This window comes from Thermobia domestica, chromosome 11, assembly GCF_964235325.1.
Source record: "Thermobia domestica chromosome 11, izTheDome1.hap1.1, whole genome shotgun sequence".
Taxonomy (NCBI): domain Eukaryota; kingdom Metazoa; phylum Arthropoda; class Insecta; order Zygentoma; family Lepismatidae; genus Thermobia; species Thermobia domestica.
In genome coordinates, this window is record NC_137464.1 from 153,597,645 (window position 1) to 153,741,823 (window position 144,179).

The window sequence follows — 144,179 nt, forward strand, 5'->3', positions numbered from 1 at the left end:
GCTATGTAATTGATGTTACATATCTCTCTTCGCCAGTAGTTATAAAGTTGTTCTACATAAAGTATATACAGTTGTCTTTGGAATATTGACTCTACAATCTTATCAACAGCACCTGATACAACGCAGAAGCTTTCGGTATCTTTCCTCAACCATTTTGCACAAGAAAGAAAACCTCTCTCTCAGAGAATCATGCCAATGTTTCATCAAAGTTATATCACAATGCTTTCCACTCTGAAACTACTTTTTCCTCAGATTCGGCTTTCCTCTCTTCAGAAATATCCAACACTTCATTGTCAGTTATCAAAGTTGTCCAGTTTCTAAATATTTTCAACTTCTTCACTAAACCACATTTCACCAATCTTTTGGTTCTTAAGTTCAAAATAACGATAGCAGCAGTCTAATGAAAAATATCATCTGACTTTTTATTTATAGGGTATATTTTAAGTCCTAGTGGTTGGCTGTCCACGGCCAGCTGAACGAAAGACAACACAACTAAATTATAATCCAGGATGCTGCAACCAACCACCACTCTGTGGTCTATAACTATAGGAAGGCATTATTGCTCTCTAGTCGCTTGCACGAACAATTACACCATGTTGCTGGATATGCCTGATAAAATATGAATCTGATCAGGAAAGGCGTATGGCAGTCCTGGATTATTGAATTGTCCTTCTGAGAAGGAAGGTAAGACACAAAGCTGACGAAATCCATATTACAACGTTTCTGCTCTTATAATGAACAATGTATGGATGGAAGAAACATTCTATTAGTAAATTTCCATAGCATGATGTAAAACTTCTTACTAAACAGTTTTTTTCACTTATGGCCATAGACTTTTCGATATATCATTCAGTCGAGATATAATCTCTTCTGTTTGGATATTTGTAACAATGATACGAGGAAATCGTTTCCGGCATTTATATTCATTTTCTGTATCAAGGAAATAATGTTCGAACACAGAATTGACTGTCTTCCTGGCGAAGAAATTAGACTTGCTGCTCAAATACTCAGAATTGGCATCGTAGTGAATTTTAGGTGTTCTCCATTCAGATGTCTGCGATGATTAATCTTCAGATAACAGATGTGACCAGTTTCTAAATAATTTTGTCTTCGTGGCCAAACTACATTTCAGCAAGATTTTGGTTCTCAAGTTGAGAATTATAACAACAGTCCAGTGGCAAATGTCATTAAAAATCCTAGTGAATGAATGTATCTTAATTCTAAGCAGATAATTGAATTTGGACACTCCGTGAAACAAACAGTGCAACGATCCATAATTAATGATTGTGCATCCAACAGTAACATTTAAGGTTCTGCACAATGAAAAGGACATCGTATCGCGCCAGCTAGTGACAAGTATTCCAACACTTTATTCACTTTGATTATAAATGCAACTGATCACAGAACGCATGCGAAAGACCTTGATCTTCAAACTGGTGTGCTGAAAACGAGGCAAAATAAAGTATTCCCACTTCGTGAAGTAATGTTTTAAAAACGCAGCAAAACAGAAAGTATTCCCACTTCGTGCAGTAAGATTTTAAAAACACAGCAAAACACAAAGTATTCCAACTTCGTACCATTAATGTTTTACCACGGATAGTTATAACTTATAAAATACTCAGTGGAGAATAACAGTCTATATACAAAGGAATATCGTAAACGGTATTCTGTAGATGAGTAGAGACGGCACTTTCTACGTATTTTTACGGTGTTAGTGATTCTATGGCAAATACGTGGCGACTGGAAGATACTGTGATTCTATGGCAAATACGTGGCGACTGGAAGATACTAACTTGGTCTTCAATGGTCTTGATTGCAAAAAAATGAACAAATTAGATGTACATGAAGTCGTTTTAGTTATCGTTCAAAAATATTTCACGTTCACGTACTCTGACTCCTTTCACTCATCTATTTCCTGGAAATTATTATTAACATCGTTATCCATAAATTACCATTGCAATAAGCCAGTAAAAATAATTTTATTCTAATTGTTGATCAATAAGTGCTTTTGTAGTAACATGGTTATGTTCTCTTTTTATCGATGCTATTAAGAGATATTTAAAAAGATATATTGAAGAAATTGAGAAACTTGTCGTTCGTGACAGGCAGGTAAAAACATCGATCACAGAATCGATAGTTCTGTAGATATCTTACGTGGATGCATGACTTACTCTACATTGCCAGCACTCCTCTCCTTCATTAATTTTAAAATCTATGGGTCGCGACCCTACTTATGAGTTCTCCGGGTGTTTGGTAGGTCACGAAATACTTGTATCAGACTAGATGTACGAGTTCAGTCTGGAGATTAACAATTTTTTTGAGCAAGTAACTAAGGGACAAACATTTCGAAATTTCATATTAAGAATTAAATAGCTCATGCCGCTCTTTACTATAGAGTGTAATCCCATGAAACCAGATATTCTTTTGGATTTCAATCAGAACCAAGCACACGAGCCAAGGTGGCTCAGTAGTAGAGCTTTCGCTTCTCGTGTGTGAGCTCCTTGATCCGATCCAGCAAGTGTGCTCTATGGTGAACAAACACTGTATGCGTGGGTTTTCTAGGAGTTATTGCGTATTTTCCCACTTAATGTCATTCCACCATTTCATTCATTCTCATCATAACAGTCTCCTTGACGTCGGTTAACCACAATTGCACATGTAACTACAAATTTCATTTCATTTCACAATCAAATACAAGGAAAAGTTTGATGCATACTCAAATTACGATTTCAGTTAATCATCTTTGACCAAAAGCTCCCAGGCTACCGAAAGACTACGACGATAGACAACCACACTCATTCCCAAGGTAAAGGACACGATGGCTGTCGGGTGATAATCGTAAAGCCTAAATCCATCATGATTTGGGTTCCACTCAAGAGCATAGGTGTTTTTAACTGTTCTCGATGATTGGCAATTTAGCATCCAGTTGAGCACAAAAATTATACGAGACGTGAACCTACAGCTTAACGTGGAATCCAAGGAACATAAGCTCCCACTGGGAATCGAGCCCGGGCTTCTGTGCCAAAGGCATGTAGGCTAACCATAAAACCAGAACGAAGTTCTCGATGAATGCCTCTCTCTAGCCAATCAGAAAAGATTAAAACACAGAACTTTTTTAAGTTGCGAACAATACGAAACGTCAACACACACAACAAGGAACATTTTAAATTTAAAAAATAATAATTAGGTATTTTACCAACTGTAGTTCTTTTTATCCAAAATGCATCTTTCCGCATCAATACCGTTGGGCACGTTCAACAAATGCTAGCCTAGTCTTGAAAGTCCTTTTTCGGAATCGCCTCAATGACTCCCGTCCCGGCAGACTGGACATATGTAGCATTGTTATAAAATGTTCCTTTCAAGGCAAATTTTAATTTTGGGAATAGGAAATAGTCACACTGCGGTAACTCAGGCGAATACGGAAGATGTGGAAGTACACAGATTTGTTTTTTTGCCAAAAAGTCTCGAACTGCGAAGGTTCTGTGATATGGTGCATTCCGTTCCTTTAATCCTTTGTCAACATTTCGTGAATCATGTCTTTATTCGTATTTAATTCCTCCGCCATCCATCTCAGTCGAATTCGCACCATGGGCGTTCATTTCATGCACTCGTTCCACCAACTCATGCGGTTTTATTTCTCAGTCTGCCTGGCTTTGAGTAGTTTTCCAAGGACTCACGACCGTCCTGGAATCGCGTATATCACTCGAATACACGTCTAGGAGATAAGAGCTCATCACCATACACTTGTTTCATCATTTCCAATGTTTGTGTAAATGTTTTACCTAGCTTGAAGCAAAATTTACAATATTGGCTCCTTGCTCCAACGTGTTTTCATGATGAGATGACACCAGATACATACACGTTTCTTGGTACAATTTGACACTCCATTAATCGGTTCTCATGATTATGGTCTCATTTTGTTGAGCAGATATCCAGCTTTCCGATGATGTTGCTTCAATAGATGGCGCTAGTGGTTATCTATAAAGAAAAAAGTTCCGTTACTTTTCCGACATACTGTGTAGAACTGAATGAATAAAAGAATAGTACAGCATACTCAACTGCATCTGGTTCCGAATGAAAGCTTTTTTGCAGTAGCTGCACATAAAATTACCTACAAGGTTCAGACGTTATACAGGAACTAACGTTTCAAGGCTGCACTAATAGTGCCATATTATTTTAATGCTAGAACGCTTGTATAATGCAGATTTCTTATTGATAAAAGCAATAAATATTAACACATAGCTACAAGCTATATTTTGACGCCCTGTACAGCTGCACATGTTGCATATACCTAAATACGTTCCTGCCTGTGCATAATAGCACGTTGTGCCTCACTGATAGGTTGCTTATTGATATGTACATAAAACAGAACAAACAGTATACGAAGTTTCATGGTAAATTAGGAAAGACATTAACCTTGAGGCATTTACATATGTCCTTCAACACTTACCTGCCTTCATCACGAACCAATATTTTTAAATCGCATAAAACGTTTCTTTCAATGTGGTGATCGATGACTACTCAATACCTAGGAGACTTCGTTCTTGTTCATTTGAAAACGTCAAGCTCACATCGGCATCAAGAAGATTGCCGAGAGACCATACGTATGTTGTCTGACGAAATCAATAACAACAATTTTACCTAGTACAATTTTATACGTGGACTTAGAACAAATACACAAAACTAACTCCAACCTGATTTCTACGTATATTCATTGAAGAACGAAGAGAAATAAAATTAATGTTCTAATACAAATATACAATTTTCGGATTCGCATTAGAAGCAGAAACGAAACATTGTGTCAAAAATATAATTTATACATGAAAGGAAAAAGCGCGAAATGTAGTTTGGTTTCAGTTCTTCAGTTCCAAAGATAGTTTTTAGGAGTTTCGTTCTACTCAAAAACAAAAGACGTTAACTGCATTATGCGATTCAAGAGATGCATCATTACAGCAATCTGTGATCGAATAATACGCGAGGTCAATTAACCTATATACTACACTATATCACTGAAAGCAGTAATCGCCTAAACCAATTTTATCACCTGACTGGCAAGCTAGAACAGTTTCGTCAAAAAACTCGAAGAACAAGTGTCCATTAACATGACTGACGAACTATAAGAACTTCGTAAAAAGCAAATAGCATCGGTCAAACATAACATAAATCCTGATAAACTAAATTCTAATTGTGAATTATTTAACATCAAAATCTTGATGAACAAAGATTCGGGAAGATTTCATCTATTTTAAGATCGGTGAAGCAAAATTGTCTCAGGAAAACAACTTATGTCGGTGAATTAGAACTGTCTCATATATATATATATTTTCCATTCTTACACACTGCAATAAATCTCTAGAAGCTCACTACATAGTATCTTTTTCACATAACTAACTGTTGTAATATAAAATCTGTACAAATCACTGATACAGGTATATCAAACAAATTTTTGTTTAAAACAGATATTAAGTGTAGTAAAGGCTTGTTTTGACTTAGTTTAAACACTATTGTACATTTTCTTTTTCTGTACATGTAAAGCTGTATGTGAAATTACAAGAGGAACATAATTTGATTTTTTTAACTTTAGAAAAAAATTAACAAGAATCAAATAAAGGCAGTAAACTTTTCAGTTGAAATTGTTTACTTTGTTGTTCCATGTAGTTTGTTTCATAAGCGACGAAGATTGAGCGTAAAGCTTACATTTTTTTATTTTTTATTATTTTGCAATGCACATAATGAAAGTACTTTAATATTTATACAGACGGTCACTCATCTACATACATACACACAAGCACACACACACATACAAAAGCAATCCATGCACTTCGAAACACCTGTCCCAAACCCATTTTATGTAATTTCTAACTCAAAAACTTTTCACATCTAATGATTTTATTCTGTTAAGATCTAAAGTGCAAGGAAAACAATCTTGGAACGACTATATTCTAGATGATATACAGATATACACAACGTATTCGCTACTATCGTAGTCATCGAAATGAGCCAATTCTTTCTCGAAAAATCTCTCTGGTAACAGATAAAGAAATTCACACAACCACACTCACACTTAACACTTTCACACTCATATATGTATTAGGATGGTCCTTAAACTTCGACATTCGTGTTTTTTTTTTGTATATTATATATATATATATATATATATATATATATATATATATATATATATATATATATAGATTCATACCTCAAAATGGTTTCATATCAGACCACAATGAGCCCACGAGAAAAATTAGCTCAATTGAGTAATATTAAATGATGCATTCAATGTTTTCAATGCATTCTGAATGGTTACAATAAATAATACCATATTTTGCTTAGGGTTATTGAGGTGGAACCGCATATGTTCATGTACAGAACCATCATGGGTACGATCTTCAAGTCCATCATCTTGGATCAAGCTCAAACTTTTTAATAGGAAGGGGGTCACATGCATATTGTTTTGGAGTAGCTTTTTATCATAAATTCACATTTGACGTTATTTCCAATTTACCCCTAAATCATTTAATAGCTATTATCTTCATAATATCTGTTCAGTAGCTTACAATTGTTTTTCCAAACTTAAAAGGTACCTTTGCCTTATATTATATACGATAAATGCATTCAAAACTTGAGGTGACCTAGGGTACCATTTAATATTATTCAACTGAGCTAACTTTTCTCATGGATTACTTTGGTCTGACACGGAACTATTTTTACGAAGTGAAACTAAATGAAAGCTCAGAAGTCGAAAAATAAGGACCACCCGAATATAATATGCAAAGGGTACCAGGAAAGTTTTGCAATACGACGCAACCATGTGTCGCAGGAGTCTGCTTCTTGGTACATGCTGAGACATGTTCATACTTGCACAGTAACAGCTGCGCCAAGTCGATAGGCTGAGTTATTCATTAGCAGTGATAGTCTAAATTGCTTGCTATGACATCTTGGTCACGGAATGAAATACGAGCAGTTTTCTGGTGTAACTTCGTGCGTGGTTTAAACGTAGACCAGTCCTTAGAAAAAATGACTCTTGCACTGGGTGATGTCTGTCCAAATCGTACGATTTTATTCAGGTGATACAGAGAATTTAAAAGGGGGAAATTTCACTCTGGATGCTGAGGAGGAGGGAAGGCCACGAACGTGTTACGGAGGAGAACATTACTGCTGTTAGGAAAATGCTTGACGAAGACAGCCGAGTGACCTACCACCAAATTGAAGATCCCTTAGGCCTAAATGCACCAGCAATTCGTTCGATTCTGCATGATCATTTGCACATGAAGAACTTTTGTTGTCTCTGGGTGTCGCAGTCTGACTGAAGAGCAGATAACATGATGTGTAACATGGTGCCGGGAGATGCTGCAAATGTTTGATAAGGGTCAATCTCAATATGTGAACAACATCGTCACTGATGACGAGACTTAGCTGTACTATTATGATGTGCCGACCATGACTCAGAACAAGGTTTGGGTCTTTGATGATGAAGATACATCTGTAGCTGTCAGAAAATCTCAACTAGTAAAGAAGACAATGATAGCAGTATTTATCAAATCGAGTGGAATTGTGGAACGTGTGGTTTTGGACATACAAAAGACAGTCACAGCTAAGTGGTACTCCGAGAATGCCTGCCTAAAATCATCGAATCTATGAAGAATCTATAACCAAATTCAAAAATGGACACCTGGTTCCTCCATGACAATGCTCCAACTCGCCGCGCACCGAATACTTGACTACTACAGGACAAACTTGAGCACCCCCCTTACAGTTCAGACTTTGCCCTGTTCCCGTATATGAAAATGAAGCTGAAAGGATTTTGTACCACCTGACTTTTCCAGTGATGAGGATCTTCTGAGGGCTTGGGACGAGTGTGCCTTAATCCCTAGTGAAACTTGGCAGATCTGGTTTAACGACTGCCTTCGGAGGATGGAGAGGTGTATTGAATGTGGTAGAAATTACTTTGAAAAAAATAAATAAATAAAATAAAACTGCATTGCAAAACTTTCCTGGTATCCTTACACACACGCTCACACTTATGTGAAAACGTATTAACAAGTAAACGTTTTAAAACATGGTCACATTTTTCGAAAGCGTCATGTTTTATGACAAGGGCAAAATAACCCTTACTTTGCTGAGAATAATGCTGTAATTTACGGTGAAAGCATTTGAAGTTTTTTTTTTTTCTTGTTTATGTAAATATTTTTCTTCACTTTTCGCAAGAAAAAAATTCTTCTTAGCACAAGCAAGAATGGCACGTACACACACAAATGTGAATAGAATTTAGAATTTTATGTTGATATACTCTATCTTCTGATCTAAGCGGGGTTTTTTTTCCTCACAATAGCTCAACATACAGAAAAACAGCCGTTTCAAGAATTCGTTTATGTAAGCAAATAAACCTACTACTGCATACTGAAAACTGCATATATATGTATACATAAAAAAAAAAATAGGAATGTGCATGCAAATAAATTACTTTTTGCAGTTTAACAGAACCCTCATCTCGTATAGAGGTGACTATTTCACAAGTTACTTTATCATTCTCTTTCTTTATCTGGAATACATTTGATTTCATTTCACTGTTCTCTTGTTTTGTTTCCATTTAATGCTTTCATTTACAGCGTAAGGTACATTATATAACATGATTCACAGTTTTTATATAAGCTAATTACATTTTTATGAACAAAACATAAAAATAAACAAAAAGACTTTACATGATTATTGTTTTCCTTTTTCACAGTCACTATTTTGGTATCTTGTTTGTTTATTCTTCACATAAGATCTGTGCTCCAGTATAGCTTTTTTCTTCTTTCTTTTTACATAATAAGAGTTCTTTACAAGGAATGTCACAGTCTAATCAGCAGCTACATTCCACAGCACAAAAGTTTGTTATCTTTCGCCCGTAACAAAACTACAGTAACACTTCTTAAAATAGAAGTTGAGAAATATACATTCTTTTCTTTTAGTTTACAATAATAAAGGGGGGAAAACAATGTTTTTTATGTCCTATTTATTATTAGCGACATATCGCCGATTTTTCACTAAAATGAAAGAATACACTACTTTTTGTGTGTTCTTCCCTGCAATAATATTCAGTTCCATTCTCTGCTTTGCAAATCACATGCTTCAAAGAAACAAATGAACTTAATGTAATTACTCAGCTTCAGAAAAAATGATATCACGTCAACATATACTATTCTTTTTAGTCTTCATCGTCACAGAGACCAGCTCATAATAATTTTTTAACATTTGATAAAATATATATATTTATTTATATATATTTTTCTTCTGTATTAATTCATGGAACATTGACAACAATGTTCATGAATTGTGGGCAAGAGTAAACATGCCCTTTAAGAAAGTGATTTTACATTAGCATTTTATGACTACAGAACTTTACTATATCAACAATATTCTTTCAACACTGAAACATGTTTCACTGTTGTAGAATTATCAGTTTCTTATCAACACAGCAACAAAATGAAGGAAAAATATATCAGATATAGCTTTATCTCGTACTCTCAGAACAAATAACATTTTGCTTTATCATGTGGTATACTTTGCTTAATTAATTCTTTAGTGGGTATTGTTTTAGAATTGGGGACACTTTTAAATTGTACTTTGTATTAACAACTACTATGAACACAAGAACTTTCAATTACTCAAGAAACAGAGGCAGAGGGGGGAGTTCCATCATAATTTTCTTGATTTTCATAACAACCGGTGACACTCACAAGTTGTATAAACAACCTACACAAGTTAATATCTATACAGCAGTGAAATATCGTATTTAATGCAATATTCTCCTTATTTTGTCTAATCTATAAAAAAAATGAAGGAAAAAGAGACAAATTATTAACAAAAAGATTGAGGAAAAACGTGCGGAGGTTCAAAATATTGGTCAAAATGCTCCAAAATACTAACATGACACCTGTCTTTTTGAAAAAACACTGAAAAGAGTAATCGGAAGAAACATACAAAACAGACATAGAAGGAACTGAAGATCAGGTGGGCTCAACGGAAAAGGCGGTAGAATAATGCAGGCTCGCATACTTCCTTGTAAGCCTGAATGGTACCAAATGAAAAAACTCAAACACACATTTATTCTATTACATTTGCTCAAGAAAAGCTCCTCAAAGCATATTCAATTTCTCTTGATTTAATTACTGTAATGAGGCAGTAAGTCTTTTTTCTTAACCGTTATTTATATGTAACTCTAAGTGTCTATCCTTCACTTGTCATTTTCCACAGGCTCTTGTTTCTCTATTCGTGTCTTCTTCACGTCTTCTTCCATGTCATCACTATCCCCTCCCCCTCCTGGTTCAGCAACTTCTGAATGATGTCGCTTTACGCCTCCTAACTGTTCATAACCCGGAGCAGCAGGAGTTACAAATGCACCACTGAAATAAAAACAAGAAAAGAAATATATAAAAACGCCATCATCACTGCGCACAGATGGTTGTTTATGTTTACCAAATAATAGAAAACAGCATATCACTAGTTTGTTCGAGTTTAAGCATAACTCGCCAACTGGTATGTTCAGAAAAATGCACAGGCAAATAAGTACAGGAAAGTTTAAAAAAAACACTACAGATATAAAAGATAAACCCATTAAAAACTAAGAGCGAAGACAAGAAGAGCGCGTCCACGATTTTCTAATTTTCTTGCCATACTGCTTGGAATTAGAGAAGTCAGTGACCAAATTCCTGCCTCCTGTATTTCGCAAAAGCATCTGTAAATGGTATTGCGATTATTTTGGGAAGATCAATGCTTGATATTTCTACTTAAGCAGGTATGACTTCTCTCCCGTTTTCTTATTCACGACAATGTCTACTCCGGTTGATAAATCTGTCGATATTGTGAATTTCATCATGTGTATCTGCTCAAAATAACCTACCAAACATCCACCTTACTTCCAGATTTTGTTATCGATGTTAATTTTCTTTATGTTATAGAAAAATATCTATTGGTGTATTAGTTAGGATCCTTATTATATAGGAAGCATATATTCGCCATGTTGGGGAATTTATTAGCAGACTTGTTTAACCTGCTATTTCGCTCCCGCATTTTCAAATAAATACTTTAAAAGAAATACTTCTTACGAAATTATATATATTGTTCAGTTAGTGTAAAATATCTTCAATGAGTATCTTTCCAATGAAAATAGGTTAAATTTCTAGTTGGGAATCAACCACATTTGAATAGTTCTGGGCCGAGTTTTCTTAAGTGCACAGTTTCTTATATTTGCGTTCCTTCTTAACTGATACTTTTCTGTTCACCTCGAAATCCAACTTAATTCAATTTCTGGAACTTACACGCATTTTAAGTGGTAGATACAATCAGCAAACTCATGTATTTCCTTCATATTACTGTTTCGAACCGTGCCCACCCAACATAAGAACCACAAAGTACAAGTAAATTCACCACAACCAAAAAGAAAATACCTAGTTATGCTTTAATTGCGCATCACTTGTCATGTCACTGCCGGAATATGACCAAAAACATCAAATTCCAAATAACTGGAATGAGTTAATTTACGTTGTTTGTTTGTTTGTGATATTGTAGATTGCAAATAATACGCTGTCTTAATGATAAAGTCTACTATTACTTATCTTTTCCGTACAGTAGTTTTAATTGCAAGACTTTCAGTTTTTAAAAGTGCATGTTTTTGGATATTTTGAATTTCGGATAATTCGACATATTTTTGTGTGCATTATATTTCGAATTAAAAAGTTCACTCTGTGTAGATACACGGTGAATCATTTATCTTGGTACGCCATTGTCACTTATCGGCAGAAGGGCATTATTTGACATACCGTACTCTGTGATATCACCAGACTAACAATGCTGCCAACCAAATATGACGTTATATTTAAAAAAAAATGCACTACGTCAGATTATTGCGTATTTCAAATTTACATCTTAAACGAAATTTCAAAATATCAGATTTGTTATTCAGTATTACATCTACGGACGCCAGTATTACAAACATTCAAATTTTGGTGGACTTGACGGACGGACGTGGCAATATACAGATAAATTATTTTACTATCTAATTCTTCGGTATGATACACAGATTTCGAATGAATAGGAACAAAGATACACGAGAATGAAAATCTGACATTTTCAAAAGCCTTTATTTTAAAATTTGCTTTCATATATACTTCATGCAATTGAATAGATGGCTTTCAATGGATATGAAGATTATAATACCGTTTACAGCAATTGGATATCTCAAGCCATTCTGGAGATATGATGAACACGTAAAGTTAGCAACACTTCTTGAAACTATGTAATTCCGAGAACGTATTGTAATTATACCTACTGAAACGTATTCTTGTGATGTTACAGACGCAAATCAAATCATGAGGGTTTTTAAAACGTTCCCACAAATACGCCATTTTAACCAATATATCGAATTTAACCATTTTTTTTCATATTTCCGAAAAGTTTCGGATTTCAAACTGTTGAAAATGGCATTATGATTTTTATGTACGTATATTAAAATCCATCTGTATCATCTATGGATGTAATATTTAGCTAAGCACTTTTTCGAAATAAAGTGCTTTGAAACAAGTCACATTTTCAATTCCTTGTAACTTTGTTTGAATTTGTTCGAAATACGACATATAATGACCGTAGTAGTCAACACTAAGGTACTTTTGATGTGCGTTACTCCGTTCATGTCACTTGCGTAATCATAATCCCTGTTGTAGAACCATCGGAAATTCGGTTTGCAACTTGCATAGCAAGTGTCTAATTATATGTTTTTGTTTTACATATAGAATTAAAGTATGAAATTACTGACGTAGTGCTGTTTAAAAAATACAACTTCATGTTAGGGTTAGCAATACTATTAATCTAGTGGTACTGAAATATATATCAAACAATAGCCCTGTATTGATATTCGCGTAGTACAAAATTTGAGTTTAAAAGCTACAAGGGAGTATCAAGATAAATGGTCCACCTCTCTTTTATATGAGGTTTTGGTGCGGTGGAGAGTATGTCAACTGGAATGGCTGCAATTTCTCCTGATTTCTTTAATGTAACAATTGTTCATGGTTTGTTAGTGTATAATATCTCCTTCAGATAACTCCAAAGGAAGTAGTATGCCGGTAATAGATCAGGTGATCTTGTTGGCCAACTGATCTTACCAAATCATGAAATGAGGCGCCCTGAAAGTGTTTGCGGAGAACTTCCATAAGTTATTGTGCTATGTGACAGATCTATCACCGGGACAGATTACCTTTGGGGTTATCTGAAGGATACAGTATACGCCAACAAACCAGGAAAAATTGATGCACTAAAGCAAGAAATCAGACGAGGAATTGCAGCCATTCCAGTCGACACGCTCCACTACACCATTCTGCAACTTAACGACAGAAGCTAAGAATTTTCTCTTTGTAATGGTAGCTACCTGAAGGACGTAATTTTCAAAACTTGATGTGTGTGAAACTCCTGTATGTTATGCATGTATTCACCACAGTTTTCATTAAAACTTGTTACTGTAATTCCAGATATTTGTATTTAAAATGTGTTCCATCTTTACGGAACACCTGTATCGTATATATATATATATATATATATATATATATATATATATATATATATATATATATATAGTGACGGATCCAGGATATGATCAAGGGAGGGGCTAAACTATAGTTTACCGCTTTATCCAGTGTAAAACAGGATTGAAGTACATTTTATCTTTGTATACCTGAGGGTCAAAAAAAATCTAAAACGTTTGCAAAAGTGTGAAAATCATACCTAGTATGGTGTGGGGCCTCCTTTTGCGCCTAAAACAGCTTGGATTCGACGTGGAATGGACTATACAGCTCGTGAATCGTGGTGTGTGGAATTTTGTACCATTGTTCCTCCTAAATATGCTCCAGTTCCTTAAGGGATGCTGGTGGAGGGAAATGAGACCGAACACGCCTTTATAGCTCAGACCACAATGGCTCAATGATGTTCAGATCTGGTGATTGTGGGATCCTGGGGAAGTGTGATAGCTCCTGGTCATGCTCCTCAAACCATGACCGTTTTTGTAGCGTGACAGGGTGCCAAATCATCTTGATAGATGCCATCACCATCAGGGAACAATATTTGGGTCATGGGTAGAACCTGGTCCCCCAAAATGACCTCATACGCCTTAGCATTCATCATTCCATGCAGGGTTATAATGGGACCTGCAGAAAACCACGATATCACTGCCCATACTGTAACAGAACCACCCCCATGCTTTACAGTTTGGAGCAAACAGTCTTCATTATAGGCCTGCGACAGTGCTCTCCATACGTAAACACGACCGTTTGTTGGAAACAAGGTGAAGGTCTATTCATCGGACCACATTACGTGTTTCCACTACTCGAGTCCACGCCTTGTAGTCCTTGCACCGCTGGATACGCCTCTTCGCATTTACTGTTGTGACCAGGAATTTGGCGATAGCGGCCCTGCCATGAATTTTCATTTTATGAAGTTCCCGTCACAGTGTTTTCGATGAAACCGGGTCCTGTAAGCCGGAATTGAGTTCAGACGTAATTTTCATTGCAGTGGTCTTCTTTTTAGCTGCTACAATCTGTTTTAGTGCCCTCCGGTCCCTATCTGACAGGATTGTCTTTCGACCACTGTTGTGCTTTGCAGACGTCGTTTGCCCATGAATTGTGTATGCCCTCGTGACATTGGACACAGTGTCTTTCGATACCCCACAATGTTCCCACTGTTGCCACTGAAGCTCCAACCAGACGGGCACTAATGATCATGCCTCTTTGGCAGTCTGTGAGGTCGCCCATTTTACCGCACCACTTTCACACCACGATTCACAGGTGAACTGGTTACTGCTGACGGAAGAGGAAGGTCCACATGACACATTGAAAACAAAAAACGATCGGCACGTGTTGTACAGTGAAGGGCCAAAGTTACGTGTCCTGTATGATGTGTTTTTAGATTTTTTTGTCTACCCCCTTTATAATATATATATATATATATATATATATATATATATATATATATATATATATATATATATATATATATATATATATATAATCCAAGTTAGAGGCGTGTCCAAAATAAAGAGGTAGAGGTTTTTATCATGGCCATGAAAAAACATCCTACAGTACTACAAGCATGAATACACTACATCGTAAGTAAAACAGTAGCATATATCATGTTGATATTAAATACTTTTACAGTATTTTTATGTGGAAACACATCTTTAATTGAACTTGCAATATAATACAAGGTACAGTCCGCAGCAAAAAACCTGCAATATGAGCATGTAAGTTTATTGTGAAACGACGAAGTCTTTTGCTCCAAAATAAGTGTGCAGGGGAGGACGCCGAGGTTTCTTCTGGCGTGATTCGTGCCACCTAGACGTTATGTTGATTCTCTGGGCTGTTAGGCGTAGTTTCACAATAAAGTTACATGCTCGTGTTGCAGTTTTTTTTTTCTGCGGACTGCAGTACAATATACTTTATAATGTGTATACGTATCTTCGCAGTTCATTTAACACTTAATACTTGAACAACAGCACACACAGTAATAAACGCACACACCTAAACAACATTCAGAAGAAACTATTTAATTCTGCGGTATATGGCTGTTTTTCATAATTTCAATTTTTCGTGAAGAAGTCAGTTACGAAGGTGTTTCCTCTTCTATAACTTGTTCTTCATCCACACATTTTCAACTAATTTTCACACAAAATATAGATGCAACTAGCACTGGTTCACTGTTCGAAAAGGCGTAAAGTTCTAGTTTATCAAAACATTAACAGCTTTCTAATGCGCAACTTTTCCCCGAGAAACTTCATGGCTTGTTTCTGCTTCATCCTAGTCTTCGTCTTCGTCCGACAATATGAATTATTTTAGCGATGTTGACAACACGTTTCATTACGTCATTTTCGGTAGGGTTTTCATCTTCGTGATGAACAAGATCATCGTCAAAATGTTATCGCGTAGAAGGTTTTCTGGAATAGCAATTCATCTTTCATTTCATCCTCAAAGCTTCTTTAATTTCGTTCCCTTAAGTCGACGGAAAGGCCAGCATGCTTGAAGTTTTTCTGAATTGTTGTTTCCGAAATGTCTTTCCACACTCCATAAATCCAGCGTACTGCATCCAGAACTGTTACACTTTGTGTAAATCACTCACGCTTTCACTGTTTTCCACTATCTTATAAGAGCACGGAGTAATTTTCTTCATGTAACGAAATTTTACGGTGTGAATGATACCTTTGTCCAAAGTTTGACCACTAGTCAGGTTCGGGGGAAAGAATTGTATCTTGACATTTGGCAAGTTAAGATCTACGTGACTTGTCGCATCAATAAATAAGAGAGTTTCAAGACTTGCGCGTCTCATTTGCAAATTGATGTCCTTTAACTACTTGAAAATATCTAAGGTCATCCAGGTTTTGGAATTAGAATGCCAATAAACTGGAAGATCACTTACACTTCTTAAGAGCACAAGGTTTCGCTGCTTTTCCAAAATTTTTCACCATTTGCGCTCAACACAGCTAAACTGTAATTCTTTCTTTCGATTTCTTTCCTCCTTTACAACGGCCTTCTATCTCCACGAGAGATCGTGTACGCAACTGCTGAGTTTTTTACGCGTTGAAAATGTTCTAATTTTCATACCCATCCGTACTAGTAGGCAGCATTTTCTTCAAATCTTCTGCAGCTTGAAAATCTGCAGAGATAGACTGTCCACAAAGATCATTGAAATTTATGTCATGACGTTTATGAAACCTACCTAACCCATCCATTGTTAGCTACGAAGTTAGGAACATTTAAACTAAATGTAATATTTTTTGAGTTTTCTTGAAGTATAATTTCACTTACAGGGATATTTTTGCGCGACAGACGAAAAAATTCATCACCTTACCATTCATTCACTTCTTTTGTGGTTTTACGTACGCGCTTCCTTCGAACTTTACAATTTTGTTCCCATGGTTCTACAATAACGAAATGTTTCTGTTAATGTTCGACACTGTCGATTTTGAAACCCAAAATTCATCTGGTAGTTTCCTACAGTTGTCACCGTTATTCAAGCGATCGATTACATTTTTCTGTTCTTCTAGTATCAGTTCGATCCACTTCCGCTTACTCATTTTTACAACTTCAAACGTTTTTTGACGCCGATCCCACCATAGATAAAACTGTAATGTTTAGTTTGTACAGAATCAGGAAGTATTCCTGGCCACTCTACCTGTCACCCTTCTCCTGTTCTCGGAATTTCATCTTTGTTTTCTTTTGAAAATACTGTAGTCATTTGTTCTTCTTCATCGCCTACCATCGCGACTTATCAGAGCACAACCTTTTGTCAACGGTTCATTCATTCTCCTTTACCTATGTGGTGCATCTTTTAGGATGTCCAACTTACGCTTCTTCTAATGACTATAGCAAGCAGTACACTACTAGAATATGTTGATTCTTACTCTCTTAACAGTACAATTTCATTTGCCTACATGCGTTTTTTCACTGTAATAGTTTATTTTATCATTTTCTTTGTCGCAAAAACAGTCGATAACAATATTCTAAGTTACCTTATATGTAGTCGTGATCCTGAATCTTGTAGTAATGAAAAATAATGCACATTTAAATAAGTTATACATTCAATAGGAACAATTCAAGACAAAAAGCAATTCAACGAATGTTATGAATTATATATTTACACGTGATAGAATTTCTTTTCCTTTTTTAACTAGTCCACATATGTGCCGAAAAAAGTGTGTCGCCCATAATACTACTACTACTACTAATACTACTACTACTTCTAATAATAATAATAATAATAATAATAATAATAATAATAATAATAATAATAATATTAAAAGATTTAAATTTAATATCGATTCTTCCCTTGAATATCCATTAGCTCAGAATTGTGTATCGTGTGCTTATCTGCGCTGACTCGCAAACGTTATTAAATCTCTGCAGAATGTCTTTAGTAAACACTATCTTGGAAGACATTTTTGTGATATGCCATCTGCTATACCACGGCTGTGTTGTTATTTGCTAGGTGCCTAGATACGTGTGTCGATTTTGTATAGCAATTTCGTCTAACAGGTGTGGTCTTCCTGGCAAGTGGAATAGAACATAGCCAAAGAAAGTAAGCTCCACTCAGCAAAACCTATTTTGGGCAACTGACAGACGTTGTCACGCACTGGTCGGCAAGATGAGGAGATCCTGGATTGATTGCATGTCAGACATACTTCATACATTCCTCTTTAATGTATGGTTATAACCATGTATTGTTAAGACTATCGTATCGCTGAGTAATCGGCACATTCTTGTAGAATGTCATGGTTGTCTGAGACAAATTTTTCTCCTCTTCTTTTTCTTCTTCTTCTTCTTCTTATTCAGCCATTTGAGTGAAATTTTAATTTTGTTAATGTGAAAAGCACCTGATAAGGGCGATAAATATTCTAATTAATGAAGTAGAACCAAATTCCGCTTTTTGTTTTGTTTTCTGAATGTTATACCTAACATGGAGCCTGACGAGCTTCTTTTGGGACGTCAGTTTGCAACACTGTTATTGTCACATGACTGAACTTGAAACTGCCAGTTTTGGAGGGAAAGAGCCAATTTGTATTCTATTGCCAGATACTGTTGTTCACAAGAAAAAGGCTTGTGGTAACTCCGAACCTGTCGCTGGATTTGGTGTCCCGTCCGTAAGAAAAGAGGCAAAACATTTCATTTTACATATTATAAAATATTATTCTGAAAACATATAAGCAAAGCAAATAACCTAATATCAATTTGAACTCAAGTTTAGTCAATCTGTTGATCATACTTAATAAATAAAAGGCTTTCGAAATTGTGTCCCGTCCGTAAGATTTGGTATGTACTAGCCCGCACTATTAGAATCGCTATTTGATCCCATTTGTACTTGCCGCATGAGGGTTGGCTTTTAGTGTTTGTGTTTTTACTTCAAACTTCAGAAACCAAGTGTAATAAAATGACTTGAAAGCAGTTGCTTTTACCCACATGAAAAGTTTTGCGTGTGGGTTTTCTTGAAGACAGTCATTGCAGATTTAAAATCACGGCACAAAATTGACCATATAACTATTGTTTCAGATGGATGTGCTAAAGTGTTTAAAAACAAATTCACTCTCGAAACTGTTTGTCGGTTAGAAACCGACTTTGGAGTAACTGGTGATTTTTTTAAACTCACACGAGAAGGAGCCTTGACGGGGTAGGTGGCACATTGAAGAAAATGGTCTGGGAAAGAGTAGGGATGCTTCCACAGCAAGGAATTTTTACAAATGTTGCAGTGAACTTCGTAAACCTCGAGGAATTTAACTCTTCATTGTTGGTGACGAAACTGTGGGTGAATACCGGAAAATACTAGAAAAAAGGTGGATTAATGTTTGTTCTCTTCCGCAAGTTCAGTCTCGACATTACTTTCGCCCTATTGATGAACGTTACATTCAAACCGCGAGAACTGTTCACTCTGAAAAACATCAGTGCACAGTGTGGAAGCATAGTAAGGAAGTATAATCAGATTCAGACTTCATTGACGATCGCCCTCAAACTGAGCGGCTGAGGTTTAGTGATGTTTATTCGGATTCTGAAGAACGAGGTAGAATTGTACATGTTAAGCAGGATGACATTACAAGTGGTCATTAGAAGTTGCAGAGTTACTGCAAGTGCACTGTCACATGTATTATATGACGCAAGTTTTGTAAGACGTTTCGACTGCATATCATGATTCTGTAATTTAATTTTGGAAATATTAAGTGTAGTTTTACTTACTTTTAGGATAACAGTTAAGATAAATGCAGAGTACGTTAAAGGAGACCTTATGCATTCAATTCTTTTGTCCCGTCCGTAAGATTTTCTTTTTAATAGTGAAAGTAGTTTATTTAGTGAAACGTAGGCCAATATGTAGGGAAATATATTCTACAAATCATTAAAAAAAAAAAAAAAAAAAAAAACTAGCCTACTACGATTTTACAATTGGCAGAAAATGATAAAATCAGTGCGTAGCAAAACGTATATATAAAAAAATGTCCCGTCCGTAAGATTAATTACTGATTATTATAAATGTCGTTATTAATAGTACTAAGACTAGCTGCAAAATGTCTTTGGTGATTACTCTAAGTTAACAACTATCAACATTTTTTTAAAATGTCTCGCAGAATTATAGGCCAGAATGTCCCGTCCGTAAGAATAAAATGGCTGTATTATTATTATTATTATTATTATTATTATTATTACTATATAACAGTTCTTTGACAACATTCACCTTATTACGACTTTATACTTATACTACATTTTTTAAGAAAAGGGTATGAAACAAATACTACAATAACATCTACTGCATATCAAAACATACTGGGCATACACATACACACCAAAAGAGAGTAACAGGTAATACGTACCTATAATTTGTATATGTAGTTTGTACAATAACTGGAGCAGGAGAAAAATTTTGTGAGACTGTACCTTCCTCAGGCACAGTGACAAGAGTAGCTGCATTGTTTGGCACCACGTAGTTTTCTACGAAAAAAAAATACATTCATAGATATCATCCAGCATCTTACCAGAAACTCAAATATATGTATTACACGTGTATCTTAACTGAACAATTTTATTGGATCAAAATTAACCCCCAAAAGCTTTACATTCAACAAACCGGAGCTAAATTTTGATACTGGTAAACGGTGACAGCTCCTGAGTTTCGTAAAAGAGAAGTCACATCGGCAGTGGAAGTAAAACCCGCAACACTACCCAGCTTTAGGGTGCTCTAATGATTTTTCACCATGAAGGCATTCTTCCAATTCTGATACGAGGTACAAATATACAGAAAAAAATAACGAATTCATCATTGGATAATCATGTATTCAATATATGTTTTACACAAAGAATTATTGAGCTTATTGCTCAGCGCAAATACTTCAAGAGATAGAAAACAATGTTACCAACACTGCTCAGCCTATTTTTTCAGTTTGAATTCTTAATCAAATGAATTTTAGTTATCGTCCCACTCTAATGTTCTGTAGACTAAAGGAGACGAACGATTAATAAGTGAATGATTGTCAGATTAAAAATTTTTTATGCTCTCCCACTGATAATCGAACCTGGAACCACGTACACCATAGGCGTACGCGCCAATACTAAATTAGTGAGGAAGGCATTGAATTTCTTAATCGATTCTATAAAAGGCATTCGGTTACATACCCACTAACATAATACTTATTAACAGAGTAATTGGAAACGAATAGAAAAAACTAAATAATGGTGAAAAATTAACTAGGTTCATTTCTCGTATATTTATAATACAGGATGAGTCAGTATTCCTGTTTCAAACGGAGAATGGCAGTGGAAAAAAAAAAGAAAGGAAAAACAGCAGCAATGAGAATTCGTGCAAAGCACTTTATTACATATATGTTTTACATTAATTACGGTACTGCATCAACTTTACTGATCAACCAGCCATAGATTGAGTTTGAAGAGTGTAAACTTTTGTTTTTATTTTCTTAAAAAAAAAAAGTAGAAATGCGGGTTCATAGAAGTTTGAATACTGTTATATCAGTGCAATTTTACGTATTCTATCTTAAGTATTCCAGTTTGCAAAAGTGCCCGTACTTTCGCAAATGGTATGCACTGAGGCACATTTAGAGGATCGTCTTTTCACATACAGCCAATCTTATAGTCTAACAGATGTGCCTGGAAATACTTGATGTAATGATTTGATGCAAAGTCCGGCCAAAAGAGAAGCTTCGTCAACATGAGACCACACGAATGGTACAAAGAGCTCCTTTAAGATATTAAGTAGATATCCCCCATTTAAACTCATCATGACGACAAGTTCAGTGATGGTGCCACCTTGATCAATTGTTTGCCATATCATGAATTTCGCTGGAAATTTTTCTTTCCGCTTCATTTTTCAATATGCAGTGGAGTTTGCTCCAGGAATTCCATTCCGTAAGTCTCTGCAGGAAATCTGACTGGAATAGAAGAAAATATATAATTCTTCATCTATGATGACGATTTTTCACTATCCGATTTCACAAGTTTTTAATAGAATTTGTTGCAGCCCGTCTTTACCCTTGAAGTTTGATTAAGGAAAAAGTCGATATTGAGATTTCTTTTCGCTTGATTCATTGCCGTTTACGTTCTAGAAGCACGTCTTTGTGACCTTGACAGCTCGACAGCTGACTTCTTACTGAGCTCGCTGACAGAAGCTCCAATTGTGAGCATCTGTGTATGTCTCCCTACAGGGTCTTCTCTTTCAAGACAGGAATACTGACTCATCCTTTATTCACAATACACTGAGATTCAAGTATATATTTGATTTCGGTCACCTATTCATTCGACTATTCCTTTTCAGAAGTAAGACACAGACCTAGACCTACTGTTTAACGTAGATTGAGTAACACGTGCTCCTATCGGAAATTCAACCTTGATAATCTATGCCGAAAACACGTTTGCTAATCATATGTTCACAAAAAAGCTATATAATCCTGAACTTCCGCAAATCTAGCAGAACTCAATTTACTAAATCTCTGTGAGTGTTCTCCGTCTTGAACTTACCCTAAATGATTTGACAATTGACTCAAAAATCGTGGTTACGTGGCCTATTTCTTTGTAAAATTTGAAAATTTATTTTCAAACATTTTGCTACTCTCTACTTATTTATATTTACAGTTATTTATTTGAATTTGAAATGCAACATTTACATATCCGTCTGTGACTTCGCACGCATTCTTCACAGTAACGTTTCTGAGGGTAAATCAATTTAAAATGTAATTCAAGAATATCCGTTCATTTTAAATGCTTGAAAAAAGAAAAATAACTTATACATCACATATTAGTAAATTTTGAAATTGTAAAGTGTATTAAAAGAGTATTTTTATTTTCTCTTTCGTAATAATTTGTTATACGTATGAACGTCACACTGAACATCTATTGTAGAAATCTAGCACCCTTGAAACAACGAGTAAGCCTTTCTCCCGAGAGCTGAAGAACAAAATGACCACTTTCCGAGTTTCCCATTCCTTCTATTCAGCGCATGATCAACACTTTATAGGCTAGCTTCACCCAATTTCCTCCTTTCCCGGCCCCTGTAAGAACGTAGAAAATAAGCGAGTTCGCCGTTACAAGAAAAAAATGAGATATTACACTGTACGTAAAACTAGTGGAAGATGTAGAAAGAACTAAACCAGAACACGTGAACAGAGGGTTACACCGAGTACTGTGACTTACGCTATGTTGTTATATCTCTCAACGACATAAATTAGGGATGAGACACCATACTAAAAAAATACTAAAATTTGTGTTGGGTTCATTCCTCATTCCATAATTATTAATTTTTTAAAAAATACTCTTCTTCGAATTGGGAAAGCACGTGACTTTGTAACTACATTAAAGCCACCTTAATTGTAAATGAACGGAATTTTTTGCCTTTAGTTTCTGGTTCAACGGACTATTAGTAAATCATTTTAACATTTCATCATAGTTCGCTGAACCAAACTAAAGGTAAGAAATTATATTAATTTATTCATTTTTTTATTGTTATAATTTTATATTTTCTTTTTAAGACAATACATATATGATTTACAATTTTATTCAATATGTATCTTATAGCATCTACACTTTACCAAAATTATGTGCTTATATCTGAAATGCTATTTACTGGCATACATACAAGCAGAGGTATAAGTGGATCTGAAAAGGTGGGGGGACGGTAGGTAGCGGCATGACGCCACGCCGTTCCCCCTGCCTATCTTTGCCAATTGTAATTTTTTAGGAACTGTGGGGACGCAGTACATATTTTTTCGAGGTGAGGGACGGCGTCCACTCGCGTCCCCCTACTTTTACCCTTGCATACAAGATTAAATGTAATGGCTAATCTGTATTATAAAATTAAAGTGACTACGTTTGTTATTCTTAACCTCTTGAACCGCATGACCAATCTCGATGAAATTTTTGACGTACATGCGGTTCTGGCCTGGGAGTGTTTTTAGCTATTCACTTCGACGGTAGAACTTAGGGGAGGGAGAGGACGGCGAGATAGAAAAAATAAATAAAACAATTCTTAAACCAGCAGACCGATCTCGATCAAATTTTCAACATAGATGAGGTTCGGTCCTGGGATGACTTTTATTATTTTACTTTGACGGTGCAACTTAGGGGGAGGGGGAGCAGGGAGGTATATATAAAAAATAAAAATAAAAGTAGCTGTCTTTCTGACTTCATCACTTTTCAACCTCCCGACCGATCTTAACATAGATGATGTTCAGGTACCACTTGGGCCTGGAAATTTTCATCAGACCTAAATGACGTTCAGACCTGAAATGATTTTGTCGTATCACTTTGACGGTGCAACTTAGGGAAGGAAATGAGGCCACGGTGGCTCAGCGGTAGGGCGTTCACCTCTGGTGCATGGGGTCCCGGGTTCAAACCCTGTTCCTACCAAGTGAACTTTGTGGTGGACAAACACGATGTGCGTGGGTTTCCTCGGGGTTCTCCCTTTTCCTCCCACTTTCTTCATTCCATCATTTCACTCATTTCTCATCATCACTGTCTCCTTTAGCCTAGCCGGCATAACCGTGGGACATAAAACTCAAAAACTTCATTTCATTTCTTTTAGAGGAGGGACATTTATAAATGATCGAAAAGGACCGACATTAGTGTCGAATCTAAAGATTTTGTGGTCGCTGAGATGCACAGTGACACTTCTGATGCTGATTAAATCCAAATTCAGCACCGCAACTTGGGAGAGGGGGAGAAAGGATTGTATATACTGATCTAAAATGTTCCGGGGTTGCTGAGATGAACGATGATAGTTCCGATACCGTGGAGGAGGAGGAGGAGGGGATATATATATAAAATAATCGAAAAGGCCGATATTAGTGTCTGATCTATAGTTTTTCGGGTCGCTGAGATGAACAGTGACATTTCCAATCCGTTGTAACAGTAAATTCGGCCCCGTAACTTGAGAGAAGGGGAGATACATAAAAATGATCGAAAACTACCAATATTAGTGTCGAATCCATAATTTTCGGGGTCGCTGAGATAAACAGTGCTCTTTCCGATGCCGTTTAAATCGATGCTACTAAAAACAAAAACAGCATGTTTCAAGGATACTAAACACATGGCATACTGTGCATGGAGTTGTGCATTTAAACTTTCATTTTAACCCAACGAAGCGGGTAATAGATGCTAGTAAAATATATATTGGATGCTTAGATAAAATATTATTTTACAAATAACCTGTAATATGCTATGACAAAGCAAAGGACACAAAATCGCCCATCTGCAGGTAATAAACCCATCTGCAGGTAATATGTATAGGCGATTGTTCTCGTCGAATTACAATTGAGAGCGGCGGAGGTTTTCTAAAGGCACGGGACAAAACAGATTTATAAAAGGTTTAGCACACTGCTTGCATTACAATGTACTACACAATGAGACGACATTTTTCGTTTAATGTTCTATGGTTATGTCCTAGGCTAAGGAAACGGATGATTAATGAAAGTGAATGTGGTATTAAAAGTTTCTGCTCTACCACCGGAAATCGAACCCAGGATTACGTGCACCACAGGCACACACAATATCCACCAGATCGGCTGGGACTACTACAATGTACAATGTAGTTCCTATTCTAGCTGCGGGACGGAAGTTCGTTACTACCTGCCGCAGTGGTTGCGCCACTGATCAGCCCAAGTCCAATTACCAGTGAAATAAAATTAGAATATAGGTAAAACCAGTTAGACTTCAAATAAATGTTCCATTAATTATTGATCGCTAGCTTTACAACAGGTTCTTCATAGGATATAGGAGATCGGCATATTTACGCAGAAATTAAAAAAGGGTACTTCCGGGGGTGCGTGTTTTTTTTTTTTTTAAGTACAGAATAATCCAGAGTGACGCAGTTTGCCTAGCAACGTTAATTTTTTGAAAGGATCTGTGTTGAAGACGGCAATGGCTATTTGCTAAAATGTTCCCGGTGAGATTTACCATCTGCGTGTACGTACGACTTTACTTAGAATCCTGTAATCCCTTTGACGGTGTTCCTGCATCGCATTCCTACCGCCCTCTCTGTTTTGCTATTCAGGTATGACTTATCCTATAGTGCTTCGAGTATTTCCTCTCGCATTTTCCTTTGCTAACTACTAGTTGTCACAAGTCATTTCCCACCATTTGCACCAGCTTGTAACATGGAGAATCGCTCAATTTTATTGTGTGTCACAAAGCCTCTTTTCAGAGTAAACTCTTCTCCCAAACATTGTAACATGTATTCAGCTGCACCTTGCAGATATGTACAAAAAGTTTATACTTTCATTATATAAAGGTAACGAAGAAAGTTCTGTCGCTTTTGCACCATCCCATCACCTTCAAACATCGCATCGACGACCTTCTGGCAACTTTCTGGAAGGTCATGGATTCCATCGCGGTAGAACTTGATGGGCCGTGAAGCGAAGAAGGTATCAAGTACATTTTGCACCTCTACTAGGAATTTGAACTGGCGTCCTCAAAGGTGATTGTCCAAGGAACGGAACAGGTGATAATTGGACGGTGCAATGTCCGACAAGTATGGCAGATGCAAGAGTGTTTCCCATCCAAGGCGTAAAATGGTGCCCCGGATCATCCTAAACACGTGAGGCTTAGCGTTGTTCTGTAACAGGAGAATCCCTTTGCGATTCAGAAATGCTGGCTCCAGAGTTTTGAGTTTTTCTTGAACACGGCTCAACTGCTGGTAGAACACAGTTGCATTGATGCTCTGACCAGCTGGTAACAGTTCCTGATGCAGGGTGCCGCGAACACTCCGCCAAACACACAGGAGGACCTTTTGATGCCGTGCTGGTTTCAGCTGTTTTAGAACCGGTTCATGGGATGCTAGCCAATCACGATGGTGCCGTGGAGCTTCGTACAGGACCCACTTCTCATCACGTGTCAACACCCTGTCCAGAAATTGCTCCTCCCTCAGACGAGACAGCGAAGAAACAAGTGTCTGCTCGCCTTGTCTTCTGCTCGGAGTCAAATCATGTGGGACCCATCGACCCAACTCGTAGTGCTTCCCAAGTTGATGGAGGTGCTGCCGAATGGTTGTGCCACAACCAGGTAATATGTTGGATATACCCACACCAACAACTGACCTTCACCTTATCTCCATTAGCATTCAACTCACGGTGATAGGGCCAATTGAACACAGACCTCCACAAAAAGCGAAAGAACTTTCTTGGTCACCTTTATATATATCATGAAGGTACAAACTTCTTAATGAATAAAGAACTTACCTTCCCGAGTTACTTCCCCACTAACCCCATTAGTGACTACTGTTATCTGCTGAGCAGGAACCATGAGACGAGAAGACTTCCCCACTACCAGCTGCTGATGCTGACTGGTTGCGGTCACCATGCCACTTGTTACGAATGTAGCCACACCTAGAATAATTACAAACATTTTTAAATATCACTGATTATACTGCTTCAGTTTCGCTTAATTTATCCACATTTTACTCACTACTCGAATTAATATCTCCAACTAGTCCAGCAGCTGGCAACACTTTGTATGCAAGTCCGTATATGGAGGAAATTATAAGTGAAATATATTCTTGTGTCATAAGGAAGTAAAAAAAATTGGGTGTTTGCCCCTCACCCCCCCTTTTTTGCAATGGTGGCTTCAAGATGGCGGTCATGGAAAATCACTTTAACAATTTTAACACTTTGTAACTTGTTAATAAATAAAAATTGAAACAGTTTTACGCCTGATGAAGGAAAATGGATACAAAATTATTTTTAACTAAAATTAGTTATGTGTGGCCGCCATATTTAATAATGACACCCTAAATGGCAAAAAAAAAAAAAAAAAAAAAAACTGTTTCGTTAATATATTTCTTGTATTCAGCATCAAATAATGTAATATGCTACCAAGATATTAAATATTTGTGATGTATACAAAAGAGTTTACAGTAAGAGCTTTCGAACGGTATCAGAATCATTGTTCTATCTTTAAAAATAATAAAAATATTCCACTTTGTATGGAGCAAAGCGCAGAGGCTTCTGACCTGTCAATGGCTATAATTGGTGCAGCACTCGAATGGCTTGAAAATTACTTATGCATTTTCTTTTCATACGTGTAAGTAAACGAACTTTGTAAGGCATGTTTATTCCTCTACCACTTTCTGTAATATAATAAAAGTTAATAATAATAATAATAATAATAATAATAATAATAATAATAATAATAACAGTCAACAAGATTTTGGCACAGAAATGAAAATACCTGATTCTAATAAACTTTTCATGTAGAATTTGAATCTGCAATTAGTTTTTCTCCATCACCCTCAGTTTCCCCGTGACAGAGGGATTTTCGGGAAATTTCCCCTCAATAAATATATATATATAGGGTGCGGCACGTAAAACCGGCCCGTAAAGCGAACACATAAAATGAAATGTAATGTATTGAATATGACTACTCACCTTCACAGCAGCCTTCACAGCAGGTGCTGAAAGTGTCCTCCGCCCACTTCAACACACATGTGAGCACGATTGAGGAGATTCATATATACCCTTGTCAGTTCTTGTGTTGTAATGCTATTGGTGACATCCTGGATCCTGGTCTTGAGTTCTTCAATTGTGTGTGGATTTGTTTCGTATACTCTTCCCTTTAACAGTCCCCATAAGTAAAAGTCACACGTGGACAAGTCTGGTGACCGAGGAGGCCACAAGCCTTTGCTGATTGTCCTCTCTGGTGTAAGCATCTCATGCACAAGGGACAATGATGCAGCTGATGTGTGGCATGTTGCACCGTCCTGCTGAAAGTAACATAACTGACGCTCCTCCTCGGTCAAGTGTGTATAAAACTCCTCCAGGATTCCCATATACACGTCACTGTTCACTGTCGTCTCAAAGAATATGGGCCCAATAACGCGTGTGGCGGAAATGGCACACCAAACACCAATCTTCTCATCATACAAGGGTACCTGGTGGATTGCGTGTGGATTTTCTGTCGACCAATACCGGTTGTTTTGGGAATTTACGTACCCAGACAGGTGGAACCACGCCTCGTCACTCATGATGAGCATTAGTGGATCCAAGAAACCACTGGCAACATTGCTCAACAGCCATGAACAGAAATGCACCCTCTTCTGCAGGTCAGGCTCCTTCAGTTCTTGCACAACACTTATCCCGTACGGTTTTAACTTCAGTCCCCTTAAAACACGTCTGCAACTTCTCTCACTCGCATGAACCTGTTGACTCAATCTCCTGGTTGACTTTCGAGGACTTCTTGTCATTATCTCCTCTACCTGCATCTTTAATTCAGGTGTGCAGACAGATGGTCGTCTGTTCCTGGGAGCATTTTGAACCGATCCTGTACGCCACCATTTTTCAATCAATTCCTGACTGGTGCTTTTTGCTGGCACAGAACGTCCTGGAAATTTCTCCCGAAACAAATTCTTTGTTTTCACAAAAGATCCAGTGAGAATGAACCCTTCAACAATGGCAACACGCTCCGGTATCGAATACGGCATTATCACACACTGATACTCACCCGGCTTAACACAACGAAGCCTTTTTCTCAACTGGTTTCGACAAGTTTCACTGGCTGCGGCTGCACGTGACTGCTGCAGGTCACGTAAGTCGACCCGACCTCGACACGCCATCTCTTGGTAGGAAGGTAGATTATTTAAGTGTTGCCAAAAACACAATATACCAGAATATTACGACGGACCGGTTTTACGTGCCGCACCCTATATATATATATATATATATATATATATTTATAATTTTTGTACCTGTAGCTCGGGTACCCTTAGGTATATAAACACATGAATTGTATTGTATGTTAGCTTCATTTATACTTAGTAAGCCCTCTAAGTTTCATAAGAATCGCATTATTCTTTCTAGAGAAATAAACATATTTATACAAAAATATGCTATGTGTACTGTTCATTTTACGATATTCATTAGTGCAGGTAAAATCACATATAACTTCCACGAAAATTACAATATAAGCACGGTTTATACCTCATTGGATTTGAAATAAAATATATAGTTTCAATGATGTGTACAACATGTCGCCATTTTTGTATGAGAGAATTTCTAGAGAAATTTTGAGGGAAATTCCCTCCAAAAAGTAGTTTATAAGATTTTTTTTTGGCTCAACTTGCTATTTGTATATAATGATACAGAAACAGGAAATGCACTAAAACATAGTTTTATGTCTACTTAATAAACAATGTTAATTTGATGCGAATCGCATTATTCTGTCTAGAGAATTAACTATTGTGTCTATTTATAGGTAATAAAGAATATACTATGCAAGACTTTTACCAAACACAAAAACCTAAAGTTGACGTATTATTGTCGGCACATAGATGGATACTCAAAATACAAGCACAAATACACGCATGCTTTCTGTGGAAAATAAGTCACTTTTTAATATTTTGATCCGGCAACAATGCATAAAGTAATTGTTGATGATTCACGTAGCCTGATGACTGTTAGTAGCGCTGAGTGACGGTCCAAGCTGGACGTGTTTTAGATGTGGCCGCGTGTAAGTTGAAGTGTTTGTGCATTGTGGAGTTCGAATAGATTGTGTTGTGTGGTGATGCACTAAGTTAGATTACGTTTGTGCTGCTTCATGATTGATGGAGTGTAGATTCGTGTATGTGTATATGATACCTTACAGGATACAAGATGCCGAGGAAGTGTGTAAATCACCCGGAAAATTTCAGTTATGTATGTGGGGAGCTGACATTTAAATCGCAACGTCGATGTTTTACTCCACTTATGAGGAAGTGTTATCAGTTATATTTTGGTTGCTGTGTAGGAGACCAAGATAAGAATTGAGCTCCTCACTACATTTGTTGTACTTGCGTGAAACGTCTGACTGGGTGGGCAAATGGTGGACGAAACATGAACTTCGCAGTACCGATGATCTGGAGGGAACCAAAAGATCATTCTTCAGACTGCTACTTTTGTATGACACAGATAAAAGGAATAACCAGTAAATCTGACAATGAGCACACAGTACAGTACCCTAATTTGCCATCAGGAATTAGGTCAGTTCCACACAGTGCAGAATTACCTGTACCAGTACCTCCTGCTCATCTTACGGTAAATGAGGATTACGTACTTGAGGCAACTACTGAAATTTCAAATGAAAAGGATGATCCTACTTATGTAGGAAGCACATCTACATTGGATCCCCATCTGATAACTCAGGGTGAACTAAATGACCTCGTACGGGATTTAAAACTCTCCAAGATACAGGCAGAGCTTCTTGCTTCTAGACAAAGGCTGGAATCTGCTCCATCGTTACACTAAAGTGTGTATTTTTTGAAACCGTCATACAGAGTTTCAAAAGTAGCAGCAATGTAAAGCAGATGCAACTCATCGATCTCTTTGGTTCTTGGTCAATTCATTCATCTTTTAACCTTTTCTAGTTTCTCAAAATGCCATATTACAATCGAATGATTGTTTTCCGCAGAACTGCTTCGGAGATTAGCTTCAATTAGTAGTGTCCAACAACCGAACGAAGTTAGTGATCTTCCTTATCCTCCAAGAGTAAGTCACCATGACAATTTTTAGAAATGAAAATGAAATGAAATTTTTGAATTTTACGTCCCATGGTTATGCCGGCTAGGCTAAAGGAGACGGTGATGATGAGATGAATGAAATGGTGGAATGAATAAAGTGGGAGGAAACGGGAGAACCTCGAGGAAACCTACGCACTGAGATTTTTTAGAGCCAACCTTCTATTGTATGTTCACTTACATTACCACAATTTATATCTCACTTTCATTAATGTTTCAATTTGTTTTGGGTCCTCTGCGACCAAATTTAAAGTTACGCTGCATTAGATTTTGGAAAATTATATAATATTTTGGCTTCTTACCGTCTCAGGCATAAAAATAGATGAATAGAAAATAAGATTTCCTACGACATATATTTCTACAATCTGCTAAACATAAGCTTTCAGACGATATTAACAAGGGATACAACCAGTATATTTTTATTACGGATTAGATTTCTGAGCTTTCGGCATTTATGGCCATTTACCCCGTCACGTATGAGGGTGACGTCCCTCGGCGAGCACACTATCCGAGGAAAGGGAAAGAAGGAAGCGGCCTGGGACCTGTATGTTAGGTACCAACCCGACATTTCCCTAGTATGAATGAGGGAAACTCAGGGAACACCTAACTCAAAATGGCTGGCCTGAAAAAGCCGTTGCACCTTTTCCCATCGAGTGTCCCCGCCGGGAATCGAACCTGGGACCGCTCGCACCAAACACGACAGTGTTAGCGACTACGCCACATGAAGCCAAAGCATATTTTATCACTGATATGTGTCAAAATAAAATTCCTACATTAATTTTATGCAAACCAAGCAAATAGGACACAGGGATATCCTACAGTCCATTAGAATATTGTATCTAGATAGCTTCAAAGCAAATTGCTACTTCATCTTGCGCATATCATGTTGGGTTCAGAAATAACCCGCCATTGATCCTATTAATAAATTATTCCACAAAGACTACTGTCTGCGTTATTTCCAAAAGTCAAGTACAATAGACTGCACTATCCGGCCTAGTTAAGAGACAGAAAAAGAAAGAAAGAGAGAAAACTCCGTAATAAAATTAGAAATGTTTTGTAAACGATGTACCAAACTTGTAACGCTTTCATAAAAACGTGACTGTGCCACGAAGAAACAGTCATCGATCAAGGACATTTTCAAAAACTAGAAACTATACATTTTGACTCCTTTAGGCCTAGTTAGTTTTGATGAGGGTGATCCGTACTAAGGCGCTAAGGGTGATCCGTATTACTTACGGCAGTACGTCTGTGCAAAAGCTGAAAACTCCTGATTCACATTTTTTCCTGTTTCCTGCAACTAAATTAGACATTATTAAATTTATTCTGCCCTTTTATTCTTTGACTTTTTTTTCTCGTGTAATATCATTTAATCGTATGTTACAATATTAACAAATATTTATAAATTACTTGTCTGTACTAAGTATTCATGTAATATTAATAAGACGGAATGTGATGTAAAAAGTGTGTTTTTAATGGTATGTATGGAGCAACAATCATAGTACTCCAATGTACCCAGCATTTTTGTCATCCGACTTTTCCGTCTGCAACATTAGACCGGATAGTTGGTAGTTTACTGTATTTACGACACACGAGATGAGAAATTTTCGAAGGGAGACGAAAAAGACTGCCTAGAACCGATTTAAGACGAGAGAGAACCGTTTGGGAATCGAGGCGATACTTTTACAAAAATGAGACGACATAATAAAACTTATTTTCTCGTCTTGTCTCGTTTCGTGGGTAACACTCTCTTCTGCTATTGCCCCATCGAATCTCCAAAAATTCTTTCCTAGTGGTACCTACTGTATGTCTTGTCCAAAGTTCAAGTTTCTAGCGTAAGCCTGAACGTTGGCCAGTCAGACACTCACTCAGTCAGGACTTTTTTCAAATGTAGAGATATATGAATACAGGCCGCTACTAAAGAGGAAGGAACGTGCCCCGGGCGTGTGGTTGGAGCGGCGCCTAAAAGGGCAATAGATAGATAGATGAACACATAAAACAGAGAGCGCCAAATTTAATGTTTGTCCAGGATGACAAACCTTCTATGAATAAGGAAAATATGATCCATGAAGTTGACAAGCCACTTACGTCAGACCCTAATTTCGACTTTACACGTCGCTAGTGCTACGTTAGTGTTCAATAGTGACGCAAATCGTTAGTACTCCACAGATAACGTGTACAATTTAAATGATGAGTATGGGTGTTGTAACTGCATGCCAATAGGCCCATATCTAAGAATCTTCTCAAAAATTAGGTTAACCGTTAGAACAATGTAAGTGCTCATTAGTGCCATTAACATTAACGTTAATGCCTCCATCGTACAGCTCTTGGCGTAATAATATGACTAACAACTTTATACATCAGGCTCACCTTATTAAAATTAGCCAAACGAACATGATAACACCACGCCCTTTGTTAGTCTCAATGTGTCCCTCAATTCTCGCGAACATAATGCGCAATGTGGATGTGCTGCCTGACGTGCTCAAGTTAGTTACTTTGTTGCAACTATTGTTTATCTGTTATTTATTGCTAGTCTGCAAAGTATTCCTTACATTAATATGCCCTTGTCCTTGATAGTCATTGCGTATTTACAATACTGTTAGAAGATAAAAAAAAAAAAAACTATAGATAAAACATGCTACTTAACGGTTCATATTTTTATTTTACAGTACATAAACTACTACTACTCCTACTCCTACTACTACTAATAATAATAATACTATTCCAGCTTAAAAGTTATCAATTGCATCACATTGGCAACAAGCGACGAATATTTTAACTTCATAAAAATTCGTTTCTCATGATTTTCTCGGAAACTACGCATGATAACTTATCTTAATTATGTCATTTTCTTTATCTCGGTGTGATATATGTCTTATCTCTGGACAATATCACAGTAAAACAAAAATTAAATATTAGAAGTACATCATACTTTTGGTCTACATCTCATTAACCATGGAAAGATTGAGTGGTGTATACTTTAGGATGTAAGTTTCAGCTTAACTTGCATCATACATTCTTAGGATTACAGAAAGGAAAATAATTTTTCCGATTTTACTTTCCGGACAGTAAAAATTCCGAAATGGGCCATCCCTTATATATACATACATATACATGCATACCAGGGTTGGCAAAAACCATGGTTTTTGTTGAAAAAACCAAAAAAACAGTTTTTTTTTTTTTGTTTAAACCCGGTTTTTTTGATTTAAATAATTTACTCTATGTATTTATATTAGATATGGACAGAAATTAGTTTGTTTCGCCTTGGTGTTATTATGCAACAACAAGGTTATACTGGAAGGGGTCACATAAGCTTAAAACGGAATCCAAATAGTTTCTCGGCTTACATCCAAAAGAAATTGCCCATTTGGACACGAAACCGGGACTAATTGGTCACAAATGCGATTGCCGACTCACTCACGAAGGACTCCTGATAAAAATACGTTGTACTGATCTTTACATAGGCCTACTTGTTAAAATAATTGTCAAGAGTCATTTCAGAAGGACAAAAAGATAAACAGTTACACAAGTAAAAACATTATACAAAATTCTATACAAATCGGGAAATTCCCGCCTTAGCCACTGGGTAAATCCTGATTACTTTAAATGTATTTGTATGTAAAATTTTAAGGTCAACGTATCATAATCACTACGCTAAAACTGATGTATTAAATTACAAACTTGGTATGTAGATATCATTCAATAAAATAAAAAGCAAGTCAAATCCAAGCTGATGTTGGAAGCTACGTAGGCAGTTGATAAATTTTGCCAATTTCTATCAATATATTTAAGCAACCTTGGCTTCTTTATAAAACAACAGGCATTCACTCAAATAGAAATATATAATTTGGTTTCATTTCGTATGTTTAGGCTTAACATACTTATGAAATACCAAGGTTATCACGGAGAAGACTTTCGCTTAGAGGGACACCTCGAATCGCTACTTGGTTTACACTTGAAAGATGGGTTGTGGTTCGACCGAGAATTGAACACGGGACCCCTTGATTAAAAGGTGAAAAATAGATAAACGTAATGCGGATGGTTTGATATGTGGAAATGTCACCATGAAGTTCACAAAATTTAAAGCATTTTTTTTTTTTTTTAACCAGCCAACCCTGATACCTACAGATAATTTGAAAATCGTATTAAATGTTTAAAGAATCATTTAATACAACTTTCATACGCATTCGCACTAAAATTCTTTCGTTTTAAATAACTTGACTTAGAATCCATATACAGTACTATATAAAAGAACAGAAGTGACGGACTCAATCATCGCCAAGGGCATAATACTACTACGGGTAGAAACGTGGAATTTGGGCGGAAAGATGAACCTAGAATGATGAAACTCCGCATATAACTTCTCACTAAAAATAACTGAACACGTCGAGAGAGAGAAAATCAAGTTGAGTATTAAATTTTCCCATTACTTGTTTTTAGTATTCTATCAAGCTGAAACTATGGAGATGAGGATAGTGACAAAAGTTACGAAAAAGAATTCCCTGACGTTCCACAGTTTTCCATTCTAAAACATTCTTTGAAATTTTCACTAGTTATGTTATTTGGTTACTTTGATCCAAATGTTGACGGAAAAAGTTAAAAAGAAAGGAAGAATACATATTCTGCATTGATTGAAAAATCCTCTTTCTAGATTTGCATTTTCATGAGAGAAAAATCAAGACCATTTTAACAGCTTCTCTTAAATCACTGTGCTCTGAAGTATAGAAGTTCTTAAGCGAAAAGTCATAGAAACGCTGACCAGTTCTAGAATACTGACTCACTTGTTTTACAGTTTAGATTCGAGCAAAACTCATTGAACTGCTTTACGACTCGATCTTGTCAATTACCACCTAACCGATTATTATTATTATTACTATTATTATTTCACCTGAAAGAAATTTCATACGATTCACTTCAACATCAGATCCTGCAGAAACATTACGATCCAAACACGAAAGAGCACTAATCAATTTATAATTTAAAGGTGGCCTCTCCAGAAGATTTAGAACAAATTTCTGCACACACTTTTTGCAATTTCGGAGAAATTCCGGAGTGTTCAAATACGTTGACATTTTTTAAAGGCGTAAGTGTATCAAAATTAATGTCAACATTTTTTACAGGAAGGTGCCTTCTACATCAACTTGTATGCATGAACTCTAGAGAGAAAAAAAAAAGGGGGGGGGGGTAGTTTGAGTATTAAAATTTTTACTCTTCACTTGAAGATTTTGAATATATAAAATACAAAGGTTGTTCAAGGTTGACCGGAATTTTCGTAAGTAAATAATCTATGAATAGCCGGATCATAATGAAACTTGCGGGTGACAATGTATTCCTTCTCGAGTAACTAGCGCCTGGCATGACGTATTTGGCGAATGCTCAGCAGCTGCAGCGAACATGTCGGGAAGCAATGTGTCTTTGGCTGTGGAGCAGCGGTGTGTAATCAAATTTCTTGTGAAGGAGAAAGTTAAACCAGCTGAGATTTTCAGAAGATTGCAAGCACAGTATGGTGAACAAACGATGTCACGGACAAGAGTGTACGAATGGTCTGAACAGTTTCGGGAAGGACGGGAACTAGTGACAAATGAAGCGCATAGACATATTCGCCCGACTGCAGTCACACCATTGAATATCGCACGTGTTGAGCAAATGATTCTTGAGAACCGATGAGTAACAGTGCGGGATATTGCTGCCGAGGTGAATATCAGTGTCGGGAGTGTTGAGACAATCATTCACGACCACTTACGCTTCCGCAAAATCTGTGCAATGTGGGTTCCTCGCCAGCTGACATTTGATCAGAAGTGGACACGCAAGGCGGTCTGTGAACAGCTTCTGAATCGGTTTCGAGCCGAAGGTGATGAATTATTGCAATCCTCCAGTGATTATCATTTGTTTGCATCCCTTAAAGACCATCTGGGAGGGAAGAAATTCACGACAGATGAAGCACTGCGGAACCAGGGTTGGCAAAAACCATGGTTTTTATTAAAAAAACCAAATAAACCGGTTTTTTTGGTTTAAACCAGGTTTTTTTGGTTTAAACCAGGTTTTTATGGTTTAAATAATTTGCTCTATATATTCATATCATATATGGACAGAAATAAGTTTGTTTCGCCTTGATGTTATTATGCGACAACCGAGTTATGCTGGAAGTGGTCACATAAGCTTAAAGCGGAATAAAAACCTCTTCTTGAGTTACATCCGAGAGAAATTGTCCTCCATTTGAACTCGGAACCAGGACTAATTGGCCACAAATGCGATACGTCTGCCGACTCACTCACGAAGGAATCCTGATAAAAATCGTTGTACTGATCTTTACATGGTTCTTAATATAACTGTCAAGAGTCATTTCAGAAGGACAAAAAGATAAACAGTTGCACAAGTGAAACCATTACACAGAATTACATATGAACAATTTCAAAGTACTACGGAGTACAGAAGAACTAATTTAGTTCAAGTTAGTTAACAACGACTTTTATTGGTCCAAATTAAAGAAATACACCGACTTAATCTGCATATCAATAAGAAAAGTGAATAAAGATACGAATTATTTGAGTCCACTTTGGCTCAGACTCATTTATACATAAATAGATACCAAAGATACTTATTTCACTAAAGGCCTCTCGTGATGTCTGTATGACCCTTCCCCCCCCCCCCCACACACACACACAAAAAGTACGGCATTTTCGATGTATTTTATCAATAGTAAACATTGAAACGAAACAATATTTAGAATTTTTCTTCGATTGCAATTACATAACAATAATAACTACAAAAATCACAAAATAAACATTTATAAACTTATAAAAAAAAAAGTTGCTTTTGTAGTATAATCTTTTTGAGTAATGAATGGAGAATTTAGGTCTGAATATAATACGAGTAATATACGGGAGTGAAACGTGATAACCCACAAATGTGTGTTCATCAAGATTTTACAAACACTTACACTTTTACGAACATTTTTTGTTTTTTGGTTTAAACCAGTTGGTTTTTTTGAAAAAACCAGCTGGTTTAAACCTTGGTTTAAACCACCTTGGTTTAAACCAGCCAACCCTGTGCGGAACGATGTCCTCCAGTGGCTACGATAACAACCAAGTTCTTTCTATGCCAAAGGAATCAGGGAGCTATCACAACGATGACAATGGTGCCTGGAAGCGCACGGAGAATACTTTGAAAAGCTGACATAGATTGGTGCTTCTTGTGCTGTCTGTTTCCTCTGGAGAAATAAAAGTCCCGGTATATAAAAATAAATTCTTGACTGACTGACTGAGCAACGCAAGGCCAAACTGCTATAAACTTAAAATTTGGACAGAGCATAGGATTTATGGTGCAAGATCCCACTAAGGAAGGATTTTTAGAAATTTGACGGGGAAGGGGAACAAAGAGGGTGGCAATTATTATATTGAAATGTCCGTATCTCGGGATCTCAGAATGTTACAGGCATGAAATTTGGTATATGAACTTCTCAGTTAAAATAATACGAAAGGGAAGAAAATGGAATGAGAAATAAAAAGGAGTGGGAATTACAATTATTATACTAAGATGTTCGTATCTCTGAATCTCTTAAGGAGCTTACTTCTCAGTTCTTGGATTGGACGGACGTGTCTGTTCGGAGCTCTGGACTTTGCTATGTTAACGGCTAGTGATTGTGGAAGGTGGAATGGATATATAGAAGATACTGGATTTATGTCGACCCAGCTGTGTCTATGGTTCATAATTTGTTTAGTGATGATATATTATTTAAACAATACATATATATTTAATTTAGTACATTTTGTACATAAAAGTAAACGTTGCGCCATGGTGGTTTGTGAGTGAACACGGAGGAACAAAGTTTATTTAAAGGATAAAGTGAATATTAGTGTGTATTAGTGCTGTGTATATTCAAAACGTTATTAAAGTGATAATAGTGCATGATACGTTAATAATATACTATCACGTAAGTACTAGTGTTACTACTTTGGCAATAAACATTAAATTTACTTTTTCCATATGGCGTCGTTCTATGTACATAAACAACAGTCATTGGTCTGGAAATAGTTATATATAAACAATACGAATTGCTCGGCTTAAATAGGTACTTAGTGGATTAATAAACTGTGACATTTTAGCCGATTAATTATGAATATTCAATGGTTTAGTTTAAAATGAGTTAAATAGAAGGATTATTTAGTAAAATCAAGATTCTGTTAAATAAAGAAATAAACAGTATCGGTTTATGCCTTTCCATCCAAGCACGTGCAGCTGGCAAAGAATCATGGGAGTGAGACTTTATGGGTAAACGTTGCAAGTTGCTACACAAGGTTGCCACATCGTTTCTGTTTAGAACTTCCATACTGACTTGAGGACATTCAATTAGTGCATAGAATATTCTGCGGAGATACTGGGAATATTTACGGAATATTGAACAATATAAATATTGCAATGCAAAGAGGTGTGCTGTAGGTTTTGGTTATATAGACAGTAGATTGTTGGGGAATATCCAGTAGATACCTAATTATACACCTACTTACGGACAGGAAGGAGTAATAAAATAAAATAAGATAAATAGTCAACAATAGAAATTTTGAATTCCGATTAAATTGCTTGTTTGTGTAAGGTATGTCCAATGTTTTTATTTTGATATAGTGGTATGCAAATGGTTAATTGTTAACTGGTTTGATTGTTTATTGTTTTAATTTTAGTTTTTTGTTTTTTAGTTTGGTGTATATACTGGAATAGTGGGTTATTATGAAGTGTAAGGAATATTGGTATATTATTATTTTTATGATTATGATGGCTAGTAGTAGTAATAATGATAGAATGGCAAAGTCGCAGAAAGATAAAATGTTGATTGCCTTTCCTGTTGATATTTTTGAATGTAGCTACATCCCAGAGCAGTTTTTCATGAAAAAAAGAATTTTTATAAACATTTAGAAGAAAGGCATATTAATGAATTTGCGCTACAATGTAAATCATGTAAAGCTATATTCTATAAGACACACTCAGCAGATTGTCATCAACCGAAATGTACAGGTCCTAAACCTATAGGAGATCATGCATGCCCGTGGTGTGAGCAAACATTCGACAAGTTAGGTGGCCTTGCAACTCACAAGGTCAAGAAACACCCAAATGAGTGGCAAAAAGAAAAGATTGAAAAAGAAAGGTTAAAAAGGCTTAATTCGAAACGACGAAACTGGAGTGTCACTGAGATTGATCAATTTGTGAAAATTGCTCGAGAAAATATAGGGAAACAAAATATCAATGAAATAATTCATACTTATTTTCCATTAAGAACCTTAGAGGATATTAGAAACAAAAAGTATAGATTAGTAATGCAAGGAAAACTGCCGAGGGAAGTTATTTCACAGGATAAAACTTATTCAGAATTGGGTTCCGAAACATATGAGGAAATAGAATTTACTGATTCTCAAAATGACAATGTTTTTATAGATAATTATCATGTAGATGCAGTCAGTTTGAGTAGGAAAGAAACATGTGAGACTGGTGTTAACACGGATAGGTGGTTTGATCATGACTATGCTTTAACTAAGGCAAAATTAACTAAAGAACTTGAAAGTTTGAAGGGTAGTCCTATTGCAGATGATAACATTTCTTTACATAGTCTCCTGGTTAGCTTATTACAGCAGATTATGATTAATACTGAAAATGTATTGAGGGAGAAAACTGTAAATGATGTTAATAAACAACTAAGTGATTTTGAAAATGAGAAAGAGAATAAAATAGAAATATTAGAAAATCAAATTGAATTGCTACAAATTGAGGTAGAAAATATGCAAAGGGAAATTATTAACAAGGATATGATGATTGACAAAGAGAAAGCATGGATTAATGAAATGTGTGCGGTAAATGAGTCTGCTCAAAAGGAGATAGAAAATAAAGATAAAGAAATTTCCATAATTAAAATTAGCAACCAAAAACTAAAAAGCAGGATTATCGGGCTTGAACAAGAAAGGATTGGTATTGATAATAACTATCAGAAAAGAATTACAGACATAGTTAAAGAGAAAGAAAATGAAATAGAAAAGTGTACTAAATCGTTATTGGAATTGAAAGATCAAATCATATTTTACGAAAAAAGGGTTAAAGAATTAGAAAATAAAATTAACGATCAAAAAATAGCTGAGGGTAAAGATTACAATAGTGTTGCAACACTGACAGAAGTAACTTTATCTTTAGATAAAGAAATTGTAGGAAATGATAATTTATGTGAAGGTGTTTGTAATGATAGCCTAATTTTAACACAACAACTAGAACAGATTGTGAATGAAGTGTTATGTGTAGATGATAAGGAAAGACAAGTTGCTGTTATTAATGAGGTTGTAAGATTGGATGACACAGATTTACTGAGTATTAGGGAGTATTGTGACTCATTGTATATTAATGCCTGTAATAAGGAAATTCAGGAGATAGATAGAATTATTGCTAGTATTTGGGATAAGACAGGGATTGATTTTGTGGAGAAAATCGAAGAGGTTTTGAAACGGTTAAATGCATATATGGGAAAGGCAATGGTGGGAAATAAGGAAAATAAAAAGGAGAAAAGAAATACAGGTAAAACATATAGGTATAATGCTCAGCATAAGTATGCCAATTTACAGAACATGTACAGTAAAGATCCCTGTAAATTGGCTAAATTTGTGTTTGACGATAGAGATATATTTGAACAGGAAAATGTTACTTTAGAGTCAGAGGAAGTTCGTAAACTATATCATGATTTATGGGGCAAATCAGGTAGGAGCAGGTTAACAATGGTTGAACAAGAGTTAACCGACGAGGAAAAGGACAAACTAAAACAACCTATTACTTTCCAAGAAGTTAAGAAACGAATTAAAAGTGTTCCATCTGGATCATCACCTGGATTAGATAAAATTAGTAAAAAAGATATCGATAGAGAGGAGGTTATGTATGTGCTGGTAAAATTGTATAATTTAATTTTAACCTCAGGATTTGTCCCAATGAGTTGGAAACAGAACAAAACTGTACTCATTCCTAAAACTGGTAAAGACTTAACTAAGGTAACTAACTGGCGTCCGTTGACAATTTCTTCAGTGTTATGTAGAATTCTAACTGGAATTATTGATACCAGGTTAAGATAAGTTATCCATATACATAATGCTCAAAAAGGATTTATACCAGGTAATTCAACTCTTGTTAACTGCTTCATGTTGGATACTGTGTTGAAGTTGGGAAAAACTGTTAAACCTGTTTATGGTTGTTTATTAGATATTTCCAAGGCTTTTGATACAATTCCACACCAAGCAATAATAGATGCCTTGAGAAATAGAGCTATACCAGCAAATTATGTAAACACTGTTGCTAATTTATATGAAAATAATCAAACTGAATTTAGTAATTTTAATGTTAATATTCAGATTAAGCGCGGTGTTCGTCAGGGGGACCCACTTAGTCCATTGTTATTCAATTTGGTATTAGACAGTGTTATAAGGCAATTGGATATAAAGCAGATGGGGTTTAGTTTTCAAAATGCCCGTATTCCTCTACTCGCATATGCCGATGACGCATTGCTAGTTGCTAATTCGCAGCATCAACTTGCGGAGATGTTACAACTCGTATGTGAGTTTTTAGACAAACTTGATATGAAAATTGCTGTGGATAAATGTTTGTCATTTGGTATTAAGCCACATAGAAAATCGTGGATTATTGATGGTTGTAACTTTAAGCTGGGCAATAGTTATATAAGGAATTTAGAAGTAGATGAAGCTTTCGAGTATCTTGGCTGCAAATACACTTTATGTAATGGTATACAGAACAAATATCATTTAGACGAATTAAGTAGAATACTGTGTGTGGTAGATAAACTTTCTTTAAAGACACGCCAGAAAATTTATTTGATTCAAACATATTTGCTCCCAAAGTTTTTTTACGTCTGGATTGCTAGTTTTAGCGAGCCTTCATTTTTGAATTCTGTTGATGACTTAATTAGAAAGATTTTAAAAAAATGGTTGCATTTGGTAAACTCAACTGTAGACAGTGTATTTTATTCAAAGAAAAGAGACGGTGGACTAGGGTTCCCCAATATTCACAATATTATATTGCTCGCCCAGGTCAAGTTTATTTATACATTAAGATCCCTGGAAAATGATAACTTTTTGATTGAATTGGTAAAGGTATCAAATTTAAATAAAATTGAAGATAAGATTATAAAGAAACTAGATATCGAAAGACCATATAATTTAGTAGTGTTAAATCAAATGAAGTCAAAGTTAAAAGATAAATGTTTTGAAATATGGAAGGGGAAGCAAAGTCAAGGGAAAGGTATTCAGTATTTTCATAATGACCCTATCTCTAATTGTTTCCTTTTTGACAATGAGGTTCTTCCAGATAACCGGTTTATAGACGCACTGAAGATGCGTACAAACACTTATGGCGTTAGGGTAGCTCTGGCTAGAGCTCAGCCAAATTTAAATGTTGAATGTAGAATTTGCAAGGAACCGATTAAGTCTATGGCCCATGTTTTGGGAAAATGTATTCAACATGCTAATCGCCGTATATTTAGACACAATCAAGTAGTTAATATCCTGGAGAAGCATTGTCAGATTAAGGGGTTTAGAACTGGCAAAGAGTTAGAATTCGATACCAGTAAGGGTAAACTGAAACCGGATCTCGTAGTTGAAAATCTCACTCATAGATATATCCTTGATGTTACTATTCGATTTGAAGAAGCTAATATGGAAGAGACAGCTTTATTAGAGAAAATTACTAAATATGAAGTTTTAAAGGAAAAATTTAATGATAACAAGAAATTCAAGGTAATTCCGGTGATTATTGGTTCCAGGGGAGTGCTAAAAAATTTTTGAAAGAATTTAATGTGCCTAATTTTATTGTCAAGCGTATTGCTGTACTAGCTCTGAAATCAAGTATTGAAATTCTTAATGCGCATTTAGATTATACCAACTAGTTTTATTAGTTTACAAATAAGGATGATTTAGAAATTTTTAATTAGTGTTGAGACGATTAACAGAATCAAAGGCTTTTAATGAGTTTAGGTATTTTAATAATTGGTTTCTTGTTCATTATATTTATTTATTGCCTTTTTATACTGGAAATGTTGGTTGGATAATTTTATCATGTTACTTGTTATAATGTTGTTGCTGTATATAAATGTTTGGAAAAATTTATTACAATTATAGATAGTTCTTTTTTTATTGTTATTATTTATGCTTTATCTTTCATAACTTGGTCTGTGGTGTACTTGATAATGTTTTTAGTTTTTGACTTGTCTGTTTGGGTATTATTGGATTATTAAAACTTTGTATTTTATTGAGGGTTACACAACTATGAGTATTAAAAGGTTGTATGATATGTGTTGTAACAGAAGTAACAGCCAGAACGAAGGTAGTAAGAGAGAGAAGGGAACTGAATAGAGTTATACATATACCTATTACTATACAAATTTCTTTTACGAAGTACCATTGCATTTTACTATTGTTTTTGTATATATAATGTGTGTTAGTTTAAATGAATGTATTGGTTTTTAAAACTGAATAAAGATAAGAGGGGGTCAAAGTGGTTCCTAAGATGCTTAAATTTTTACCAGCTCTGGGAATACCCCTTTGGGCCTTTATGTTAGAGACATGAAGTACGCTATTTGGACTTCTCATTAAAAATAATCTGATACATGTTTCACCGTTTTTCTGACAATTTCCCTAGAAGGGGAGAAAATAGGGTGTGGTTACAACTCATAATTAAGATTTCCAAATCGCGAAATTCGTTAAGATTAGAGATAAAATTTGGTTATTTAGATTTTCATTTAAAATAATTAGAAGACATGTTTCAGTGTTTTTGATATCTTCCCTAGAAGGGAAGAAAAAAGGCTGTTACAAAAGAGTGGAGCTTGCAATTATTAAAATAACATAGTCATATTTGAAATCCCGTACAGTATATATAAATAAATTGTCGCTGGAGCCGGTGGAATGGCCCTATAATCTCAAAAACTTGTAACGTAATTTCGGAAATTCATTGCAAATGAAGGCAGGCAACTAGCAACAGCGATAAGGCTCGAAGGTACAGAGGGGAGTTCTATTTACAGTAAATGTGGCACAAAACTATTTTGGGAAATGCATAACGTATCAGGTTTTAAAAAGTTCATACTGTGTATAATTGCTTCCTGTACGGTGTATTACATAATTACACTGACCTTAATTCTGCTATTTCTACTGCATTGCTTTAGTTATAGTTTTACTACTTGATTTACTTCTAATACTGCGCCGAAAATGCTACTCTTTCTTTGTAAAACTATAATTTTATCCGTAAATCTTCGAAATAGTGTCTCATATTCTTAATCTGCACTAAATATTAATACTTATAAGGACGAAAAGGAAAGAAGCAGTACAGCTGAACACTATGAGGACTAAAGTTGCAAAATTTACAGGCAAAAACTATTATGTCACTATGAAAAACCAACATATAAGGATCACATATATGTAGGATTATATGTCTGGGTAAATCTATTAAAGCAACATGGTAAAAATAACAAAAATTGTAAGATTACTACCTTATAAACCTTCTTAAATGGAATACCGTACATCGATACACACTCCAATAATTACAAGCACTTCATTATAATATTCTGAGCCTCAGCAAGTGAAGTGCGCGACTTCGCTTTCAGTGCCCTACACCTCTATTGGTACACTCCTGCCTTCTTACCCTCATGCTCCCCATTGCGAAAATGGTAACTGAGTTAGGAAACAAAACCCCTTGTCCAAGTATAACCATAAATGAAAATTGCTAATAAGAATTTTATGAAAATTAAGAGACGGTTATATACTGGCTTTTACTGTTCAACTACACGGAAGGGATTACTTGTTCATAATAGTTTCATAGTGGGTGCAAATATGTGAATGTACGAATTAAGAATAATTTCTGAAAACTTGAAGAAATGTATAGAATGGAACTTTTGATCTGTATTTCACTTCTGGTCGGCTGTAGAAAATGCAAAACGTACGGTAATTGGCATATTACGGTCCCTCACAAAAGCCAACTGCAATGAAACATGGGTGTTGGTCAAGTTTACGCACACCACATTTTGCAAAATTTTGAGGCAAAATCCAAATGTTCTACGTGGAAAGACATGCTTATAAGGAACAAATTTCTGCATGTAGCAGAAGTAAATACAAAGTAATATAGCTGTATTTTAGGTTTACAAATGTAGAGTTAATATTATAAAATCATTACAAGTGCTTTATGACTTTTTTTTTTTTTTTTTTTTTTTTTTGCACAGTGTACGAAAACTGTATTTAATTTTTAAAAGTGTAGCATTAGTAATGTGAAACCATTACAAGTGCTATTGAAACCGTTATCATTGCGAAAACCCACACATTTTCATTACGGTGGTGTTCTAGAACACTGATTCGAATCCATATTTAGTCATAGTAAAGAAAGCAATCAACTTACTAATCCGCTTTCACTTGCTATCGTTCGTTCAGCATTACTATGTGAACATTGAGCTTTGATAACGAAAGGAACCAAAATGTCTACTAACTCACCTTCACCTATATGTGCGGGCCAGCATTCCTAGAATCTTCCTTTTCACTACCTTGCTTACGCGTATACCCACCAGTTTAGCCCTGCCATGACTCGGTTAGATATCATTTATGCTTTTCAGTGACAACATAGCACACATTGGTTTGTGCTTTTGCACTATAGTTTTTATGACATACGTCCGGACGTTGTATTTATCCGCAAATCGTAAAACGATCGTAATTTGATTTGCACGGAAACGGTGCAGCACTGAAAGGAACTCGTTTGTTTAGAATCAAAACTAGGAAATTACGCTTCACTAACTGCCTAGTAACTAACATTTGCGGCTGTAGTAGTAGCAGCATTAGATTAATGAATAACAGAGGTATTCATTATTCTATGCTATAGCTTAAAGTTTTAATTCACATCCCATTAAAGTTCGTGATTTACGTCTTTATTGCAGTACCGATAATCTAGTTGTCACAATTAAGCGACATAATATATTAAACACAGATATTTTACACCATTATTAAAGATGTTATTTGGTTACTTTTCATAAATTTTCAAATTTCATTGTATATTCACAGAACATAAATAAGTTTCGTTATTTTTGCAACATTTTGATATTCCACTGATAGAATCACTAATTTGTATATTTAAAGGGAACTGTTACAAGATCAGTTCACAAAAATAATCATCTCAACAAAATAATTAAAAATATGGCTTTTAAAATTTTATTTAAGTCATTTTGATAGTGTCGTTATTCCTAGTACGATGAACCGCCATCTTAAGTACACAAGTGTATTAACTTAGTCTGTACCTTTGTACACTACACACTAACCGCCATCTTAATTATGCAAGTGTATTAACTTAGTCTACATCTTCGCACACTACGCACTATTCACTTGCACACTTGTGAACTCGGACATTTTGACGCACATTAAGTAATGTTAGTTTCGGAAACAAGCGTACTTCGAATCCATACTTGTATCTTTTGGGTAGGGCCTGATTCAATGGCTCGTACTTCATATCCATACCTGGATGCGAACTTGACTAAAAATTTTGTTCTTATATTAATTATACTTATTTTAATTGTACTTTCATATTTCTCATAAATTTCAATTACGGTGCTTTTGAAAGATTCCCTAAAATTTCCATGACGCATTGTGTGGGTTTTAACTCAGTTACCTCTGTCAGCACCCTGCTACAAACTTTCGATAGAACATGGCAGTATTCGGTACCTATTCATACTCCTTCTAGAGTTCTTGACATGAACGCGATGGTAGCGCTACAAGAGATTTTAGGGCTTATGCCATTTAAATTCAATACTGTTTAGATCTTGTGCTGTTTAAGGTTAGTGTCGCACTTCCATGTATGCTACATCTTCACACAACGTTCTGGTATGAAATGCTAGAAGTAACTAAAAATAACAAGATGCCTGTATTCGTGACTTAATAAATACAGTATCTCACAAGTAAACCTTACGTTTGAGTGAATCGAGTTGCTGACTGAGACACATATGAGAAAGTAGTACTAAATATGGTCAGCATTTCAGTGAAGTTTCAGGTGCGAAGCTCCAGGGGTTTAGGAGATACAGCTACCAGAACATCACATGGAAGTACAGAATAGTCTTCATACAGGTGGAGGTAAAAGCCCTGTAAGACCTCTTGTAACGACAAAAGGTGACTAACAAATATATGGGTACATATTAGGACTAGGGGGAAGTCATATAGTAAGGGTATACCTGACGGCGGCCATCTTGAAGTCCGCCATTTTGCATTAAGGTTAAGTTTTTAAAATAGGAATACGATCATGTGATACATGATTTAAGGCGCAAATTTAATCAGAAGAACAATGGTGACGTTAATTTTGATTTACGCGCAATCGGTAAAAAGTTGCAGGGAAATTAAATATTGTTGCAGCATATGTATTAGTCCTTTACCCCACCTTGTAAATTTTGTGTTAATGATAATAATTAAATAACAAGCAGGTGGATAAATATTAGGTCTATGGTAAGAGTTTCCTTGATGGCGGCCATGTTCAAATCCGCCATTTTGAATCAGACAAAGGTTTTAAACAAAACGCATAACATTGACACCTAGCAATAGTACAGTGAGGACAAGAGCGAACGAGAAATAGATGTGAACAGGATACCAGAAAAACAACCAAATGGCGTGGAAGTACAGCATCAAACAACTAACATTGTAACGCCACCATTGTATTTCTGATTAACTTCTAGCCCGAAGTCATCTATCGCATTACTCTATTCCCATTTAATTTTGTGCTGGTTAATGATAAAGCAAAAATGGTTATACCATTGGATTTATGGTAAAATTTGCTATTAATAAGGTGTCACTGTTATGCGTTTTGTCTGATTCAAAATGGCGGATTTTAACATGGCCGCCATCAAGGCAACTCTTACCATAGACCTAATATTTATCCATCTGCTTGTTATTTAGTTATTATCATTAGTTTTACAAGGTGGGGTAAAGGACTAATGCATATGCTGCAACAATATTTAATTTCCCTGTAACTTTTTACCGATTGCGCGTAAATCAAAATTAACGTCACCATTGTTCTTCTGATTAAATTTGCGCCTTAAATCATGTATCACATGACCCTATTCATATTTTAAAAACTTAACCTTAATTCAAAATGGCGGATTTCAAGATGGCCGCCGTCAGGTATACCCTTACTATATGACTTCCCCCTAGTCCTAATATGTACCCATATATTTGTTAGTCACCTTTTGTCGTTACAAGGGGTCTTACAGAGCTTTTACCTCCACCTGTATGAAGACTATTCTGTACTTCAATGTGATGTTCTGGTAGCTGTATCTCCTAAACCCCTGGAGCTTCGCACCTAAAACTTCACTAAAATACTGACCACATTTAGTACTACTTTCTCATATGTGTCTCAGTCAGCAACTCGATTCACCCAAACGTAAGGTTTACTTGTCAGAATCTACGATAAGACTAGGTTTACAATGAAGTAGTTGTTTCCCCGATTTTTTAAATCGAGTAGTGTGTAAGTAAAGCCGGATTAAAAAAAATAACCAGATGGGATGAGGAGTTTCTTTCGAAGGACTATCAGGCTGTTTTTAAGTTACTGTCAACATATGTCCTTTTTATTCAGATGATATCAATAGAATCTTTGCACTCGTATTGCCGTACCGTTGTTTAACACTATCTTAAGAAATGTAAAATTTCACCGGCAGGGAAAAAGTTCAAGATGCAGGTTAAAGACCTAAAAAGAAAATAATTTTCTAATATTTTAAAAACGACAGAAAGAAAGAAGGAAAGCTGAAATTAACAAAAATATTCTACGATGAGGAGGAAACTTCTCTCTCCTACTTGAGTTATACAAGCAGACAAGAAGTATAATTAACTTATTATTATTAAAGAAAGAAAAAAAACTATGTTTCGAGTTACTTCTGACTTACCTGGATGTCCGGGAGATCCTGGTGCGGACTGACTAGTCTTCACTTCTAAGTGGGTCCCATGCACAGCAGGAGATCCCACAGAATTATCAGGATAAGGATCCGGATTGGGAGATCCTTCCCTAGACAGGGATTCAGGAGTCATCAAACCACTCATTCCTACATGGCTAGGAGAGGCAGGAGCACTCCTGGAACAATAATAAAAATAATTTTAGGAATTAATACCCAAAACGTTGATGTTTACAAGTAGTAATATGTTAGAGTACATAGGTATGATCTGTAATAATTTCAATCCATGAAATCCCTATTAAACTTTTTTTCCTTACTAAAATTTCTCGTAAGTGCTACAGCAGTCTGTTAAAAATTATATATCGGGATATGCAAAGTAAGTGTTACAACTCTTGGGAGATGAGTCCTGCCACTGAGACAAGAAAAAAAGTTTTCTTGAACTTTCGGCTATCGGATATTGTTTCGGATCTACAAGGTGCCGAAAGCGTGGGAAAAGGACTTTCGGACGCCAATAGTTCGGAAACTATCCAACTTAAAGACGGCGGGCGAAAAATTCACTGAAAAAGTCATACCTGCTGTATTGAATTTTGCATGTTTTACAATCCTACCGTGCACGCGCCAAGGGATTCCCCAAAGGAACGTAGGGAGTCCCGGATAATCTGCCAAATGAAAATTGGTCTAAATGGATATGAATTGATAGGGTTTCTACCAGGTAACAATAATTCTTTGTATTAAGTCGATATCTGGAACAAATGCAAAATGGTAGACACCTTCATGCCCGTTTTGTGTGGTTGCATAATCGCCAGATACGGATGCTGGCCAACAGTGACGTTCTGAGTATTTAGTGTAGCGAATTTGTACTCAAATGCTCTAGAAAGACATCTGGAGTGTCGGTAGAGCACAACAGATGAAGCAGAGTGATTCACATGTGTGGAAACACGTAACGAAAAATGCCCAGAAATGCACTCATACTAAGTAAACGTGAGTTCAAAGCATTGGAAATGTAAGGACTAGCGTCAAGAACATGAAAGCCATTGCCAATTCACCAATAATATTCCCTCAAACTGATGCAATATGATGTGCACGGCTGCATACCAATAAGGATGCAACAACTGAGGCTAAGTTGAAATTGTGCAAGAGAACTCACTGAGAAACTGGGTAAGCTAAATGAATGTCATTAGTGGGATCGCATGATCAATATTGAAATGTGGGCAATGTGTGTGTGGATATATATATATATATATATACGAGGGTGGAAAGTTCTCGGTCTGACAATGAAAGACTGCGAATTTCAGTTTAAAAATGATTTTATTTTTCGACATAATCTCCCTTAACTTCAATACACTTGGTCCAGTGTTTCTACAACATCAGTATTCCTTCCTGGAAGCGAGAGTCTGGAAGGTTGTGAAAATAGTCATCCCCGACCCTCTCAACTTCTTCATTCGATGTGAAGCGCTTGTCAGAAAGAAATTTCTTCAAGTTTGGGAACAGATAGAAGTTCGATGCTGCCAAATCAAAATATGGGGATGGCCGAGCAAATCGTACCCCAAATCCCGCAGTTTTCCCACCGCCAACGCACCCTTGTACACAGGTGCGTTGTCCTGGTGAACGATGATTTTCTTCAAGCCAAGCCTCTTCTCGCGAATTTTGGCATCCAGCTGGTCAAGAAGGTTGGTGTAATATTTTCCTGTAATTGTTCTCCATTTTGCAAGGTAATTAATTAACAGGATCCCTTTCGCATCCCAAAACACACTGGCCATGACTTTTTCGCTTTCTTCGGCGCTGCACCACCGGGTTCCACCCACTGCTTGGACTACTGTTTCATTTCTGGCGTGTGTGGTGAACCCATGTCTCATCTATTGTCATAAATCGCCGCACAAAATCGGTCGGATCCCTTTTGAATCGGTTCAAAGATTGCTGCGAAAATCGTTTTCGCATTTGCTTTTGGTCGGCAGTCAGCAAATGCGGCACCCATCTTGCGCAGAACTTTCGCAACCCTCGTTCTTTGTGCAAGATGTTTCGTACCCAATCTTCCGACATCCCCACACTCTCAGCTATCTCACTTACCTTCACTCGCGTGTCGTTTAACACGATATCATGCACTTTTTCGATTGTTTCCGGTGTGGTTGCGGTTTTCGACCTTCCTTCACGTGGGTCATCTTCGAGGGATGTGCGACCACGTTTAAATTCAGCTGCCCACTTTTTAACGGTTGACATGGAAGGAGCAGAGTCCCCGTAAACTTTTGTCAACTTCGGATGAATTTCCGTAGCGGTTAATCGATCCAAAACGAAAAATTTGATTACCGCATGATATTCAAGTTTATCCATTTTCACAACTAACACGCAAGACGTCTAACAACAACAATGCCTGCACAAACTACTTGAGAGAAGTTGACACTTGTTGTACGAGTAACTGAAAACCGCTCCGAGGCAAGAACAATAAAATTTTGCTGATTGGAGTACCACCTCTGGGTCAGGCCGAGAACTTTTCATCCCGCCCTCGTATATATACACAGCGTTTTATTTCTAACAATAAAGGTGCCGGTACGCTGGATCTCAGGTTCATAATGGTTAACATGTTGCATATCTTTCAGGGTATTATTATTATTATTATTACAAATAATTATAATGTCCAGTAGCATATCAATGTAGTTTTGTAACTAAAATCTCTTACGTACATTACATATATATATATATATATATATATATATATATATATATAAAGATGATTTTAAAATGTCTAATTTTTTACATCTTAATTTTATAATACAATAAACTTAATGCTAATTAATATTTCTTAGTGATTTGTTTCTTGCTTTCTTCTATTTTTGTAAGCGGGCGAAAGAAAGATGCTATTGCTTGCTTTCAAAAGGCATCAAGAGTTCCACAAATATTGAATTTCAATAACAACACACATACAGTACATTGTTCACATAATGTTCTTCAGAATACTTATCATGCTACCAAAATGTTCCACAAACCTCTACTAAATTAATGGATAAAGTTCGCGAAAAAAAAATTCGAGGGGATGTTTTCACTTAATATCCTTCCTAATAATGAATAAAAACAATTAATTGGACACAATAAAATGGGAACTGATAAAGGCTCCTTTGCGGAGAAAGTACAGAGGCGGAGTCCCAACAGAAATTTTGTACTGCTTTCGGTTTAGTCGAACTTCAGCGACAGACAAAATTTGTTGGTATTATTTCGTTGTGAGAAGTCAGTGTTTTCAGAAAAAAAATATAGTCGGTTCAGAGCCTTTATGCTTTATATTGCCGTGCGAAAAAGGAATGAAAAAAGGGAGGCGCGAGGACATGCCGGCGACCGAGAAACAGAAGGGTCCAAATATTTCTAGTCTCTGAATACAATTAACTGACTTCAAAAAGGAACAAAGACTCGCAACTATTTCTCAAGAAAGAAAAAATGGAAAAGGAAAAAAATGAAAGAAAAAAAACTGATTTCCAATAAAACTAGAAATATAACTAGAACTATAGAAAATATATTTAGCATTTGTTATTTTCGAAGTTTCTCGTCAATCCCTTATTAAGACAGAAGAGGAATTATTTCATTATCATTAAAAGGTGCCAGTACGACGTACCGTTGCGTACCGCCAGAAATAAAACACTAACTATATATATATATATAGGGTGTCCGGTGAGGAAATGCAAATATTTTGGGAGGTGATAGGGGAGGTCATTCTAATCCAAAATGCCTATATGAACATAGGGTCTAATCCCCTTCGTTTCGGAGATAGGGGTGAAAGTAAATTTTTACCGCTTACACTTCTCAAGTTCCGTGTGAAAGCTTATAGAACACAATGTGGTTGGTTTTACGTTAAGTATTATGCCTCGCTTTAAAGCTACTGAAACAGGCTTTCGGACGGTATACAGTTTGTCCACGTACTGCATACAAGAGGGAAATAATGGAGGGAACATTTTCGAATTGTGCTATAAAATTCCCTTTTTCAAACAATTTTCCCCCAGTTAGATCCTGCTACTCTATTGCCAGTGTTTCCACCCAAGAATGGCAAAAAAATGTTTGAAAAAGGGAATTTTATAGCACAATTCGAAAATGTCCCCTCCATTATTTCCCTCTTGTATGCAGTACGTGGACAAACTGTATACCGTCTGAAAGCCTGTTTCAGTAGCTTTAAAACGAGGTATAATACTTAACGTAAAACCAACCACAGGGTGTTCTATAAGCTTTCACACGGAACTTGAGAAGTGCAAGCGGCAAAAACTTACTTTCACCCCTATCTCCGAAACGAAGGGGATTAGACCCTATGTTCATATAGGCATTTTGGCTTAGAATGACCTCCCCTATCACCTCTCAAAATCTTTGCATTTCTTCATCGGACACCCTGTATATATATAAAAGCAATTTTTATAGAGGAAGTATCTTAGGATTATGAAAATTAAGTAAATACTTTTTGAAGCCACAGAAAAATAATCTTTCCGTAAAGTGACACAAAACATTTCCTCAAAAAGATAGATAATTTATAAATGGGATGACAATTTTGATGAAAAAGTTATTTGCGAAGATTACTTTTTTTAAGTGTTATAAACAGGAAAAAGAGTAGAAATTACGCAAACACGTGAGTTTTCGGAACAGGTACTGTACCACACTTACTTCAACAAGGATAATCATTTTTTACATTTCCTTACAAAAGTAGGAATTGCCTGTGAAAAAGGAAGTTCTTACTGGAATCGATTCTGAACGAAGTCGTGTACTACAAACAGGAGCTAGCGAACCTTTCTGTTCTCTGCTGTAAATCTGTCCAACAGAGGTCAGGATGTCCCGTATCATTCTTCTACAGAGTTTGGGCTTAATCATGACAATAAAGCATTTATGACAATCCAACAACCAAAAGCCAACATTTAAAGAAAAATCTCGCCTAGAACTGTGGGAGGTTAAGAATTTATTTTGCTCAATTCGTATTTACTAGTTACTCAATCTTTTAATATTTTTCATTTGAGTTTCAGATAATTTGTTGTATGTACATTCTAATGCACACAGCAAAACATGTCAAGTAACAGAAATTGTCAAATTATTTGACAGATAATTTTTATTAAAAGTATTCAAGAATCAAATAATATACGATTTTCCATTAATCATGACATTACATTTTGTTCAGGAAATTTCGATATCCTAGATGTTTTTGCAGCGGGCGATTGATCACAGCGAAAGTGGATGATATTCTGGCAAAAATCCAGCAACAGCAGCATGTAAACAGACATGACATCGCTAATGACCGAAACATCCATTGCCAAACAGTATTCAACTATATGGAGAAAGCTCGCTACAAATAGTAGCTTGATGTTTGGAATTTTGATCTGACTCAAAAAAATTTTACTTTATCGAAAAAATATACACTGACGCCCAGGAAGGTTATGCTGTGTGCTTGATGAGACTGGAATCACATTGGTGCATCATGACCTGCCGCCAGGTAGAAGGAGACTTGAACATTTACTGTCAACAATCAGCGCGAATGCACCTAGTAATTCAAAACAAATGGTCAGAATTGGTCGACAGAAAGAGTCTATACCAAGCTGAAAAGCTTAACGACCCGTCAGAAACTGAAAGAACTTGGCTGCGAGGTTTTAATGCATTCACCGTATAGCTTGGACTTAGCACTGTTAGACTATCATTTCTTCGACTCCTGCAGAATTCCCTGAGTGGTGTTACGTTAGTTTCAAGAGAGGTCTGTGAAAATCATGTATCATAGTTTTTTGACCAGAAACCACAGAAGTTCTGTAGCAACAGAATTATGGTCCTACCCGAAAGATAAGGCGAAAGGTCATGGAACAAAATGGTGCATACGCTGTTTCATTCTGTTATTTTCTAATCACAACAAATACTCTGTTTCATTCTGTTATTATCTAATCACAACAAACATATTTTCAATTTTGACCTCCAAATGTTATATACTTTTTAAACAACCCGATATATAAAGTAAGATTTTCTTATATTTAATACGATTGGGATTTTAGTTTTGACCAGTGCCTTCTATTTTTCAGTTGTAAAGTCTAATACGCTAGAAACTATATACCCGGACGAAGGTTGTAATGTACCTCCTTCCCAACCAGAAAGAAAAAATACGTATGAAAAATTACTGAACTGAGTAAAACTATAACAAAACATTGCTTAAAACAGCACAGGTAGAGTCTCAAGCTCTTGACAACCAGAATATTAAGCTCAATTTGAGGTATATCAAAAGAAACCTACCGTGAAGAAGATAAACCAAAAGGAGCCCGAAAACATGGGACCCCCCTCTGTCTCCGCCGTCGGAATGCTTGTTCAATAAGTTTTGCTTCTGATTGAGGGTCAATACGCCAAAATGAGCCTTTGCCTGGTTCCTCCTGCGACCTTGGCACCTTTATGAAGTATCGATTTAACGATAAATTGTGCCTAATCGAGTTCTGAAAAGAAATTATAAATTAGCAGCAGTTTCACATAACGAAGGAATAGCAAATTAATTAAATTATCACTACTATTTTACAGTACCAAGAAACTTGTTACACTACAACGAAAAGTAAGTTCAAAAGCCACTTAATGTAGGGAAAATGATCTACATGATCAATCTCTGACCCACTTTCGTTCAGTTAGGACTTTCGTGAACGATTCAGATTACATAAAAATTACATGCCTGAACACCTTCATTATCAGAAATAAATTTAAAAAAAAAAGCCTATTTTTTATTGTACCTTATCCTTTATAGTTGCTAATTCAATTTAATTCAAAAAATGATAACCGGTAATCCAATCTGCATTTCAAGTTTACCGTACCGATCCACCAACTACTATGCTAGCCAGTACCTCCTAATCAGTCAAATTTTCACCGCTGAATCGGTGTTCAGTTATTCAACACGTTACATCAATGGTAAGGATGAGAGGTTCAAATCTTAAACATCTTAACATTTTACATTATTACACGCATTTAAGTTCGAGTGTACAGGACTTTCTAGCCACTCTTATACAGAATACACTATTTAATTATATCGAACACTGTACCACAACTCTTCTGTGGGAGTCTTGAAATGTGAACATATGACGATAGTTTGTTATCCGCCCTTAAACTGTAGGTCCACGTCTCAGAAGTCTCAGTACAGAAAAAAAAATCTAACTTACCACATGTATCACAATTTTCTTGTGCTAAGTGGACAAATGAAATGAAATGAAATCTTTGAGTTTTACGTCCCACGCTTATGCCGGTTAGGCTAAAGGAGACGGTGATGATGAGTGATAAATGAAATGGTGGAATGAAGAAAGTGGGAGGAAACGGGGGAGCACCGAGAAAACCCACACACACGGTGTTTGTCCACCACAAAGTTCACTTGGCGGGGGCTGGGATCGAACCCGGGATCCCAAGCACCAGAGGTGAACGCTCTACCACTGAGCCACCGCGGCCCCGCTAAGTGGACAATTAACACATGTTAATGAATATCTACAGAGACATATCGTAAGTACACACTTTGCAATACAATGAAATGTAATTTGAAGGTCATTAATAGTCGTAATTTATTTGCTATTCCATGTATGGACAGTACTGAAGATTCCACAAGAGAAGTAACGGTGCCGCGACCCAAAGGAGTCAAAGAGTTAAGTGATTTCAAACGTGATTTGATAGTGGAACAATGACTTTGGTGCAAGTCAAACATGAATTTCTCGAGACCGTCGGATTACACTGTCACAACCTTCAATCCCGTTATTACCTAGTTTAAAAGACATCAAAAAGTGAGAGTCCAAGATTTGGTTAATCAGATCCAACTTAAGTTTAGGGCTACCAAAAGGTGTATGGAAGAAAACCCCCAGTGCAAGGCTACAGATGTGATTGAACACCTTGAAGTGAGCCGGATTACAGCTATCAGATATCTGTATCAACTAAACTATCATGGGAGATCTGCAAGACGTAAATCCTTGCTTAAAACATGGTGCGGCATGATGTTCAATTTTGGCGCCAGGTAATTTTCTCTGAGAAGTACTCAATTTTTATTCGGCGCGCCCACATGGGTCTGAAGACAAACCCTTCAAGAATTCTACTTGGTCCGCTTACAACCAATGATCAAGCAAGGGGGGGGTTTTCATTGCTGGTTTGGGGAGTGATTTGGAGCTCTGGATATTCCAAGTTGCTGGAAAGTGCGGGCATGTTCAACAGCGCTGGACACATTGATATTTTGCAAAGGGACACATTGACTTACCTGTATTTTCCATTAGGTTGCTTCCAAAAACAACCACTTTGTTTATAGAAAAAGACACCACCTATCATACTCCCAGAAACACCCAAACAGAAAACGGCGCAAAAAAACTGACATGGGCAGGTCAGTCCTCTGATGTGAACATATGTGGGCTATTCTAGATCATGCTATCAGACAATGTCTCCACAAACAAATTGCCCGTAAAGAACTTCTCCAATGTTTGCGTGAAGAAGATCAAGCATTCCCTACGCCAAAAACGGAACTCATTAATTCCATGCCTCAACGACTTAAGATTTTGCTATAGATCAATCAACAAGATATTATTGGCCGGAATTCTTTGGTTACTATTTGGTTTCTGTCAAGTGATTACAGTTCAATACACGGAAAAGTTCATAAATAGAGGTGTCTATTTACATACGATATGTCCCTATATAATGGTTGAACTAGATATAAGAGAAATGGAGAGAAAGAGAGAAAATACTTTTTCTTTGCATATTTTTAATAGGGTAAGAGTTCAATGATTTCCACCCATTATGAATACGGTGGAAGGAAAAGTTAGCAGTTTCTTTCGTTTCTCGTATAGCATAATTCAACTTCATACGCAGTCATTACCATAATACTACTTGTCCAACCATAGCAGGAATTCTGGTACAGTTCATGTGATCTGAATCGCTCAAAACTAATCTCAAAAGCAAAAATTATGGCTCGTTAAGAAGCAAGGTGTTTAGCATAATGGTCAGTGCATCGACATGGTACAATAGAGGAATGAATTCGATTCTCGATCTAGTCATAGTTTAGAATTTTCAATATTTGCGTTTCTTCATTGCACGTACTTCAATAATTAAAAGTGGTAAATCTGTAGCAAAACTGATCATGTCAAACAAAGTGGCATTAGTAAATACATGCAAGAGAGAGGTACTCCAATCACTACTCCAGTATCTAATTTTGAGAGAATATGTCTTGTTTTATTATATTGAAAGATCAACCATGGGGTAAACACAGCCATGTATTTGACACAATAGAAAAGAACTGTGACAACATATGGAAACAAAATTCATCATATAGTGAGGTGATATTGACGAATAATCGCCAGGGTCATAGTAGAGGAGAAAAAAAGCTTTCTTCACCTAACTACACATTATTTTCATAAAATTGAACATGAAACAACCAACTGCCAAATGGACACATCGAACGTTAATTCTCACATAAAAAAGAAACGTACGTTTGTGATTTGCAGGCAATGTTACACAAATTTTCAGATTAAAGAAACAAATTTCTCGGTCATATATGATGATGGTATTAATCGACGGTTTATTACTATAACTCCGGAACCAAAGTTCCACGTACAAAATAGAAAAAAATTATTTATTTCCTAAAGGACTATAGAGAAATTTATTTATTTCCCATCATATGAGCACCCACAGGGAATCGAACCCGGGTCTACCGCTAAGTATTTAACCACAACCGATCCGGAGAAGATTGCAGCGCTATGTCAGAACGTCCCTTCTAAGACAAATTAACTACAAAATTACACCCTACATCAAAGAAGAAACTTCAGGGAAGGCTGAGCTGATGTGTGCTCTATCATAATATATTGCCTCCAACCACCGCTCTCGTATTCCTGTGTCTGCAATTAATTTTGAATTACTTAATCATTCGCTCATCTGACCCATCTCCTAGCGACTACACTCTTTCCAAGTAAATCTACATGAAGTAAAACGAAATCTTTCAGTTCAGTTTACGGGTTACGATGAAAAATAACATCAACAGTTTGCTTCTTGTGTGGATATGGAAATAAGTCGAATGCAGCATAAAAATCTCAGCTAGTAGAAAAACCAAACACTATAATCGTTGGAGGTATATATCTACTTAATCTTTTCATTCTTTTCTTCCTTATTCATCTTAAAATTTGATGACGCGTTTAGAGAGAGGGCACCAAGTGTGCATTTTTCGTGTCGGTATTTCACCATTTTCTTGTAACTAATTCATATTCTGCTCCGCTTCAAAACTCCTTTGTTCCAACTCTATATTAGATTGGATTTTGGTGACCTTTCAGTACCGAAACCATATGATACGCGGATCTACACCTTAACACAGGGGCGGATCCGGGGGGAAAGGCGGCAATGGCCTCTCCCCCTTCTAGAAGAGGAAACTTCCTTATTTTATATATAAATAAAACCATCCCAGAGTTTGCAGCTCTTAAAAGTAGTTCTAAGTAGCAGTATTACAACCCATCGTCCCCAGAAGTCTGTCCTGGATTCGCCCTTGGCTTAACATGAGATACGAACTATATGAGTTTTAGCCGGGAACCGAATCCAGGCCTCCCACGTAGAAGATGCGTGCGCTAACCATACAGCCAATTCCAACTCTATGTTGTGAATTATTTAACAAAATAGGAAAAAATAATCACAAATATATACAAGCCTTTCCGCAACACCTTCATGAGGCAAGTCTAGTATGGTGGCTCAGTGGCAGAACGTTCATCTCTGGTCCAATGGATTCCTAGTTCGATTGTAGACCATGTGAATTCGTAGAGGCCAACACTATATCGTGCATTTTCACTGGGTTATCCCGTTTCTTTTCACATGATCATTCCACCACCATTTCTTTCATAACCATTCATTTCCATTAATTATCCAATTCCTTTACATTACAGAGCAAACGTGGGACGTAAAAAGCTTTCCTATTTAGTTTTTTGCTTCATTACATAGGGAGGGGAGGACAAGCTGTGAAGCATCAAAGTGGTGCCATTTTGGAATTCTAGGTCACTCAATCATGTGGTATACATATGGCCGTACATACGAAAGTGCTGAAAATTTTGAAGACAGACGTAGAATTGTTTGTGAACAAACGATAGTGTTAATAGGTAGGCTGGGTGGAATGTATTGCTTTGCAACAAAAGCGACACTTCTGTAACAACTGCAGACATTTCATGGCCGTGATAATGGCGAGGCGTGAAAATACAACTGTTTTTACTAGGGCTCCAATGTGTTCTTGTTAAGGAACGATACACACACAGCCTACCCATTTATAGTTCAGTTTGTTCAAAAACAATGGCACACTTCGTCTCTAATTCGTGGTGTTTCAGTTTTTTTTTTTTTTTTTTTTTTTTTTTTTTTTTTTTTTTTTTTTTTTTTTAAAAAAAAAACATGCATTCGTGAGAACGAATGTCCAATTCCCTCTCCACGGTTAATATATCTCCAAAATACGTAGATCGGCCTTCCTCGGGTGGTAGTTTCATTTCATTCGCATTTACGGCTCAAAAGTTTATACGAATACGTAAATTTATTTCATTTTTTAATTTATCATCCACTACCGGTTCACATGCCATTAAAATGAGTCTCAACCACTATTAATTAGAACTACACACTTTTACTTTCTAATAAGCTTTTAGGTTACTCATATAGTACAGTCACATTATCTGTAAAATGATAAACAGGTTAATTTTCTAACCCTGGATGCTTACATAGACTTCTTTGCAACGACATAAGTATGTGCTTCTGAATTTAGTTGTGTATCGGAAACATTGAATAGATTTATTTGTATGAGGACGGCATCTAAAACAAATCTAATGTTCATCAGTGCCGTGCACATCATGTAAAAAGAAACAAAGAAAAAATTCCATGTTATTCCAGATCTGTAATCTTAAAATTCAGGTAAACAACCAAATCGCTAATATTATCTATTTATTAATCATACTAACCTGCCACCCTTTGTCTGCTGTTCTATAATAAGGATAATTTTTGGTAATATATGAGTAGATACCACTCAATGTAAGTTGTTTGTCAGGGGCAGATGCAATAGCCTGAACGATTAACTGGGCATATGAATAAGGTGGTTTCGAATCATCCTAAAAAATAAAGTAATATTATTAACAATAAATAAAAATATAACAATATAATTTGTAATAATATTACAAGTGTGCTTAAACTTAAAATACCATGTACATGTAGTCTTAAATTACAATACAATAATAAAAATGGTAAACAAGAAATCAAAATATTACCTATTAAAAATACTCTTTCAATTTTTACAATTTCCAAATCTTGATCGATTACCTCGGAATCCTCTTCACTAGTAGTGAAGTGGAGGCGTCTGTGTTTAAGCTGTGTAGCGTTTGTAACGAACAAACTATGTCTACGTATTATTTATTCTCTCGTTTTCTTAATACCTGGAAGGGATTATTTTTCACTTGGAGAACGATCTAAATAGGACAACCGGTTTTAGTTGAATGTTTATTATTATTATTGCTTGGATTATTTTATCGGAACAATTCTACGTGTAAGAACGACTAATTTTCTCTTCAAAAGTTTCATGATACTCTCGTCATATTTATTCCCTAAAAGATACCACTTTTGATTTCACGAAATAGATTATCCTTCTCATAGCTTACTACTGACATTTTCTGCCCTTATTCAAAAGAAGTTTGCGAATAATGAAATGAGGTTCTATCTATTATACGAAAATTAGGGATGTACCGATATATCGGTATCGGTGATATCGGCCCTTTTGGGAGTATCTGTATCGGCAAATGGATACCGATATTTACCAATATATTTTCCGAACTATTTTCAATTTGTTTAATATTAACAATGGACTTGCATTTCATCAGTTTCTTTTAGACAAAGTTGATCTAAATTATTATCAATTGTACAATCGATTTCGTTATGCATGTGTACGCCTTTGATTCGCACTACTCATACTCAACTGATATTTTTAGTCCCTCGATGCCAAAATAGTGGTCAAGAAAAACCAAAGCTCCTCAGTCAGGATCATAAGCGCCCGAAAAAGTTTTCTAGGGGCGGCCCATTTCATGGTTGCTATATTACGTCTGGTATTTAATATACGTGGTTTGCTATATTACGTATACATTTTCGTGAGCCAGAGGGGTACTACCTTGCCCTCCCTCTTCAGGCACCCATGGCCAAGACAGCAGATCCGTAATTTGAATCCTAAACGAGACATAGGTTTCGATTCAGAAGAAAATGCTATGGAAGAAATCCACAAGACGCTCACTTTGTCCTTACTTTCTCCTACTTACTGGTTAAAAACAATTCATTCTCGACTTTGCTTAAATAATCCTCTTATTTCTGTGGTATACACAGCAACACCTGGTTCAGCACGCATATTTTTTTAAACAATATAAATTTGTAACGGTAGTATCCGTTTGCGTATATGCATATAATAGAGACTATCATACAATACAATGTAACTATCAAAGTACATTATCACTCGAAATATCAATCACTGACTCTTAAAATTAAGTTTACACTATATAAGTATTTCCTACTTTTTAGTTCATTTTATGTGAGCTGGATTAAATTTAGAGGAAATATATTTTCTGTGTGAAACCTAATATGAAATCCTGCTATTTGTCTTTGTATGTCAAATTTTGGCCTTATATCTAATATACCCTATTACAATGTTGATTTTTTTCATTATTCTGAAAATTCCTGATAACATATAAGAAATGTGTCCAAAAGTATCGGTATCAGGTATCAGTGAAAAAGTGGTATCGGTAAATCAATAACAAAAAATGGAGGAAATAGTTGCTTTTTATTACAGTGTCGTTCGTAACTAGGAATTCAAGAATAAATGAGTGGGATCCGACTGCGAATAGAACCCGGATTTCTGGCTTATCGTGTCATTGCGCTAACTTTACGAGTGTTAATATGTGGCTGGTTGAAAATTTACTGACCAGCGTAGTACGCGCAACAACATATTAAGCCGGAAACCTGAGCCCGATTCCCTCTGAAATTTCGTTTTTCCCTCCTTGAAGTTCTACCTAATTTCAAATATTAGCCATAAGTTACATTGGTGACCTAAAGTGATTTAGATGTTTTCCTTTCACTCATAGTAAGATATTTTAGTGTCTATACCAAAATCATTCAGAAACTTTAAGCATTAAAAATAGCTTCAAGTACCTAGTTTCTGGTATTCACTTTTCCTTTACGAATCTGAATTTTTAAGAAAAGAAAGACTAAGATAGGTAAGGGAAATAAACAACTCCATAAAACGGGCATAGATAATGAGACATATTCTACATAAAAAATCCAACTAGTTATATTCAAACAAGATAACGTTGATACTATGGTTTAAATATAGAGAAAAACGTAGACGTACAAAATTAGACGACGCATACGTTTGGACCAATACCACACGCGCATGAGCGTATGATGAGTGAATGGAAGGATTAAGTAAAGTTAACTTCTTTTTACCTTTGGTGGGCTATATGGCTCCGATGATGGCGGAGGCGGACACGGCGCTGCTGTCCCATTAGGACCTGTGCGATACATCTTCTGACTGGACTGTTCATCTGGACTCGGTACGGAGTGAGTGCTGTGACTAGCCCCAGAAGTAGTGTTTAGTATTTCACCTTTGTCATCGGCTCCTGTATGATCGGCAGCAGCCGCCGCGTATACGGCAACCATCTGAAGATCTGCACTAATATTGCGACGACCAGGACCACCTCGAGGACTGGCTGGACAAGAGTTCGCAGCACTGAATGAAAGAAAAACCAAAGCATTTACTAAATGATCTCATCCTTGATTTTGTGAGCCACTTCTTATACAATAAAAAGAAAACTACATCGATTACTTGCCCTAGTTTCAGAAATTTAAGAAAAAGAAGTTCCAGTTAACATTTGCAACAGCAATTATTATGGATATTCTCTCATATGTATCACTATGTACAGTCCGCAGCAAAAAACCTGCAACATGAGCATGTAAGTTTATTGTAAAACTATGCCTAACAGCGCACTGAATCAACATAACGTCTAAGTGGCACGAATCACGCCAGGAGAAACCTCGGCGTCCTCCCCTGCACACCTTTTATAAAGCAAAAGACTTCGTCGTCTCACAATAAACTTACATACTCATGTTACAGGGTTCTTGCTGGGGACTGTACAAATCAAATGTCAAATGTTGTGTATCATCTAATTGCTGTGATGTATACTGTATATCTGTTTTCTTTAAATATTCGAAATGTTTGGAGGTTTCGATACGAGTAGAAGTACTGATATATTTGTTTACAATACTTTTATTCAATAATAACGTACAAATAGTCCAAGAGCTAGGGGAGATTTTATTTACCCTTGATATCCAAAAGTGTCATAGTATTTTTCCTAAAAGCCTACTACCTATATAATCAAAATTTGGAAGTCTTACTAAAAGTCAGTGGTCGGGGCATGAAGACGTCATCAATATGGCCGCCGTCACAGTTGACAGAACAGTCTTGAAATAAGGGTAACTTTCCAATCAATGAAGCTAGAAACTTAGTTCTTGTGCCAAATTAAAGGCAATGAATGTGCTAATGTTACAAGTCATTGCTGTTTACATATATTGCAGTCATTTTTAAATATGGCGCATAATTTGCTTAGAATTTAGTTTCTTTTGCTTCACTGTATTCCTTTAATGGCAAATATCTATGAAATCGCTGGAGACAGGAAAAAAACAGCTTGAAATAAACGAAATGGAACAGAATCTGATCTTTCCAACGGTACCAATATCATTACTGTATCTTAAAAAGTGACTGAGATATTCAATTTTATGTTGGTCATAGTGCAGTTCTCGACCTTCAATAATGTACAAAGCAAAACCACTGTATTTGGTTTCATTTCAGAGGGAAAGCATTACAACCGATGCAAATGTCTTCACATATTACTATCACTAGCCTTGCAACGCAGGCACTTCAGCAAGTTCTTGCAAACAAATGATGAAGGCATGCTTTTGAACTTAGAAGAGATAAAAGAACAAGTAATAATTTGTAACCAAAATTTGACAGAGGATATATTAAAAACAATTTTGAGTAATCATGATGTAACGCAATTATATGACGAATACAAAGCTTTCACAGACAAGACAAGAAAAGGTTTGCATGGTAGAACTGCACAATTATTTCAAAAGTACATAGATTTCGTGGAAATTTACAAATTCTTCTGTAGATCATACAGAATCTGTAATGTTGACATGTACATATATGCAAGCCACAGAAAAAATGTGTCCCATTTTCTTTACGTGTAATAGGCCAAATTACGCTCGTTGGATGACCTGAAGCTTCTTAACATGGAAGAGATATGTTCAGGCGCCAGAAAAGCTCTTTCTGAAGGAGGACTTTCACGTGTTCCAGTAGACATGGCGCTAGAACAAACCGTAATTAAAGACGCTGCGTCAAGGTTTGGTGGTATAATAGCATTCGCTGATTCAGATTCTGCCAAAGCAAGATGGATGAAAAGATCCACCAAGAACAAAGAACAAAATTATGACTCATTTATTAGAACAAAGTGGATTAACACACGCAGAAGACATGAAAGCGGAACTTCATCTCTCTAGAATCAACGAGACAATATTGATGTTACAGAAATCATGAATACTATGGCTGAAGTTTTAAATCATTTCTACAGCCTTGAGAGCAAACACTCCTCTTTTAAACTTATAGACTGGATAAGTTATTGCGGATGACATGGCAGATCAGCTGATAGAAGGTTATGAAAAAGGTAAGGCTGCCTATGAAACGTTTAAAAATATGTATGCTAAGGACCCTAAAAGTGTCGAGAAGCCGATAACAAGAAACATTGTTAAAAACTGTCCAAACATTTTAGCAAAAAGAAATAAAAATACAACTCAAACAAAGTTGGAAACTGTGAAGTGCCCGCGAGATCTTTTTGGGAGGTTATTTTATCTTATCTTACAGCAGCCGAGAAAAGGGACATTGAAAAAGTGATCGAGTGTCCACTTACCCCAGTTTCCCTATCTTTGGGCCAAATAGGAGGTTATATGAAAAAAAAAAAACTGACAAGAGCAAACTAATCCATGAAATAGAGAAGTATCAGAAATCAAACCACGAAAATTCCCATCAAGTCATATATGATCCAATGTTTATCATTCATTATTTGAAATTTCCTAACGCTTACGGTGAACTTGCACATACACTATTAGAAACAATTTGCAATACATACGCAAATGAGGTTCATCTAATTTGTGATGTTTACAAGACGCCAAGCATAAAGGATCTTTAACATGACCATCGATATGGAACAGTGTTCTGTAGTGACACACTAGTGATAGGAACAGAATAGAAAACTCCAAAGAAGTCACAAGAATTCTTGAGAAGCAATTCATTTAAGACATCTCTCCTTGACTTCATTTGTAATGAATGGAAGAAGGATGAATACTTGTGCATCCTTGGTGTAAAAGTATTGTATGTAGGCACATGCTATCAGTACAGCAAGCAAAATAATATTATGAATTACAAACAGGTTCCTGAACTGAAATGTTACAACGAAGTAGCTGATACACGCATAATCTGGCACATTCAATACATAATCCAACAGAACCCAAACAGCAATATCGTCGTTCGAGATAATGACACGGATATATTTATTTTGCTGGTCTATCATCAAAAGCACTTCCAGAATTGCAAAATGTGGATGAGCGTAGGATTAGCCTCCAATAATACTAAACGGTTAAATGATTGCTAATGTTCCGGAAGAACTAGGTGATGATTTAACTCTAGTATTACTAGGATTTCACGCATTCACTGGATCAGACTTCACAGCAGCATTCGCTAGACAAGGAAAAGTTAAGCCGTTCAAGATAATGTTGAACAGCTTAATATCGAAGAATTTTTTCGCAAGTTTGGAAGAATGTACAGATGGTGATCAGAAAAATGGAAACACCTGTAGTTGGCAACACGTCAGATGTATGGGTTGGCAGTGGTGTCGTGGCGCCCGCAGCGCCGGACCGCTGGTGGTGGTGTGTTAGGTCGGTCTCCATACTACGTCAGGCGCAGTGGAACAGCAGTGTCCAGTGGCTGCAGCAGACGGAGGTAGTGTAAAATGGGAGACCTCTCAGATTTTCAAAGAGGGCGAATTGTTGGTGCGCGGTTATGTGGAGCGAGTGTGACGGCAGTGGCTACTGTGTTAGGTGTGTCGCGTGGGACAGTGTCGAAAGGTGATGACGGCCTACACAACACACGGGAAAACCACATCGGGCGGAAGATAATCATGAGTGACAAGTCACGCCGGGTATTAAAGCGCATTGTCACGCAGAACCGTCGTGCCACTGCGGAGCACGTGACGGAGGAACTCAATCAGCACCTCCCCCACCCTGTTTCGACAATCACAGTCCGCCGCGAATTACATGACATGAACTTACGGGGTCCCGTGTTGCACGGGCCAAACCGCTCATCAGGGACCATAACGCTTTCGCACGCCGCAAATGGTGCCGCGACCATGCAACTTGGACCGTTGAGGACTGCAAACGTGTGATATGGTCTGATGAGTCATTCTTCACCCTATTCCCAACCACGGGCAGTGTTTATGTGTGGAGAACGCCCAAAGAAGCTTATGATCTGCAGTGTCTCCGCCCAACTGTGAAACATGGCGGCGGCTCGGTGATGCTGTGGGCCGCCTTATCATAGTTTTCATTGGGTCCTGTGGTCACACTTAGCAGACGAATCACTGCCAAGGATTATGACGCAATTTTAGGAGACCACTTGCATCCTATGGCCCGGGTGTTGTTCCCGGACAATGACGCCATCTTCCAGGATGATAATGCACCCATTCAAACAGCTGGCGTTGTTGCAGCGTGGTTTCAGGAACATCGGGATGAAGTTCAACACCTCCCCTGGTCCACCCAATCCCCAGATCTCAACATAATTGAACATCTGTAGTCCGTCTTGGAAACACGACTCCGGCGACGATTTCCACCTTCATCCTCTCTCACAGAAGTGGCCGATGCCCTGCACGAGGAATGATGTAAAATTCCACTTGCTACCATTCACGACCTTTATGCCTCCATCCCACGTCGCATCAAGGCTGTTCTGAAGGCGAAAGGTGGCCCGACACCATATTAATCTGGTAAGTTGCAATTTCGTTCAGGTGTTTCCATTTTTCTGATCACCATCTGTATTTAGCACATCTCGAAAATATCCTGTTTACTAATGCCGAGCAATATGTGTTCCCTATACGGACAGACTCTTTACACATCAGTCACACAAGCAACGTACAACTCATTCAAAACCAAATATGCTCCTAAACAGGCACACCCATCTTTGAAGAAGATACAAAATATTGATCCTACTCTTCTTCATCCATCTAGAGCTGCTATTCGTGAAAAGTTAGAAAGAAGTAATGCTTTGCATTAATATGGAAAAAAGCTAATCAACAGTATCCTCACAAAGATATTGACCCTTTACAACACGGATGGTATTTGCATAATGAGAAGTACAAGAATCAGTGGTTTAAAGGACCTGTGTGCCCAGAAAAGCTAGAAATTAAAAATGATGAACATTCAGAAAACGAAGAGGATGAATACGGTAACGGCAGTGAAAGCAATAACTGAAATAAAGAGAAGACTGTTATTCTTCTTCATCTTCGTCATCTACAACAATTTCAATTATTATCGGGAGCATTTATTAATAATGTTAACAGTCCATAGTGTAAGTTAAGTATTTAAATACACACGATTATTAGGCTATTAAGGATGTGTTATTATATTATTATTATTATTATTAAGTATTAGTAGTATTATTGATCAACTATTAATCCACAGACTTAAAAGGTGTAGGTATTTCTCCAATACTACATTTCTAGGATTATCATAATTTAGTATTTACAATTATTTCTGAAATGGAACCAAATAAAGCAGTTTGATTTGTATATTATTGAAGGCCGAGAACTACGCTACGACCAACGTAAAACTGAATATCTCAGTCACTTTTTAAGATACAATAATGACATTGGTACCGTTGGAAAGATCAAATTCTGCTCCATTTCGTTTATTTCACGTTGTTTTTCCAAATCTCTATCGGTTTCATAGATATTTGCCATGAAAGAAATACAATGAAGCAAAAGAAACTAAATTCTAAGCAATAATGGCAGAATAACTATGATGATGATATGATTGAATGATCTCGAAGAATTATCGCCGCAGAAACAGAAAAAAAAAGTACTCCTGAGTGAATTTTGTTCTACGTAAAGCCAATATATTTGTTAATGATTATCGTGACACCTATTTATATGAGACTCTTTGCCTATTTCTCGGTAAACAAAAGGTTATTTTTTCTCAAAAATTTCTCAGCTAAAACTCGACATATCCTTCCTATACGAATAATTTGTTAAAACTTTGAAATGTGGGAAATTTGAAACACACTGATTAACATAAAGCAACTCTTACAAGTTATGGCTGAAGCAACTGACAATCGGACAAAAAGGATGGTGAATGGATATTTGACGGCAATATTTTTCTGTCTCAGCTACCTAAGTTTGAGGTTAAGAATTCAAGTTTTGTGAAATTATGATATTTCGGTTGCTAATCAGCAACAATTTCACTTTTCTACATTTCTTTGAAAAAACAGAGAAGATAAAAATACATCTAAAATTTCTCTACGCAATTATTTACTACTTACAAAATACCACTTAATGGAATAGTTTGTGTTGTGATATGTTCTACGTTCTGAAAGAATAGGTCTTCAATTCAATTATGACTATTGATTTAGAAGGCAAACTAAGCACAGACGAAGACCACCTCAGAAACATTTGGTTAGTTTGCTAAGTAATATCTTGTGATACCTAGAAAATTACACAAATATATTGTAATATTATTCTTTCGCTACGCTTGGTATGTCGCAAGTAGGTATAATACACAGCTTTTGCGCTATCATATACACTTAATACACTTTGTGTATTATTTACTTGATGTCGACAGTTAGCTGCCTCATAGTTATATGATTAGCATATGATCCGCGTTCGATTCCCGGTAACAGCTTATGTGGTTCGGATTGCATGTTAAGAAATAGACCCACGCCTGATATGGGCTAAGTGCTTTTTTTTTTTTTTTTTGTTTTTTGTTTTTTTTTTTTATTATTATTATTTAAAGTAGACTTGCTAAGTTTGCTATCTAAGCCAATGGAATTATAACTGCATTCAGGTTATATCCTTTCAGAAAACATATCGACAGCACAATTTTCTAACTACTAAATGCAAGTAATTACATGGAAGAATTAAAAGATTAATTTTTCCTTTACAATATTCAATATTTTGAAAAATGTGGAAAAGTGGGGGTGCGATTGGTGACTACCCAAACATCAAAGTTCACAAGGCATTAAAAAAAAAAAAAAAAAAAAAAAAAAAAAAAAACCTAGTGGCTAGAATTAGACAACTCAAAAAGGCAGAAAAATATTGACTAGTCAACTGTCTGTTCATCATCAGTTTTGTTAGATTTTCCACTGTTTCTGTCATAAATACCATTTACTGCATGTTAACTCCGAATGCTGCAAAATTCCAACACTTTAGTTTCTTATTAGGTATTTTAACTTCTATAATCGAGTTTTTGTCTTAAAATTCGACATGAAACGAGAAGAGAAAGTCGTAATCCTAATCTCGTTTCGTGCGCATCCTACAGGTGCCAATGACGATGCTCGGCATGGTTATTTGTAAGTGACTAATTCTTATTTTACGTGGAACTAAATATAATACAGTTTTTGAACTAAAATGTCTAATATCGCTGCGTTGCTCGTATGAACGGGATATATTGACACATCTTCGAGAAAAATACAATTAGTTTAAGGAGAAATAAGTGTAAATGAAATGAAATTTGATCTTTCAGTTTAACGTCCCATGTTTTTACCTGTTAAGCAAAGAGAGACGACTGATTAGGCAAATGAAATATAAGGCAAGTAAATGGTGGAATTGGTAGAATAAGAATGTGGGAGGCATCGCATGCACCAGACGTAAGCACCATCATGCTCGCCGCGAGAAATATGTAGAAAGGGACGTATAGATAAGTATCATGATAAAGAGACTACAAGGGAATTTCGGTGATTGTCTTCATGTAGATAGAGATTGATTGGAGATGATCCTTCCCGATTCTTAAATCATATGATTTATTCCAAATATCCGCAATATATTTGGAAAAAATTCAGCATTAATACGCACCAAATACATTATTTACTAATTTGAATCTGTAAAGTTTGTGTTAAAATACATTACACTTCTAATCAATCTTTATTTTTTTCTTATTCATAATTTTACTTACGAAAAAAAAATTCTAGGGTGAATTCGAACCTCCGATCCTTGGCTTTACAATCACTGCAATTGCACACAAGGAGGGAAAAGTGCATTCAAGTGTCAGTATTTCTTAGTGTTTTTATTTTTTTATCTGCTAGCAAAGACTAACTACTGCTGTTTCATTCAAACATGGGCGTGCCAGCCGGGGGGAATGAGGGGAACGCGTCCCCCCAGAAATTTTCTAGGAGGAGATTGTCCCCCCCAGAAAATTGTATAGCAGGAATTCTTCCCCAAATATCTCGGCAAAAATGATGAAATATTGGAATGGAAACGTCGATTGTCAATTAATAATTCCTGGAATTGAAAGGAATTACAGTTTCATTCAAGAAAATTCTGTAGCAATTACCAGGGTATATAGATGTACAGAAAGTAGCGACACTGTATTAGCTACGTCGAGAACTACCATAAAGCGTGCACACATTCATTTGCAGCAAAAAGAAAATGTTGAAATATCTATATATTAAAATGATACGTTTATATGTTTGTGGTCAAAAAAGTTTGTATGTTTGTTGCAATTATTTTAACAATCATATCTCGGAAACTACAAGCTCTGGAAAGATGCCGTTTTCACTGATCTACTGCAAATTTTGTGAAGATTGTTGAGTTATAATTGAATATTTATTTAAATGGGCGTTATTTCTTTATATTACATTTTTTAGAAGTACGCGGAAGTATTGAAAATTTAAAAAGTAAAGCATCATATCTCAACGAGTTATACATCCCTACGCATTTGTATACGAGGTTAGTATATGTCTCCGGCATTTGTTTCATGGTCAAATGAGAATGAAATAGGAAGCATAACTATTTCTCCAGTGTACGATGAATCTTTATTGTTTGGAGTGTTTGGCCCAATAAACACCATATAGCCTATCCCTAACAATATAATTAATTGTGTGCGCGCTAGTATCTTTATGAAAATAGTAGATTCTAATTGAAAGTACGCAATTCTTAGTGTGTCTTTTCATTTTTAACAGCTATAGCTTTGTAAAAGATTTACAACTTGGTTCCAAGGCAAAAATATTTCGAATTTGACTTAGTACTTATCAAAAGTTTCATGCTCAGTTTCAAATATTTCTGCCTTGAGATTTTATCTTTAGTCTTCCAAGAAAGCGGTAGCTGCAAGAAAAAAAAATGTCGCTTTCTAAGTATCTAAAAAGATTCATTTCCCTCTACACTTATAGCATTACAAAGAGAAAAGAGAAAATGTGGAATGATTTTTTTTTTTTATTTAATATACCGACTCTTGCTGTATCGGCTTCGTGGAAAAATACCACAAGCTTCGGAATTATAACTCAGAACCTGCCTAAAAAGACCTTTTTCTTCGTGCGGGTAACGTAGGTCTCTTTGTGTGTTCTTTCTAATGTATTGTTGAACTTCGTCAACTGGGTTATCCACAAGTGCGCCACTGTTTTTAAAAGGACATGTTTTGCAGCGTGTTTTCTCCAACAGTAACGTGATTAGACAGCTGTGTTTATGTGTGTTACTGTAAATATAACGTTGATATAAGGTTTTTCATCTCTTGTTTCTGTTTAGTGTTGTTTTATTGTTTGAAATGGATCAATTTGTCATAATAAAAAGAAAAGAAGACAGCACATGGGCCAAAGGAATGCCATTGTTGAAGAAAAGAGGAGAAAATATAATTCAAATGATAGTTCAGCTGATGGATTACAACCTGAAACTGACAATGGAAATTCAAATCTTGTATCGGTCACGATCACCTTCACTATAAAAGAAACTTCTCAATCTCCACGTCTAGCAAGTGGTTCAGATTTTCCCCACCCTTCGAACCTTTCAAAGTCCAATTAGACTTTAGTGTTACCTACAAATTTTCCATAACAGTCTCTGAAGGGTCGAACATTGAAATTTGTGCCAACTTGGTTTCGTCCGTGGCTGCACGTCGATCCAAACAAAATTAACGTCATTTTCTGTTTTCACTGTATGGATATCTTGAAAAACAATTTTAAAAAAAGTTCTTACTAAAACTATGGAAGACGCTTTCTCTACTGTAAGAGTTTGCAACTGGAAGAAGGCTAAAGAGAAATAAAGTATACACGAAACTTCAGAATGCCATAAACTGGTTGTACTGCGCAGAGAAAAAATCCAATAGGAAACCAAGTGAACAGACAAGTTTTAGTTGAACAAATGAAAGCCAGGAAATTCCTGGAAAAAATGTAATCTCAAGTATATGTTATCTTGCAAGACAAGGACTCGCATTTAGAGGATATGACTCCCGGTTCAGGAATTTATTTCAGTTGATGAGCCTTTGCTCTAAAGATTTTCCACAATTGAAGAGCAGGATAAAGGGAAACTTGAAGAGATGTAGTTTCATGTATGTTAAAATCCAGAATGAAATCTCGAAACCATGGGCCAAGAAATTGCTTTTCATATATGTAACAAAATCAAATCTCAAAACCCTCCTCAATTCTCTATCGTGTTTGATGGTTCCCGTGATGTGAATGGCGAAGAACAATTAAGTATTTGTGCCTGGTGACTTGATGAAGATCTCTGTTCTCATGAAAGTTTTCTTGTGTTCTACAGTAGACCTATATCGAAAAAACAACTGGTGAGTTTATAGCTTCAGTTATTCTGGATGAGATGGTGAGACTCCATCTTTCCATTGCTCAACTCAGTGGACAAGTTTATGATGGCTCTGGAAGTAGTGTTCAATCTATTATATGTAAACAGCAACTTCTTCCCTTGTACGTACATTGTGGAGCTCACAGTACCAATCTTGTGATTAAGGGTGCCTGTAGTGCGCCAGAAGTAGTGAGAAACTCTTTGCAGTGGATGCACGAACTATGAGTACTGTTTTCACGGTCACTTTCACTGTGGTCACGATTTTCTGCTCTAATCGAGGCTAATGCTTGCGGTCTCGTCTTAAACATTGTAAACATTAAATCCTTGTGACCCACTAGGTGAATTGTAGACTAAGTCTAATAACGGGAGTTGTTTAACATTATGAAGAAATTCTCTCTACGTTGGAAAAGATGAAGGCTGACGGAATTATTAACACATCTTCAGGATCAGCAGCTGGGCTTTTGCGGCTTTTTGAAGAAGGATCTACGTTTCTTGGTCTCATATGGCTATAGATATTATCAGAGGTTGGAGCTTTTTAACAGGACACTTAAAGACCCAATTTCAGTGTCAAAATGGGAAACAATACAAATCATAAATGAAAACATGAACTTGAATAATATGCTTACTCACTGATCATAAGTTCATTATACTATCATGAAACCTACAAATTAATATCATCGCCCTGGAAATTCCATTAATTATAATAAATATTGTCAACAGTACCAAAAATAGGATCTTTTGTGTCGCTGGAATAAAACCTGTTATCACCATTGATAGGATTCATCTATCCTAAATTGCGGCACTTTAATTCATGTTATGTGACATTTTGAAAATTAAGGGGGGGGGGGATGCAATGACATCAGTCTTTCTTTAAATTTGGCTCACAATGTTGAGTAAAGGGTACTGTCCCCCTCAGAAAATTTTTGGTGGGCACGCCTATGATTCAAACCATACTTTTCGCATGAAGTTGTTCCTTAAGCCTGTCTCACATGGGACTGAAGTAATGCTGCGATTCACGATCTAAAACTCACGACCTTACTTAACGATCGTGTGAGAAGTAACTTCCCTTAGTCTAGGTTGAAATTTTCTGCTGTCCCTATTTGGATCCTGACTTGGAAGAAATAGAAGCAGTTTCTATTTTCTTCTGGATTTGCATACAACTACCAATCAGAAAAGAGTAGCGCCTGACGACATTCAACTTTATTTCCAGCCGTAATTTCCAAACAATGCTGCCTGGACAATAGAGTCATACAAAAAATATGATTTCTTGTATAACGTGAGGTACGATTTATATTATTTAAAAAAAAATCAATAAAGACCTTAGAGAAAGCATGCAGTGAAGTAAGTAGTGTCCGCCCGAACACTACAGGTGTGAACAAATGTAATTACATCTTTTAAAAGAATAAAAATAGGTGATTTAAGTATATTGTGCAATTTGTATACGAAAAATGTTACAAGTTTTAAAAAAAAAGCGCGCAGGTTTACTTTTGGCGCACCACTCGAAATAATTGTTCATAAATTGGAATTCCTTCACTAATTTCCTCATTATTTTCTAAATGATTCGTGCTGGGTGACATGAAAATATTCACATGACATAGTTAAAATTCAAGAAGGTATTATAAGCATAGTTAAAATTCAAGGAGGTATAAATACAGCGTACGGATGCATGCATAAAACTACAGCCCAAAAAAACAAAACCTGCACTAGGTCGCTATCAAAAAGCACCACGGGCGGAGTTATGAGGGGGCAATGCCCCCCGCCAACTTTTTGACAAAAAATAAAGATCCGTTAATTCTCATCTGTGTTTACCGTGCCCCCCCAACAGACAAAAGGTCTGCCCCCAGCAGACAATTCCTAACTCCGCCCAAGAAAATCTCGTACCCTATCGAGTCATAGCAGGGCGAAGCTGGAGAGCCCAAGCGTTAGCGAGGGGGTGCGTCTGAAGGGAGTAGGCGCGTCAGCGAAGGTGGGTGTCCGCATATGCAAGGGTATGAAAATGAGTGGCTTTTGGCAATGATACGAGTTTCAATAGCGTTTTCCTTGGTTTCACACTAGTAACGTTCCACTTGTAAACAAAATACAACTTCTGTACACTGCAGAAATTCACTGCCGATGAAAAGTATTTTCTTTCTTTCTTTCACAGGCATCTTTCATATGAACTAATTTATTTTATCCATCGTAAAGAACTTGTAATAATTTTACACTAGTAAACCTACACTTGTAAATATAAAATTCAGATGTGGTGCGCCGAAAGTATACCAGCAGCAAAAACAGAAACAATAAGACTTAATTGTCATCAGTGTTGTGTGGCCTTCGTGCAATTTTAGGGAACAGTTCTACAATGCTGGCACAATACAAAAAGTCCGAGTATAGTGCATGAAAGGGGTTCCCGGCGCGGTATGAGTTCACTTTATGGGCTATGTGGGCATTTTTTGTGGGTAGTGACCTGACCGGATACACTCAGTACCTATACTAGAAAATTGCTCCTCTTTTAGCTTTCCGCGCCTGGTGACTTCCCTCATTTAGACAAGTCATTTGATATTCAGTTCTACAATATGGTGAATGCAAGGCTGTAGACCTTTTTTCAGGTGATCCAGACTCCTACACATTCGTATGTCGCTTTCAAATAAATAAATAAAGACATACATGTCTGTATGTATGTATGTGTGTGTGAGTGTTTTTTTTTTCTTTCTTTCTTTCCTTTCTTTCTTTCTTTGTGTGTAAAAATGAAATCTGAGTTTTACGTCCCACGCTTTTACCGGTTAGACTAAAAGAGACGGTGATGATGAGTAATGAATGAAATGGTGGAATGAAGAAAGTGGTAGGAAACGGGAGAACCCCGAGAAAACCCACGCACACGGTGTTCCACCACAAAGTTCACTTGGCGGGGGCTGGGATCGAACTCGGGACCCCTAGCACCAGAGGTGAAAGTTCTACCACTGAGCCACCGCGGCCCCTGTGTGTGTGTGAGGGGGGGGGGCGAGGATCTTCTGTAAGTTATTCATTCTTCACCGTTGAAAATACGGTGCTTTCCTGTGCATTATTGCGGTGAAGGATTCACTTCCTGGTCCAGCAGCTTCTCTTTACTCTTTCTCTCTCTCTCATTTTTATGGAGGGAGGGGAGGATGGATTTTGTGAACAGATCAGATATTGCTGCTGTAGGTTATTTCATCCTCTTCGGATGAACTCGTATTGAAAAAAAAAAAAAAAAAAGACAGTTGATTGCCCTGTGTAGAACACATTCTTCAAGTGTTTTTCGTCTGTTTAATACAGCGACCACGAGATGCTCTTCTGGTAAAACACCTACTTTTAAGGATCGTCTGAGACCCCTACATCACCTCAAGATAAAAGAAATTGCATGGAAGTTTCAATTAAACAACACTGTCAAGTTGTAACCTGAGTTGAGGCCTTAGTTTAGATCCGTGTGAGACGGGCTTTAGTGTGTATGACGACACTATTTCAATTTCAATATTTCAATGATTCAACTATTTCAACGTTATTCTTTTCAGATTTGCTCGAAGCAAATCTATCAGTCACTATTATTATTATTATTATTATTATTTATTTATTTATTTATTTATTTATTTATTTCACTTACGGAAAACTACTTTCCTAGGATGCATTAGAACCTTCGACGTTGGTTTGTATCGATATCGTTCTCTCGCCACCTTATAGCTCGACTTATTTTTTTCATGATATGATGGTTCATTTGCTGGTTTATATTAGAAGATAGTTACAGAACTTTGCTATTCAGGTTTTTTGATAGAAAAATTTCATGGATTGTTTCACAAATCTTTGAAGCACTATTACAGACACAAATACTGCAATACTATAGCTAATATCTATAATACTGATAATCCTGTTATGACAGAAAAAGACCTAATAAGATCTAATAATGTTTCATACAGTGTAGGATTCAGAAGTAATAAGCCTCACTTTATACTGACGCGTGCGCACCCTGCAGCGCGCTCCGCTTGATAGCGACGGTGGTGGGGGGTGTTGGCTTCACAGCGCAACGCGAGTCAGTTGGCTCTCAGCTTTCGGAGAGGTAGCATCGACCTTAACAGTAGCCCCTATATGGTGGTGCGTGACACGGCGACATGGAAAGTTCGTTAGAGCAACGCTACGCGATCAAATTTTGCTTCCGGTTGGATAAATCTCCTTCCGAAACGTTCGCCATGCTTCAACAGACGTTTGAGACTGTGTCTGTTCTATTCCCAAGTCAAAAAGTGGCACAAGGCTTTTCGTGAGGGCCGGGAAGAGGTGACTGACGAACTCCGGTCTCGACGCCCGTCGTCGGCCCGTACTGACGTGAATGTGCAACAAGTGCGTGAGTTTTTGAACACGGACCGGCGTTTGAGTCTCTACCAAGTAGCAGAAGCCCTGAACTTATTGGAGACAACGGTGCAACGCATTGTTACTGAGGACTTGCACATGCGGAAAGTGTGCGCAAAACTTGTGCCGAGTTTTGACTGAAATACAGAAACGGAACTGAGTGCTCCGATGCGAATGGACTTTTCAGTACGATCCAGAAACAAAACGACAAAGCGCTGAGTGGCACACCTCAAACTTACCCTGTCCCAAGAAAGCGCGGATGAGCAAATCGAAGACAAAGATCATGCTCTTCGCCTTTTTCGGAGTACGGGGATCGTCCACTACGAGTTTGTCCCGCTCGGACGCTGCTTACTACCACAAAGTCCTGAAAAGGCTGAAAAGAAGCGTCGCGCGCAAACGCAGGGACATTAAGGACAACTGGAAGCTTCACCACGATAACGCCCCCAGCTACACCGCCTTCACCGTCACAGACTACCTGGTCCGAGTCAACGTTCCTGTGGTACCCCAGCCTCCATACAGCTCGGACTTGTCGCCTCCTGACTTCTTGTTTCCGCGCTTAAAATCAGCGCTGAAAGGAAAACGTTTGGACTCCACTGAGGACATCAAAGCAAATGCAAGGCAGCCTTTGCAGCCATCCCGGAACAGGACTTCGGGGAAGCCTTTGAGTCATGGAAAAGCCACCTATAGAAGTACATTGATGCAGGAGGTGCCTATTTTGAAGACTATTAGTCAGTTGTACCGATAAGCTCAATAGATCTGTCTTTTTGAACGAAGGCTCATTACTTTTGAATCCTACCCTGTATGCAGGTCTGAATCCATGATAGCCTTACCATTCGCAATGAAGTTCCAAGCTTAATACAAAGTAGTATTATTTTCCCTTATGAAAATCCCGTGCAACAGTGTTGACAGTGAAAGAAAGTTATATCATGTTGCAGTTTTTTTGCTTCTAATTTAATATTTTCCATTACTGAACAAAAAACTGGAAAATATATGTCGTTGCTGTTTCCTCCAATTCAAATCTTCAAACTTTTCTAATATATATAAAGAAAAATTAAGCATTTTTGATAAAATGTAATTTACAGGGTACGCGTCTTTTTAACATAGTGGTACCGTACTATTAGATACAGAAGAAAAATAATTAACAGTGCAATACAATAATTACCAGAATTTATTAAAGTTGTTACGCATGAAGGTCACAAGGATTTGAACGAGATAATCAACAACTTTTTTTTAGCTTGTCTGATAAATATTATTGATCTACTTGTTTTGAGGGAGCTACACTTTTGGTAACAAACAGTTAAAAGATTTCAAATTAATTAATTCATTCATTCAGAAGGCTTTCAGGAAATGTTTTCTTTCTGTGGCTAAGTGTGGGAAACCCGGGTTCGATTCCCGGCAGGAGCTCATGTGGTTGGGATTCCACGTTAATCAGTAGGTCCACGTCTCATATAGCCTCGCTGCTGAACGGGATGTTGAACTCAAACTCAACTCATAAAAAGATGATGTAATTTATATAGACACAATAACGTCTTTTATAGCCTTTATTAGCTTTAAAGGCTTATGTCCTTACTAGCAGCGTTCACCCCGCTTCGCTGGGGTCACCCTGGAACGCAATAAACTTTGTTACTTAGATAATTTTTACTTTTTCGCTTTCAAGTGATATGATAAAAACCATAGAAGATTGGAGTAAATGTTAACATTATATCGCCTGTCATTTATGTTAACCCGCCGAGTGACACGGTCATGTGGGTTGCATATAAATACGGTTAGATTTAGCTATGATGAGCTAACAAAGGATTTGTACGTTATGGACACTTGAATGGTCAATTATCTCAAGACACTGGTAATTGAAAATTAAAGTGATATGATAAAAACCATCTAGGGTCCAAATCTTAATAACCCCCCAAAAATGAAAGAAATTGGTTCAGCCATATTAGCGTGATGAGCTAACAAAGGATTTGTACGTTCTCTTTTATATATATAGATGTAGGTTTACATCCAGTAGGGTGGAGTGAAAAAAACTTTTTTTCACCAAGCAAAACGCCTGGGGTCGAAAAAGTTGCGTAGTGACCTGGTGACAACGGGTGTAAAATATTTCCTTGATCGGTTGATATCTTCAGGTTGCGCATGTGCACTAAAGTTTGGCGAAAATGAGGAAAATTTGAAAAAATAGGATATTTTAATTTATTTTTTTATTTATTTTTTTTTTGTCACCAAGCAAAACGCCTGGGGTCCAAAACGTTGCGCAGTGGCCTGGTGACAACAGGTGTAAAATATTTCCTTGATCGGTTGATATCTTCAGGTTGCGCATGCGCACTGAAGTTTGGCGAAAATGAGGAAAATTTGAAAAAATGAAATATTTTAATTTCTTTTCTTTTCTTTTTTTGTCACCAAGCAAAACGCCTGGGGTCCAAAAAGTTGCGTAGTGGCCTGGTGACAACGGGTGTAAAATATTTCCTTGATCGTTTAATATCTTCAGGTTGCGCATGTGCACTAAAGTTTGGCGAAAAGGAAGAAAATTTGAAAAAAATGGGATATTTTAATTTATTTTTTTATTTTTTTTGTCACCAAGCAAAACGCCTGGGGTCCAAAAACTTGCGCAGTGGCCTGGTGACAACGGGTGTAAAATATTTCCTTGATCGGTTGATATCTTCAGGTTGCGCATGCGGCATCGTCAGGTTCAGGAAGACTCCGGTCCAAGGTCCCAATTTGACACGTAAGCTGACTATTCGGATTCCAACGATGGCATCGATTGCGCGCAGTCTGCTAGTGCTGAGACAACTGACCAATCAGTAACCTTCGATACCCGGAAATCCACAAAGCAGTCGCCCAGTACCAGTCTCAAACTCCCCACGTTTGCCCAGGTGTTAGAAAGATATGGGATTGCTGACAGGCCTGCCGCAGCGATTGCTTCTGCTATTCTGCACGACACAGCAGATCCGTCAGCTGAGAGTACGGTCAACGACAGAAGCAAAGTAGGGGAGAGCGAGAGAAGATGAGGGAGGGTTTACAAGATCCGCCCCTCCAGCTCCAACCACTGCAGGCACTCTACTTCGACGGGAGAAAGGACAAAACGATGTCTGTTGAAATGATGGCTGGTGGAAAATTACATCGCAGGGAGATTGTGGAGGAACACGTGTCCCTAATCAGTGAACCAGGGTCTACATACTTCGGACACGTTACACCAAAATTCGGATCTGCTATAGCAATTACGAATGCAATCCTGGAATACGCAACCGTCGTGAACATGGAGTTGTCGGGACTGCAGGCGATCGGCAGCGACGGTACTGCTGTCAACACAGGAAAGGAAAATGGGGTTATTCATTGCCTGGAAGTTCAGCTGGGCAAGCCATTGCAGTGGATAGTCTGTTAACTCCACTTCAATGAGCTTACCCTACGTCATCTAATCGAGTATCTAGAGGGTCCTACGAGTAGCCCACGAGGGTATACGGGACCACTCGCAAAGAACCTTCATATTTGCGAGAACCTTCCTGTCCTGGAGTTCCAGCCTATCCAAGGCAGTTTTCCCGACGTCGTCCCAGACCTCAGCACCGACCAGCAGTATCTACTCGACATCTGTCGGGCTGTCGCAACCGGGCAATTCCCGCAAGGGCTGGGAGGAAGAAGTCCTGGCATGTTGTCCCATTCACAATGGTTGACTACTGCAAATCGAATCTTGCGGCTGTATGTGGCGAGTGAAATCCGATCTGAAAACCTAGTCATCCTGTCCACGTTCGTGGTCTGCGTGTACGCTCCAATGTGGTTCAATATCAAGCGCCATTGGAAGATCACGGATGCACCAAAGAATCTATGGCATTCCATGCAGTTGTCGCAGTACCTCGATCCGGAACTGAAGAAGGTCGTTTACGACACCATGCAGAGAAACGCCTTCGCCGCATATCCCGAAAACCTCCTACTGGCGATGCTGCATGACGAGAGACCTCATATTCGTACTTCGGCCAAGAAACGAATACTGAAGGCAAGAGAGGCTCCTCCTGGTCCTGGCGGCTCGATTCGAACCTTCGAAGTTCCGCCGTTGAACTTCAGCGCCAAGGATTACACAGACATCATCTTTTGGCAAGACCTCGCTGTCACCAAACCACCACTCGTTATTGGACTGCCAGAAGATAGCCTGGATCAAGATCAACTTCAAAATCTGTGGTGGAAGGATCTACCGTGCCATACGCAAGCAGTCGAACGATGCATTCGTGTGGTGACAGAAGCTGCAACTCAAGTCTGTGGACAGGACAGGCGCGATGGTTTTTCATCCGGGCACGTCTTCCGAATCGGCTCGCGATGCCGAAGTTTGAAACTAAGAAAGACTTTGGCCCCTGTTAATCATTAATTAATTAATTAATGAATAATTAACTAATTGCTTCTTAACTTACTCTTACAAACAATACATGAATGTTGCTAACAGAACTTCAGTGCACGAATTGGGCTTAATGGCATAATAGAATTTATTGGTAAAGCAAAAAAGGATGTTACTTCAGTGCGCATGCGCAACCTGAAAATATCAACCGATCAAGGAAATATTTTACACCCGTTGTCAACTTTTTGGACCCCAGGCGTTTTGCTTGGTGACGAAAAAATAAAAAAAAAAATAATAAATTAAAATATCCTATTTTTTCAAATTTTCCTCATTTTCGCCAAACTTCAGTGCGCATGCGCAACCTGAAGATATCAACCGATCAAGGAAATATTTTACACCCGTTGTCAACAGGCCACTACGCAACTTTTTGGACCCCAGGCGTTTTGCTTGGTGACAAAAAGAAATAAAAGCAAATAAATTAAAATATCCTATTTTTTTAAATTTCCCCCATTTTCGCCAAACTTCAGTGCGCATGCGCAACCTGAAGATATCAACCGATCAAGGAAATATTTTACACCCGTTGACACCATGCCACTACGCAACTTTTTGGACCCCAGGCGTTTTGCTTGGTGAAAAAAAGTTTTTTTCGCTCCACCCTAACATCCAGTTGAACAAATTTTGCTTTCGAAAGTCTGTTTACAAAAACGCTTAGAAAAAAAACAACTCAGAAACACATTTTGTTCGTAATGGATATTAGTTTGATGCGGTAGTTGAGCCATGCATCGGAATGCCGCTGACGTCCGTAATGGAGCTGACAAGCATATCTTCCTTGCAACATTAACGCGTTATGCACACTGGTCGGAATGCAATGTTTCTATGTCACTTTCTGTGCAACGTATTGCTCGATTCTGCAGATGGACACTTAGTCTTCCACAAGCTCATGATACGCATTTGTTTGAACTCAACCGAACTGAACTTAATTCTGCAGTCTTGGGATATTTCCAATATTCACTCCCAAGCTGATGCACAGTTAAAATGTTGGAAACAAGACCACTTACTTTTTTGGCACATCACCAACTACTACTATGAGCTGGGATTCTACAATCAGCACTCGTTATACCGCGTCAGAATGCGGCCATGTTGACCATCACATGTGTAGTTGCAACCAATAACTCATGAGAATATTGTCTTTCTACGTCACTTAAGTTTCTTACGGTTCTTCGTCTCTTACCATTGCATATACAATTTTAACGTGACTGCCAAGGTTCGATCCCCGATGCGAACGAATTTATTTCTTGTTCTATTCTCGTTCGAAATAGACACAGGGGGTTCATCCAGCCTCCACCAGAATACCTAGATATTTGTATTACTTCTCCTATTTACAGTTTCCCATCATTCCTGATCCTAGGAACCTTGAAAATTTCTGCTATATTTAATGACTGACTGAATGCTTAGGGGGGGGGGATTAATGGGGACATCACGGCGAGATTATTTGACCCCATCACGAAAAGGCCAATCACTGAAATCCATCACTCATAAAAGGATAACCAACACAAAAACAATGAACAAAAACATGTCTTCTGAAACACAGAAAGGGAAATAAAAACTCGATCAAATATAGAATAAAACAAAAGTAATTAAAAATAAAAATTGATGTTCTACAAAAGGACTAATATATGAGAAACAGAAAATAGCAAAAATAGCAACTGAACTAATACTAAAACAGGAGAGATTAAAAAAACAAGAAAAGAAAAGAAAAAAAAGGCCTTACAGAATGTTAATTACTTCAACCGCAAGTATACAGACACTACAATCAGTGCTACCCCACAAAACCTAACAAAGATTTTTAGGAAGTCCTAAGCGCTCTTTGAGGGCTAAGTAGATAAGAATCAACAAAACTGTGCCGAATACTCAGTACAAAAATTTGTCAAATGTGACGATACGCTAATACGCCAAGGTAACTTTAACTTTTCGACTAGTACGCAACAACAACGATCAATTACCTAAGCTAAATTTTAGAAAAGAGTTTATTTTGGTTTGTCTCGTTTCAATCAGTTTGTCATTAAGTTGGACAAATGGTTTCAAACATCAAAGCTCTAAAAGGCTCTAAATATTTGTCAAATCGGTGTTTGGCTGCTGTGTTAACACTTGCCGACATATTCACGCACCCAGAAAACAGAGACGACAAGCTGCTGCTGTTAATAGATCTCATAAGAATGTCTTACATGAGGAGGAGCTCACTAAAGTCATTCCACAGGCTTCTACGAACGCTCTTTGAGTCGGTGCAGAGACATACACAACATAGCGACAGCTAAAACGCATGGTCAAGAGCAAGTAAAACTGCTGTCAGTTCAGAAGTGAATACTGAACACAGACGATGCAGACTAAATCTGAGCTGCACTCGTCTATCATGAATGAGCAGCCAATGATATTTACATCTTGGGAACAATTCTCGTTCAATATCGATCAATACTGCTCCAGCAAAGCTCCAAAAACTTGCTGGTTTTTCTGAGTATTTTTATACTATTTCCTGTGAAAAGACAATCGAAGGTATAATCTTGGCAGAGTCAACAGCCATGATAAAAGAGAACAAACGTACAGAAAACATGAGACTATACACAAATGCGTCTGCGATGAGACTCTCATAAGCAAGAACGCTCCATGGTCGTGTTGCTTGAGAACGTGTTGCATACCTGACCTTACACAGGAGAAAGCAACAAGGAAGTCAGCAATACAAAGCACATGGGCTGTATAATTTTAGAAAAGGCTCTCTTAAGAATGGATGAAAGGTCGTTAGTTTGCTTCAACTGCTAAGCTAGCAACTGGGCTAGTGCGGAAAAAAAAACAGTAGCTAGCCGAATGTCCAGGTGATGTGAAGTGTCATATTGTTTCAGCAGGCAGGAACGAAAAAAACAATACGCAATATAACCACAGTCTAACTTGGACCGGATTAAACTACGGTATAATTTAATAGAACACTATGATCAGCCTTCTAAGCGAAATGGAAAAGTACAAGAAGGTAATTCATACCTCGGAGACGGAAGTGCCTAAGATTTTTAATGTGCAGTGGCCATGTTAGGCGACAATAAAGGTCAAATCTAGACATCAGACCATATTAACAACGAGAGCTGAGTGCCACCGGCACACAAGTCTGGATCAAGAAGGCCAGTTCGATGGCGACAAAAGCACATAAACTGAGTTTTTTCGGCAGGAAACCAAAAATCTTTTCCGTTTACAAGCAAACAAAATAATTTAATGACTTAAAACTCTTAGATGATAGTGAAGGTGACGTGAATGACAGTAAACAAAAAGATAGTAAACGTAGGTCAGACCACACTGGCCTGGTTCTGTGACAAAACACTATTGACGGCAATAACAGTGTGACAATAAATGACTGCTTTAAGGGACACTGTTTCCCGCAAATATCGCTCTGGGAGACAAAAACTCATGTGTCCTAGAACTAAGTTTGTCGAGAAAGTTAGCTATATGGCCACGAAAATGCAGTCATACAGCTGTTCAAATATTCCGTACCGCCAAGTTGTGTCGTTACGTATACTCTACATTAAAAAAGAAGACAATAAGCGATGGAAGCATTAAAGAAGACAAAAAAAAAAAGTGATGAAAAAAGCTTCCTGAGTCTAGCTTTTGAGTGAAAAAGACTATTTGAAAGAGCGAAACTTACTGAAAGTTGCTATTTAAAAAAACCTCCCAAAAACTAAACCAGGCGCTTGTCAGCTATATTGCATAATTCCCCTCGTAGTTTTGTTTACCTTTTTCTGTGCTTGTTTCTTAAAATGATCAATGCTTAACTCTTCCTTTAGTATATCTGCAGTCATCCTCCTACACATTTCTCCCAAACACTCACTTGGAAGACCTATTTTTCGATTTCCTCGCACATTGTCGTTGTGAATATGAAATGTTGATATCTCTATTCTTCTTGTACTCCTCTAACTATCGATTTGTTTTTTGTTTTTTTTTTTTTTCTTTTAACAATGACTTTAATAATATACTGTCCTGTAATTCAACAATTTTTTAAAAAATCTTAATTTTAAAGTTGACCCACGAAACCACTCGTAAAAACTGCTATAAAAGTGATGTCATGAAACCGATAGGTTACTCAAGATTTCGAGACGATAGTCATTGCCTGTTAATTATTCGGCGTCTGTGTTGTTTTATTGAGTATTGAATTGATTATAATCTGTCTCCTTTACTAGACTTGAGTTTCTCCATGAACTTTCTTATAAACTCTCAAGTTATAGTGCAATGCTTAATTGTGGAAAAAGAAACCTGCTTTCGAAGTGACACCGTTTCAGTATGAGATTCATGTACGTTTATCACTATTTTCTTTCCTTAAACGGAAGTGATGTATTTGCTTTAGTTTGTAGCGATCACATTTTAAAGTGTTCTCTATTGCAATTACCTCATTCTTCATATACTGTGTGACAGACACAAAGCCTTAATCCCGAGTCATTACTGTGGTCCTTACATAATAAATACATCAGGGGCCGACAATACATGTTTAATAAAAACATAGTTTCAAGTTGCAAGAGAATATTAGCTTTTTTGAGTACCTTAAGAACTAAAACAGAAATAATTTATTGAAATTCACATTCGATTCCTTAAGGAAAATTCCTTATAAATTATCATGTAATAAATTCTAACACTTTTCATACCTAATAGTTCCTGTCGGTGAAGGAAAAGGGCTAAAATTACTATCAGGATCTGGAATGTTGATTCTTAGAGGCTGCATAGGCTTCTGCTTCGATGGAGATGGTAAGCGAACTGTAACAGGTGGATCAGCCTCATCAACGAGTGACTGAAATACCAAACGGATATTGGTACTAGGAAAACGAAACGTGCATCTGAAAGAGAAAGTAGATATTTGATCTTCAGATATTATAGTTACTTTTGGCAAATAATAAAACATCTATTTAAACTTCAAAAGAAAAACTTTGAACTAACAAACATAAGCTATACTAATATACCTATGTACACTCATGCCCAAAATTAATGTCACATGTCTATAAATAAGTTGTTATAGCAATATAATTTGATAAATTCGCCCGGTATTTCTTATAATGTTAGTGTGTTTATAATCGGCAGACATGTCGGTAGCAAATTTCACGTCAAAAGAGCAGTAAATAAGAACAATAAAACGAAAATAAAACTTTCTTGCCCATTTAGCAACATTCTGTTTTACTCATTCTAATTTTCGTATTCATAATTCTTTCCCTATGAAGTTTACCACTAAAATCTGCAAATGATTTTTAATATTAAAGCAAAACGAAACTCCAGGATTAGAAAAATGTAATAAATTAAGGGAAACAAACAAACATTCCCTCGTGGGTATATGGTAAGCGTATGCGCCTTCGGCATGGAATGCTCGGGTTAGATTCCCGGTAGATCATATAGTTCGGCTCTAACGTTAAACTGCACATCCACGTCTCATATAGGCTCGGTGCCAACCGGCACGATAAGCTCCACATCAATTAACCAACCAAGAAATTAAGAGTACTGAAAATACTAAATTAAAATGCTGTGACTTATTACAATGCATCTTCAAAATTTCTGTTTATTGAATTTCTGTAAACGTAGTCTTTTATTTACTGTGTCTAATGTTTAATATACTATTAACTGTACTATTTCGGTGTTCCCTGACATCTTTTCCAGCAGACCAGGCAACACCCAAGCAATTTATCTCACCAAAATTTCCTCTTGTACTATTTTGTTAATATGGTAACGTACATTCCTTGCATTAGAACTCTCTTTCGTAATTGTTTGTTGATGTGAAAAAAGTTACGAGGAAGATTTTTATAGGGACTTGAGTAATTTTGCACTAGTTTGTAGAAATCTTGCTCACTTCCAACAAGTACTTTGTGAAGATGCTAAAATGTATGTTTAACGTTACTAATTATACACAGAACTTCAATGCGTATATAATTCTTTAACGTATATGTATATGTAGGATTATTCAAGCCATATAATACTTAACATTATATATAAAAGTATTTTATTATATAATTTAAGCAATTATGTTTTGAATAATACTATAGCAAGCTGACAAAAGTGAACTTTATTATAGTTTAGTATACACTTAGTGTTTACTAATTATTAAAGATGTAAGATTATAACAGTAAACTGACAAAATGGCATGGACGATATGGACCTGGACATGATCGATAATAAATCAATGACCCATTTATGACAACATATTCTACTAAAAGTAAGTGACAACTCAGAATTGTCGCGTAGTCAACTTTTCAATAACAAAAAAAAAATAGCTTTATAGCTGTGGTTGTACAAATTATCCAGATCTCATACCATTTCTTTTACTCGCTGTGCCTTTCCTATCCTCTTGACTCCGTAACATTATTCTAACTGAATGCTTTGTAACTCCTGTGGAAGATACTCTTTTCCTTCGTTTCTTCTGGAGAACTTCCTATTACACAATGTAGGTGAATATATAGTTTGAACTACCGTTTTCTCTATGAGTTTACTATTTTCCAGTCATTGGAAAGGTTCAGCCCAAGATATCATTTAAATATCTATATAAGAAATGCTGAAAAATGGATATTATTTGTGTTGACAAGAAACTTTTCGGTCTTTGGAGCCGTAAGACCAAATTGTATGTTAACAAATCTTACAGTGTTCAATATTGTAGTTAGACTTGATAATTTCAGCAACTTAAACTATTGTCTTGTACAATAGTATTAATACTAATCAAGAGAGGATGGGAATTTTTTTAGATATTACAGATGGTCTCATAAGTATAGATCCTATCTTGAAGTAGTGAAACCAGAGAGCAGTGTAACTTGCTAAAATATCAGTTGCAACTACAATGATCAGCGCTACAAGATTTAACATCATGAAAAACGTGCTTTCTGCGCACGGACTAATAGTTATGAGCATTTCCTGCTCTTTTGAGTTGGCATTGACAAACCCTGATTGCGTTGTCTTGGCTGCTTAATACTTAGCTGACCGAGAATCAGGACTTACCTTTAATGTGTTTTTTAGTGAAGTGCTTATGTTTTTTTTCCCTTCTCTGTTCTACGAACAACGCAGTAAAGGTAAATAAGTATTTTATTATGGAATCATGTGGCATCGTTCATTATGTATCTTCCGGTTTACTTGTGTCTGTACTGACTTTGATGATGTGATTTTATTGGGCGCGAATGGGTTCAGAATGAACAGACAAAGTATACGAACAGAATAAAATACTTATTTACCTTTACTGCGTTGTTCGTAGAACAGAGAAGGGAAAAAAAACATAAGCACTTCACTAAAAAACACATTAAAGGTAATTTCATATTTTGTGATTCAACAGTGCGTTAACCCCTTCCATTACGATTTATTTTCTGAATTCTGATAATTGAAGTTATAAAAGTATATTATAGATAGTTTATCATTATATAACTTTCAAAACATCAATATAGTAACCCTACGTGATGCTACAATAGTCTAAATTTTATGACGAGTGTAGCTCGTCATTGTGCGATTTAGCACAGGGATGCCATGACGACCTAGACTCGTCAATTCAGCGCAAGGGGTTAATATGCGAAATATATACATAAAATAATTTTCTGTCAACACGTAACAGGCAAACTGCTTGTGAAGAAAGAAAAAAATGTACAAATTGATACAACAGGGTGTCCTCAGAAAATTCCTTCCCAATTTCCCTGATTTGCCCTGAGTACATTTCCAACTTTTCTCTGGCCTCCACCAATCCCATAGACAGCCAAATATATAATTTTCCTTTTTAACATTATACGCACACGATTACAAAGATTATTAAATTACAATTACAAAAAATTATCAAATGTATTAAAATGTCTTCACGTAAGACTTATGAAACATTAAAACAATGAAAATAGCAGTTTGAAAAAAGCCATTTCTTCCATACAATATGAAGAATGTATTGACATACATAATTATAGTACGTTATAGTCATAAATAAAAAAAGGAGAAAGAACCATTAAGAACACTTCACATATGCACGTCTTCACAGCATGGAACTGCTAAATGAACAAATCTCATATGAAAATAGTATGCTTTGAAAAAATATTTTCAAGTTCCATATTGCAACCTGCTTTTCTTCTTTTCCAATTCTTCAATTCTTGCTTAAACAGCACTTACTTTTAACTGGAATTCAGGCCGACGCAACGTTTGTCTTTTAGCATGTAACTCTTTCAACTCTTGATTAATCCTTCCCTTTTCTGCACCCTTCGATGTTTTATGTCAAGATAGACCTGGTTCCTTTGTCCGGAATATTTTACAAACTGCAGCAACTTACTTGTTATGGATATACTGGCTACACACCCAGCACTGCTGATAATATCATGCACAAATCTGAGACACCAGAGCGTTATAGAAGATTTTCTTCAAGTAGTGACTTGGAGAAACCGCCTTCAACGGGTGAATTACCATGTGACAATATCAAGCAAATTTTGACAACTTCCAAGAGGCTAGCAAACTTGACATCATCCTTTAGTATCTTATAGTAAAACTCATCTAATCCCGCAGACTTAATGAATGCAATGAACTCGCAAAAGTATGATTTCAAGGAAACCTGTGCTACAACACACTGAACTGTTTCTTTGCCTGTTCAACTACATCTCATGAAATCCTGCTTGCCCTGTGAAGATTTTCAAGAATAACGTCCGCTCTCTTTCTTGTCAGGGATGACTGCCTCAAAATATTACTTGGTGCAAAACAAGTGATACCATAACTTGTACTTCAGTGTGCTTCTTTGACATTGAACTAAACCTATAATGTGCACAACTCAAGCTTAAATTCTGCTTTAAGCTTCTCTGTACATATGCTTTCCTGTAACACTCTTCTCGTAAGAAAACCAATGTCGATCATTGCAGCAACAAGAAGTTTCTCATTTGACAATTCCGAAGACATCAGTCTCTAAGCAATCAGCTTGTTGCAATTTCTGGTTTCACACATCGGCCAACGAACAATACAGTAAGTCTAAAAGTGTTGTGTAAGAAAAGTATTAGTAGCTTTGAAGACTGAAACATTCGAAGAAAAACTTCACATCCTGCAGATATAACTTTAAAACCTGCCCACTTATTCTTCAAGGGAGGGTCTTTCATCTGTTCCTTTAAAGAAGACTGCCGCCGCCAAGTACGCAGTTTAGAATCTTGTATGAATTTCTTCACATTGCCATAAATTTTCACTGCCACTTCCGAGCAATCTGCATTACCAAGCAATATGATGGAGCAGAACTTATTAGGGAAATCAGTAGATTCTATAATGCAGTATATCCTGCCTGGCGACCTGAGTTGTTATTAAAAAGGTAATACATGTCTCTAAGAGTTTTATCTAAATACAATTGTGATGTCTTTAGGCCATTTTTCATAGCATCATGCAAAATATATAGTCCACATATACCAGTGTCAAAGTCTTTCTATTGGGATTTTGTTCGAACATTTCACTTTTTCTCTGAGGCACAGATTTACGTTTTCTCCAATCATGGAAACCTGCAGTAAATTGTCTAGTGGAAGACCTAGTTTCTCTCTGAATTTTTCCATGACGTCATTGGCTTTTGTCCATCCCAAAAACACACTATTTATATACTGTGTAGAAACTTTTTGTTGATTTACATCCCAGAATCTTATGATTAGGTACCATCTGGCCCTTCTGAACTACTTTATTGAAAGATTCGTCGAAATATATGGCATAATCTGCACCATGTTTAACTTCATCCACAATACAATCTTTCAAATATGAAGTCAAGCAATGATTTATTATGTAAGATGAATGTCTTCCCAAGAATAAATTTAAAAGCAATGGAACTGTCAGGAAACATCAAATGGAGAGTTTGGCTAATGTTCTCGCAAGCATTCATTTTATTTTTTAATCAACTCCAAAGCCAATATTATTTTAGCCTTCGTAACATCTTCAGGTTCTGTGTGTGAATATACACCATATTCTTTATTGTGCAATTGATTCCACTTCCTCCACTTGATTCTCGATGACAATCCTCAAGATTACACAGTTTTCTCAGTTTCCTGACCACAGTCATCTGTAACTGATGATTGTCCTATTGCAGTAGAAGACACAAACACAGTGATAGCAGGCTGCATAACTTTAGCTTTTATGTTCTTGATATGCTGAGGTCCTTTAGCATGAGATAAAATTGTTCTACGACCCATGTTACTAAGCTTAAAAGACTTTCCAAAATGCATATCCACTGTCTCCAGGTAGACGTCCTAACCAGTAAGAAAACTCAGGGTACAGTTCCTCATCTAGCCACTGGTCATTTAAGAAAGTTGGTTTACTAGCCATTAGATGTAAATACATCCAACTTAAACCTGTAAACAGAGGAAGTGATATAGCTGAAGCAATACGAAATACATAACTTTTTTTTTTTTTTTTTTTTTTTTTTTTTTTTTTTTTTTTTACACAACATCGCTAATCTTCCACAATTAAAAAAAGAAGTAATAATAAATATAGGTTTTCTAGTTTCGAAAGAGTTTTGAAGAAGAGATTCACAGTATTCTAATGTACTTTCCCTCATTTTATAAGCATTTTCTTTAGTTTCCCTGACTTTCCAGAATGTGAACAGCACGTACAACCTTCTAACATCATGGAAGATACAGATACAGCTAATATACAAGCATGCAGTTAACAAACGTCATTAATGATATACAGGGTGGGCCGTTCTATACTCTGCAGTATTTTGAAATTGTTCATATATATTTCTGTATAATGGTTTCATTTGTGCAACTGTTTATTTTTTTGTCCTTCTGAAATTACTCTTCACAATTATATTAACAAATATGTAAAGATCAGTGCAACGTATATTTATCAGGAGTCTTCGTGAGCGGGTCGGCAGGTTTATCGCATTTGTGGCTAATTAGTTCTGGTTTCGAGTTCTGGAGGACAATTTCTCTCGGACGTAAGTCGAGAAGCGGTTTGGATTCTGCTTTAGGCTTATGTAACCCCTTCCAGCACAACCTGGTTGATGTATAATACCACCAAGGCGAAACAAACTTATTTCTGTCCATATGTAATATAATACATCGAACAAATTATTAAAAAAAAAAATGGTTTAAACAAAAAACGGGCTTTTTGTTTTTTTCAATACAAACCATGGTTTTTGCTAATCCTGCTTTCAGCAATTCATAGGAAAAAAACGGCTATCGCAGGTGCACCAGAATCGCAGAGATATTGCACTTTGTAAACATATGCAACACTCTTGCTTTCGTGCGAGTCACGTCCGTTACCACTGTTCCAATGCCTATATATACATGTAGTTATGTTTCAATAAATATATGAATATAACTATATGCAGGGTATATTATTACCTATCGGATGAAGGATTTCTTAGTTTGTACGTATCACTTTTAAATCTGGGGTGCATTAGATAGCCGTGCGAATGTCATGTCCATACTTTGGAATAGCCGAACTACTACTCCAAAATACCTGATTTTGTAAAACATACAATTCGAATTAATTCCTTACAATATCCACCTTCTCTGAGAAAAGAGTTTTCAGTAATATTGTCGAAAGACTCATGGTGTAGCTAACACCGAATTCGAAAAGTTTAGTCATTAAAATAATAATAATAATAATTAAAAAAAAGTGAAAATATCTTTAAAGCTTTCCCGCGAAAGAGCAGATATTGAAGAGGAATTCGCCAAACAAGAACTGTGTTGCTTTTCACATGCCTCTATGATATCATGCGACGTGGAAAGAGCATTTTCACTGTACACATAGGCGGATCCAGGACGGATGAATTGTTCTCCCCCAATGGTAGAGGCACCAGCCTTGCAAAAGCTCGGTCAAAAATCCAGTTTTTTTCTTACGTATTTTGGAAAGAGGTGTTGTCAGGGGTGTCACCACTGATGTACGTTCACCAATCCCCAGAACAGTTTGTGCTCTCCTCAACAACGTGCAGTTTTGTTTTACATGCCTTATTTGAAGGAATTTCGTTTCATAAGACGTGAAACATTTTGAATTGGCACTGAAAAAGCATATAAGAAGTTGCTTCAAAAAATTATTAAAGAGAGAGAGAATGAAACTTCATTTAAAACTCATGCGCCATAAATACGGTTTGTAAACTGCCGCATCATTTTTTATTTAAAAACAATTTTGAAATCAGAATAATTTTATTTTCTAACCTATGCAACCTATTGCCATTAATACATCATTACAAATACACAACTATACTTGTTGAAGAATTAAATATGTACCTACAAATGTATTACAATAAGAACAGCATACAAGATGTAAATTAATGTAACAAACGTCGAGAGATGATTGCTGACACCGAGATGAGCAAAAATCCCATGAATATACAGCATACTTGGCGTATTAGCAGAGTTAGCGAGGACCGAAAGCGTGGGAACAATAAATCCGAAGCGGTACATATCGACAGGGGGAAAGACACAAACGAAGCTTCGTTGGGCATATCAGACGAGATGTTCAAAGTATCCGCCATGGACAGCAATGCATGCACGACAACGGTGGATCATGCATTGACGAACCCGTTCTAAGATACTTGAGTCATATCGGACAGTTGTACATTGTGGGTACACTGTTCCAAGTCGTTGATATAGTTGACATGAGTAGCATTGGTCCCGGGCAGGCCAACACACTGAACCGCCACTCCCGATCTAACATCTTGGGAAATTTTTCAACCACAGGCGGACATTCACACTGAAGTGCGCGGAAGCCCCATCATACATGTAACACATGTAATTCGGGACGTATATTCTGCAGGAAGATCAAATACTGCGCTCCATTGTCTTCGGAATATCATGTGGCTGATCATCATGGACAATACCACACCAACCCTGAGTCCAATTTGGTGTTGTTAAGTGACAACTGTACCATGGGGATGTAAATATGCACTTGTGGTATTATGCATGTTGACAGTATCATCCCTTCCAAACTTGACATCGTCAGTAAACAGTATGATAGTAGCGGTCTGTTGAATGAATCACTGGCACAATGCTTCATGAGATTGAAAATCTGCTTCTGTCAGTTCTTGTACCCTTTCCAGGTGGTATGGGTACAAGACATTTCTATGTAACGCACAATGTGACTGGCTCATTGTCCACAGCTTCTAACACACATTCGTCCATAACAGGTGTTCGTACACGACAGAATCCACCATCATCCATATGAGCATGTTGTATGGTCTCTGCTTCATACAAGCTGCGTTAAATTGTAGCAAACATCCTGTATGATGGTTGGAGTCTGTTAAGAAAACAATCCTGATAAATTCGTGCTGCTTCACGACTATTGCCATCTGCACGACCGTACATGAACAGTATGTCGGCCTATTCAAAAATAAAAATGAAATGGTGGAATGAACAAAGTGGGAGGAAACGGAAGAACCCCGAGAAAACCCACGCATAAGGTTTTTGTCCACCACAAAGTTCACTTAGTGCGAGATAGGATCGAACCAAGGACCCCGTATACTAGAGGTAAAAGCTCTACCACTGAGCCACCACGCTCCTGTCGGCCTGTTCGGGTTCAAATAATGCACTATGTTTCAGTCGAGCATTGCTACTTGTCCTATTAAACACTCGCAGCACAATGACCGCACTACAGTACTGTAGCATCTTGAACACACGCGCCACCTGTGTGTGTTAACCGAGCAACTGCACATTAACTGAGTCAGCATCACTTCTAGACTTTCATAGACTGCCATCTCTAAGCTTATTTGTTTTCGATATTTAGCGACTGTTTCCACGCTTTCGGCCCTCGCTAACTCTGCCAATATGTCCAATATGCTACATGCTCATATGACCATTTTTGTTTATCTCGGTGTAAGGATTGTTAAATTAATTAAGTTATACCCTGAATAAGTATAAAGTACACTTTAGTACCTCTAGACTATTTAAGGGACCAGGATCCATTGAAATTAGACCGGTTATAAACCAAATGCATACGCTGATTTGCAACTGTATAAACAATTCGTAAATTCATAAACATTTCCGAAATGAACCTATTTGCGAATTAAAATACATTACAATAAAAACAGAAGCTAAAATACGAGTAACCGTTTTCCAAATTACTTTCATTTGCGGAACTGCTACCTTCACCTAATGCAGGACAGGAAGCTCCGATACAATCGGAACTAATGGGCACGGAAAAGGAAAGAGGGTGGAATTGTATGTGCATCGACAATGAATTTACCATCAGATCGTTGGTCTAACTGCATTGGATCCACCAATATGATCTTTTCCTCCAAAAGCGAAAAACAGAAAATAATGCGAATAGCTGCAGAACCTAAGTTTATTACACATCGTTAGAGGAAAACAATTCTAAGTTTGAAGTGGCCAATTGAAAACCATGCATTAACCATATCTGAAATAATCTTAAAATTTTCATTTTTATATTTACCAGATCGAAATCCCATGACTTGGCAGAATTTCCTGACTTTTCCCTGATTTTTTTAAAATTCCCTGACTCTCCCATTTTGTCACCGCTCTGTCTAATGGATTGTCGTATGTCACATAGTGAGTCAGGCTATGGCTACTTTCAAGGTTAGGTTCCTCGAACTTCCGTACGACATTAATTAACGTAAGGCAACCAAATCTAACGAACACAAGGCATTCTTCTATACTCTATTCTACTGGATCTCTAGAAACGATAACATATACAAACGTACACCCGTGTAAAATAGAAACAATAGTAATGGAACTGAAAAATCGAGACAAACATAGCTCTCATAGAACTGGGAAATACAGATTGGTACACTTTGTCTCGTACTTGTCAAGGTAAAGATGGGTGCTTAGTTTGGTTAGAGACTCAATCGGCTATATAAATGTAACCGACTGGATCGCCTTTTAACCGAACGTCACGAATGTACTTTCAAATGAATTAAAAGAACTTGCAATTTGTGCGTTCGGCCAGCGAGGCCCGTTAGTCGACTACTTAAAACACCAGTTGCCAACAGTTTCTTTGCAAACTAATAAGCACGAGAACAACAATGAGAAAGTTCATAATTGGTACCTTTTTGGAAGTAAAAATGTGATCATAGTATCTGACTAACAAATTACCATAAAGAATGTGATACTGATTATTGAAAAGCTCAAGATCGAACTACAAAATATCAAGTCGAACGTTACAATGAAATGAAGTTTCGTTTGTTCGATCTTTCATTAATCGAAAATAAATTGGCAGATGTCTAAAGGAGGAATTAATTTTCAGGTTTTATTATAATTACAGTGTTCTGACACTAGTATACCTGACTTAATTTTTCTTTTATTTATTTACTTTTGTTCGTTTATTTTTAAAGTAACGTCCCACGATTATGCTCCGAGGCTAGGAGAGACGATTTTAAGATGATAATGAAATAAGGGAAACGAAGTGGGAGAAACTAGAATCCGTCGGTTTATTCTAGGTTTTCCCACTGTCATTTCATTAATTATATCATAATCACTCATTTTCATTAATCATCAGTCTACTTTCGCCTACATTATATATATGTGGGACGTAAAACTAGAAATTTTATTTCATTTCCTAGCTAAAACTAAAATTGTTTCAATATCTAAATTTTCGACAGACTAAAAATTTTTATGTGGAATTTAATTTGGTAAGGCTATTAGTACGATAACGTTTGTTGCAGAAGGTTCTAGATTACTGGTCCCCCTATATTTTTCATAGGTAGAAGTACTTGCTTACCTGATACATGCTCCTTTTTCCTATGCTTGCGATGATGTTTCTTTAGTTGCTGTGAACACTATTATGAATTATATTAACCGTTTTGACAAGTCATTACGTTTTTCAAATAAGAATATGTTAGTTTTTTGGGTTAGAGAGTTTTGCACCAACTTGAGTAGAAACGTTTATTGTTGTCGGGGGGTTAGGAGGGCTTCCCCCCCCCCTATGCTTTGAAGAAATATTTAACTTTTTGTAAAATAATAATATAGGTTTTTTGAAATAGTCGAAGGTTGTCCTGCTATACTTCTATAGAAAATTGTGTTGTTGTCAGGAGAAGGGGGCTAGGGAGAAGCGGGTCAGTGGTATAGATGACCCGTAAGATCCGAAAAAGTGTATTATTTTCTTCTGGTCATTTAATGATACAGTTTTTCGGCTCTTCTGGATCATCTATATCAGTGACCCGCATCCAGGGAAGGGGGACCAGTAATCTAGAACCTTGCCCGTTTGTTGCATAACAATTCACTTGCGAAGTGAAAATGGCGCATTTTGCATACTTTTATTTCGTACAGCGTTTTTACAAAGCAAAGTACTGTACAGATAACGACAAATGCTCTTATGAACAAGGGCTGATGATCCGTACATCATGTTATGCTCAATTAGGTAGATGGGTGAAACTGGCATAAGGTAACGCGAAATTTTATGCAGATGGAGTGTACCTAGACCTTAAAACGATGCTCTTACATTTTCATTAGGTCTCTGTTATACAAAATTGGCAAGGAAATCCACGCCACAGTATACAAATAAAATATGAAAGACTTTCTTAAATCGAAAATTCATACTCTGCAAACCCATCATAGGTACTGAAATGTGTAAACATCAACTATCCACATTCTAAGGCCTTCCGCTTTTCATCTGCATTCGAACGCTGAGGCTACATTTCCCTCAATATGGATGATGAAAGGAGTTTCCTAGCGCAGGTGTATCTAGTAAAAGTATACAGTCTTTTAAAAATTTTTTAAATATAGCCTTTAAAGAATACTTTTTTTTAAAGTCATTAGAGGTGGGAAAAGAAACTAATAGAACAAGCTTTAAAAGCATTTCGAACAGATTTTTACAGAAAACACTACATTTGGAGCCATATGCACCCTGGGACATTCACTGTCTGTATATTTATAACTACAAGACAAATTGATAAAGTGATAAGCAACGTGGAAAAAAAAACGAACTTGTACAGGTGCTACTAGAATATGAACCTCTTAACAATAATAATAATATTAAATGCGCTATACTTTATGAACACAGTAATCAGCATATTCTCAATCTCCACCGATTGCATTATCACACTATAACCTCTTTTTTGAATTGGAATTAGAAATTTCATTATGCTACACTTCATTATTTAAGCATCCTAACTCCACTGTGATCAAATCTCTAACTGAAGACTTAATGTAGAGAAGAAAACAATGTAAGTGTCACCTTGAAATTGTGTCACTTATTTTACGAGGAAGGACCCAAAAGAAACCGGACTTTCGTTCTAAAAAAATAATTTACTACATTTTTTTACAAAATTCTTTGAGTCTTCTTCAAAGTACTCTCCATTAAATGCGATCCATTTCTCCCATCTTCTTTCCCATTGTTTGAAGCACCTCTGGAACTTTTATATCGACCAATGCGCTCTGTGGAGTTCTTTTTACAGCCTCTACACCATCAAAACATTTTCTTCTTAGATTATGTTTATTTCTCGGAAAATGTCATGTTGGTCAAAAAGTTTGGATCATTTTGAATCTGATTTTTCAAAGTCCTGGCTCAAACTCAGACGAATAATTTGATCCTGTGTGAGCAGGCAAGAAACAAACTTACTCAACATGTCTCATTTGGAAAACCTCACGCTGGCACGAGCTCCAACTCACTCCTGCCTGTTTTGAAATACCATCGATCATAATACGACGATCCTCGCTGACTTTGGGGCAGATTTGTTCGATGTTTTCGTCGTTTCGAAATGATGAAGAGCACCCAGAACGAGCATGATCTTCAACACTCATCTCACCACACACAAAGCGCCCAAACCACTCAAAAAATTGTGTGCGGTTCATAGTATTCTTCTTGAAAGCCTGTTGAAGCATTTGGTAAGTTTTCGTTTCCGATTTTCCAAGTAGGAAGCAAACACACTCCTTGTTCCTTTGAGTGGTGGACAAACACCGTGCTCGTGGGTTTTCTCGGGGTTCTCCCGTTTCCTCCCACTTTCTTCATTCCACCATTTCACTCATCTCACTATCACCTTCTCCTTTAGCCTAACAGGCATAACCGTGGTACGTTAACCTTAAAGATTTCATTTCATTTTTTGTTCCTTTGAATTTGCCATAACGATTTCGCAGGCGGCAAACGAAACAGTTGAAATAAACAATAATACGATCAAACGTTAAACTCCAACGCAGACGCCGCTTGGCCAACTGATCTGGGAAGGTCTCTACTAGAACCACCTAGCAGAACTCTACTACACCCAGGAACGGCAGCGCTCTTTCAATCCGGTTTCTTTTGGGTCTCCCCTCGTATTAGATTTTCATACTTCGTTATATGCTAGGTTGTATTTCTAGGAAATAGTATTTTCTATTTTGTGACGCTTGGAAATAATTTACTATCTTTTATCTCTACTGTTACAGTAACTATTGTTTTTGGCACTTACACTGTTTTCTACAACGAGACTTCAATTGAGAAAAGTGCTAAACTTTACAATACACGCTTCATCTGTGTACAGGTAAGCAGGACTGCATTCAAAGAGTATAGAATAAGGCCGCGCTAAGAAGAGCTCTGACAACTCTCACGTGCGATCAAGCGCGGTTGACACATTTATCTTCTGTAACAATACAATATAACAAGGGGCACATTTTGTGGGAAAAGAGTCAGTTATGTATTGCAACAAAAGTACTATTTAACATTATGCCTGACGAAAGTATTAGTCGAAAGAGACAAATTAGTATTGCGTTAAGATAGTTTACAAAATCGTAAAGAAAACAACCGTTATTTCTAAACACATAGGGTCTTATGCAGAGTCGTTTTGACTTATGATTAGCGTCATGCTAAATGCCTGACTACTGCATGGAAACATATGTTAGTCGAACTCTTTAGTATGACATCAAGCTTCTTCGTGGATAAGCGGTTAGCGTATGCCTTTGGCATGGGAGACCCCGGTTCGATTCCCGGCGGGAGCTTATGTGGTTCGGATTCCACGTTAATCAGTGGGTCCACGTCTCATATAGCCTCGCTGCTGAAAGAGACGTTAAACACAAAATCAACTCAACTCTTTAGTATGACACTAAGCGTCAGAAAGACTCTGCGTAAGACCCATAATGTTATATCTTTTTTAAAAATTGAAAACTACTTACGTTAGAGAATGGCTTTCAATTGTAAACAATTTAATTCCGTTTACTGTAGAAATCCTACGGTTTTTTTCTAGAGTGGATAAAGTTTCCGTCGGTTCAGCGAGGTCTCTCGGGCACTTCTCTTTTGTGATTCTGTTCACAGTTGTAGGGCTAATGTATAATGTTGAATCTGCTCTTTCAATCACTTTATTCAATGGTAATAAAGGACTGTCGTTACGTTCTTTTTCGAAATATTCCCTAAGATTAAACACAAATTCCCGTGCCTGACTTGTCAAGGGCACCCCCTTTCCGCACTTCTTATGCACTTCAGGCATTGTGTTCATAAACACAAACACATACTGAACTTATATTTTAGGTCTATGTGAATAATACGAATATAAACTATGTTCCACTGATGAATGAAAATAACGATTACACCACAATATTCACACCAATGCACTGAGATAGCAAAAAAAATCAAAACAATCTGACAACACAAAAACTTTCACAGTAATGAGTAGGTATAAATGCGACAACATTGTTCTGTTACCATGGAAACAATCTAGTATTTCCAAATGTATTTTTGTGGGTCTAAACCTATTCTCCCATTCACATATTGGTGAAAAAATGTCTTCTACGAAAAGACAAACATAGCTGGATCATGTTCGTTACTTTCCAACTACTCAATTTCTAAATCAGTCCTTATGAAAAACTCATTATAACGGTCTCTGTAATATATAGAATGTGGACATTTTTTCCAATGTCAACAAATTTCCTACAAAGACCGTTAGAAATTCTACTAATTTCAGCCTGACATTCCAAATCACGGTTCATTGCCCTTGAACTTTAGAAGAGCCGTACAGACTCGCTACCCTCTTCGCTTTCAATTCCACGAAAACCTACTCCCTGCGGCGACAGGAAGGTGGACCGGTTGTTGTTTCATGTAGCCCCACTTCTATTTACGTAGCAAACTTGTCGAAAGGACAGAGTTGTGTCAATAAGTGGAAAAAAAAATCATTATTGTGGCAATAACGTTAGGCCTAGTGGAACTACGTTGTGCTGGAATGTTGAGGTGTACAGTGAAGTACGATTACTTTTTAAATATCTAGTTTTAAATATTTCAACTTATAATCTGATTCAATCAGTAATAAAGTAATTCAATTCCTCCTGTCAAGTGGTCGCTTTGATTCTTCTTGCTATGGCAGTTCGCAACACTGTCGTCAACTTACACGATGTTAGATCTGTGCGAGCTCAAGTTACGATGGCCTTAGAATAGTATAGTAGTGATAGATTCGAGTTTGCTTAGGGTTAGGGAAGTTTGGACCTAGTTCGTTAAAATTGATCGAGAGCACTTTTTATGTTTGAGCAAAAATAACTGCTGGGGCAAGCACTCTAAGTTCACCAAAGAATGAGTTGTTCCATTAATAATTTTACATTGGTTTCTTGAAATTTATTCTTTCCATTTGCTTCGTTCACTTCCATTTCCAACTACAACGTAATGTTATCGATAAGATATTGCAGAATCTATGAAAACACCGGTAGGTTTTGAATCGGGACAAGCAGCATTAAATTTTGAATGAAATAATTTAACAAAATCAATTATTCGGGTTGTCGGCAACTGCAGAAAGTAGAGTAGTCATGAAATCAAACCGAATACAACAAAAATCCTCTCACTCGAGTATCCCAACCTCCTATTATTTAATTAATGGAGTTTATTCGAACAGACGGTTGTACCAAAGAGAAAAATTATAGGTAAAATACGACGTGAAACTTTTCATGAAGGAGTTGATTTTGATGACTTTAACGTCCCTTTTAGCAGCAAGGCTATATGAGACGGGACCTACTGATTAACGTGGAATCCGAACCACATGAGCTCCCGCCGGGAATCAAATCCAGCTCTCTCACGCCAAAGTTTCTCATGAAGGAATGAGAATGTGAACACAAGTAGTTACTGTCAGTGCACAGCATTCTGAAATGAATTCTGAATGACAGTGAAAGTATTGTACGTGTACGTGTGTTCTTCCACTAGGCTTAAGTTTAGAGTTGCCCCTCCAGTCTGAAGTTGCCCTTGGACTTTGCAACATACAAAAAACAGTGCTTAAAGTATTAAACATTGTTACATTTCACTTAATTTCAGTCCTCCGTGTGTTTCACAAAAATTTAAAAGGTTTTCTACATTATATTTGCGCATCCGTTACACCTGTTCGCCATATTCGCCATATTTACAACTACCATGCTGCTGAAACCTTCCGCAATGCTTCCGCATCCGGAAAATAGTACTAACTTCCACATATCTTTTCTCGTATTAAACATAACTCTCCTGGCGAACTTACATTCCTAAACATCAAATAAAAACTTCAAATTATCATTTCTTACCTCATTTCTCCTGTAAATTTTCCTGATTTTTATAAAAAGGGGAGGGGTAACTCTAAACTTAACCCTTCCACTATCCTCGTTTATACGTATAGGACTACCCCCGTCGGTGACGCGCCCGCTCCCTTCGCTCCCGAATGGGACCCATGCTGCGCTCCTGCCCTGACTCAGTTCGGTAACTTTTTTTTTTTTTTTTTAACGGTCACCTAGTAAATGATTCGAGTATTATGCACTGTAGTTTTTATGTCATACGTTCACACTGTATTTATACTGAGGTCTCCTGAAATCAATCTGCACTTAGTAATGGCGCTCCTCACTCAGTGCATGCTCTGTTAAAAGAAATACGAAGTTCTAACCTAACCTAAAAACGTAAGAAATCTGTCAAAATTTAGTAGAACCGTCTGCACGAGTAATGCCAATTAATGCTTTATTATAAACAATGAATTTTTACTTTAAAATCGCACCTGTAAACAGAGAATGTCAATCCACATAGCATCAACGTAACTGATTTTATATTAAGTTATTAGCCTCTATTGAGGTACTAATGGTCGCCTTTGAAGGAAAATTAAGGTTTCCCCAATACGGTGACACAAACTATTAACTAGCTTTATGTTAATTAACATAAATACTATCCTATTTACGCTCCCTGCTTGCTATCACCATACAGATTTGTCCAAATAAATAAAAAGCAATTTCCTAACAGCTGATTTAACTAAAACCATTGTAACTGCAAATTTCATAAATACTGCACCGAATTCCTTCACGCAGATACACTTTTACATTAACAATTTTCCAAGTTTTTTTTTTTTTTTTTTTAAGTAACACGAGACACTACTACTAAATTTGTACTAGCTGCAAGTGGGCGTCACGAACGTTCCGAATATTATTTACTTCTCATGACTCAGTTCTGGACGATAATGTAATAAAACACACACCTTCATTCATATATAAGGTTTCCAACTATAATGAGATGTTTTATTCCACTCTTGTACGAACTCATTACAAATCTTACGCCTATGCTATTAGTATGAAGAATCGTCTCATAATAATATGATACGAAACCTTGAGCTAAAAATAGAATAATACATCCAATACTCGATGTGTAACCGAAACAAAATACCCTATTGCCAACATAAGCGTTACAAACTAGCTTTGCCTTGGGCATTAGAGACAAACATGCGCCATCAGCTCCGGCCTTCAACTTGGTAAACACGCTGTTTTTCCGAACCACGAGCCAAACCAACACAGGCGATACCATGTTTACTTAAAACATGCAAGACTTACGTTTTTGGTAACTGAAGCGACGGTGCTCCTTTCCTCTGGAAAACTCCATCGACAAATACACCATTCTTTCCATTACAGATCATAAAAAAATGAGGATGATCGAAGTAAATCTCGAGATGTTTTCTTGAAATAAAACTTGAATGTCCCATGTTTACATCGACCTCGCCTCGCGAACTATTTCGCCCGATGGTTATCCTCTTCTGACGTACCATATATTCGAATTCTCGTCCTTCAAGACGAGCTATGGCAGCTCCTTTCGATTCCGGACTCCATTGGGCCTTAGAAGGACTAGCTGGTGCCGATTTCAGGGCTAGAAGAGCCCATGCTTCGCTCTCCTGGGTCCGTGAATGTGCAGACATCACTCAAGGAATATGGCTTCCTTACGGACGAGGAGGTGCTCTCAGCCAGGAGCAGGTGTATACATCCTACCACTGTATCAAAAGAGTAAACACGGCTAGTGCAAATACTTTCCTTGTTTAACACCAGGAGCGCTAGCATCGATGAACGTCAAAGGTTGATGTAGGATATGAACACGTATCTTAATGAAAATTCGTACGTTCAAAATAAAATGAGTAGAATTATATTATTTGCAAAGTAATGATAATGCGTTAAGACACTGAAACGTAATTTTCTTCAAATGGAATACATCTACTGCTACTATCATACTTACAATATAAAAAGCCAACAACAATCATACTAAAATTCATAAATAACTTCATTAGGATAACCAGATTGAGAAAGTAGAGTAATATTACGGTGCACATTAAGTTTAAGTACACCTTATTTTGTAAAACGCACAGGTAAAATTCAGCATACTGCATAGAAATACATATTTGTAAGGAATAAACTACCGGAGACGATTGAATTAAATAGTGACGCAGTTGTATTTTATGTTAACAAGCGTAGGTTATAAGTGGAAAATTATTACAAGTTTAAGTAAGTGTCATAGGCGTGCGCACGTGGGGGCAAGTAGGGGCGCTCGCTCCACGTAATGTTTTGGCATTGCGTTTTTTTTTATTTTATTTTTTAAGATAATTTTCTCAGTTAATAAGGATTATATTTCACAAAAACAGACCCTCAAAGACGTATGTAATCATCGCTATACAAAATAACACTTTGAACTTTGCAATACTCGACCAAAATTTCCCGATTTAATTATATTTCAATATTTCTTCCGTTTGTTTCCTCCCAGCAGTATATTATCACACACATCTAACACACTATCTGTAGGCACCGACTTTAAAAGGGGGGCGAAGCTTTTCTGTTCCTCTCTCCAATTTAAAAGCAGAGGAGTTTCGCTCTTATACTGCAGTCTAGGATATTTCGTAAGACAACTGGGGTCGTATGCAGTCATTTTGACCCGTGATTACAACCATACTAAAAAGTTCGACTAACATAAGATTCCTGTAGTAGTCAGGCTTTTAGTATGACGTTAATCATACTTCAAAATGACTCTGCATAAGGCGGCAGATGTTCAACCAAATATTACAGATACTGCTCAATATTTGTAAATAAGGTACTGCCAAATCGTAACAGAAAGTGTTTGTTTGTGTATGTGTTTTGTGTGGTAGTGGAAGACAAAGAGTGTTGTATTTTGCTAAAATTCGGCTTTCGTTTGCCTGGCAAGTAAATACAATTCTATTATTGTTTTATTCAAGATTTTTATTGCATATAATTAGCTCATACGAAATGAATTACAATGACTCAGATTTATGTAATGAGGAATTTAAAATTGGTTAACAGGTTTCCCAAACCTCGACTAGCCAAATCCCTGAATTTCAACATAATTGTAAATGTCGCTCCTGGATCCACTACCTTCCCAGATACTTCAACATCCTCCGGGCAAATGAAAATAAAAATTATAAAGAAAGTAATGATTACAATGTGGTTGCATATCTTCAGGAGTACCGCTGTTGATCCCCCCCTAATCCAAGGGTCTGCGTTCAGGAGTAATCTTCAGGAGTACCGCTGTTGTTCCACCTTTACTCCCATGATAATAACACGTGACATTACGTCACGCTCGAGTGGTACATCTTGAATGTAAATCTAACCTCACCTACCCTAAGTAGCATCATCCTGACCTGATTCGGTTAGATAGGATTCATGCTTTTTAAAGATTACGTAGCACAGGTTGGTTTGTGTTTTTGCACTATAATACGAGGAGGAGTCCGAAAATAAATTTCCCCTCTCGTTTTCCCCAGGAAAGCGAACAGCAATGGGGGAAACAAGACAACAGTTGCACGCACATACCCAGACACAAGTGGGTATCGTACGCCTGCGATCTTGCAGATTGCGCCGTCGCGACGTCTGCACAAAGCGGAGACGATTCTCTCAATCTGAACCTGGTAGCAATGGAGAGAAGACACGATTTTACATCGTAGTCAAAGGAGGAACTGCAAGTGGTGTCCGCTGTGAATGGGCACGTGACGTATCGGGCAGGGGCGGATCCAGGACCGACTTCTGGGAGGGCGGTGGGTTGTCATACTGCTACTTTTAAGGGCTCAAAACTTTGGGATGGGTTTTATTTATATATATAAAATAAGAAAGTTTCCCCTTCTGGGGGGGGCGATCGCCCCCTTTCCTGGATCCGCCTCTGGTATCGGGAGCAGAAATTCATAACCGCGTCGTGGAAGTCTATGGGCTTGATGTGAAGTCGAAACAAATGGTGCGGATGTGTTGTCGCCAATTCAGTAAGGGGGCAGCAGCAAGTGATAGACACATCGAGCCCGAGACCTGGAAGGACGTGCACGGCCACTAGAGACGAAAATGTAAGGATGGTGGGTGACATGACGGCGTATCACCATCGATGAAGTTCTGGATGTACTTGGTATCGGACATGCGCGAGTTCACAAGTCACAGAAGCTGTTCGGCGCTCCTTCCGTATGCAGAGCCCCGAATTTTTCCTGGAAGGGTTTTTGAAGCTTATGGACCGGTATGACAAATGTCCCAATGTACGTTGTACTTATGTGGAAAAATAAAAGTACCTCTGATCTTTAATGTCACATGCTATTTTTGATCTTGCATCCTCACCTCTGTTCATAGTCGCCTGGGGAAGCTTATTATCGGACTCCCCTCGTACCTATGGCATTGTCCGGAAGCTCTACTCATACACAGATCGTCAAAGATTTGTAATTTTTCAACAATTGCTTCTGATGGCCCCTTGAATTTCACTAAGCGGTGAGATTGTTTTGTGCTAAGCGGAAATCGTTTGAAGGGCAATAAGAAGGAAGTTACTAAAACGATTAAAATTTTTCGACTATTCTTTCGAGTGGCATAACAAACCTGAATTCATTTGGTAATGACTCGAGGGAGCATCGCCATATAATAGCACATTATTATTATTATTATTAGTAGTAGTAGTAGTAGCAGTATTAGTATCATTAACCCTAACAATAGAACATATGCTATTGCAGAATTAACAGTAGGTCCTAAATACGAAGAGTGGCCAGATAGAAATTGAGTTTTCACAAAATATGATCAACGAAACTATCCTTGACTGTCTGCTTGCCACAATGTTTGAGGAATTATTATTATTATTATTATTATTATTATTATTATTATTATTATTATTATTATTATTATTATTATTATTATTATTATTATTATTATTATTATTGCGTTGTTCAATATTACATCCCACATGGTTGGTCAAATCATTAACGAAGAGTATTATTTAGAAATGACGATGAATTTGAGGGAGACTGGGAGAAAAAAAAAGACCGAAAGCTTGGAGAAACGGAGAATAGAAAGAAGTCTGCCGGTTCCAAATCAGGTAAATACAGTGGTTAGGATACAACAATCGAATTGTTCTTCGGCAAAAGCTCCTTAATCAGAAGCCCCGGATAACTAGGTCCATTGTCATAGAGTAACATCCATGTTCGAAGTCAAAATTCAGTTTTAAAGGTCGTCGATTGCAATCCATAAAGAATCACTTGGTTTCCTTTTGGACAGAGTTAAATTTTGATGTAGATGATATAGGAAAAGTTAAATTTAAAAAAATAGTAAATATTAATTATTAGTGAGGAAAATATCACTCATTGGAAAGCAAAAGTGACATTAATATCATACGTAAATACAAAGGATAGAATATTAATCAAGCCAACTCAAGTCACATGAAGATCGTAATATTGTGCTCATTCTTCACAACTCTTCAAAGGTTACATACACTATGAACTATAAAAGAGTGCAAAAGAGTATTTTATTAAAAAGAAAAGAAGAGAGTACCGAAGTGTATACCCTGAAATACAGTACATCTACTCTTAAAAGAGTACATCGGAGACTACTTCTCAAAACTACTAGTCTTGAAATACAACTGCAAAACTTTTCAAAATCAAATACTTACCAATTGCATATACCATAAGATAGTAACAAAATACATATGTCAGTATCGTATTTAAAAATGACTTATATTATTATTCTAGTATTTTTGTTTAACGATATTTTACAACTTCTAAAAAAAATTACAAAACTAGTAATTTTGATCAATAAGCTCGAAACGTTATAGGCCTCCTTCGTATTGATGTTCGGAGATTTTGCGGGGTTACAACGCAGAAAATACAATAGAATAAAACTGAGTAATAGGATAAGCTCGCACTTTTCTCAGATTATTAACACATTTTAGAAATACTGAGTTGTATTGAATTTGATATTGAGCATAACGAGGGTGAAAGAATAAAGATGAAATAAAGACATTTTAGAAATACTGAGCTGTATTAAATTAGATATTGAGCATAACGAGGCATAAAGATGAAATAATATTTTTATGAATTGAGCTTAACTTTGCACAAAGAATTTGTCTATATTTTTGACTGGAATCAATGTTTGATAATATTTTGTCTGGTAGGCAAAAGGCATCATAACAGTGTCTATTTATGACTTTGTGGATGACTGATCTCATAATTTTTAAACAACAGCTGATATTTATCCTGAAAATGGACTTGAACGACAAACAGTCGAATTAGAAAAACTAGGAAGAAAAAGGAAGGGATTTTTCATTTAGATGTTAGTTACAATGTAATTATTGTCGGATCTTTCCCCAATCTTGTCAATTCACAATCGGAAATGAAGAAGTTCAGTGGTAAAACGTTCATTTTTAGTGCGAGGGGTCCCTGGTTCGATCTAATGTCAAAAAAGTTAATGATGGACAACATCGTGTACATGGGTTTTCTCAGGATTCTGCCGTTTCCTCCCATATTATCATTCCACCAATTGTTTCATAATAGCTCACTTTCATTAATCATCTGTCTTATTTAGTATACAATGTATAAATGTGGGACGTAAGACTAGAAATCTTATTTTCTTTCACTTGAAAGTGTAAAAATGAGTTCTTACTAGTCTCTATAGAATTAGGATTTTTATTCTGAAATAAAACTTTATCCCGGTAACTAATGTTTACCAATGTCGAAATTCCCTGAAATTTTTAATTTTATTCTGAGTAAAATTATATTTTAAAATATTTTCGAGTCTCTCATCTACTCTTTTCCCTTTAGAAGACTTTTTCTGATCGCGGGCTTGGATAACACCTTCATTATTCCTGTCCTTTTTGCATCCCGTTTTGCACATTAAAATTATTAAAACCTTAACATAATATATTCTTCCTCTGTTTTTAATAAAGCCCTATTATTTTAACAAATACGCTGTATGAGTAAATATATTGTACTTTGTGAACGTAATACTAAAAATCATATGACACATTTGCCTCCAAAAACGAAAGAAAGGGAGGAGAGTAGTACTTTAGAGTGGTAGAGTACTTTAATTTAGTACAATGGAGTCCTGGTTCGAACCCAAGCCATATGAGATTGTAGAATACAGTGTCACGTCCGTGGGTTTTGTCAGCGTTTTATCTTTATCTTCCACTATCATTTCAGTAATTCATTCACTTTCATTTATCACACGTCTCCCTTGCCTAAACGACATAATGTGGAGGCATTAAACTAAACAATTCATCTTAATTTCAAAAGAAATTTAAAGCTATTCATCCACTCAAAATCATATTTAGAGCAATGTTTCGATTCAATTAAATATTTTTTGAGGAAAGGAGTACTTTACTTTCCTTCTTTCCTTTAAAAACACTTGGACTACAATGCTATTTCTTTCATCCATATTAATAACTTTTCTTCCAGAAAATTTTATTCAGGGGAAAAATGTACATATTGGGGATAACTAGACTCTAATTTGGTAAAATCGCAACTACATATATTTTTGTATGTTACGCTCTTATGAAACACACAGGTTATGAAGGACAGATTTACTATTAACTTGGTGTCCGAACAACGACCGGTGTAATTGACAAGTGCATACTGCACAGACCATCATGTAAGGGCCCCATTCCGGAATAGTTTCCTTGAAGGCAATGTAAAACTGCGTTTTAATTTGCAATAATAGCCATATGAAGTTTTCCAAGCTTTGTGTTGCATTACGTTCCGCAATTTCTCCGAAGGCTGGTGAGAAAATCGTTAAAGTACTACACCACTAGTACCAGCAACCACAAATGCAGAACTCATTTTGATTCTTTCACAGTTAGTTAAAGAATGAAAATATTGATAAATAGACACTAAGTTACTCAGTGCAAAAATACAAATAAATATAGATAACAAGGAATTGGTTTATCTTGGAAAATGAAGTCTTCAAGATTTCGATCGTGCATGTAAATCAATTGCTTCATTTAGTTCTTTCTCCCCTTTAGTGGGACTCCTTTATGTGCAGTTTAAATACAGCTTGAGACCATTGATGGTTCCAGGGGGTAGGGTGGTATGGTTTTACCCTTTCTTGTTTCAGGGACGCCGAGGTGACGTGAAGATAGATCAAGGAGAAATGTTAATATTTCGGATTGCATTGATATATTCAAATCGTAAAATTCTCATAGGCTTCTTTTATAAACAAAACTGTTAAGCTTGGTATCACCAACATTTCAGCAAAAATAGAGAAAATTTAATTGAACTTGATTGTACCGGAGCGACGAAAGGAAAGTAGATTTCCTCTACTTAAGAGTGTAAGATTTGACTATCGTCGTTCGGAACACATATTGAAAAAGTATTATATGTCATAAGTCGCATCATATACTATAATTTATTGTAACAGATTAAAAAAAATAACACTATAGCGATGTTAATAGTGTCGTTAGGGGTATCATATTTACAAGAAATGTATACACAAACAATATTTCAATAATAATAATAATAATAATAATAATAATAATAATAATAATAATAATAATAATAATAATAATAATAATAATAATAATAATAATAATAATAATAATAATAATAATAATTATTATTATTATTATTATTATTATTATTATTATTATTATTATTATTATTATTATTATTATTATTATTATTATTATTATTATCATACTGCGCTAGCTGAATATAAGTGGAGAGGAAAATAGATGTATGGGAAATATTTCAATGTCCTTCATCCTTCGGATCGTGTTGCCAGATCTGAAGATTAAAAAGTAGTGAGATTGCCCTCCAAAAGTAGCGAATTTTAACTATTTGTAGCCCAAACGTAAGAAATGAATTATTTTGAAGCTATACATTTTTACTGATCATATATAATGAACTGGGCATACAGTGGTAGTGTAAAATGGGCAACCTTTCAAATTTCCAAGAAGACATGCAAGTCAGTTTTATAGGCTGTGGAACACGCTTTACAACGTTTACAGTATCATTTTTCACTATTATTCTTCACTTTTTCATTTGCTAAATTCTTTATGTGGGAGCCATTAATTTTGGAAATTATTATAATTCCATTTACTAATTATGTTAATACCGATAATACACTAACAAATGCATGTGCAAGTTGGAACAGGGAGCGGGCCAACCGCAGAGCACTTATTGGCATCGAGGGCCGTACGTATTCAATGGAGAAACTCGCTCACAGTGCACTAATATTACAGGGATACAAAATCTATTATAACAGTAACCAATATATTTACTTGCTAAAGGAAAGATTTTTTTTTTACCATTTTAATGGGAAATGGCCCTTCATGTTCTGCAAGCCCGCAACTAGAGGGGAGCTACGGAGGCCTGGCCCCCCTAAACTTTTCATGGCCCCTCCAGACTTCAATACAAATGCTATTATTAATACAAAAATCACAATTTAGATATTTGTAAGAGAATTTTTAATGACTTGGCCCTCCTATCTTATTCATGCCTCCCCCAAACCTCTGTGGCTGGTTGCGAGCCTGATGTTCTGGACTAGTATCTCAATCTTCAGTGGTACATTGGATGTTCCAATGTGGAGAATATTTTCAAGATAGGCATAAGTTATCCAGAAAAAAAATACACTTTCTATGGTGAGTCAGGCGGGCCGGATGAAAGGATTAAATGGGCCGGAACTGACCCGGGGGCCGGCTGTTGCACATGATTCACTAACACAATTAAATTTGCGATGTTCACGTTTACGCAGCTCCGTACAACTATTACACCAAAGCATTAACTGAGACAACATGGTGAGAGATACTGCATAAGCCCAAATCCAAGAAAAGTCTAGTGTTTAGGGATGGGCACGAGCGAGTTTTCATTGAAACTTGACTCGACTCGAAATAGACATATTTGAGCTCGACTCGAGAACTCGGCTCGAAAAATTTCCTCCAACTTGATTCGAATTTGACTCGAGTTGAGCCAAAACTAGCCAAATCGAGCTCAATGTTGTGTGTAGTTTCAAGTACTTTTTTCGAGGATCCTATTGTAAAATGCTTTCTATTTATGTAGGGTGTGTAGGGTAGAGCAATTATCGTACACGGGAGGTTGGACTTTCCTATCACCTTTTATTATCCCTTTTTGGACTGAATTATGTTTTAATAATGGCAGGTAGATGAAAAATTAAATTTAGGCACATAGTGGGTAGATATGATAATTGAAAGAAAAAATAATGTTCCATTGTTGTTCAACAATGCACAGCGGGTAAAGGGACTCTGAAGTCCCGTCAGGCACTTAGGCTTATACACTTATGTAAATTTACATGTAAAATATAAAACAAATCGCTTAGACTTTGATGACTTGTTTATTTAGAAATTATTACAAAACGCTGGTGGGAAGGCTGGTATAATTCGTTTTACAAATTAGATGAATATATATATGACGTTATTGAAAGGATACAAATGTCAAAAAGCAACAATAAATACAGTGTACAAGAGAGATGCATTTATCATAGTATCAAAAAGTATTGTATAAAAATACATATTGTAGTCGTTTACACTTAATTATAAAAATGTTTGCACTAATAATTATATATTACAACTCAAAAGGATAGGTTTCTAAGTATGATGATAATCATAGAAAGAATTTTTTGCCTGGTTTACGCAAAGAAAAATGTTACACATTGTACATTTTGAGTGTGGCCGTGACTCCACGTTTTTCATAGAGCAGAATTCGCATCTTCCACTTTCAGTTACAAACCGAGGCCAATGCACTCCTAGATTTTGAAGTCTTATGTCCTTGCTAACAGAAAATGAAGTTTTCCTCCTCTTTATGGGCTTACTTGAAGTAGGGGATGAAGATTCTTGCTTTGGGCTTCCTCGTTTTCGTACTGATTGCCTGCCAAGCGTTATTAGACCCCGCACTACTTGCCTCTTGAATTGAAGAAGTGGTATGTGGTCGTACAGATCATTGTAGTTTACCAAGGTCATTTCCATGAACGCAAAGAAAAGGCGATGCCACCACTTTTTTCCTTTTCTGTCACGATCTTTGTCTACCCCTCCCATGTGCATGTTGTAATCTTTGACCACCGTTGGTGCTGATACAGTGATTTTAGAACCATCCTTTTGTGTACGCTGCAAAGTTGTAGTTTCTGTGCCGTGATAACAGGACAGGAAATGGACACATTTGCTATCCTTCCATTTGAAGTCAGTCAGTCCCTGATCCGAACTTCTGAAATCAAATTCACCTCTCTTCAAATCTTTGTCACGTGCTAATTTCGGCAGTCCTGAACGATCGTGGCGTATTGTTCCACATGCGTAGATTTGATTACATTTTAGGTACTCAAAAAGTTCTAATGACGTAAAGTAATTGTCCATCATAATAATGTAATTATTATTGTGAAGTGATGAAGTCAGTTTTTGAACTACGCTCCCCCCTAACCCAAAATGTTGCGTTGAGATTGGTTGTCCATATTTACCCTGGTAAACGTCAAATTCGTATATGTACCTCGACATATCGCTCCTACACCAAATTTTGTAGCCTTTTTTTATCCGACATACTGTGTGATTGCGAAGGTCCGCTGGCTATTGGTTTGTGGCTACTCATGTAAGCATTCGAGGGTCCCGCTGTTGGCTCATTGTTCCTAATGTTCCCAACTTCGTCATTATGCTCATTTTCACTCTCTGAGTCCTTAACAGGAGTGTCGACATCAGAAGGAAATTCTTCTAGAAGATACTCTTCAATGTCTCCTACTGAAAGCCTCTTCAACATTGTTCTGAAACAAAACAATTGGAGGCAATTGTGACAATTTACCATAACACATGTTCGTTTCTTTACCTAACCGCCTGACGGGACGTAGAAGTACATAAAAGCAAATTCATAATAAAAGTAACACCATAATCTCCACGCTAGATTTTCTTCCATGAGCTTATTGCTTCATCATTCTAAAACAACATAAAAAATCAGTAACGTCTTACCTTTGTTAACAGCTAATAAAATTTAGCGCCAAAACGGACGACGACGTGTTCACTACAAAAACTTTTGCACACTAACAACAGCTTGTAAATATTTGATTTGTCCCTCTATTTCCAACGCTTGAAACCGCTCGTGCCATCCGTTGATTGTTCTCAGTACTCTCTCCACACAGAACCAGGACGTCCCGTCAGCCCAAAACCACGATTCCACTCTCCCAGACGAAATAATAGAACAATACAATTAGTGGGACTTAGAAATCCCGTCAGTCCAAAAAGGGTTACAAAAGATCCTGCTGAATACAGAAATATATTACAATAAGTAGTTTCCTCTAATATTAATAGGTAAGAAAGTGGAAGGAACCGAATGACCAGGCGTCGTAGGGCTTTTGTAGGTGAGGTTATTCTCTTTGACCAGGCTTCTGAGAGGGAACGAATTTGTGTGATTAGGTATCTCTCGGTGACCGGGCGTCGTGAGAGAGAAAGGAAACCCGATGACCAAGCTTGAGTTGAGTTGATTTTCAGTTTAACGTCCCTTTCAGCAGCGAGGCTATATGAGACGTGGACCTACTGATTAACGTGGAATCCGAACCACATGAGCTCCCGCCAGGAATTCGATGACCAAGCGTCGTAGGGCTTTTAGGAAAAGGTATCTCTGAATTGACCAAGCTTCGTGAGAGGGTAAGGTGTTCCCAATGACCAGACACCTTAGGGCTTTAGTGGTTTGATCAACCTGGAGAGATTGATGATTCTCAAGGTGTGCTGGTGTCTCTTATCCTAAAATGTCGGCTACCTTCGTTGATCTTCGTCTTGCCGGCTGTTAGCGATGGTGGGCGACTCCTCTTCGGTACTTTTGTCTGCGTTGTATTTGTTTTCTGCCAACACATGTAGTACACACAGAAGCAAGAGCAAGTATTCGGGCTTGAGCCAAAAATTGTTAGGCCTAAAAGTTATAGGATGCCGGCCAAACATGTTCAAAACTGCTCGTCCAGGGTTTAGGATTGTCAGCGGCTCGAATGGCTCGACTCACAGCTCATTTACTATCGAGCCGAGCCAACAGCTCACTCAACCTAGCCGGCTCGTGCTGATGATTCATCTAAATCGAGCTAGTTGACACAAATCTAAGCTGGTTGACATCACTACCCGCGCTGGGTTTCTGCTTGGGCTCAAAACTTCGACCCTGCAGGTCTTAGCCTTAATGGTAAGAACGACATTTGAGGCTGTCTAGTTATAAAGATCTATTATCTTCTCGTAATCGAGACGAGACGAGATGCGAATAGTGTTTTATCTCGTGAGCAACCTTAAAAATATTCCACATTACTGCTTACATTTCTCATGGCTTTCGCTTTCGAGTCTAATAAGACAATGATTTCAAAACGAGTTAAAACGAGCTGAACGAGAGAGCCATTCATCAAACTCGACTCGATCTGAAAACAGTGACTCGGCTCGGAACTCGACTCGAGAAAATTACCTTTGACTCGACTGGGAACTCGACTCGAATTCGCTTCGAGTATCGAGTCGAGTCGAGTTTTAGCTCGACTCGTGCCCATCCCTACTAGTGTTGTCATATCTGGAGATTCTAAAGGACCAAAACAAAAAATGAACTAGCCTGCAGATAATTAAAAGTAGCTCAAAAAGTAACATGTCATTCAATTTAAATTTTGATAGCGAGGCACTTTAAAAATTGTCCAATTCGACTCGACTGGGAACTCGACTCGAATTCGCTTCGAGTATCGAGTCGAGTCGAGTTTTAGCTCGACTCGTGCCCATCCCTACTAGTGTTGTCATATCTGGAGATTCTAAAGGACCAAAACAAAAAATGAACTAGCCTGCAGATAATTAAAAGTAGCTCAAAAAGTAACATGTCATTCAATTTAAATTTTGATAGCGAGGCACTTTAAAAATTGTCCAATTCGCTACTTGTAGCCCATTCTGGCAACACTGCTTCAAATAGGCATTTCAATGAAAGTGTGATGATAATAATTTATTAGATACATTATTTTTGGCATAAATTTTCAAATACCTACCCCCATTGAATAGAACTTTAATGGAAGTGGCATTATAAAAACCTACCTTGAGATAGACGCTAACTATGTTCTAAAAGGTATTTCAAATGAGCCAGCTATTTTCTCCAATCTAAATTCGACACTATTCTCAGTCATTTTTTGAATATTTTATTTCTCAATCCTTTCTCACCTACCATGCTGATGGGAGCTGAATGGGGATTTTAACAGAATTAAGAGTGTTAGTATTCATCTTACCGATTCCGAAAATTGTGGATTCGGCGCTAACATAGATTGTTTTCGATTATTTTTATGTCACCATTACCGACAATACCCTTGGGGGTGTCTTACTCTAAAGTAATTTTTTCCCAGATTGTAAATCATATATATACCAAGTCAGGGGCGATTCGCTTCCCCCCCCAGAAGAGAAACCTTTCTTATTTTATATATATAAATAAAACCCATCCCAAATTTGGAGCCCTTAAAAGTAGCATATGACAACCCACCGCCCCCCCAGAAGTCGGTCCTGGATCCGCCCCTGTACCAAGTTTGGTTGAAATAACTCCATGCATTTCAAAGGTATGCTGGAAGACACACACACACACACACACACACACAAACGCACACACACATATATATATATACATGGCACTTACCATTATGTTCACTAAAGCGCCATTTTCGGTGAAATTTTCTGATTAGGTAGAATGGGTTGTGACTGAACCGCAGAAGAGAATGTAGGTAGTTTTATTTTGGAAATGCACTCGCAGAAGGTAGGGTAAGTTTGTTTGGTATTTGTCATGGCATTGAATTGCATGGGAATGAACAACCTTTTTCATTTTAGTCGAAATTTAGAAAATGAGACATGCAATTATGTTCGCCAGAACCGTACACCAAGGTTTTTGGCGTTACCCCGTCAGAAAATAAACAATTGAGTAGAGAATACTAAATTGAAATGCGCAATAGTTTGGGCGTTGGTCTTATCACAAAATAAGGAACGGAGAAGAATAAATAACGACAACCAACACTTGCGGTGTATTCCCTGTAAATTTTCGAGCCAGTTGACCTGTGCGTTCTTACCTAAACTTAGCTTAAATGTCGTCGAGATTTGCACCTAACAGGTTAGCGACCTTGGAAACATAGTAGTCAACGATCAACCCCGATGGATTCGGCAGTAATCTCAGTCATCTTGACATTTTGATTTTCATCTCTTCTTATCATCCACGACGACGGAGACTGATTTTGGATTTTAACGGTATCTGGAGTATATCTATTCATCACAGCGACCCGGAAAACTATGAATTTGGTACTAATATTGCTCATTTTCGATTATTTTTACACACTACCCCTCCCCATCTCTTAGCGTACTAAGGGCGTGTGACTTAGTGGTAGAGCGCTTTTACCTTTGTTGCGTGGAGATTCCTGGTTCTATCCCCGGCTAAGTAAGTTTCCCGGATAGTGTCTGTGGGTTTTGGGGGTACTGCCGTTTCCTCCCACATTATCATCCACCAATTCTTCCATCATTCACTTGCCTTAGTCAACTGTCTCCCTTAGCGTAATAGGTATAATTGTGGGACGTTAAACTGTAATATTTCATTTTTCTTGGCAGTTCTAATGGGGATTGAACGTTAATTTAAATGGTATCCATCACGAAACGTATGGATTAGACACTAATATCGATCCTTTTTTATCCTTTTTACACATTTTCCCTTCTAAGACTCCCTTAGGGACGATAGGGGATTTACCACTACTAGGGGCTGGACTTTCATCCTGTGAAAATATAAGGAGATGCTGTTTTATCCACAAATCCTAGAAGCACCGGTGCTCGAGACCACTGTTAATTTTCAGTTTCGAAAAATGGTCCTGTTGACGAACTCCGAGGCGTTCTCGAAGTATGGCTGAAATATATATTGAAAATTACTGTATGAATGTAATATTTTACGTTATGTTGGTTCTTATTTCGGAACGATATTCGCAAAGTTTTTAAGGATCACAACGCAACGCAAATAAAAATAAGTAATTATAACTGGTATGTTGTTATCGTAAATTAAAACGCAAATTGTACGTTGCCTTGCGCAAATTGTTATGGAATGTCACCCCTTATGGGGCGTTTACACTTAGTCGATTTAGTCGCACGACTAAATCGACTCGCTGCATTTGCCACTAAATCGAAGCAACTAGGCCGAATCATATTGATGGATGTGTTCAATTATTTCAACCACAGAAAATAGAACGTCTTTTAATTCAGTTGCCAGTCGATTAGTCGCCTTCGATCAACAAGCGATTAAGTTGAAGTCCTGTTTACACGGTCGATTAAGTTGAAAGTGACGTCAATTCAACTGAATCGAACGCAAATCGACTAAGTGTAAACGCCCCATTACTTGTATTATTTTGTTCGCCTTATGTAGAGTCGTTTTGACGAATGATTAGCGTCATATTAAAAGCCTGACTACTGCAGGAATCTTATGTCAGTCGAACTTTTTAGTATGGTTCTAATCACGCTTCAGAACGACTCTGCATAAAGTGTGTTTCTTAGTTGCGCCACTAGCGCTCGCATCGTTGGATAGTGATACTACAAAAATGAGAATAATGAAGATCGTTAGTGAAGTACATTCCTTACCCACAATTCTTGTATCAAAACATGAGGACTGTAATAAATGAAGATCATATTGCGTTCACAGAAGATAAACAACACGTGACGGAAATTCAATGAGGTTTATAAGTGGAATGTTGTTTATCTTTTCAGTTCCGCAAAATGAGGCTGATTCACCTTTGTAATAATTGTAAACTAACATATTTTTTTTCTAAAATACAACAATTAAATCTGATGATATTTCAAAGCCTCTACTTTTAGTTTTATTTACTATCGAAAGGACTAAGCCTCATAGATAAAATCAATGAAAAGAGAAAATGGAATAACTGTCGTAACAAATGAATGGTGGCCACGGGCACTCCCATTGAAAGTAGTGGTCGGGAGGATATTATTTACTAATATTTGAACATGGCGTAGTTATATATGCGCACACAAATCGACAGATTAGGGAGTTATAATGCGCAGATGAACTATTCCACAGAAAATGTAGGCCTACCGTATTCACTATCTTAAACGTTCCGTTTGTTGTCGTTGAGTAGAGCTTGGAATTTAGCGTCCTTTTCAGCAGCGAAGCTATATGAGATGTGGACCTAACCTATAGTTTAACGTGGAATCCGAACTACATGAACTCGAGGAATAGAACCCGAGACCCCCTGACAAAGATGAGTAAGCTACAGTATTCGAAGTGGGAAAAAAGCGGAGGTGGTATGTTTTATTTTGATTTTGAATAGGCATACCTGCTAGCTAAATGTTGAAGTATAGCAGGGATTTATTTGTAGCCAGGGAAGCCTGGGAATTTCCCCCCTTCTAAGTTTTGACTTCCCTGTCTCTAGATTTAATTCAGTCTTCCCATCCTGGGAAGATATTTTCCCTCTTTCTTAGGCTATACAATCTGTTTTAAAGTACAATAATTCAAATTCATGTTTTAGTTGCAATTCCTTATTTTTTTCCAGTATGTTTATTGTCGCGAGCTGTGTTGGTCTTGTTTATAGAATTGCTTCCCGAAGAAAAAAAAATCTTTCAACTGGCATCACTACGTATCATTCTTAATCTGAGTAGCACTGTAATAATAATAATAATAATAACGTTTTCAGTAATCAGTGAGCAGTCATAGCAGTTGTGACTTGGTATCTTCTTCGTTGACAAGCACGTTAAAAAGAACAAAAAGAAATGGATATTAGCCAAAATTTAAGAAAAAAAAAAGCTCCTGACGATGAGGCAAGTAATTCCAGCCCACAAAGTAAGAGGCTTTGAAGATAGTGCAACGTCCGAAATCACATTAGAGACATCTCATCAGAAAGATGAAAATGATTCGGGACCTAGTGTTAATAATGGTAAGGTTATTTCTAGCCCCAGTGGCTTGTTCTCTTCTATATGTGATCAAAAACAATTTGCGAGCTGGAAAATTAAACGACCGTGGCTAGGTGTCAAACAAAATACTAATAACATTCGCGTTGTGTATACTATATGTGCTTCCGTTCGTAAACTCGGTATTGATACAGTGCGTGAGTTTTCTCGGGGTTCTTCTGTTTCCTTCCACTTTCTTTATTCCACCATTTTGTTTATTTCTCATCATCACCGTCTCCTTTAGCCTAACCGGCATAAACGTGGGATGTAAAACTTGAAGATTTCATTTCATTATTTATACAGAAAGAGGAATAAATGCACAAAGTGTATGGTGCAACGATATTATTGCAAAAGCATCAAAGAAAAGTTTTTATAAAATCTTTGACTACGAAAAAATATTCACATGTCAATATGTGAACAAAGAGATAGGGAAGAAAAATAGGTTTCAATGGCAAATGCAGAAGACAGGTGGAAAATTGTGAATGAAATTTGTGTTAAAAAGACGGCTACGATATTTAGGACTGCCTACGTTATTGTCCAAAATTGTCTGCCGTTTACGGTGCTCCCACATCGTATTAAATTACAAGAAATAAATTTAATGGACCTCGGACAAGTTCTTTACTCGTATGTTACATGTCCAAATATTATTGACTTTTAGCTACAGAAATGAAGGCAAACTGACTGAGTACCTTGCGCGTTCCGTTGAACCCTTCGAGCTAATGGTGGATGAATCCTCCATTGTGTCTCATGTTCTCATTGTGAATATCAGTACTGTAGTTAATCACATATGTATCAATATAATTTTAGGATTATTTGAGTTATAGGCAATAACAGGCAGAGAGGTTTGTGATTTCGTGATTATGTGAACGTATGAATCTTTCTAAAACGATATTACGGGAAAGACTTATGGCAGTTTGTCTGAGAGCGCCACTAACATGCAAGGGGGAATAATGATGCTATCTCTTTACTGCAGCAAGAATTTGACACCAATTTACTCTTGATTTACTACATGAGTCAGAAGATGGAACTGGTTGTTCACAACGTTGTTAATACGGTTTCAGATAGGGTTCATTTTCAAAACTTTGTAGAGCGATTACACGGTGTTTACTCAATGTCCCCGTAGAACATGAGAAATCGAATTAATATCAGAAGAACTAGGTATTCTCTTCTATAATATTACTAAAGTTTTTGATATACGGTGGTTAGGCTCTTCTTACCGTTCAGTAGAAACATTGTGGAAGTCCTACCCTGCGCTAGTGGAACACTTTCGAGAAGGTTCTACAAACTTGCAGAGAAGTTTTGAGCAGCGTGCAATATTTTCTGGCCTGCAAAATTTCACTAAGTGGAATTTTGTTTATGAAATGTCCATGATCCGAGATGTGCTGGAACCTCTAGATGTCCTTAGCTTGTTTCTACAAGAAAGGTCAGCATCCCTTGTACTGTACAGGCAATAAGGAAAATTGAAACAACTGTACGTGTACTGGAAGCGTTGCAAGAAAAGGATGGCATGTTCATGGAAGAATTACAACGTCAGTTTGAAGAAACTGGTCAGTTTTGTAGAGTCCCACTCGCAAAACCCTTAGACAGTTCTCTTGAGAAGTACCAGCAAATAAGATTGCAATTCTGTCAAGGTCTAGCATATAACATACGGTCTTGCTTTCCTAACGAAACGTTCAGTAGGGTCGAGGTTTTGCTACAATCCAAGTGGCCAGAAGAATTGTCTGCAAGAATGTTATACGGCGACAAAGAAGTAATGGAAATTAAAAAATAAATAAAATAAAATAAAATAAAATGTTCCTCTGATAATACAGCCAAAATTCTGCAGCATTCCGAGGGAACCTCCTAATATTGGACGAAATCTATTTAATCTTAACATGAAATCATTGTTCTTCTTGTTTCTTCTGCATATTGTGGAAGAGGCTTTTCCAGCTTAAACTTACAGCACACTGACGCTAGAAATCTTTTATCTATAAAAACCCTCGAATCTACCAGACATTACGAGACTTCTTTCAATGCACAAAAGTATGTCATCAACTGTATAAAAAGTGAACATCACGCTGCTACCGACAAATCAACTGGGAAAAAGACGGTATCCGATTTAAACCAATCTCCTATTGCTTCACTATTCTAAAGTGAGGTAAGGTGTGACAGTACTATTAATTCTACTGGTACTAAAACTGAGACATTTAGTACCGTCTTTCCCTTCTATCTAATAAAATTAGATTCAAGTGTATGTGCACCTATCACTGTTCTGCAAAAAGTAAACTCTTAACTTTTGTAGTATTTATTGTTCGGGTGATGAATTTCGTCTTCAAATACCTAACAAGAGTGGTCTAAAGAATTACGTGTCATAACAAAACAGTTTTACGTAGGAGTGTGACACTTGTTATGACAAGTTATGCAGGTTGCAATGTAACTATAGGGCTTTTGCTGGATGCTGCACACTTGTCCTCAGCAGTAGGACGAAAAGTAGCAAGGCAAGTAACGAACGTGATCTCATCTACCTAACCAAATTTTATCTAACGTCCCTACCAATATTTATCATATATTTTTTTTAATGAAAAAATTATGAACTTGGGGACTCGCTATGAAACTAGTACCATAATTTCTAAGTAGATAGGTTTCAAAATAACGTTGTCCCAGCCTGACTTTATAGTTGTTCTGTTATACGGAACACAATCTTTCATAAATATTCCCCCCTTCTACAAAATCCACAAATAAATCACTGAAGTATAGTGAGAGTATGTGAGCTAAAAGGTTGCATTTCTATTTATATAATGACTAAAAATCATTGGAGATTCTCTGTAGTTACGAGAGGGAAGGACACAGAAAGACTTTGATTCCCCTCCAACTCTTAAAAAAAAATCCCCTCATGTTTCATTAGAGAATTATTTACGAAAATGTTCAAAAACTGAGTTTTTATATTAACAGTTTCCTGCGAGAAAACTGCCGCACCCCCCGGCGACTGAGGTGTATTCCAAACCAACGGAAGATCCGCCCATGCACAAAACACGACATTTATATGCATTAAGGCAGGAAGACAGACAAGAAAGAAAAAAAAAAAAACAATTCAATATGGCACATAAAACTACAGTGAAACCTGTCTATGTTGGCCACCATCGGTTCCATCGAAAAGTGGCCAACTTAGACAGGTGGCCAACTTACAGAAAATAAGTGTGATTTGTGTATTTTTATAATAGGATTTCTAGTATTACTTGATTGTAAAATTTTAATAAGCAGTGGCACGACAGTTACTTATAAATAATGTATATAGAGTAATCATTAAAATATACAGTACTAGAAAATATTACTATAGTATGCAAGAGCGCCGATTTCTCTGTAAATTTGGAGGGGTCCATTCAGTTGCAGAAGATATATATATGAAGATTTTAAGACAAATTGCACTCAAATTATACCAAATATTGTATATTCATAAATAAAATAGGGGCCACATGAGCTTTGGGGGCCCGGGCCCGCTCGGTTCCCCCAGGATCGGCGCTCTTGATAGTATGTTTAATATATATGAATACCTTTCTCTTCCTGAAAACTAGTCTGGTACATTGGATTATTCGGATTGAAAACACAATAACACAAACAACCATGAAATAGAAGTGTATGTACGCAGTTTATTGAAATTGATATTATAGCACACTGAGTTATTCAGATTGAAAACAAGAAAACCTAAGTTATAAATTGAGAAATTCATATGCAATTTATATGACTTCTTTTCATTTGTTACTGAATGGTGGTTCATTCTAGACATATTTGCTTTATTCTTTTTGGCAGATATGCACATTCTAATATTGTAGTTAACTACCTCTTGTTAATGAGCTAGAAGTGTTTCCCTCGGAGCAAAAGATGTTTTGAGAAAATCTTGAGGGAATTCACATCTCAAAACCCCAGCTACCTTTTGACATGCAGTCAGGTGCCAATAAATGACAATTGAGCTTTAACCTTGAGAATTTTCCGGAATTACTAAAGCTTCCCACTGATGAAAGGAGCCGATATAGCTAATGGTTTTACCAAAACAGACAGGGTAAACAAATACGTACAACCATTTCCTGAATTCCTGTACGTGCTTTTTCTTATTCACATCTTCCTTCACCACCCTTTCATGAGGGCAGTGTTCTGGCCATTGACCTCTAAGAACAAATCGTGCGAATCTATGCTTCTTTGTGTCCAGTCACAAATACAGATCATCTGCCTCTCATGTGGGAAGAGTTAAGAAAAATAACAAAACTGTATTTTTTCGTGACCAAGATACGCTGGTAAATTTATCATTATCATCATAGGGTAAACATTGCTTCAGTGTGAACTTCCAAGATAGACAGGTGGTCAACTTATAGAGTAGTAAGTAACGAATGTCTTATGGGAAAATGCAGGTTCAAGATGAACTAGGCCAAGATAAGCAGGTGGCCGACTTAGAGAGGTGGCCAAGTTGACAGGTTTCACTGTATAAACTAGATGAACTTCTTTGTAGATACCTCATTTTAAAAACAAAAGGTAGGATAAAGATAACAAAAATGTCGGTGTTGTCAACTTAGAAATTATTTCTATATAAGAAATAAAAGTTTTTTTTACGTACAAAGCTATTTGTCAATTACTATGTTTAAAAATTGATCTATTAAAGGTATTTAGCATCTACTCTCCAGTGGCAATATGTCTTGATCACTGAAAAACCAGAGGCGGTATGCCTTCATCATGAGAAAACCAGAGGTGGTATGGCATACCACCACATACCGTCTCACTTCGACCACTGGTAAGCTAACCATATAGCCACGAGGGAGCATTATTAGTGTTCGTAACACAGCCTTCTCTATATTCCATATACACATATAGGAGGCTATGGAGGTTATAGTACATATATAGGAGGCTATGGTAACAAAACATACAGTTGTTGTCCTGTGGCTCATAGTAGGATGCCGAAATAAAACGGAGCGATCACATACTTGTGGCATGAGATCACTGGCGCCGTTAGCTTTTTAAATCTGCGGTGGTCGGATGAATCAAAATCAAAATTCTCTTTCCGACAAAAGTTATATATACAAAGTAGTATAGTTTCTTTAAATATATTCGACAAAATCTGGAGGACGCATTAACCCCGATCCCCTGCTAACGACGCCGGTAATGAAATGTGTTATGTGGCGTAATGGCGTGGCATCGCGTGTTCCATTGTTTAGGCATTGCATTTAATGGAAGTGTTAGGATATACAGTAGGGATGGCTAATTCCGGAATTTTTACTTTCCGGAATCTGGAAAGTAAAAACCGGAAAATTCTGATTTAAGAAAAATTCTGGAATTTAAAAATTCCGATTTCGGAAACATTCAGGGATTTTCTAAATTTCGGATTTTTCAGAATTCCGGAATTTTTCCGACATCGGAATTTTTCCGAATTCCGGGATTTTTCCGAAATCCGGATTCCGGAAAATTTTGGCCATCCCTAATATACACCGGTATCTACACATGTTTTTTTTTATTCGTACTTATACTGCTCAGTCCGAACTTGGACATTCAAAAACTCCGAAATTTGACTTCTTGGGCCTATTTCTCACAACAACAAATTTCGTAATATATTATTTTATACGTCGTAAAATATAATGAAGCAGGAATACTAGCATAATAATAAAAGTCATTTGTAAATACTAATACCGACATCTCTGATCTGTCATGATTTGACGGTTTAGGCTGACCAGATATAGGAAAAAAGAACAAGAACAACTCTCGGAAAACAGACATAATTTGGTCAGGTATAGTATCTTTATTCATGCCAGTGAGGAGTAAGTATTAGCTTTCCAAATAACCAAATGATTATTTATTTAACCTTACTCCAATTTTAATTTCTAATTAGCGTTTAGCGTTTAAAAATAACCAAGATTAGGGGTATTGACCGTCTCTTGAATGTAATTTCTTTATGATTGCATTTTTTGTAGGAGGTTTGATCTTTCCTTTAAAAAAAACGTATAAACGACCATTCAAGAAATTACTAGTGTATTATGTAACTTCGAACCTAAAAGGAAACACTCTTTTCTTTTTCTTTTTTTTAAAGAATATTTTGCGGACGATTTGCATACTTCTCGAGACACCGAACGACTCTGAAAAAAGAGACAGTCTCGTTAAAAACGGGACATCTGATCACCCTATTCTATATACACAACTGTACAATGTTTGATTTTAAACAATCTTACACTACAAAACTAGTAATTTTGAGAAATAGGTCTCTGACCGCTTACCTCTGTATAAGACTATTTGCCATATAAGAGGACGAACTAAATGTTAATAGTTTGATTTGATTTTGATTTTAGCGTCCCTTTCAGCAGCAAGGCTATACGAGACGTGGGTCCAGGGGCGGACTGGCCAGGGCCGCTAGGCTGCAACTGCGGCTTAGGCCCTCTCACAAAAAGCTAAATAATTTAGTAGATCACTGGTAATTATGCTGCCAACACCTCCTCAACCTCTTCCATCCTTCCATCAGTAAGTAAACTTTTTCAATATGGCCCTTTTGTTACTGGATTTGTGACTAGACCCATCTTTCACTCTGGTCTTTTATTATTGGAAACTGATTTAGTTTGTGCCTGGAACATTTATTTCAATATACTGTATTGGGCAGTGGGACCCTTCTTTCATTACATTGAGCAGTTGGAGCCCTGAGCCCTTTTTCATTATGTTGGACAGTTGGGGCCTGAGCCATTTCTCATTATGTTGGGCAGTTGGTGCCCTTCTTTCTTTACATTGAGAAGTTGGGATTCTTTTTTCATTATGCTGGACAGTCTTCCATTGTGTTGGGCAGTTGGGGCCCTCATCGTTGAAGACTGGGGCCTGGTTTGTAGCTGGGCCCATATTTAACCAAAGGCTGTTTGGTCCTTTATGGATGTTAACACATCTTGTAGATCTATATTTGGCAACTCAAAAATGAAAAATCAGCGCATTTTTAAAAATGTATTTACTTTTGCCTAGTCCAAATGTCAAGTTCATTTAGAATAGAAAATATGCTTCGTTTTTGAAATTATCCTCTGCAGCTTATGCTACAGTGTTGACATGGAATTTGTTTCGCCAGCATAAATATCATAATTCTACCCAGCTCTGGAATAAAAGTGTTCTATCACAATCATGTCCAGTAGGTGATAATGACAATAAAGTACGAGATTGAAAGTAATGGTATAGGTAATTACTACAGTAGACCCAAAATAACCGCTGAAGGAAAGAAGGATATATCATCTCTCTATGATATTAATGTAAGAAATCTGCGAAAAAAGCAAGTAAAGAAGGGGCGAGCTGTAATTAAACGGATATTTGATATTTTGTTCATTAGAAGACAACACTTAGCTTATAGGAGAACAGGGAACACTGAATCTGCTTATAAACTGGGTGACAGAAATATCAACTGTGGGATCATCCTGGAATTGGTTTTATTAGTGGCTGAATATGATTATGTGCTGGAAGAACATGTTAAGGAAGCTATATAGCTCAGTAAACAGCGCAAGAAATTGCAGCAACGTCGTGGAAATCTGAAAGGGCAGGAAGAGAATCACCAATGACTTTTCTATTAAAAACGTTTATAAATACACTACTCCATATTATTGGGCAGTTATTGTAGAAGAAAATAGTGGAAGATATCAAGAAAGCGGGTACCTTCAGTATAATGGTTGATTCTACCCAAGATGTTTCAGTGGTCAATCAGCTGGTTATAGCAATTCACGGTCATATATTTGAGAGGTCGTTAGCAGTTGTTGAGTTGATTTTGAGTTGATTTTGAGTTTAACGTCCCGTTCAGCAGCGAGGCTATATGAGACGTGGACCTACTGATTAACGTGGAATCCGAACCACGTGATTAGCAGTTGTTGTAAACAGTGATACCACAGGACAAGCAACTTACAATGAAATCAAAAGAGTACTTTTTGCCAACATTGTTTTGATATCTGATATTGTAGACTGCTCTTTTGATGGAGCTGCTAACTTGAGTGGATGCATAGGCGGAGTTAGGAATTGGTTACAGGTGGGGCAGACCTTTTGTCTGCTGGGGGGGGGGGGGTACGGTTAATACAAATCAGAATTGAAGGATGTTATAATTAGTAGAATTGATTTTAGTTCTTGCGGAAAAAAAATAATACGATAAAACAGGAGAAACTTCATGAAGAGCTCCAGCAATTTCCTGTCGTGTATGACACTATATCACAAAACGTTCTGCTTTTTGATGATCCTGAAGAGAATGATGCTCCTGAATCCCTAGAAGACGAAGATGATTATGATTATGCAACTGAGCAGGCACATAGCCAATGGGGGGTCCGGACCCCCCCCCCCCTTCGAGACCAGAAATGAAAAAAAAATTAAGGAAGGATTAAATAAAATGAAATGAGAAAAGACGGATCAATGTTAAAAAAAAAAAAATCTACAGGAACCTTTTGGTTACTCTGTTGTGGTTTTCTCCTTCCAGTTTGTTACGGCTCTCTAAGGGTACCCACTCACAATTTAAACCAAATAAAATTACTAAAACTTCCATCAAATATAAGGGTTGTTATATTCTCAAATGAAAACTACTAGTCATATCAGGGTAGATAAATATTTATTTAGATAATAAGTAAATCGAAGTGATTCGACGAAATTCTTTAAGGCATTTTTTTTTTTTTTTTTTTTTTTTTAAATACGAAACTCTTTCACTTCAGAGCCCTATCCCTTAAGTCAGATGATCATCACTCAGACCAACAGACTTCTACAATTTTCTTAGTCAGACTCCACCGATTCGTCATTCCCTCACAGTTTTGTCTTACGCCTACCTCTATCAGGAAAGCCTGACTACAACTTTCCGTCCATAAATATAAGAGATCCTGTTGTCAATGGACATCACTTAGCCCTATGACTGATTCTCTTTCTCTAAAGAGAACACCATCACTTAGGTTTCTCTGACCTAGAAAAAAACCTAAAGAAAAAAACTTAAACTGTTTCTGTCTCTGAGGTTAAAAAAAATTATAACCTACTTCTCCTCACTAGAAGATAACGGGAATCACTTATCCCAATAAGCAATCATTTAAGCTTATAACCTGACTAGCTAAATGTCCTCCCTCTAGCCATCACTTAGGCCAGTCCCTACTATTTTCATTAAAATATCAGAAAATTCTAACGCCATCACTCAGGCTCCAGAGAAATAATTTATTCTCTGTCATCGGTCATCATTCAGACCGTTCCCTACAAGATAGGAAAGTTAAAAAAAGGCAGGACCTTAATAACGTAGAATGGCTCTAACAGCCGTAGTCAGCCAGCAGTATCCATCCCTATGCAGCCAGAAGCTTTCTTTTATATACTCGATGACCCTTCCCCTTTTTAGTTTACTTAATTTTATTTTCGCTTAAAAATCCGCAAAAAAGTTTTTTGAAAACGAGTAACCGTTACAAGCCTCTGGAAAATTCCATCGATCAGTATAAGAATATCTATATAGAAAAAACTTGAATGTTGAGTTCGTTAAATAAAGCTGAAAAGAAATCCAAGCAAGAAATACACAGTTTAAGCAGATATACACATACAAATAAATAAGCAATAACCAAGATGAAATTATAAATTATCGGATGATTCCGTTAGTCCGTACCAGGCCTTTAAATCGAAAACGGTCCGAGATATGTAAAATACAAACTGAAAAACACGTATCCCATTAGTTGCAAACAGTGTTGGGCAAAATTCAATTGAATTAACAATTAACAATTAATCTGTAAATTTAATTGTTAATTGCAATTAACAATTTAAGTAAGTAATAGTTAATTGCAGTTGGCCATTAATAATGGAGAATCAATTGCAATTAATCAATTGATTGAAAGTAATTGCAGTGGAAAGTAATTGCAATTGAATTCAGTCATTCAATTGCAATTGAAATTAATGGGCAATTAATTCAATTGCAATTGATTTCCACAGCAATTACTTTCAATTGATTGATCAATTGCAATTAATTTTCACTGATTAATTTTCAACACTGTAGTTCAGAGCAGGGTGCGAAATCCCGGGGGGACGGGAGGGATTTCCCCCTCCAAAAATTTTATACTTGCGTTTCCCCCCCACCAAAATATGTAAGGGGGGACACCTTAATATGAAAATATAAGTAGGTCTATAATGAAAATTTTCAAACAATAAATTTGAATGCATGCCTGTTTTTCAAAAACGTAGTTTAGTTGTAAAGGTATCAGGTGTTTAACTTTGTCGGCTGTTTCGTTGTGACGAGATGGAGACCTTTATTCTCTAGCGTACCAGTTGCGTGCAAAATTGATAAAATTTCTTAAACAGTTGACGAATCTATAAACAGGTTTGCGGATAAGCACTTGCTTTAATATGTAACATATGTGGACGAAGAAAATAACCATTGTTGTTGCTTTTATAAATTAGTGCCTGTAGAAAATGCCGATGCAAAATTCCTTGAAGAGAAAATTATTCAAGCGTTTTCCGAAGAGAGCATATTTTTAATCTTAAAGAAAAGCTTGTTAGATTTGGTTCGGACGGGGATGTAGTGTTTACTGGGAGAAACAAGGTGTTGCTGCCCAAATTAGAAGAAATGTCGACCAGTGCCTAATTAGCGTACACTGCATGGCACATCGAATGGATCTTGTATCTGAAAGAGTTTTCGATGTTGTGAATGCTGTTCACAACTTTGAATATTTGTTAGGCGAACTTCATACAGCTGCAAAACTTAAAAAGTATCGCGACAGTCACAGATGCCACAGGACTGCTAAAAATCAGATTGTTTCACATACGTTGGATTTCAAATGAGGAGCATGTATTATTTGCAGTCTTTACATATTTTTCTTGTATAATGCAATTCCTACTTTTGGAGTATGAAAATGCTGACCATTTCAACAGAGATAGTTTTAAACTGAGTGGTATTTACCAAAAAAAAAAAAAAAAAAAATCTGTTGGAGAAAAAGAACATTCTATTGCTCGGTTTCCTTCTGGATATTGCGTCCATTCTATCTAATATTAGTAAAACGATGCAAAAGGAACCAGTTTCGTACAATGAAATAGAGCAAGAATTGAATCTTTAATCCAAGCTCTGAGAGAAATGCGTATGAAAGACGATGTCAACCAAAGTCTTTGTATTAGTGCACTGCAGACAAGCGTCTGATACAGGGAGTGATGATAGTGAGTTTGATCAAATAAAGGGGCAAGTAATCCAGGGTTTAGTAGAAGAAGTGGAAAGAAGGTTTCCTTCTAATGATGTCTTAAAGTGCTTTTTAGTGTTTGAAAATAAAGATCGTAATAACATGAGTGGTTTATACGGTAAAGTAGACGTATATAAAGAAGCTCAATTGTTTGGATTAAATCCTGATACTGCAGTGTTAGAATGGCTTGGTTTGATTTAGTTTAACGTCCCACGATTATGCCTGCTAGGCTAAAGAAGACGTGGACATACTGATTATAATGGAATCCGATCACTTTGGTCGTTCAACTGTACACCACCGGGAATCGAACCAGGGACCGCGTTAACCGAAGTCAAGCGTGCTAGCCACTAGACCAAACGGGGGTTTTCTACAGTGTCAGAATGGAGAGAGTACAAGTCAAGTTCTAAGTCGGTAAATGATTTTCAAGTTCTTAAAGACTTAACGCGGAAAGTTTGTTCTGTGCCATTATCAACTGCTGCCTGTGAACGTGGATTCAGTGTTGTTCATATTAAAAGTTTCGAAAGAAGCCGTATGTTGGCGAGTACCTTTCAATCTTTATTAGCAGTTAAGCTCAGTGGATCTCCTTTAAAATTATGGGATGCTGTTACTGCTGCTCATACGTGGGCTTCTGGCAATCACATGTTCAACTCTCGTTACACACGGAAAGAAAGTGAAGTTTTTAATCTTAGATTTTTTCTCTAAGGTAAGATACGTTATTGCAAACTATATTTTAGGTCTATAAATACAGTAGCACAATCATTCATTACTCGTATTATTGTGGCTCTCTCCGCTGGTCTACTGGCTAGCATTCGCGCACCATCTTCGGTGCACGGGGTCCCGGGTTCGATTCCCGGTGGAAGCGCCTTACAAAAATTTGAACGATTGCCGTGGTTCGGATTCCACCTTAAACTGTAAGTCCACATCTCATAGCTTCGCTGCTGAAAAGGGACACTAAATTTAAATAAGCAAATCAATCGTATTGTTGTATTTGTGCTTTCATTGTCTAAGGTTTACGAATATTCAGTAAAACTAAGGAAGACGGTCATGATGAGATAGATTATAATGGTAAATTAAGATAGTGGAAGGAGGCGGGAGGACCCCGAGAAAACCCACACACAATTGTTTGTATACCACAAGCAGAATTTGGCGCGAGCTAGGATCCAGCCAGGGATTCCACGCACCTGAGGTGAGCGCTCAACCACTGAGGCAGCACGGCTTTTTGTTGTCTATCAAGTATTTGTATTAAAATCATATCTGTTATTTATAATAATATATTCTTGCTAATAATACAATGTAAATACAAGGGTCCGCGGTGGCGCAGTGGTAGAGCGTTCACCTCTGGTGCATGGGATCCCGGGTTCAAACCCTGCTCCTGCCAAGTGAACTTTGTGGTGGACAAACACCGTGTGCGTGGGTTTTCTTGGGCTTCTCCCGTTTCCTCCCACTTTCTTCATTCCACCATTTCATTCATTTCTCATAATCACCGTCTCCTTTAGCCTAACCGGCATAATCGTGGGACGTTAAACTCAAAGATTTCATTTCATTTCATTTTGCAATGTAAATACATAGTATTATTTAGACTTACGTAAGTGACCGGATATCTGAGCGACCAAACTGAAATACTAAATACTTAGCGAAAAACGGGAATTTCATAAATAATAAAAACTATGCTCTGACTCTACTGCTCATGCGGATCTATGGCTGGCCAGGTGAAGCGCTTCAAGTTAGTAGTTCTAATGCTTGGTTAGGACATCCGTTCTCAGGGACTATTATTTCTGGCTTATAGATCTCTACCGCATTTTCGTGAATGGAGTCTTCAATATGATGGTAAACACAAGGGTACTGTGGTCCCACGGGACTCTAACCCTGGACCATACGCACCGAAGTGTATATTAAATGCAGTAGATATGTTATCAATTTTGGTTAACTGAATAAATTACATTAAAGTATTTTTAAATAATAATGTCGACTAGTTTGAACATTAATTATTATTATTATTATTATTATTATTATTATTATTATTATTATTATTATTATTATTATTACTACTACTACTACTACTACTACTACTACTACTACTACTACTAATAATAATAATAATAATAATCCATTAAAATTTCAACATTTTGGAGGCTCCACGAAGCATTAGTGTGGATCGCTGAACTTCTTCCCCCCCACCATTTTCAAATGATTTCGCACCCTGGTTCAGAGAGGGTGTGGGGCAATGAAAACTTTAGCCACGACCAATTGACTCACCACCCATCGTGACCCACGACCCACCATGACCCACTCTGACCCACCAGCCACCATGAACCACTCTCACCCACTGACCCACTCTGACCCACCAGCCACCATGAACCACTCTCACTCACTGTGACCCACAGACCCACCAAAACCCATTGTAATCAACTCTGACCCATGATTCACACCCTCTTCTCTACTAAAAAAAGAGTTTAAACTTGTAATAAAACAAGCCTATGAAATTATCACTCATCGGAGTTTGAATTTCTACGATCAATCTCTCAAGCACCGCTCTATTACAATAACGGCGGATCTGACCTTTCTAATATAAATAAAATAAAGAGTTTGTTTGTGTCTGTCTGTCTATCTTTGTGGGGCCTGGAGCCAGACGAGTGGACCGAAACGTTTCAAAATTTGGTCACGGGTAGCTTGGTCTAGGCCCCAGATCAAGACGGAGTTTTTTTTTTTTTTTTAATTTCGAACTAAGGGAGTCTCAGGGGGACGTTTTCCGGGACCGGCCTAGAGACCAGACAAGTTGACCGAGAGTAACCAAATTTTGGTCACAGGTACCTTGGTCTAGGTCCCACACCAGAGAAAAGCGTTTTTGACAAAATTCGAACCAGAGTGTCTCAGCGGGGGGTTTACCGGGACATGTAAAACTAGAAGACAGTGACCGATATTAGTGTCGATTTCATAGTTTTCGCGGTCGCTGAGATCAATGGTGACACTACCATTAGCGATGACTTTCAAATTCATCCACCGTTGTATGCCCGGCTTAGGTCACCAGGGGGGGGGGGATTCTGAGACATGTAAAAATAATCGAAAATGACCGATATTAATGTCAAATTCATAGTTTTCGGGGTCGCTGAGCTCAATGGTGAAACTCAAGACCGCGTTTACTTTCACATTTAGCTCCCATTAGCTAAGGAACGGAGGCATTATAAAGGGGATCAAGAGACATGTAAAAATAATCCATAATGACTGATATTAGTGTCAAATCCGTAGTTTTCCCGGTCACTGAGATCAATGGTGATACTTTCATTAGCAATGATTTTCAAATTTAGTCACCATTGTATGCCGGGAGTTACCGGGGGTGGAGAATTGCGAGACATGTAAAAATAATGGAAAATGACCGACATTAGTGTCAAATTTATAATTTTCGCTGTCGCTGAGATGAATGGTGATACTTCCACAGGCATTGACTTCTAAATGCAACCCTCATCGGCTGCGGGCCAAAGGCGTTGTTTTTTGAAAATTGGAACCAGAGGATCATACAGGCTTTTACCGGGATATGTAAAAAGTAGTAGAAAATGGCATATGTTAGTGTCACATTCATAGTTTTCGCGGTATTGGCTGAGGGCCAGAGGAGATTTTTTTCACAATTCGAACCAAGGGGGTCTGAGGGGCGTTCACCGGGACATGTAAAAGTAGTAAACAATGGCCAATATTTGTGTCGAATCCATATTTATCGAGGTTGCTCAGATGTATAGTGACATCCCCGATAGTGTTTACGCTCAAATTCAGCCCCCATCGGCCTTCCGAATGAAAACACATATACGTTGTTGGATATATATTCACACAAAATGTGTTTGGCTAGGTACAATATAAAGTTACATAATACAAAAATACAGAACATGTTACGTAATTACACTGTACAATACAGATTTTTGACAAGCAAACTACAGCTGTAATACACCCTTCAACACAGAAAAAAATCTTCATCACACGTTAATATACATACTTTTTCAGGAACTTTTAAAGAAACAGTAAATAATTTTGGCCAGGTTTTTGGTACAAATATTCCTCTGTGCGTCTTTTAGTAGTAACACATGCAAATTTTAATATCGTTTTCCTAGCGATAGAAAAACAGCAAAACAGCAAAAAATAGGGAACCAGACATGAACAATTTTACGCACAGAACCCACTTTGCATTAAGTCCGCTGGCAAAAATACAAAAGATTACATTCCTTGAACAGTGCACAATTTACATTTTACAGAATATCAAAATATAATTATCCACTAATACACGTTATTGTGATAAGCCTCGCAACAGCATCCTCAAATCTTCGCCGAGATTACAGACAAAAGATCTCCTCCAGTTCCTTACCAGAGGGTAGCGTTCCCAAAACTGATGCAACGTTCCCTCTTTGTACTGCCATACTGATGCGTTGCAGTAGAAAAGAGGTTGCTCTAGCGTCTCCTGACGATAAATAAATGCGCTGACCAACTTCTTTTATAAAGTTAAGGCCTTCGGGACTCCATGAACCACCTGATTCGACAGCTATAGCGACAAAATGATATTTGTCGAGTAAATTGCTATACTTCCTGCGCTTTTCTGTTTCCCGGCGAGCAGCCACGTTGCCAGCTTGTGCTGAGGAAGAATGCAGATTTGAAGGGGCGAAGGTGTTGGAACAAGTAAAATCCCATAGAAGTGCTTTTCCTTTCTTCCACGGTATTAGGGTCATGCCATTTGGCCTCTTGCCGTCTGCACGACTGCATCCCAACGGTTCACATATAGAAGGAACGCTTGCTGAAATTAGTGCCCTCATGATAATGTCGTTGACGCTGGAGTGGCGTGAATGTCTGCCCGCACTATTGGCACAGAAGAGTCCATGAAGGCCCTTCTTGTCTACGACACTTCTACAGGCAGGACATATGTGTTGCTCGCAAACATCTGCTCCCAAACGCAGTGCACTGGCAATTCGAAAACTGTCATTGGGAAGATGTAATCCTAAAGAAGGTGACGGGATAGCATGGAGCCAAGCTCCTGATTCTGGAGATGATGTAGCTAGAAGTCTGGCCTTATCTTCTGATTATCGGATGACTGAAGTAGAGCTGAAAAGTGATGATTTATAAGAGGATCGTCCCAAGAGGATTGTAGTCCTCTCTTATCAAGGTCAGGGGGATCTGATCCCACTAGATGACCACTAGCAATGCTATAGATGACCATTTAGCAATGCTATCGTTGACATCCGAATCCGATACTAGGCTAAGATCTTGTTGGAGAATGGTATCGATCAATGGCTTAGCGCTATAGAATGAAGACAGAAAGGATGAAATAGCCAGATCCATGGCGCGACGAATGCCGAGACCTCCGTGGTTAACAGGAAGGGACGCCTGCAACCAAGAGTTATTGTTAAGTGAACAATTCAGGATAGATTCTAGACCGGTTTTCAAGGTGTTGTCATAGCATTCCAGTAGATGAGCATCCTGCCAAGAAGGAGCACAGCGAAGAAAGTATAGCAGCCTTGGCATGGACAATGAGGCACGTAGTAGGTAAAAGGTAGAGTGAGCTGAAATCAAGGAAAGACGTGTAAAGAATAATTCTAATTTAGAAATTCACACAAAATATATCCAATTTTAGAAATGTTTCTTAATTGTTCTCCCGTTGTTCAGTTTGTTTACATTGATATTTTATCTGATCCGTGCGAAGAACGGGCATAACAGCTAGTACGAAATGATAAAGTGTTTGTCATGTACCAAATTACAATGAATTCAATTATATAGATAATTATTATAATTATCATTGATAATTATTATAATTATCATTGATAATTATTTCCTTGTTGAATTATAAATACTTTTCAGTTGAAAAAAGAATAAAATTTGAAAGTCCCAAACCAATGTAAAGCAGACCAACGTAAAAGAAAAATGTATAAAATTTTCCATATAATTAAGCGCACCGTACAAACTTAAAATTTCCATGTAATTAAGCTAAATTTCCATTTTTGTGTCGTTTTGTGAGCTTATTTCCACGTTTTGTGCGACACCGGAAATGGAAAAAGTGAAATGAAATCTTTGAGTTTTACGTGCCACGGTTATGCCGGTTAGGCTAAAGGAGATGGTGATGATGAGTAATGAATGAAATGGTGGAATGAAGAAAGTGAGAGGAAACGGGAGAACCCCGAGAAAACCCACGCACACGGTGTTTGTCCACCACAAAGTTCACTTGGCGGGGGCTGGGATCGAACGCGGGACCCCCAGCACCAGAGGTGAACGCTCTACCACTGAGCCACCGCGGCCCCACACCGGAAATGGGTCAATGTTATCATACAAATATGGGGAACAAGTTAATGCTGTTCTATCAGGACCGATTTCGAGGTCGTTTCCTTCACATCGTCTTGTCGTGTTTTCTACCGTTTTCTAAGCCTATTTCCACGTTTTGTGAATCAATGGTAGTGGGTCAAAATGGGCATTCATTATGGGAAGAAAAATCACCCACTCTCCCACCAGTATCGAATTTCGAGGTCGCTTTTTTCGCATTGTTTAGTGCGTGTTTTGTACTGTTTCTGCGCATATTTTCACGTTTTGTGCGAAACCGAAAGTGGGTCAAAGAAGACCTACAAATATGGCAGAAAAAGACATATTCATCCCACATTCAAGGACCATTTTGACCCCTTCCACTGATGCACAGAGCGACACAAATCATGCATTCAAAATGTGAAGGAAACGACATCGAAATTCGATGGCGACGGAACAGCATCAAGTTATTCCGCTATACTTGTAGCCATTTTGACCCATTTTTGTTGTCGCACTAAAGTGGAAATAGGAGCACAAAACAGTACAAAACAGGCACTATACGATGCGAAAGAAACGACCTCCAAATTCGATAGTGGCGGAACAATGGCTCTTTTTCTTCACACCTTGATGGACCATTTTGACGCATTTTTGGTGATGCTCAAAACGTGGAAGTAGGCGAACAGAACGGTACAAAATACACACTAAACGATGTGAAGGAATTGTCTTCCAAATTCGTTGGTGGCGGAACAGCATTAACTTGTTTCGTTATATTCATAGGTCCATTGTGACCCACTTCCGGTGACGCACAAAACGTACAAAACAGGCACTAAACGATGCGAAAGAAACGACCCCGAAATTCTTTAGTGGCGGAACAGTGAGCCATTTAACTCCCACTTTAAAGGCTCGTTTAACTCACCTCGGGTGATGCAGAAGACGAGAAATAGATGCAGAAACTTTTTTTTTTTTTTAAGGTTACTAATCGATGCTAAAGAAACGATCTAGAAATTCGATAGTGTCGGAACAGTAGGTCATTTTCGTCACACCTTGGAGGATAATCTTGACACACTTCTGGTGACGCACAAAACGTGGAAATGGGGCACGAAACGGCACGAAAATCACGAACGGAACAAAACAGGCATTAGTCAATGCGAAAGAAGGACCTCGAAATTCGGTAGTGGTGGAGCAGTGAATCATTTAACTCCCACTTTGAAGACCCGTTTAACTTACTTCCGGTGACTCACAAGACGAGGAAGTAGACACAGAAAACTTTTTAAAAATAGTCACTAAACGATGCGAAAGAAACGACCTCGAAATTCAATAGTGGCGGAACTCTTGGTCATTTTTGTCCCATCTTGGAAGCCCATTTTGACTCACTTCCGGTGACGCACAAAACGTGGAAATAGGGGCATGAAACGGCACGAAAATTCATTAGTCGATGCAAAAGGAAGGTCCGCGAAATTCGGTAGTGGTGAAGCAGTGGGTCATTTTCGTTCCACCTTCGAGGCCCATTTTGGCCCTCTTCTAGTGACGCACAAAACGTCGAAATAGGTGCGCAAAAGGGTACGCGATGTGAAACTAACGACCTCGAAATTCGATAGTGGCGGAACTCTTGGTCATTTTCGTCTCATCTTGGAAGCCCATTTTGACCCACTTCCGGTGACGCACAAAACGTGGAAATAGGGACGCGAAACGGCACGAAATTTCACTAGTCGATGCGAAATTTGGTAGTGGTGAAGCAGTGGGTCATTTTCGTTCCACCTTCGAGGCCCATTTTGGCCCTCTTCCAGTGACGCACAAAACGTCGAAACAGGCTTACAAAAGGGTACGCGATGTGAAATTAACGACCTCGAAATTCGATAGTGGCGGAACTCTTGGTCATTTTCGTCCCATCTTGGAAACCCATTTTGACCCACTTCCGGTGACTCACAAAACGTGAAAATACGCGCTCAAAACGGCAAGAAACTGGCACTAAACGATGCGAAAGAAGCGACCTCGAAATTCGTTGGTGACGGAACAGGATTCATTTTCGTCCCACATTGGGGACTCATTTTAACCCACTTCCCATGACGCACAAAACGTGAAAGTAGACACACAAAACGGCACAAAACGATGTGAAGGCAACGATCTCGAAATTCATTGGTGGCGGAACAGCAATAACTTGTTCCGCCATATTGGTAGACCCATTTTGACCCACTTCCGGTGACGCATAAAATGTGGGAATATGCTCAAAAAGCGACACAAAACACGCACAAAAGATGCAAACAAAGTACCTCGAAATTCGTTGGTGCGGAACAAGTTAATGACGCCGTGAGCACCAATATAAGTATATACTGTAGTTCTTACCATCAAGGCTGAGAACTTCACGGTCTAATTTTTTTTTAGCCAAAGTAGAAGCCCAATCGGATGACCCATCGACTAGGGCTCAATTGAGCCGATGGCTTGAGCAGGCTCGGTAGGGACGAGTCATCGACTCGGCTCGATTCGAGCCAATGGCTCGAACCAGCTCCGTTGAAACAAGTCTATAGGCTGGGTTCGAGTGAGCTCAACTGAGCCGATGGCTCGAACTGGCTCGGTTGGGGTAAGCAATCAGCTCGGTTCGGTTCAGCTCGTGTGAGCCACCGGCTCGAGCTGGCTCGGTTGGATGAGCTGTTGGCTTGGCTCACTTCTCTGTTCGGCTCGATAAGTTAATGAGCTGTGAGAGAGCCGCTTGAGTCGTTAACAACCCTAAACCCGGGTCGAGCAGTTTTGGCTGGAGTCCTATAACTTTTAACAATTTTTGACTCGAACCCGAATACTTGCTCCTCCTCAACTCAAACCTAGAACCTCGTGACCGATGTCCTTGCCTCCTGAAGATTTCTTGACGACCGAGATCGACAGTCAACTAATTTTTAGTATTCAGATACAAACTGCCTATATTCCATGTTTATGCACAGTGTTATAATAATAATTAGTTATAGTAGTAGTAGTAGTATCATGGATAATTATATTGTCTATGTAGGATACTTGAAGAGAGTAGTACTTGGAACTACACAAAGGATTTAGCTCGAATTGGCTCGACTCGACTGGAAACTCGATCCGAATTAAGTCGAGTTGGGGGAAATTTTTCGAGCCGAGTTTTCGAGTCGAGCTCAAAGATGTCTGCTTCGAGTCGAGTCGCGTTTTAAAGAAAACTCGCTCGAACTCGCTCGTGCCCATCCCTATTGTATGCATAACGGGCATATAGAGTTCTTTCGAGGGGGATAGAATCATAAACATAATATATTTTTAAAAAATTCTTAGTTTCACGGCTTTCTTCCCAGGGGGGCGAAGGGATGGTAGTTATCCAGCATTTCTTATAAGTACCTTTTTTGAAATATGTAAAACAGTAACAAGTGAACAACACAATATACACATATCTTCTTATCTTCAGTTTTAATTGCTGATTTCAATTGCAATTAACAATTACAATTAACAATTACAAGTTTCAATTGTCAATTGCAATTAACAATTAAATGTTTCAATTGCACTCTTTGCGATTGACAATTAACAATTAAAAGTTTCAATTGCCTGGTGACCAATTAACAATTAACAATTGACGAAAAATTAATTGCAAATTTTATGATTGAATTCAATTGCAATTGAAATTAATTGTC

At 37.2% G+C, this 144,179-nt stretch overlaps 1 protein-coding gene across 1 annotated transcript; it reads right to left on the reverse strand.

The window, feature by feature from the left end:
• Positions 1–6,173: 6,173 nt before the first annotated feature.
• Positions 6,174–107,038, reverse strand: FoxK (forkhead box K). Its single transcript, XM_081731221.1, has 9 exons — positions 106,594–107,038; positions 88,624–88,812; positions 64,877–65,159; positions 62,362–62,508; positions 56,690–56,883; positions 50,459–50,643; positions 27,239–27,385; positions 20,375–20,492; positions 6,174–10,391 (listed from the first exon to the last, which is right to left on the reverse strand). The coding sequence occupies exons 1-9, from the start codon at positions 106,950–106,952 to the stop codon at positions 10,223–10,225; spliced, it is 1,791 nt and encodes a 596-aa protein (XP_081587347.1). The 5' UTR covers positions 106,953–107,038; the 3' UTR covers positions 6,174–10,222.
• Positions 107,039–144,179: the final 37,141 nt, after the last annotated feature.

Excerpts from the sequence above, each read along its gene's own strand:
- FoxK (XM_081731221.1), bottom strand. The coding sequence starts at position 106,952 with ATGTCTGCACATTCACGGACCCAGGAGAGCGAAGCATGGGCTCTTCTA. Across the intron at positions 50,644-56,689 it reads TTTGGTTTATCTTCTTCACG|GAGTGCTCCTGCCTCTCCTA; the intron begins GTAGGTTTCTTT and ends TTATTGTTCCAG. Across the intron at positions 10,392-20,374 it reads ACTACATATACAAATTATAG|TGGTGCATTTGTAACTCCTG; the intron begins GTACGTATTACC and ends TTTTTATTTCAG.